This window comes from Aquarana catesbeiana, linkage group LG04 (assembly GCF_042186555.1).
Source record: "Aquarana catesbeiana isolate 2022-GZ linkage group LG04, ASM4218655v1, whole genome shotgun sequence".
Taxonomy (NCBI): Eukaryota; Metazoa; Chordata; class Amphibia; order Anura; family Ranidae; genus Aquarana; species Aquarana catesbeiana.
The window spans coordinates 302,686,066-302,830,244 of NC_133327.1; the positions used below are offsets into that span (position 1 = coordinate 302,686,066).

At 43.6% G+C, this 144,179-nt stretch overlaps 1 long non-coding RNA gene across 1 annotated transcript; it reads left to right on the forward strand.

Annotated features, from left to right (window-relative positions):
• Positions 1-48,399: 48,399 nt before the first annotated feature.
• LOC141140018 (uncharacterized) lies at positions 48,400-107,183 on the forward strand. Its single transcript, XR_012243880.1, has 3 exons — positions 48,400-48,642; positions 106,212-106,342; positions 106,417-107,183. It is a non-coding gene; the product is annotated as an uncharacterized lncRNA (long non-coding RNA).
• The last annotated feature ends 36,996 nt before the right edge of the window (positions 107,184-144,179 follow it).

Genomic DNA, 144,179 nt, shown 5'->3' on the forward strand with positions numbered 1-144,179 from the left:
ACGCACAGCAGGCTGGTACACTGTTCAGTCATCGATTGTGTCTGGGGGACACAACTGGTGACAGATCGTGCCACAGCATGGCCCCACAGCGGCGCACAAAGCACATTCCAGGAGGACATCATGTGATGTCCCCCCGAGTTGCGAAAGCCTGTCCTGCCTATTGTCAAATGATGGAAGTGGTTAATTATGTGTGGTTAAATGGGATTTACGATTATCGAATTACCTTTGGCCTCTGTCTCATCTGGTCTCTAGAGACTCTATTACTTGTGTAGTAGGCAAGCATGGTTAATAAGTAGTTAGAATTTTTGCAGCACTCAGATTATGTTTGGTTGTCAACAAGGATACTCTCTTCATGGATTTTGTTTACTCTCACCCTGTTTTGTATATGTCTCCTTTTTACAATTTAAAAGCATATTGATTTGTCAACTGGCTTTCATAACCAAAATTGGCCCTACTAATGTAGCGCTTACCCCCAAAGGAGCTGATGTTTTCTCAGGTCCTCGGGTCCCAAAGCCCAAGAATTTGTAAGCAGCACCACGCTTTCCAACACACCCGGGCTGAAGAGGGAACATTTATCACAACAATATATACAATACTACAATGACCAAAAAAATGGAAAACAATAAACACTTTGTGATGTAAATTAACATATATAATTGGTAACAAGCAGACCATTGAATGACCCCTTACCTTTATACTGGGGAGGGTCCTCCTTAGAGGGCGATGTAACAACAATGGTCCAGCAGCCTTTGTCAGTCCCTTCCCTATTAGGCAGAATATTGGGTTCCAAATCCGTTTTTTGCAGAACTCAAAATAAGCCCCTCAAAACCTAGGTGTAGGTGTCTGAATAGTGTCTCTAATAAGCAATACTGTTCCTTTAAGCAATGTGTGGTAAGGTATGGCCAGCATCCTCTCAACAACTACTAGGGTAATGACCTGTCTCCTCCCCCTCTCCATTTAGTGCTAAAAGATGTCTGTTGCAGTGATATCCTCTCCACAATCAGGTGGCGACACCAGGCTCAACAGTGGCATTCCCACAAACCAAGAGATGTCCAACTTCCAGTCTCTTTGCATCCCCTGCAACAGCCTGGTACTCTGTGTGTGTTCAACAACGTCCACTCTGAGACTGCCCCAAGTTCCAAAATACAGACTCAGTCTCCCTGGGAACTACATATCCCACAAGTTATGGTTGCTCTCAGCAGGCTCTGTCTTCTCAGAATCCACAGCAGCTCAGTTTCCTCTTCTCTATTTTCCCATGATGATGGACAGGGCTTTCTTCCAGCTCTCTTTGTGGCCAAATACAGTCCTGCAAATGGCCAGTGCTCTGTTCCTCTATGCCCTTTCTCCCTACAGCCACTCCTCTTCTTGGTGGCAACCAAAGAGAGATGAGAAACTGCAGAGGTGGCTGTTTCGGGGCATCAGTTTAAGGCTGACAGCCTAATCTGTGCAGTTGTTACTCTCCTGCCAGTGCTGCAGATTAGGGCTACACAAAGTGAGTATAGTTGTGTTTGGCAAGTTTTCAATGGCAATTGAGATGCATTAGTCATGCATTCTGATTGACTTGTGGAGAGGGGGATGGGGGGGCAGATAGGGTGGATAATACACCCGTTTCTTTAAGCATCCATCGATCAATTGCAACATCGAATGATGCACCTCTCGAGTGCCTCTATATTTTAATAAATTGTAAAAACTAATCTCTTTTTTTGTCACCACAACACAGTTAGGGTTAGGTTCCCCTGGATGAATTTTGGTTATGGACGTTCTCGGCACTATTGCCCTGTACACACGGTCGGACATTGATCAGACATTCCGACAACAAAATCCATGGATTTTTTCCAACGGATGTTGGCTCAAACTTGTCTTGCATACACACGGTCACACAAAGTTGTGAAAATCCGATCGTTCTGAACGCGGTGACGTAAAACACATACATCGAGACTATAAACGGGGCAGTAGCCAATAGCTTTCATCTCTTAATTTATTCTGAGCATGCATGGCACTTTGTGCGTCGGATTTGTGTACACACGATCGGAATTTCTGACAACGGATTTTGTTGTCGGAAAATTTTTTAGCAAGCTCTCAAACTTTGTGTGTCGGAAATTCCTATGGAAAATGTGTGATGGAGCCTACACACAGTTGGAATTTCCTACAACAAGGTCCTATCACACATTTTCCATCAGAAAAAGGGCATAACTGGGCTGGTTTTATGACGAACCTAAAGATGGCCTGTCTGAGTGATCATAAGATTGAGGATGATATCAAAATGTTTTTTGAAAGGATGTTAGTTTGCTGAAACCTAAGTCGCATTTACATTGGCACATCGAATACTTTAAAATGTATGTTACAGAGAATATTTGCCCAATCGGTCTGAGAGGTCAATTCTTCCCTACCATAAAAGATCCATCTGCTGAGTTCAAAAAAATTTGGGAAAATATATTGACCAATTGTAGTCTTGATCTGATGAGATCACTTATTTCACAATATACTCATGACATGACTACACTTGACACTGAGAGAGAACACCTAAACTCTGAATATTCCCATTTAGTAGACAACACTACCTTTAATATGAAATGGAAGGAGCTAAAAGACCGATTGGAGATAATAAATAAGGACATCACCGTAAAGAAGCAGAGCAAATTCAGCAAATACAGTTTGGCCTTTGCTGAGGGCTATCGATGGTCCGGGAGGAATTCGAGTAGGAGGGGCTTTTCTCTGGCTAATGCTACGAGAAACCCCACCATGGAAGCCGAATCCGACTTATCCTTATCATCGACGTTTTCTCTTCAAAGTAATTTATGTCCGACTGTCACACCAGCAACCAATTCCTCATGAAAATGACTACGCTATGGCGGTGGTATTCCACCAGCCAACCCTAAGAAAGATAAAAAAGACCCTAAAGCTTCTAAATCTGCACGTGCACTTTCTACACCATCAATAGATACCACTACCCCGATGGAGGGGGCTGTTGGTTATTCTACTTTACATGGCACTATCCCTAAAGTCCTTAACTCAGCACTTATGACTAATAAGTACACCAAGATCAATGAAGATTTAATTTTTTTAGACCTCAAGAAACAGCAGGGGAGTTTAGACACATACATGCTAAAACCCACACAACCTCCACCCAACACTCCCAGCACGACATCAACCTCAACATTATAAACCTCACTCCTTACCAGTTGACTGAGGATGAATCCTCTGTACTTCAACTATGTTTAGGTTTTTGCCCTTTAGATGCTCTCCAAGTTACTGAGACCATTAAAGATTTGTATGCGTTCGCACGTAACCTCACGTTTAAATTTATTTTCGATAAGGATCGTACCAATTTAATTCTTGAGCGTGAGCTCGCGGAGCACACCAAGCACTTCAGCTTGGAGGAGTTTTGGGCACTCCAGGACCTCATACTCCTGTACAATGAGGGAGCCGTTGAGGACCCTCACCCTTCCTAAATTGTTTCTTCCACTGCACCTCACCACACTTCTACTTTAGATCGCGGACCACCACCCAAACCTTTCCGATTACATTCACGCAGATTTCCAGATTTAATGAACTGCCCTGCGATTTTGGCGTTTCTACAGGCCACTATTAGGGACCTCAAACAGCAACATTGAGACAATATCTCTCCCAACCTCAATTATAGTCAAATCAAAGGACTTAAATCCCTACAAAAGTGCTCTGATGTTTTCATCAGTCAGACAAAGGTGGCAACATCGTTCTAATGATGCATAATCAATACCAATCTATGTGCCTGACTATCCTTAACAATTGTAACTGGTATCGACCCATCTCCCAATCCCTTGTATCCTCATTTACCCAGGAACTCCAGGTCCTTTGCACTGAGGCCTTTCTCCTAGGCCTCATTGACAAGGATACCCTTGAGTTCCTGGTCCCCAAGTTTCCCTGTGTCCCCACTTTCTACTCCCTTCCCAAAATTCACAAAAAACGTTCAGACCCCTCCAGGGAGACCTATTGTTTCTGGGATAGGTTCTTTGACTAACAACGCAAGCAAATTTGTTGATGCATTTTTGATGCCTCACGTGCGTACATCAGGGACACTACAGATCTGTTGCAACATCTTGAGGGGATCCAGCTCCCTCTGGACACCCTGCTCGTGGCGGCTTTGTACTCGAGTATACCCCACGAGCAGGGCGTCCTGACGGCTAGATCCTTCTTATACGAACAAGATACCACTACATGGCCCCTCAACAACTTTACTCTTAAATTGTTACAGTTCATATTGACTAAAAATTATTTTACGTTTAACGATCAGTTGTTTTTGCAGGTTCAAGGAGTCGCTATGGGGACGTCATGTGCCCCAGCTTATGCGAATCTCTACTTAAGTGGTTGGGAGAGGTATGTCCATTCCGATGAAAGGTACTCAAATTTTCTTGAAAATTCCTTCTATGGTATCGTTTCATAGACGATCTATTCTTGGTATGGACCGGGACGAAGGATAGACTTTTGGATTTCATCCACAAGTTGGATGATAACGACTTCAACTTAAAATTCACTTTCAAGTTCGATACTGGCCAGATCCCATTTTTGGATCTGTACATTATCAAACAACCAGACGGCACCCTAGGCACCGACCTTTATCGGAAGCCTACTGCTGGAAATACATTGCTATACGCCACCAGTGCCCATCCCAGACCACTGGTGCGCAGCATATCCTTTACGCAATATTTGCGTCTACGCAGAAACTGCACACTTGAAAGTGACTTCAGGATCCAGGCCACTGCTCTATGCGCACGGCTCCTATTGAGAGGATATTCCCGTACCAACCTTAGAAAGGCTTTTAATAAAACCTCTTCATGCTCCAGGAATTCTGTATTGTACAAACGTCCTAAACCACCTCCCTCCAATGATACTGTTAGGTTCATTACCACATATTCAGCTCACCATAAAGTTCTTAGAACCATCATATCCAACAACTGGCACCTGCTTACCGAGCACCATATTCTGGGCAGACATGTGCGGCCTGTCCCCGAATTGGTGTTCCGAAGGGCATGTTCCCTACGTGACCGATTGACCCATACCGTTCGTACCTGCGAACCCCCCAAGAAGTGGACCTAATGGGACTTTCAGATGCGGTGATTGTCCCCACTGCCCTTGGGTCCTTGAGGGGAAACAATTCACCCTACCCAATGGTGAAATCTTTATCTCACGCACATTTGCAGATTGTGGCACCAGGGGGGTCATATACCTAATGATATGTAGCTGTAATGATTTTTACGTTGGTAAAACTATCCGAGAATTTAGGCAGAGGATTGGTGATCATCTTTACTACTCTGGTAATGGAAAACTTACTACCATAGGTAGACATATTGGACTTTACCATCGGTATGATACCTCTGTTGTCCAATTCCTAGTTCTGGAGGTGGTAAAACCAAACTCCAGGGGGGGTGACTGGTACCGAACAGTTCCGACAGAGGGAGACACTATCGATTGAACGGCTTAATGCCACCCTCCCTCCGGGTCTCAACGAGATGGTCTCTTACAAACCCTTTTGGTGATTTTCTCCCCCCCTTTTTTCCCCCCCTCCCTCCTTTTCACCCCCCCTTTTTCAAACTTCCTTTTTTATGCACTTTTATCATTACAATATGCGTTTTTTCTCTTTTCTTCTCTTCTTTTTGTCTGTTTTTGACTTCCTCGTGTGTCTTTGTGATGTCCCAAACAAATGCCAGAATTGTAACCAAAATTGCCATTTCATTTAGGTGACAAAGCTCGATCCTTGTGTTAAGGTTGGTGACATTCTGGGATTTATAAACTCAGAGGCTGTACATTAATATAGATTCTATATTGTACTTTGTATTTCATTTTTGTATTCTATATTGCTGTAAGGGAGACCTGCTCCCCCTAGTGGTCGATCCAGCTCTTTAGGACTCCTTGCTTGTTTCCCCATCGGCGGACATGTGTTTTCCCTGGCGGGACTATACTCCCAATTGTCCCTGCTTGCACTGAACGAGCCTGGATCTTTTGGCCTGTGGGCTCAGTCAGTGCACACTTGCGCAGTAGCATGGAATCATGCACCTGCGCAGCGCGGGTAAACTGACCCTGTGATGTCAGACGCCACCACTCAGCGGCATGTGCTGATGCCTGCAGGGTTGGGGAGCCCATATAGTAGTCTCTCTCAGACCACTATGTGAGCAGTATTAACTCTCCACGCTGGGCTGTTGCGGTGGATGGTTGCACCTGCAGGTTAGTGCCATTTCTGGAGAGCGGTGCGGGAGGATGTTCTTTAGCGTCCTTTACCCCCCGCTCTCATTCCTATCCATTTCCCTTGCTCCTCCCCTCCTTCCCCATCCTCTCTGAGCAAAAGATCAGTGCACGTAGCAGGCTAAAAACATGGTCAATTAACAGGCCGTTGTCAGTTCAGGTAGCAGGCATACAAGGCAAAAGATCAGTCCAAGTGGCAGGTAGAAACATGGTTAATAAACAGCCCAGGGTCAGTTCAGGAAGCAGGCAGAGCCATGGTCAATATGCAGGTAAATGATCAGTCCAGACAGCAGGCAGAAACATGTTTGAGAAAACAAGCAAATGGTTGGTACACAAGACATCAGATACAGGCAAAATGCAGGTAGTCAGATATAAGAGAAACACCTTCACTAATATCATAGTGAGATATGGTAGTGACAGAGAGGTAGTTAGGGAGAGGCCAGGTTTTGAGGGACAATTAGGACAATAGTAGCACTCCTTTTTCCACATTTGGGGTATACACAGCATTTTTTGGAGTGTTTTTGGCATGTTGCAGTGGCAGGGAGAATATCAGGGAAGAATCTGTTAAACAGCCTTCTGACTGCATCAGAATAAAGGTTTTCAAATGCAAAGCTTTGCTGACAAATAAGATATTTTATAACCTTTTGATGGTAGCTTAGGAAGGAGCTTTGTCTTGCTGTGGCCCTGTAGATGAAACTTTTTTATACCAGTAAATGGATCTTCTGTCAGTCTATATAATACTGACACTCGCACCAGCCAATAAGGTCTGAGGAAAAAGTAGAAACTTTCAAACGTGTCACCTGACCTGTCCTGACGTCACATCATGTCCAGGACCCCGACTGTTCCAAGCTGGTTACGATACCATTGGGCTGGATCCTGGCACTCAGACTATCATCCACCTGGCTATGATTATGGCGTACCCACTGCGGCATAGTGTGGGACCCCGACAGTGACTCCGGATTTTGCAATACATGCCTGTATTTTCAACAAAATTGTGGACACAATACATTTTTGACTGATAATGCCCCAATGATTGTTTTTAAATTGTAAATTGCACTCTTTATGTGTTTTTGGACCTCTTTCAGCACCATTCCTTTTTGTTTTTTCTAGCCAGAGGTCTCTAGGTGGCTATCATTCTGTAAATGCAGAAGTCATATGCGCAAGTGTCTGTATGTGTGTCTGTATGTGTGTGCGCATGTGTCTGTATGTGTGTGTGCGCGCGCATATGTCTGTATGTGTGTGTGCGCGTGTGTGTGTGTGTATACACACGTCTGTAAGTGTGTGTACACATGTCTATAAGGCCCCTTTCACACGATCGGGCCGTTCAGGTCCGCCTGTCAGTTTTGACGGCGGACCTGAACGGGCACTCCATGTTAGCCTATGGAGCGACGGATGTCAGCGGAGACCTGTCCGCTGACATCCGACCCGGTCCGATCCACAAAAAGCAGATGGATGGCCCTACGTTCAGATCCGTCGCTGTCCGTTTTCATTCGATCCCTCCATAGGCAGCAGAGGCACCTGACAAGCCCCTCCCCGCTCAGTGAGCAGAGAGGGACCTGTCATCCGTCGGCTCGGCGGAGATCAACGGAGAGATCTCCCGCTGAGCCGATGGACCGAGGCGGGCTCCGTTGAAACGGAGTCCGCCTCGTGTGAATGAGGCCTAAGTGTGTGTACACATGTCTGTATGTGTGTATGTGTCTGTATGTGTGTGTGTGTGTGTGTACAAGTGTGTGTATGTGTACCGCGGGATCAGGGGATTGAAGGGCTCTCAGATGAGCCTATTCTCCCGATCCCCTGCCAAACTGTCCATCGATACTGAGAAGCTCCGTCAGCCTCAGCAAAGTGAAAGTAAAGTGCAGGGGAGTGTGCTGTGCTCTCTGCTTCCCCCTACAGTGCAGTACCCGGCTGAATGAGGAAACTGGAAAGGTACGGTGCTAGAAGCTAGATTCGGTTTAAAAGGGCTTTATACATGTGTCTACAGATACAAAAAGCTGTCATCTGAACCACTTAGATTCACGAAAACATATTTAAAGTATATCTAAAGCCAAAAGTTTAAATCCATTGTCACAGTTTTTGCCACCATAAGTACAGTAAAACCTTGGTTTGAGTGTAACTTGGTTTGAGAGCGTTTACAAGACAACGTCTTGAAATACAATTTAGAGAGAGGTGCCCCTAATGCCCCGTACACACGATCGGATTTTACGACAACAAATGTTGGATGTGAGCTTGTTGGCTGAAAGTCCGACTGTGTGTACGCTCCATCGAACATTTGTTGTCTGACTTTCCGCCAACAAATGTTGGCTAGCAGGTTCTCAAATTTTCCGCCAACAAAATTTGTTGTCGGAATTTCCAATCATGTGTACACAAGTCCTACGCACAAAAGTTCACACATGCTCAGAATCAAGCAGAAGGAGCCGCTCTTGCTATTGAACTTCCTTTTTCTCGGCTAGTCGTACGTCTTGTACGTCACCACGTTCCTAAGTTCGTAATTGTTGGCCAACATTTGTGTGACCGTGTGTATGCAAGTTGAAGCCAACAACCTTGTAACAAAATTCCACGGTTTTGTTGTCGGAAAGTCCGATCGTGTGTACGGGGCATTAGTGTAGCAATATGGTTACATTTAATGAAGGTGCAACATTTAGCAACATGGTTGATGATTAAAACAGGTACATTTAAGTATGCAGGCATCCATGGTAAATTTGTGCACATAGACCATCCTGCGCACCGCCATCAACGTCATCCCTTCCACGCTGCGATCCACGAGTGCTTCAAGCCTCGCTTTCAGATCACTCTACTGCAGGGTAGTCTTCCTGGTCATGGTTGCAGACTAACAGTGGTGAGAGCCAGCGGTGCAGAGGATGGTCTATGTGGACAGCATTACCCCGGATGCCTGCATACTTAGATGTGCCTCTTTTAATTATCAACCATGTGAGTTCATATATGTTACCATATTGCTACACTTAGAGGCGCCTCTCTTCTCTTTTATACCCTGTAGCTCATGTTGGATTTTGCTTCTAATCCCCTTGTGGAGGCTGCAATTTGTGACTGGACATTTTATGGTTACACAACCTGGTCACATTGCTATAATCTTTTTATAAGGACTATAAACTGAAAGACATATGAATAAATGGTTGTGGAACAAAATTTTTGAGTTTCCATTATTTCTTATGGGGAAATTCATTTTGATATACAAGTGCTTTGGAATACAAGCATGTTTCCGGAGTGAATTATGCCTGCAATCCAAGGTTTTACTGTAAAAGGAAAACTCTCCAAAATGAGAGAAATGCCTTCTTAAAACAGTTGTTGCAGAAACAAGTGTCCTCATTAGAAGATTCCTGTTCTGGTGACAATCAAAATGTAATCATACTTCCAGTCCTAGCAACAATGATCACTAAGCCAAACAGAAGTTTCCTTATGGGGAAAAAGGCAGCAATAAAAAAAACCTAACAGGCATTCTAAACACTTACCACTCTATCCAAAGCACAAAAAAAGTTTAGATGCACATTAAATGTACTTTTTTCATGCAGCTACTAAAAATACCTGAATCTATGTTTATATCAGCCTGCTGAAAGCTGCAGTGCTAGCAGACAGTCAAAGTATTACATTGTTGTTTATCTAACACTAGGGGCGTCCTGGAAAAGAAAAACAGAAAACCCCCCTATTGGGGCTTTAATGCAGCCAATAATATATGGTTCAGGAGAGTGGTAGAAAAAATGTAATTTTTATTGGTACAAAGGTTATAAAAAGGTAGTGACTTCTGACATTAAAAGTCATGACATGAACTGTATTACAAACATTGTTAAAAAGCCGGCAACAATATAAAGTACAGTATAGCCAAAGCAACAAGGTCAAAAAGTAGTTATAGATGTTCTGACGAGTTTTGACCCCAGTGGGTCATCTTCAGAGGACAGATGATTAACAGCTGCAAAAATGTAAGCATGTATCACAATACTTTTTGTTTTTAAAAAAGACAGTAAGGAGTAGAACAAGAAATATATGAAATACATTGTATTTATATGCATAAACATATCTTGCATAGTTACCAGTCAGGTTGCTTCAAACGACTAAAGGTGGCCATAATGTGCAGGGGTTGTCCCCTCCCTTTTTCCCCCTCTGTTTCCCAGATGGCAAGCCAGTCCCCCAGAGAGCAGATGTCGAGCCAAATTGCCTTACAAGGGATCACAGAGAAACTACCCCCAGACAATTGGAGGAGGAGGGGAAAAGGTATGCGCACCGCACCTGTAGTAAAGTAACAATAATACTAAATTGAGAGCGAAAACGGAAAAGGGATTGCTTATTTCCAAAATGACAAATTATATTGGCTATAGATTAAGCCAATGTGAATTGAGGTTCGTGGATAGGTCCACATATGTGCAGGGAGCGGAATAACAGGAAAAAAAAAAAACACACAGAAGGGGGGAAGGGGGGGGGACAGGGGGACAGGAATGACAAATATAGTATGCAGTGTGCTAGACAGATGAGGAGAATGGAACATGGGGCAAGAAGGGAATGGAAAGACAGGCAACCTGCAGGCATGTGGAGGCCATCCACCAACAATATTATGTATGAGAAAGATACCGGCAATCGTATTGCACAATTAAAGTGAGATGCCAGTGTGTGAGGTAAAAAAGGTGCAGACCAGCCGTAGGCTGGAGAGGAGGGGAAGGGCTAAGGGAATAGTGAGGAAGGGGAGTGGGAATGGAACGGTGAAGATAGTGTGGAAGGACCGTGTATTGGGACGGATATGAGTGACAGGGCAAAAGTGAACAAGCAAACCAATCAAACCAAACGTGAATTTGTGAAAAAAGGGCTACTGAGGTAGTAGTGTGATGAGGGCAATACAGATTACCTTTCGTAGAAAGCGATTGGTCAAATAGCAATGCCAGCAACTCTAAAAGATTGTGAGTATAATGGCATTACAAAGTGGATGGATAGGGCTAAAGAATGCAAAAATAATATAGATGTGGAGCACACATCGGGAAGAATAAAAGAAAGTGTAGGTTTCTTGCCAGGCAATCTGTAGTAGTAACGTGCGGGCATTCGGCAGGATTTGGAGGTTACAATGAGCCTCCCCCGCCACCCAGATTATTTATCTAAATACTGATTAGTTCCAAATGCTCTCAGGTGCAATTGCCAACCCACCCCGATTTCCTCCCCCAATTGAGAGAAAGGGTGGCGCCAATGACGCTCGCTGGGTGACCCCCCCGGCGTTCCGGAGGAATCATCTTCCCGGGTACCCCGTCACTTCCGCCGCAAATGCGTGACGCCGTGACGTCACGCACATGGCATTGCGTGCGCATGAGCTGGCAGGGAAGAGGAGAGCGCCCAAACCAGGTGCCGCCACCTGGTGGGCGCATCGAGAAGGCGCAGGGCCCTTGCGCCATCCCTCTTACCCTGCCAGGAAGGCAAACATGACGCGAACCCGCCCCCCGGACAGGGGACATCGCTGGCCGCGTGGAATAACCAGATCAACATCTCCACCCATAATGAAATGGGTGGATAGAGAGAACACAGAGGAAGGGAGGGAGACTAAAAAGAAAAAAATATATATAAATGTATATATGTGCACCTCTTGTCCCTGATAGATGACTGGAAATTCAACTTCCCTATAAATTATAAATGATCCTTTGTTGACTCTAGGATATATACTGTTTACAAGTCGCCATTTCTATAATAGAAAAATGTGTTTACATCATTTAGTGAGCCATATCAAAATCCATTATAATAAACAAGAAGAGAACTATGAACTGGCTTTTGTTTACAGCACTATTCCCCTAGATATGTATGGTTATTCTTGACCAGGAGATACAAGCTCCTGTATATTATACTATTCAAGTTGGCGGATGGTAAATCACATAGTTAAGAATGTTATAAACAATCAAATCTCATTGCTCGCAGCGACGTATGCCCCAGGCAGGAATAATTTATGGTTTAAGCTCAATTTTTTCAGACTAGCATCGAGAATACACAGAACCAGATGAAACTAAGATCCAATATCGGGTTTCCTAGTCTCAACAATTCCTACATCAACCCAAAGGTGGGTGAGGGGTAGTGTATCCCCTCTGATGTAAGGGACTCTTGGGTAACATGTATCTTAGGTGGAATTAGATTTCAAGGTGTATTAGAAATAGGTTGGAGATTTCATCGTTGTCTGGTTCGCTTATTGTGTCTTGCCGGAGGAGCAAATGAGATGGATTCATTCAGGCCTGGAGGGGAGGTGGCCTGTAGATGGAATATCCATCTCTGCTCTCTCTGTAGCAGGGTCTTATTCCAATCGCCACCTCTATGAGGAATGTGCATCCTATCAAGGGCCATAAAGGTGACTTTTGGGACTCTATAGTTGTGTGCTGAAATTATGTGTCTCCCGATGGGGAGGTATGGATTTCCCACCTGCATGGTCTATATATGTTGGGAGATGCATTTCCAAAATTCCTGCCTGGTTTTCCCCACATAGTAGGCACCACATTCACATTCCATAAGGTATACCACTCCGCGTGTGTGGCAATTGACGAAGTGTATGGATGTGAATGTGTTACCATTGGGGAGAGCAAGAGTTTTTCCTTTTGTGATAAATGAACAATATGAACAATGTCTGCATGGGAAGGAGCCAACTATGGAGCAATGTTTATGTCTCCTGGTCTCGTTCTTATATTCGCTCTGGACCAGTTTATCCTTTAACGACATAGCTCTTTTATACGTTATGGCTGGTTGTTTAGGAACAAAGTTTCTCAATTTGGGATCATCCGTGAGGATGTTCCAATGGCTAGATGTTGCCGCGAGTATCGCATAATGATGCGTGTGAGACCACATTCGGAGCTTTTGGAGGGTTTTTGTTGAAAAAGCAGCTGGGATCTGGATTGTCCTATTACTTGGTTGTAAGCTTTAAGGCAAGATCAACTATATCCCCTTGCTAACAGTCGGCTCTGAAGCTCTTGAGCCTCTTTTTTGAAAAGAGCATCATTTGAACAGTTGCGGCAGAGGCGCAGATACTGTCCGTATGGGATTGAGTTTTTGAGTGGTATGGGATGGAAGCTATCCGCGTGGAGAACTGTGTTTCCGGCGGTTATCTTTCGGAACAGGGTTCTGGATAGCTTACTTTCAGAAGTAACAGATATGGAGACATCCAAAAAAGTGACACTGTGGAGGTCGTAGGTCATTGTGAATTTCAGATTGCGATCATTCACATTGATCAAATTCAAAAATTCAATCTATTGGGCCTTGGATCCCTCCCAGAAGACGAAGACGTCGTCAATGTACCTCAGCCACTTGGATATGTGGCTGGTGTACATGACGAGGCCCTCGTCATCCAGGAGGGATTTCTCCCACTCCCCAGGTACAGGTTGGCGTATGAGGGGGCACAACATGTGCCCATAGCCACACCCTGTACCTGGAGGTAGTGGGAGTTATCGAAACAAAAATAGTTATGATGTAATATATACTGTAGGCCCCTTAGAATGAAATCATTTAAAGCTGGATCATATTGTGAGTGTTGTTGGAGAGCCCTCTGTACAGTCGTTAAACCAAGAGAGTGGGGAATACTGTTGTACAAGGCCTCAAAATCGATCGTAACCAGAACAACATCATCTGGTATTTTAAGATCGTTAATCAGTTGTAAAAACTGTATCATGTCCTTAACGAATGATGGCAAAGACAGAACAAGGGGTTGAAGGTGGGCATCTATGATACGGCTTAAATTTTCAGATATGGCCCCATTGCCGGGGACAATGGGGCGTCCAGTCAACTTGGTGGGATTTTTATGAATCTTGGGTAGATCGACTATATCCCCTTTGCTAAAAGGTAGCTACCTTAGGGTATGGGGTCCTGATGTATTCATAAATGTTTTTGGAAATCACGCCTGTGTAGAATGTGCGGTCAACCATATTGTAGAAGATGGAATTATATTGGTTGATATTAAGAGCTGAAATTTGTTTGTACCATTCCCTGTTCTCTAAGATATTCAGACACATTGAAATGTAGTCATCGTTGTTCATGACGATTACATTACCCCCTTTGACAGAGGGTTTTATTACGATTTTAGAATTTTTTTATGAGGCCATGGAGAGCTTGATTTTCATCATGTGAGAGGTTGAAGGGCTTGAATTTGGATTGAGGTAATTTGCATATGTCGCGAATAGTCTGTTTTAAGAACACCGCTACATTGGGGTTGATACTAGAGGAGGGAAATGTTGTAGAGGCCTTTTTAAACATCAATGAAGGATTTGGAATTGATTTGTTGTCCAAATCAATTTGATCGATTAAATCTACCGTATTATTCTCTTGGTAGAGAAGAGTTAGATCATGTAGGGCCTTACATTCCTTCATAGAGTATATTGGTCCCTCCACAGTGTCAGAGTTGGAGTCATCATTAGCATGCAAGTGTTTCAATAGTAGCTTGCGTGCGAACAGTTGTAGATCTGTAAAGATTTAAAAAATATCAAAGTTCTGTTCAGGACAAAATGTTAATCCGCGAGATAAAAGTTGTATTTCCGCTGATGATAACTTTAAAGAGGATAGATTGATTACACTTAAGTGGTTTGTTGGATCCGGACTACAAAGGGATCCAAGCCCTTGCCTATTTTGTTTGCGGGGACCCTGGTCCCCGAACAGAGTTTAAAGCTTTTTGTGACGCTACTTCGATAGAGCTTGACGATGGATAAGTGTGTGCGGAAGTCTCATGTGAAAGGGAGGTATTGGTGTTAGCCTCAGGGGTAAATGCCTGGCCCATATCAGCGAGAGGATTCTTAGTCACTGCAGGGTCAGATTGGACACCATGGGAAACCGATGGGGAATCGGTGTCCATTGTCCGTTTCTTAGGGTCTTGTTCAGGTGAGTTCCTATGACTGCAATCTCTTTTTTGTTGTTTATTGCGTCCTTGGCCGTGTTGGGAAGAGTTTTTTGGAAGTTCAGGATCCATAGTAAAAGGGACCCTGGACTTCGAAATCTTAGATTGGGTATTTTTAAATTCGACGCGAGTGATTGTTCGATTGAGCCATATGGGTATTCCATCGGTAAGCTCGTCCCTCCGAAAAAGCGTGTTTATCTCTCCAAAATTGGATTTCTTTGTTCTGTAATAGGTTTTTGTTAAAGGCTGATAAGTTCTCATTGAGGAGGGTCTGAGATTCAGAGAATAAGGTGTGTTGGGCATATGGGATCAATGCTTGTTCTAAATTATTAATCACTGTGTCTAGGAGTGCAATCTGCTTATTGTATTCCCTGGACAGGATACACATCATCTCCCGGGAGAACAGCTTGAGATCAGCCTCCCATTCTGCCTTACATTCGTTACTTATTAGGTCACCATTGGGAAAAATTTGAATACGTAATCCAAAAGGATTGATCTGCTCCTCGATGTATCTGCCAAAAGATTTGACATGCCAAAAGAGGGCAGACTTTCTAATACCTTAGTTAACTTCTGAAATAATGATGAAATGGATAAAGTTTTTTGGTCTCCCTGTTCAAAAGAATTCTCATATTGGGACATCAAGGTAGCCCAATCTTCACCTGTAAATTTGCTCATCCTGAATGAAACAATCACAACCTCAATATAGTAAGAGTAAAATCAACAAGGTAAACATGCCAGAGTTATATACAAAACATAGGGAGCAGTTCACAGTTCATGTCTTAACTCGAGTGTCAAAAAACATCTATAACTTCTTTTTGACCTTGTTGCTTTGGCTATACTGTACTTTATATTGTTTAACCACCCAATTTTCAAATGAAACGAAGGGGACACTCAGGGAGTTAGGGGTAAGGGGGCTGCGCACCCCGCGAGATGCATAAAAAAGGAAAAGAAAAAACAGAAAACCCCCCTATTGGGGCTTTAATGCAGCCAATAAAATATGGTTCAGGAGAGTGGTAGAAAAAAAATGTAATTGTTATTGGTACAAAGGTTATAAAAAGGTAGTGACTTCTGACATTAAAAGTCAAGACATGAACTGTATTACAAACATTGTTAAAAAGCCGGCAACAATATAAAGTACAGTATAGCCAAAGCAACAAGGTCAAAAAGAAGTTATAGATGTTCTGACACGTTTCGACCCCAATGGGTCATCTTCAGAGGACAGATGATTAACAGCTGCAAAAATGTAAGCATGTATCACAATACTTTTTGTTTTTAAAAAAGACAGTAAGGAGTAGAAGAAATATATGAAATACATTGTATTTATATGCGTAAACATATCTTGCATAGTTACCAGTCAGGTTGCTTCAAACGACTAAAGGTGGCCATAATGTGCAGGGGTTGTCCCCTCCCTTTTTCCTCCTCTGTTTCCCAGATGGCAAGCCAGTCCCCCAGAGAGCAGATGTCGAGCCAAATTGCCTTACAAGGAATCACACAGAAACTACCCCCAGACAATTGGAGGAGGGGGGGGGGAGGTATACGCACCGCACCTGTAGTAAAGTAACAATAATACTAAATTAAGAGCTAAAACAGAAAAGGGGATTACTTATTTCCAAATTACAAATTATATTGGCTATAGATTAAGCCAATGTGAATTGAGGTTCGTGGATAGGTCCACATATGTGCAGGGAGCGGAATAACAGAAAAAAAAAAAAAAAAAAAACACAGAAGGGGAGAAGGGGGGAAGGGGGGGGGGCAGGGGAACAGGCCTAAGGGTTTCCTACAAGGAGGTGAAGGGCAGAATGACATTTTTTTTAATTTTATTTTTATCGAAAGATTTTCAGTAAAAAATACACAAGTATAAGTACAAGTCCAGTATAACGATCCATCAAAGCATACAAACAATGTAGAAGACCTAGCCATCTCTAAGATGTAAAGATTGTTAAAGGTACAGCATTGTAACTTACAATCAGAAAAATAAGTATGAAAGCAACATAAAAGATACCAAGAAAAAAAATGTTTAGGAAGGAGCAGTTCAACAAACAACTCAATAAAAAAAAAAAAATAGTGTAGTGCAACAATCATATATCCTTAATAAATCTTAATTCATCTATCACCTCTAAAAAATAATAGTGAATATTTTAGTGATAAATATAAAAGTGTATTAACAACAAAGTCCAGTCTAAATAATATAACAAAAAAGTCCAGTGTCTTTAAATGATGAAAATGGTAAACAACAACACCCGAGTGTCTTCAATATTATTTCACACTCATCACCATGCAAAGACCTGATCACCTCAAAGGAATAAGAAACACACATATGCTCTATATTCCCCAATGCTTTAAATCCACAGAGACAAGCTACTTAGTCTTTTCGGGATGGCCACCTCCTCCAATTTCTCCAGATTGCCCACACATCCACACACGGATCACAAAAAATATAAGGCACGGAAATAGTGTACTCTGCTTCTGCTTATTGTTCCCCCATACAGCAAATACACTTACTAAAAAAAAAGCTTTCAAAATGCTAAAATGTATCAGTCATCAGCTGACTCACCACCTCGGGCAGGAGAGTGGCGTGACATCAGGGGCTCAGCTCCTCCCTCCTAGACGCATTGTGTCCCATGATTGGGCTTTTTCAGTAGGTCTTAAACAGTAACTCAAACAAACATCCAGGCGCAATAGTAAATAGCGCAAGTATTGTTGCAATACTCTGTCACACCGGATTTGCGCAGCTGTCTTACAAGCGCACTTTTTTAAAATACACATTTTTGAATTAAAAAAATAAGACAACAGTAAAGTTAGCCCATTTTTTTAATATTGTGAAAGATGATGTTACGCCAAGTAAATTGATACCCAACAGGTCACACTTCAAAGTTGCGCCTGCTTGTGGAACGGTGACAAATTTTTACCCTTAAAAACCTCCATACGCAAATTTCAAAAATTCTAAAAATTGCATGTTTTGAGTTACAGAGGAGGTCTAGGGCTAGAATTATTGCTCTCGCTCTAACGATCGTGGCGATACCTTACATGTGTTGTTTGAACGCTACTCAGGTATGCGTTCGCTTCTGCATGCAAGCTTGGCGGGACAGGGTGAGTTTAAACATTTATTTTTTTCTTATTTATTTTACCTTTTTTTATTTTTACACTGTTTACAGTTGTTTCACTTTTATTCCTATTACAAGGAATGTAAACATCCCTTGTAATAGAAAAAAAAGCATGACAGGACCTCTTAAATATGAGATCTAGGGTCAAAAAGACCTCAGATCTCATATTTACACTAAAATGCAATTTAAAAAAAAAAAAAAGTCGTTTGAATGTTGCTTTAAGAGCTATGGGCGGAAGTGACATTTTGACGTCGCTTCCGCCCTGCAATGGTATGGAGTCGCGTGGTGGCCATCTTCCCCTCACTCAGCTCCATACCACAGAGGGGAAAGGACCTGATCGGAGCCGCCGCTGCCGGCGGCTCCGGTAAGCGGCAGGGAGCAACGGAGCATGGCAGGAGGGGGGCCCTCTCCTGCTGCCGTTAAAAGTGATCTTGTGGCAAATCCGTCGCTGAGACCACTTTCATCTGAAAGCGGACTGCCTGCTGAAGAAGAAGATACTGGGGTTATGGCAGCTAGCTGCTGTTGTAACAACGATATTCCTCTTCAAAATACTGCCGTATAATGACGGCAAGTGGTCCATAAGTGGTAAACAGTAACTCCACTTTTGTTAAGAAAAAACAATCCCCTCTGGGTGATAAATGTACATAGCAAATAGTAACAACCTTTGTTGTAGATTCCTACCGGTTTCTTCTTTGAAGAAATAGTGCTTTGTTGGATCATGTCTTGCACAGAATAATTCTGAATGGGAGTGGCTTTCCATTTTTGATCAGTTGATGTACTTGCAAGGCTCTACTGAGAAGAGTGGCAGGGTGTGCATTCCTTTAGAAGTGATTAACCAATTTGCAGCATCTCATCAAAACTGAAATTTATGGTGCAGACAATGCCTAAAATCGGACTTGTATCTTAGTGTAAACCTCTGGAAAAATCAGTGAGACAAACCCACAAGCAGGAAATGGGGATGTTCTATACACCATCTGTGTACAGAATGCCTCCAGATTGCCATTTTATATTGAATTTTACAGAAAATTACAGCACTGAAGACTAAAAAAGAAAAATATTTTTAATAAATATGAATTACAATATGACTTGTGTTGCAATTGTATGTGAAATTTAATTTTTTATTTGCAATATTTTACCAGGAAAGTGGAGTTACCCTTTAAGTAAACTAGTGCTCTAGTCTAAGGCATAGTATTTCTATTTCTAGTGACTCTTTCATTTAAATTGGCCTGTACTAAGGACTACTGCATCTAAAATGATGGATTTATGTCTGGTAATAACATTTAGTAGAATTCAAGGTGCAAGGTGCTCTTCTGATTTTTAAGTTGTTAATTATAAATGATAATAGTTTGTAATGTGTAAAATACCGAGGTGTCAAAAATCTTATTATTGTCAAGTATCTAATTTCCTATCATGTTCTTTTAATGAAATTGGCACAGTAACCACATTTTTACACAGACATTTAAAACTCTTAGCCAATGAAATATAAAATTTATGGTATAAATTAGTTTGCACGTTTGGTTTTGATGTTCTCTTTGTTCCCATATAACAATTTGTGTGCCCAAAGACAAAAGAGGATTGGTCAAATAAGGTGATGAGTCTCATGTCTACAAGTGCCAGCAGAGTGCATCAGACATCCCTGGAAACTAATTTCATGCAAAATAAAGACCAGACATGTTGGACCATTTTGTCCAAATGGTGTTGTTTCTGCCTCATAGGTCAGCATAGAGGTTTCTAGGTGCATTCTCTCTCATGCCTCTATAAATACTTATGTGATCACATCAGAGTATGCATGCTTATATGCCTGTATAGAAAACAATTTAATACAGAGAAGAAATTTAAAGGGAAAATAGTTACTATGGGCTTTATTCACTAAAGCTAGAGAGTGCAAAATCAGTCACACTTCTGTATAGAAACAAATCAGCTTCCAGGTTTTATTGCCAAAGCTCAATTGAACTAGCTGAGGTTAGAAGCTGATTGGGTTCTCTGCAGTAGTGTGACTGATTTTGCACTCTCTAGCGTTAGTAAATAAACCCCTATATATCTAACTCACCAAGCCGATAGTACTTCAGTGGATGACAGCACAATCCAGCATTAGATGCAAACTCCTTTAATCTGCTAAAATGGTACAGACAGACTGCCTGTGTGTACCCTGTTCTAATACAATAAAGAGTTTGCTGGATTATGTCATCATCCATTGTTTAAACTATATTTCCAAGGAGACATCTGGGCATGCACATGCAATTACCGGCAAGTGTGGACCAACCTAGAGCAGTATTTCTGATAACAAGGGCCCTGTGCAGCACATGGAAGCGCTTTTCAAAATGGCATAAACAAGTTAATTATGATGCACAGAATTTGCTGGTGCCCATCAACAGTTTTATCCAGACCAGTCATGTTCTCCAAGAGAATATACCCTATCCAATATTTTTTTCATGACTCAGGAGAGTTCCTTAATATGTGGGGTTTCCCTTTCCCTTATCTACCAGAACTTCTGTCTAAAGGGTTTGTAATAGCAGTCTACAGCCTTTTTGCTTTACATTGGAAGTATGCAACCCCCACAATCAGAACCAGATCTCTATCCTAAAATTGTTCTAATACAGTACCTGACTGTCTGCAAACACCAATTAGAGATATACCAAAATTTGGGCCCTCACCACCTCTGGAAGTACAGGTTAACAATGGTCATGTGGGAGGGTTAGGTCCGTGTGTTGAAACATTGAATCTCAACTACTCACACTCAGTATAGAAGTGTGAAATGAGAAAAGAGACTTTAAATGTGCCGTATGGGTACATATCAAAAGAGGCACAATTATAAACATAAACATGCACACTGGGCTTAAAAAAGTTCAGTTCCCTTGGCACAAATTAAAAAAAAATGCTCATATAGAGCATTTTTGTACGCAGCAAGTTTAGGAGAGCAGCGTTTTTTTTCTGCCAGTTTGCTCCAATCAAAAAACGCAGACCAGAAGGTTTTTTTTTCCTGCCTGTAAACACTGAGCGACTCCATGCACACTGGATTAAAAAGCGCTGCTTCTACAGGAGCTGTGTTCTGCCTGTAGAAGAAACTCAGTGTTCTCTATCATGTGTCCTATGTGTTCATGTACATTAGGAGGTAGAGGCATATTTTGAGTTTAACGTTTTAGATGCAGAAAAAAAACCCTTCTGGTTCATGTTTCTGATTGGATCTTGGAAGCAGAAAAAATATCAAACTCCTAAACTTGTCTAAACTTTGTCCAAAAAATGCTCTATATGAGCGATTTTTACTCCTGAGAGAACAGACTTTTTTAAGCTCATTGTGCATGGAGCCATTGGATAACATTGAGCTTCTTCTATAGGCAGAACACAAAACTCCTGTAGAAGCAGTGATTCTTAAACCAGTGCAGAGGCGTTGCTAGGGGGGTTCGGGGTGTACGGTCTGCGCCGCTAGAGGGGTGACAACCTCCCGATGGTGAGGAAAGCCCTGGTATTTTTTTTTTTCAGCTGACCCGTTCACTCCGCTGGGCTGGAACAACACACCTCCAGCGCCACGGCCGCGCCTGGTGTGTTACTGTGTGAGTGTGTCCTCCTTCTTCTTCTTCCTCCTCCCTACCCTGCTCAGCCAGCGAGCCTCAGCCTGTCACATTTCACACTGCAGATATGATGATGACGTCACTACACACACTACTAGTATGCTGTGAAGCTGCCCTCCTCTCCTCTCGAGACTCCAGCTGCCGCCTGGTGCCCAGATTCGGAACAGGTGCGGGGGGGTGTCCTGGTGTCCACTGCCAGCCCGAGCCCAGGGTGAGGTGTGTGTGTGTGTGTGTGTGTGTGTGTGTGTGTGTGGGGGGGGTGACACCATGTTATACCGCACCAGGTGACACCAAGCCTAGTGACGCCACTGTATGAGCTCATCTAGCCTTTTGCTGTTGTAATCGCTCTTCTATCTATATTAAATACATTTAAAGTGACAGTAAAACTAACAAAACACCCACAATGTTAGCCAAAGATCATTTGATCGAGGTTGCCTAGGCTTAAAGTGTTAATAAACCCAGGACCGTGCATTCACTATATCTGGTCTCCCACAATACACAAATACAATTATGTAACAGCTAATTATCTTTTCTCATCAGATAGTAGTCTTGGGATTTCTATCAGTTCCTCGTGAAGCTTGTAGGAGGAGTCTTCATACTGCACTGAGCTGTCCTATGAGGCTGCAGGACTCCTGACCCTCTGACTGGACATGTCTGGACAGTGCTGATTGGCTCTGTGCTGATCACATGCACTCTCCCAAGAAAAAAAAAAACCCTCTAGCAATACACACCAAACTGAGCATGTGCAGCCTGACACCAAAAGCTCTGTGTTACCCGGACTTGTCCAGGGGGACAGTGGAAGGAGGGGAGGATCTGTGCATACAACATCAAGCAGCCTTTTTACACAATGCAGAGGATTAACACCCTAAGTTCCTCCGTGAGTATAACAAGCATGCTTTACTGCATATAAAGACTGATTTTACTGTTGTGGGTTTAGTAACACTTTAAGGTCATATAAAGATGTTATTTATGGCAAGCAAAATGTATTTATGTATTGTACTATGTTTCACTAAAAATAATAATTGATTAAATGACTAATTAAATGATATAGTGGTGCTGACATGTGTGATTTACCTGATAGGTCCATATTAAGCTGTGGTTGCTGTAAAAGGGAAACAAACCTCTACCCTGTAAGTACAACATAGTGCTAGTAAGTCCGTGGGTATCCTAATTGCTGAAATCCTTTTTCCACCAGGTGATCTCAAGTAAAACATTTAAAAAGTATTTCAGTGTGCTTGGCATCCTTTTCCGCACGAAAATTGTGTCAAATAATATGTGTGTCAAACAAACATAATACCATTAACGTGGCCTTGTTTATATGAACTTTAAATGCATGAACTTATTTAAAGTACAATAGTGTTGATGAATAAAACTAAAATACCTCAATCCAAACAATATGAACTTTTGTGTTATGGAACCTTGTTATACTGTATGAACCTGTTATACAATACATTGGTGATGACAAATAAACCTTAGCAGAGTTCTTAATAACATGCTCATAAATAAAGTGCTAAATATTGGTGTCCAGTTGTGATCAACAATTCTCAGGAAAGACTACAAATATTAAATGTATTCTCCCTGGAGAAAATAATTTGTAGATGGCATAGTGCAGCAACATATAAATCCTTGAATGGTGACTGTAACATCGGGAGAACATTTTTTAATCCGACATCTCTAAAAAAAGGCATGCGGCCACACAATGAATTTTGATGAGAAACGGTTCAGTTTTAAACTGTGTAAGGAGTTAGTTACTGCTTACTGATGGTGAGGATGTGAAACTCCCTTCCACAGTTGGTGGTGTCAGTGGAGAGTGAGATATGGAAGGCATATGGAAAACAGTAGCCTCACACACAAAGTGTATGAGACTGTGGGGTTGATTTACTAAACCCAGAGAGTGCAAAATCTGTTGCAGCTGTGCATAGTAGCCAATCAGCTTCTAACTTTGGCTTGTTCAGTTAAGCTTTGACAAAAAAAAACTGAAAGTTGATTGGTGTCTATGTAGAGCTGCACCAAATTTTGCACTCTCCAGTTTTAGTAAATCAACCCCTATGTACAGTAAATATGTATTTAACTAATAAAGTGCCTAAAATCCCAAGGAGGTGGAGAAGAGCATGTCAAATGGGGATAGATAGATCCTGAGCAATAACTACAAGAACATATTGACCCACTTTTTTTGTTTACCAACGATTTTTATTTTGTACGAAAAAAAAGAGAACAAACATACATTCAGCATACAGATATTCTTTACATGAACATAGCATTCGTATTCTGTAACAAGATCTACTGGTGCAAAAATTCAGCTAAAATGTAAGTGGTTACAACCGGTATGAGAATTTTGCAAACCGAATCTTACATCTCTCTAATCTATATCAGGAATCACATATATTGAATATATAGAAGCACAAAAATCTCATATGCATCGTATGCTTAAATTATAACAAAGGAGAAAATGTATAAAACAAAGTATAACTGGGGAGAGAGAAGAAAAAATAAAAAAAATAAAAAAACAAAAGAAGGTGGGGAAGGGGGTTGGGGAGCTCTGAACTTATTGGCAATAAGGCAGCAAACATATGTAAAATCGCCTTAAAATAACTCTCAAATATCATATGATAGCCATGGGGCCCATTTCTTGTCGAACACTGGCATTGTATCCATCAGGGTGTGGTGAATTCTCTCCTTAAGATGGATCGCCGCCATACGGCCTAGTACCTGGTCCCAGGGAACAGTCGGTGATCTCCAGTGCAGGGCAATAGCCCAATGTACCGCACTGAAGAGTGTGTGGGCTAACTTTTGGGCTGGGGGGGTGCCTCAGGGAGGGTCGCAAAAAGTAAGCCCATCTGAAAAGTTAAATCATACCATATTCCAGTAATCTGGGCTACCCTGTCAGATACTTTTTGCCATAATGGCTGTATGACATCGCAGCTCCAAAAGATGTGGAGGTGTGTACCCCTATCTGGGCAACCCCGAAAGCAGTTCCCTGGGACCAAAGGACTAAATTTATTCAGTTTGAGGGGGTATAATACCATCCTGTGTGAAGTTTCAATACCGTTTCTCTAACTGCCATAGCTTTTGTGCATTTTCTCATGTTGGTGACCATATCCATCCAACTCTCTGGGGCTATTTCCAGACCTGCTTCAGCCTCCCAACTAACCATTGCTTGTGATTTAGAAAGAAGATCACGTTCATTTAAATGTTGATACAAAGTTGATATAGTGCCCTTATCTCTAGAAGAGAACCTACATATTTGTTCAAAAGTGTTTCTAATAGGATGCCCCTCTTTCTGGAGATATGTGGCATAGAAATGCCTTATCTGCAGATACTTGTAAAATTCTGTCCTTGGAAGTTCATGTCTCTCCTGCAGGAAGGAGAATGAGCTAAAGGGGGGTTCTTGTGTTAAAGCCTCTAGAGAGGTCAAGCCTTTCAGTAACCATTGAGAAAAATTAGCAGGAGTGTTGAAACCTGCTGGGAATCCAGGGTTACCCAGGAAAGAGGCTAGGCTAGGACAGTGTGGGGCTAAGGCATACCTGGTTTTATACATTGACCACAAATGAATTGCTTGACCCACTACCCCATTAAAAGGCATAAGGTCTTTAGACCTCACTTTTTCCAACCAGAGGAGGCCTGGGAGGAAATAAGGACCCACCGAGGATCTCTCGAACAGGATCCAGGGGACCTCCACTGAGGGAGAGTGCCATTGTGCCATCTGTATCAGCCTAGCTGAAACATAATACAGCCATAAATGCGGTAGCCCCAAACCTCCCATGCTCGGTAAAGTAAGTTCTTATTCAGCTTGGGTTTTTTAGATTGCCATACAAAGCAATTTACTTCTTTCTGTATCTGCTCTATGGTTTGCCTAGAGACATATAGAGGTAGGGATCTAAAGTAGAACAGAAGTTTAGGAAGTATTGACATTTTGATAGCTTGGATTCTACCCAAGAACGAAATATGGAACCCCGACCATATACGTAATAATTGTTTGATGTGATTAAATACCTGAGGATAATTTACAAAGTATACATTTCGGAGAGAAGTGGCTAGTTTTATCCCCAGGTAAGGTAAAGTGTCTCTACAAATTGTGAACCCAAAACTGGATCGGATACCCAGTAAAGTAGGTCGTGGGATATTAATTGGAAGTGCAGCACATTTAGGCAAGTTTACCCCCAAGCCCGAAATTTCTTGGAAGGTGCTTAAAATAGGGATCAGGTTTGGTAAAGAAACTACGGGGTCCTATAGGAAGTACATCGTCTGCATACATGCTTAACTTAAATTCTCGATCACCCTTCACCCTTTAATATTTGGATTCACACAAATAGACCTGGCCAGCGGTTCAATCGCTAATGCGAAAAGTAAAGGGGAAAGGGGACATCCCTGCCTGGTCCCCCGGCCCAGCATAAAGAACTCTGATGTACTGCCCGGAATCTTAATGCGTGTGCGAGGATGGTGGTATAGAGCCCGAAATCCGTGCACAAACTCCCCCTGAAACCCAAATTTAGCCAAGACCAATTCTAAGTAAGGCCATGTCACACTGTCAAAAGCCTTATGTATATCAAGGCTCAACATAAGGACTTGATTAGAGAACAGATCGGCGTCTTGGATTATGTTAGAGGCTAATCGTATATTATCTGTAATTTGCCTATCGGGGATGAAACCTGTTTGATCTGGAGAGATCAATGCAGGAATTATGTTCGACAGTCTGTCTGCCAGAAGGCGGCCAAATAGCTTCAGATCATTGTTTATGACCGAAATAGGTCTATCATTTTGAGGGAGGGAGTGATCCTTATTCGGTTTGGGTATCAGAGACATGTTGGCCTGCAACATGTCTTCTGGGAAGGTATGTCCTTTCAGGATGTGATTGAAAAGTTTCACTAAATGTGGGACCAGTTGACCAGCAAATTTTTTATAATAAGAAGCTGAGAATCCATCTGGGCCGGAGGCTTTGTAAGGTTTTAGAGATTTAATAATTTTCAATATCTCTTTGGTATCACAGGGGGCATTTAAGTCTGTACATTGTTCAGTTGTTAGAGAAGGGAGCACCAGGCTATCTAACCACAATTTGACCGCAGGACCAGGCAGGGAGGAAGGGGAGGACAGAAGGTTTTGGTAAAACTTAGAGAAAATCTTAATTACCTCTGCGGGATGTGTGGCCATATCCCCTCTATCATTCTTAAGTTTATATGTATGCGTAAGTTGGATAGTGGAGTTCAGTTTCCTAGCAAACATAGTTGAAGCCGAGTTGCTGTACAGTAAGAATTTGGCATTTGACCATCTCAACGTCCTCTCCGTTTGCTCAGAAAGAATCGTATCTAGCTCAATTCTCTTGTTGTTAATCAATTGAAGAGTTTCGGGGGAATGAGACTGGTTGTGAATATGATACAACTTAGTCAATTCTTGTGTAAGCCTAGTGATATCCGTTTATTTGCGTTTTTTCCTAGCCGATGCTAATGATATAAGATGTCCCCGGATGACTGCCTTATGGGCAGCCCACAGCATAGTAGGGGGAGTGTCAGGAACATTGTTCAAACGAAAGTATTCGTCTAAGCGTTTCGTGATCTTAGAGACCAGATCTGGGTCCGTGAGAAGGGAGTCATTCAGACACCAGGAGGCATTGCTAGGTGAAATACCAATATGTGTAAGATCTAATTGTACCATGTGATGATCCGACCAAGGGCACGGATGTATATGCACAGTTGCTTAGTTAGCTAATATGACTGGAGTACAAAAGATGTAGTCCAGCCTGGAATAGCTGTTATGGGGGTAAGAGTAAAAAGTGTAGTCGCGGGAACCCACATTATGGGCTCTCCAGGAGTCGATAAGTTGGTGGGAACTGAGCAAACGGGTAAGAGTTTGTGGGAAAGCATTAGCATTACTCACAACTCGGCTTCTGTCCAGTGTTGAATGTGCCACCATATTAAAATCTCCTCAAATGACCATGTGGGGGGGAGGTACCTCTCCAGAATTTGGAAAAAGGAAGCAAAAAAAAGGGGCTTGTGAGACATTTGGAGAATAAACATTTGCTATAGTAATTTCTTTACCATTAATAGAACCTTGAAGAATCAGGAACCTGCTAGCAGGGTCTCTGTAAACATGCTGCACTTCCAATAACACTGAATTTTTAATAAAAATCTCTACCCCCCTAGTCCTAGATTCAAATGTGGTGAAAAAGTGCTGTATATACTGGTGATCAAAGAAGCTAGGGTGATTGGAGGCAGAAAAATGTGTCTCCTGGAGGAGTAATATATATGCGCCCCCAGACTTTTATAAGATCTAAAGGCCTTTCTCCTTTTTTGTGGGGAATTAAATCCCTTAACATTATGTGAAATTAACTTAATCCCCATGAGAACCACCTAAGGGGTTAAAGATTAGTGTGATATCTGGTATTAACTCTTGTGCATTTCGCGGTATGGCCCATTTACTAAGCAGATGACCCCGCGGTGTACCATGCTTGGGGCAATTTGTAGGTCCCAGCAGTACCTTAAAAAACCTAGACACCTTCACAATTGTATAACAGGTCATATCTAGGACAGAGCAACCCCAATAAAATAATAAAAGTAACAAAAGTAATAAAAAACTGTTAAGAAACTTTGTGAAACCCAAAAGAGCAAACATGTAAATTATGTTTGAATGGCATCGGGAGGAAATGAGAACCAAAAAAAAAACTGTACTTCCCCACTGACTGAGAGGAAAATTTCTTCATGGAGGACTATGTAGTCCAATGCTCTAAACAAACCAAAAGTACCTAAAAAGGTTCCGTAAATACAGACTTGATCAGAACCAAGATCCAAAAGACCAGTCACTAAGGAGTAATCCAAAACTTACTGGCCAAGCCTGTGAAAATAAAGAGCAGGGGGTCAAACATGGGGGCACAACGGGACAAAAAGGGTCTTCTTGCTACACAATATTTTAAAAGAAACTAAATGTTAGTGATGAATGGGAAAGTCAGCTACTGTGAGAAGCTACCGTAGTCAGTCTTGCATAGTACCCCTGACATGCCTCAAATCTGTAGATCTCGAAGTTCCTGGCGTTGATGTCTATGGTCCCGTTGAGGAGATGGGGTGACCCATATTTGTGACGTGCGAGGAGTGGAGGGCTGTCGAGGCAGTTGTTCAGACGCCAACAGACCCAGTTTGACAAGCAGCTCCTTTCCACCTTGTAGTGTGGTGACAGAATAGGTGGTACCATTGTGTGGAATCTGGAGTTTAAAGGGGAAACCCCAGCGATAGCGTATGCTTGCAGACTGCAGTACTTCTTTTAGGTTCCTACGTTTCTCCAATGTAGTGGGGGAAAGGTCCAGGTAAATCTGGACCCTAGTCCCATCCAGCTGAATGCTTGGGGTGTTACGAGAAGCCCTCAGGATCTCTTCTTTGATAAGGTAGTCCTTGAGGCATAGCACTATGTCCCTTGGTGGCTTATCATCCGGGGGTTTGGGACGCAGTGCTCTGTAAATCCTATCACAGGCAAATGAGGCATCTGATGCATTTGGTAGCAGGGACAGGAACAGTCTTTTAATAGCTGGGAGTAGATCAGTGATCTGTTCTGGGACCCCTCTGATCCTCAAATTATTACGCCTATTTCGGTTATCCAGATCTTCTAAGGTAGATTGCAACTGGACGACAGTGTCAGTAAGGGATTCATAATCCCTGCGGAGGTCAGAGTATGCTAGCTGGAGTTCATTATGCTTTGTCTCGAGCAGGTCTGTCCTCCCCCCCAGCACTGCTAGCTCCTGTGACAGTGTGTTTGTAGATTTGTGAAGTTCCACTTGGAACTTATTTTGCAAGCTTCTCATTCATGGCAGTGAGGCTAGCATCCAGCTCTGCCTTTGTTAGATTAACTGAGTACTCGCTGTCCGTGGAGTTGCCGGCCGGAGAGGTATTCTGGCTGTGTGTTTGTGCCAGAGCGCGTGGTGATCGGGCGCCATTTTGTGACATCCCGCTCTGCTCCTGGACCCGAAGAAGGTAATTTGTTAGGGATTTCTGTGCTGGCTTACCCCGACGAGCTTTGTGTGTTGGCATGCACCTTTAGGTCCCCTAGGGGTGCGGGTAACTTGAGGCGAAAATCCAAGCATTATAGCCCCAGGGGAGTGATAGATGTCTCCGTCGCTTACGGAGCTCTCGCTACAAGCGTCTTCTTCCCATCAAGCCGCGCATGCGCTATTGACCCACTTTTTAATTTAAGGGGTCAATAGTTCTGGTGACTGCATCCATACAGTTAGAAGGAGTGAATGCTACAAGGTAGAGTCATTGTCACAATGGCACCTTTGAAAGTGAATAGCTGACATATTTTTCACTTTGGACTTGTTTTGAGCACTGGAATTATCTACAGGGAATATTTATCACAAGTAATGTTTGCACTGAAGATTGTCGTGTTCTTTTCTTCTTTTGGTGGATGTGCGTATTTATTAATTTACAGTATATGTACACCTAATGGATAGTGATGCTAATGCATGCTTAATTTTAGCACACTGTTGGGATTTAGGCACTTTATTATCACTTTACTTACATGCATATTATTAAAAACTTTACTAAGCTATGTTTATCAGCATCAGTACTGCATATCAGGTTCATATAGCTAGGTTTCATAACACAGAGGTTTATATTGACTGGATTGGAATATTTTAGGTTTATTTATCAACACTATTGCACTTTAATTAAGTCCATGCAAATTAAGGTTCATGTAATCAATGCTATTTTAAAAAGGTATTAAAGCAGTAGTCAACTGCAGCTGGCAAAAAAAATTAAAAAATCCCCTGTAAAGGCAATGACATAATGTGCTAGAATGGATCGCATACTAGCACATTATGAAATACTTACCTTTAGAAGCCCTCCAGTGGCACGCTGTTACTGCTGACAGGGCTTCCAACTTCACGTGATCTTCCTTCTGGGTTCACAGGTTCCGGCTATATAAGTGGCCGTAGCCCTAATGACGTTGCTCCTATGCATGCGGGTGGGAGCCATCAGCTGTGGCATGGAGCTCTGAAGGTCCGGCATGGTATGCTGGAACTTCAGTGTGCATGTGCCGATGACAGCACTGGCTGCATCCATTGGGAAAATCTCCTAAACACTGCAAGTTTAGGAGATATTCAATGTACAGTACTTACAGGTAAGACTTATTATAGGCTTACCCGTAGGTACAAGTAAAAAAACTTTACCACCATTTTAAGTTTGTTTTATACACATACAGTTGTTTCACACAATTGTAGTACTCAGGGCTTTTTTCATGGGGAACTTGGTGGAACTCAGTTCCACCACCTCTGTCTCAGACCCTTTGGTGCCTGCTCACCACAATCACTTGTAAACACAGAAGTCTGGTTTCTGTGTTTACAAGTGACAGCTCTGCACTCTGTATGTAATGCAATCCTGGTATTTAATGCCCCTTTAAGACCCTCCTACTGTTTTCGTGAAATTTGACTGACCACACCCACTATTTGATGTGATTTGGCGGGTGTGTGTAGGGGGAGGGGTTTTGTGGGGCCGTGGTTAAGTTCCAGCACCTATTGTTTGAGAAAAAAAGCCCTGGTAGTACTGTTCTTCTTATCACATATATATTTTATGGATGTTTAAGGAGACATCATTGACCAGCTGATGGGGTGTCTTTTACTTATATTTATTGATGATTGAAGGTGTTAAAAACTATATTTAATCCTTTTCCTTGCACACTGCAGAACCCACAGGTGTGTCCAGGTAAAAAAAAAAAAAAAGTAGATATCTATGACTGTGTGATTCATGTAATTGCCTTTAGACTGGAATAGGATGTTAAACCTGAAAAGGGCAAGTCCATTTGGCATTTATATAGTATTGCATGTACCAGATCCCTCTAATTTTATAGATGGACCAGTTTATATACAACATCAGCTAAAACAATATTTTCATAGATCTATAAGGTTAGGAAAAAATCTAACTTTGTAAAGAATCTTTCTTAGCAAGTGCCCCTAAAAGTCTAATCTACAAAAATGTCACATGTGGGAACACTGGATATTTTCCACATGTGGATATCTGAACACTTTTTGGGATAAAGCTTTAAAAAATATGTTTATTGTGAGATCATTGTGTCTGCATTTATTAATCACTTCCGAACCACCGCACGCCGATATACGCCCTAACTTTGAAGAGGGATATTTTTCTTATGGCAGCAGCTAGCTGCAATAACCCTGGTATCCTCTTCTTCAGCAGGTGGTCTGATTTCAGTTAATAGTGGTCTCTGTGGCGGATTCACCGCAAGATCACTTTTATCAGCGACGGGAGAAGGGCCCCCCTCCCGCCGCTTTCCGGTGCCCTCCGCCGCTTACCGGAGTCGTTGGTTGCGGTGGAGGCGATCGGATCCTTCTCCTTCCTTGGAATGGAGTGGGAGGAAGATGGCCCCCACCTGTCTCCATACCTTGGCAGGGCGGAAGCGATGTCAAAATATCACTTCCGCCCATAACTCATAAAGGGCCATGTATTAAATTATTTTTTTCAGAATTTTTTTTCATGCAGAATCGAACGCATACGTGATTAGCGTCCGCATATGCAAACAGTATGCAAACCACACACATGAGGTATCTCCATGATCGTTAGCACGAAAGCAATAATTCTAGCCCTAGACCTCCTCTGTAACTCAAAAAATGCAACCTGTAGAATTTTTTAAGCGTCGTCTATGGAGACTTTTAAGGGTAAAAATTTGTCGATATTCCACGAGGGGGCACAATTTTGAAGCGTGACATGTTGGGTATCAATTTACTTGGCGTAACATTATTTTTTACAATATAAAAAAAATTGGGCTAACTTTACTGTTGTCTTGTTTTTTATTCAAAAAAGTGTATTTTTTCAAAAAAAAAATGCGCTTGTAAGACCACTGCGCAAACATGGTGTGACAGAAAGTATTACAACAACCGCAATTTTTTTCTCTAGGGTGTTAGAAAAAAAAATTTATAATGTTTGGGGGCTCTAAGTAATTTTCTAGGAAAAAAAACAGTTTTTAACTTGTAAACACCACATCTCAGAAAGAGGCTCGGTCCTTTAGGTGGTTAAACTATATTACATGCTAGTTGTTGAGACAAAATTAATTTTACAAATTACAGTGCCAAATTAAATTGCAGAATTCAATAAACCAGTTAAAAGGCCCTTCAAAGGTTTATCTATTTCTGTGATGTTATTAGATGTTATAAATCACAACAGCTTTGTAAAGACATCCTCTGTCTGTTCTAGCTAACTCTGGTTTCACCATTATCCTGCACAAGTAGTAAAACATTTCATGTAAAATAGGCCGGGCTTTAAAAATTGATAAAGATGGCTGTCCCCATCCAAGACTGGATTTATACTTTTTGCCTCTGAAGTCAATTTTCCTGTACAGTTGTCCTCCTACCAAGTCAACTGGCCCAGCTTCTTATAACACTAATGCCCCATACACACGGTCGGAATTTCTGACAGAAAAAGTCCGATGGGAGCTTTTGGTCGGATATTCCGACCATGTGTATGCCTCATCGGACTTTTTCTGTCGGCATTTCTGATGGACTTAGAGAACATGTTCAAAATTTTTCCGTCGGAAATGCCGACAGAGGTTATCCCGTTGGCATAAGAATATCAGAAGGTACATTAAGGGTGAGAATGGAAAAGCTAAAAGACACAGACTCCCCACCCCTGGCAGATATACCTGGCTAAATATTTTTAGGGAACCAAAGTGGTTCTAAAAACTAGCATTTTTTTACCTCAGTTCATTGCCTGAATTTAAGTAAAAACACCCACTAATTGTTTCCCCTTACCTCTAAACACTTACATGCCACTTCTCATGATCCAGCACTGTCCTGGTTGCAGCACCACTCCTCTCACTTCCTGATCTCAGGACACAGGCAGCAGTGGTACCATAGGCTACTGCTGCTGTCAGTCAAACCTGTCAGAAGGGAGCAGGGGGCAAGGCCAAGCCACACTGTGTTTGTCTATGGATGCACACAGCCCAATTCTGGAGCATGCATGCACAGGTGGCCCCATAGCACAATGCTTGCAGGAAGAAGAAGGCTACAGTGCCAGTAAGGGACTTCTAAAGAGATGTTTTAGGCAATAATGTTGAACATAGCAGGTAATTATAAACCTCTTTTTTATTTTAATTTAAATATATATATATTAGTCAAGCTAGATTTCTCCAAGTCAGTTGCAATTGTTTGCTCCTGATATAAAGCCGTGCCAGATTCCTGCTTCCTCCCATCTACATATGCTAAACATATATGTCTGTCCAGTGTGAATATTCACACCTGCAAATCAAGCACATCACACCAGTAGATATTCTGCGTCTATAGATGGCTTAGACTTGATAAGAATTTTATTACTTTTGGAGCAGGCCTAAACTACAGAACTGAAGAAGTGGATCAGTGAAGGTAAGCCATTTTGTATAACCATTAAGCAGCGTCTACATATGTAATAAGCAGCTATATCTTCCCCCATGGGAATAGACCTTTACAACAGAAGCACAGAATACACAGAAACAACATCAAAACATCAAAACGCAGAAACATAAAAACAGCATTGGTGAATATGATAACTGACAAAAAATACTGTAAGAAAAAAAGTCTCTGTAGCAATTTTGGTATAGATTTTTTTTTAGCTTTTCTTTTCACACCATAGATCAGTGGTTTTCAACCCTGTCCTCAAGTACCCCCAACAGGCCATGTTTGCAAGTTTTCCTTTATCATGCAAAGGTGCCTTAAATTAGAGTCAAGGGCTTGGTATTTTGGACAGCTACTTTATCTAAGTGAAATTCCCAAAACATGGCGTGTTGAGGGTACTTGAGGACAAGGTTGAGAACCACTGCTGTAGAGCATGTAAGTCCATGCAAGTGTCTCCCAAAAAGACCTTGAAGATTGTGAGTATTGCTGCTGAGAATACAAAAAAAAGAAAATTGCTGTTAAGTTTGTCTGTTGCATGGGTATTGATGTTTGTCCTGAATAGGATATTTGACAATCTCTGGAACATAACTGATATACTAATGTTAATCTTGCTATTTATCCAGCGGTGTAATGTCTATTCGCCATTGTGTTTGGCCACTTTATAGAAGTATATGGCTTATTTCTCTGTAGTATGTATTCATTATAATTCATAACAGGAAAATGCCGCATTTTGAAGTGAAATATACTGTACTTGATTTAGTCACAGTGATCCTTATTATTATAGGGATGTTATATATTTTATTATAATACTATTTTCTTGAGCATTTATTGGATATTATTACTTGTTATACTAACCTACCTTTCTTAAATAGTAGGTGACTCATTTATTTATTTTTTGTATTTCTAGTGCAAAGGGAGGCCAACATCAGCAGCATGGCGGAGTATCCAAAGGCTAAGCAGCAAGAAGCATCAGTAATTGAAGAGGAGAGGTCATTGGTAGGTGTGGGATCCCCCCGGAAATGGGCAGTCTGGTGTTTGATCTGCCCCCTCACAAGAAAGGATAATCACGGATGTGTGGCATTCCAAAGCTGCAGTTTACCACACTATCTACAACAGAAGTGCAGAGCAAGTAGCTATGTTTCTGTTGGTTAAGCAGACAGAAGTCAGACAAACATAGGGAGCCTCTGGGGGAAAAAAACATTGGGGAAGATTTACTAAAACTGGGGCACTTAGAATCTGGTGAAGCTGTGCAAGGTAGCCAATCAGCTTCTACCTTCAGCTTGTTCGATTAAGTTTTGACAGCAAAACATAGAAGCTGGTTGGTTACTATGCAGAGCTGCACCAGATTTTGCATGCTCTAGTTTTAGTTAATTTCACCCCGCCCCACAAAATAGCAGCAATTGGGAGACAAGCTAAGTGGTTTGCAGGAGCAGCTCCTGGTTCAGGAACCAGGAGACAGACCAAGTTGTTTCAAAGGAAAGGTCAGGATTTCAGAATCAATTGAAATTCCAAATGGAAACACGAAGAAAGGCAGGACTGAGGAGATTAGGATTCTAGCCAAATACAAAAACCAGAAACAGGAAAATAAGCCTGACACAGGACCACGGGAATTGCAGTAACATTGTGATTGAGTAGCAAACTAACATACCAGTCACTCAGTAACATAATACACCAACAGCCATTATAGAGAAAAGACTCCAAAAATATTGCCTTGGTTTGCTTTAGCAAGGCACAATCACTCAAAGGCAGGAGTAAAAGACAAGACACAGGAATGGGTAGACAGGTGTTAGAAAAAAATAGAGACACAATAGCAGACAAAACAGTATAGAGACATAGAATATGCATAGAAATGTGCAGGCTGTAGGATAGTATCCAGGCAGATTTGTGACAGTCTGTGTTGTAGCAAACACAATGTCACTATAGATGGCATTCAAATAAAAAATAAATAAACCTTTCCTCTGGAACTGTTTGGATGAAAATAGCAAAGTTACATTGATCTAGTCTAGCATATATATTTATTCCTTTAGTTAAACACTCCCTTAGTTAATATATTTAAGTATTACACCTTAAACACAAATGTTGCTTAGCATGTACATTTATTGCTGATATCTATATGGAGTTTGGCACATCTGCGGAATAATTGACAGTAATGAGCTTCTCCCCATTATGCAACTTCAACTGAAATCTATAGCTCTAATAAACCATTTAATTTTTAATTATTGTTCTATCATCAGGATTCATAACCCATAGCCTTAGCTGGGATATGTCCTCCTGGAAGTACTACATCATTACTGAGGCTATATGCATAGACCACGTAAATACTTTGAGCTCTTTACACAAATGGACAGACTACTTTGCTTTTGGTAGTCATGACAAGATGTCAAGGGGACCATGGAAAAAAGCCAATGCTCATTAATTCAGCACTTATAACATCAATTATATACTCTGAATGACTAGTGACAAGGGAGGGATTAGTCAAAACACAAATGCCCTATGAAATGCCCATCAGGCCAAAATGCATCCATCCATTCAAGGTTAATGAGGCTATGTAAAGAATTCCATCAATTACCTGGTAGGCTTTTTGGCACCAGTGTCAGCAAGCATTTATCTTGTTTGATAAGTTATTCTTTTGCCACCTGTATTACACTATGGATTTCTGATACAGCTGTTATTAGTGTGTGGAAGCTGTAGAATGAGCATTATTGGAGATTATATTGGTTGTATGACATAAAAATCCAAACATGCACCTCTTGTAATAGCAATATTCAAATCTCTAATGGGTTATCAAGTGCTCCTCAATGGCGCAACATCTTTACAATATGGCTGACCATAAAAATTGATCACTAAGTGACACAAAGTGGTTCTGCTACAAGCATTGGAGACCATTACTGTCATATTATACATCACACTTTTTGTATTGAAATTCCTGGAAATACATTATATTGTATATGTGATCTTATAGTTTTTAATGCTATATTAAGAAAACATAGCACTATACTGAAGTAAAAAAAAATATTTACCTCACAGGTAAAACAGATTTAATCATCTTAAAACTTAGAAAAACAACAACTGTCCCCAGGTTAATACAAATGACTGAAAGCCAAACAGCATATCACTAACATCTAAAACTTGTTATGCTGAGAGATCAGTATTTCCAATGGAATCATTATAGAAATGTGTATAGATCTTTGTGGTTCATTAAGGTCTGTTCCTTTGAACAACTCTGAGCAGGAAAATCATTGCCTGTCAATATACCTATCAACATCTCCTTTATAGCTACACATATAATGTCTCTAATCACTAATTAATTGAGATTACATGCCTTTTTTAATAATATGATAGTCTGTTTTTTCTTTCATTTTTGTTCTCGTTATTTTATATGAATAAACCTAGAATAATAAGTGAAGCGCTCTGTAATTAATTCCCATCTCAAAATAATACAATCTAAACAAAAACAATATGTATCTTAAAAATACAATCTGTGCAAAAAATGCACAATAGCCTAAGGGGGTGTTCCTCCTATAGAAAAAGGCCTGGAAGCGCTGTGTCTCAGGGTATTTATATAGACTCCCAGCAGCCATCTGTATAAATATTCACGCTGCCCATTTACTTTGCGCCACACCTAGGTTCCACAGAGGGATCCACAGTTGAGATCCACAGCCCACAATAATAAACACAGATAAACCAATTACAGTGAGTACAACTAACAACAAAACAGCAGCTCCACAGTGAGCCAGAACTAAATTTACGTAATCCTAGCACCTATCTGACAGGTACTACAATCATTTGGGATTGACCTTGACTCCAGTTAACTACATTTCCTAGTTTTAGAACTTCTGCTATTGGTTACCAATTCGTTTTGAGTTTGGGGTTGTTCTGTACTAGAACTGTCCAATCTCTACAAGCAGTCCACTGTCTATCAAATTATCTTCAGTGAATTATAGTTTCGGGCAACAGTATTTTTTAGTATTTTGCTATAATTTACACAACACAGGCAACACTGTACATAAAATCCTTTTTCTGTAGTGCAAATGATAGTAGGTGTATAGTGTAGGCTTTTTTGACCATGGGAATATAATGTATAACAGCAGTTAGAATCTTCTGTAAACTAATAAGCCACCTACTCTACTGCTTATTCTATATAAAACCCAATTAAAATTACAGAAAAAGACAATCTGATAGACGTTTTAAAAACTTAAATTTTCATAGTTTTCCAGCCTTTTTCTGCTACAGAAGTTGTGCAGTGTTTCTAAATATAAACAAGGAGTTCAGTGAGCACCAGAGGTATACAAAGTGCACTAGGTAATCGGCAATTAGCAACAGTAGTGGTCTGACTCATTCCATCGCTTCTCTGCAAAATAGAAGTCTGTGCAAGGAAGCTTGTGCTTGATAGTTGTTACTCAGTTCTGCTAGCACAAAACACCAGAGAGAAGGCAAAATCTGTAAAACAAAATGGGATCAAAATTCAAGTAGGCATTTAATTGGCTGAAAAATGAAAGGTAGACTAAAGGCACCTAGGTTATACATGTTTTGGGAGTTTTTCTAGGCTGTTGAGTAGGGATGAGCCGAACACCCAAAACATTTGTTCGAACACGCAAACACAGTTAAAGTCTATGGGACACGAACATGAATAATCAAAAGTGATAATTTTAAAGGCTTATATGCAAATTGTTGTCATAAAAAGTGTTTGGGGACCTGGGTCCTGGGGACCTGGGATGTTTAGGGACCTGGGACGTTTTTTCGGGAGCAGTGATTTTTAAAATGCTTAAAGTGAAACAATAAAAGTGAAATTTTCCTTTAAATTTCATACCTGGGGGGTGTCTATAGTATGCCTGTAAAGTGGCACATGTTTCCCGTGTTTACAACAGTCCCTGAACAAAATGCAATTTACATAAAAGCCATTGCAAAACGGCGTGGGATTCCCCCACAGTCCATTACCAGGCCCTTTGGGTCTGGTATGAATATTAAGGGGAACCCCGAACCAAAATTTAAAAAAAAATTGCGTGGGGGTCCTCCCAAATTCTATACCAGGCCCTTCAGGTATGGTATGGATATATAGGGGACCCCAGCCAAAATTAAAAAAAAATGGCATGGGGGTACCCCTCAAAATCCATACCAGGCCCTTCAGGTCTGGTATGGATTTTAAGGGGAACCCCGCGCCAAAATAAAAAAAAAAATGGCGTGGGGTCCCCCCAAAAATCCATACCAGACCCTTGTCCGAGCACACAACCTGGCAGGCCACAGGAAAAGAGGGGGGGATGAAGGAGCACCCCCTCCTGAACCGTACCAGGCCACATGCCCTCAACATGGGGAGGGTGCTTTGGGGTAGCCCCCAAAGCACCTTGTCCCCATGTTGATGGGGAGAAGGGCCTCATCCCCACAACCCTTGCCCGGTGGTTGTGGGGGTCTGCGGGCGGGGTGCTCATCAGAATCTGGAAGCCCCCTTTAACAAGGGGACCCCCAAATCCCACTTTTTTGGGGGGACCCCACACCATTTATTTTTAAATTTTGGCGCGGGGTTCCCCTTAATATTTATACCAGACCTGAAGGGCCTGGGATGGAATTTAGGGGGACCCCACACATTTTTTTTTAATTCTGTTTTGGGGTTCCCCTGTGGGGAAATTCTATGCCATTTTTATCAATTAACTTTTATGTGTATTGACGGACCGACAATTCATTATAGCCGGCACTAGCGATAGTAGTTTTACATGACTTTTTTTCCTTTAGAAATGTCATTTTGCTGTCAGACTGTTCTAAATACGGGAAACATGCGCCCCTTTACAGGCATACTATAGACACCCCCCAGGTACGAAATTTAAAGGAATATCACACTTTTATTGTTTCACTTTAAGCATTATTAAAATCACTCCTCCAGAAAAAACGTCAGTTTTTAAAACTTCTTTTTGCATTGATACATGTCCCCTGGGGCAGGACCCAGGTCCCCAAACACTTTTTATGACAATAACTTGCATATAAGCCTTTAAAATGACCATGATTATTAATGTTAGTGTCCCATAGACTTTAACAGTGTTCGCGTGTTCGAACAAATGTTTTGCCTGTTCGCATGTTCTGGATGCGAACCAAATAGGGGGGTGTTCGGCTCACCCCTAATCATGACTAGGGATGAGCTGCCAGTTTAGTATGAATTTAGATTTGGACCAATTTTTACTTATTTAGAGGTTCAGAATTTGGCCAAACTAACTTGGTGTTTGGCTGAGTTGAACCATCAGATGTAAGTAATATATTTAGCAGTGTTATTACTACCACTGCTAAATATTACAGCTTCCCTTCAGGCTGGTTGTTAGGAACCCAGCAGCCACTGGCATCCTATCAACTATGACTCATCCCTGCCCATCTAGTATGGATTTTTAAGAGGAAAAAAGACACACATAAAATGTGGGGTCCCATCAAAACTCCATACCATACTCTTCAGGTCTAGTGTGGGTTTTAAGGGGGAACTCCATGTAAAAAAAAATTGCCCCCCCAAAAGAAAATCCACAGCAGACACTTACCTGAGCATACAGTCTGGCAGGCAAGGAAAGGGAGGAGAACTTTATCAGACCATAGATGTGGGGGTCTTCAGGCAGGGGCCTATTAGAGTTTGGAAGATTCTGAAAAGCCCTGTGCCTGCAGACCCCCATAACCACTGAGCCAGGGCTGTGGGGATAGGGCCCTTGTCCTCACAACATGGGGACAAGATGCTATGCCAATGGAGTCCCTCGTGCAAGACAACCCCATGTTGAGAACATGTGGCCTGGTATTGTTCAGGAGAGGGAGTGGGGTTCACACACTAATCCTCCTTTTCTTGGCCTGCCAGGCTGCATAGTCAGATAAGGGTCTGGTATAGATTTTTTAGGGGGGCGTCTTTTTTTTTTTGTGTTTTGAATGTGGTTCAATCCCTCCCCCAATCTTAGACCTAAAGGGTCTGGTATGGAATTTGGGAAGGTCCTCATGCCATTTTTTTGTGTGGGGTCTCCATTGATATCCATATCAGGCCCTTGGGGTTTGGTATGTACTTTAAGTGGAACCTATTTTTTTTTTCTTTAACATCTATGTCAGACCTTCATATAGGATAAGGGTCTGGCCTAAATAAAGGAAATGTCTGGATGTGTCAGGGCTGGGCTCAGCCCTTCCTTCTCTGAGCTGGCCGCTCAGCTGTCAGCTAATTGCCAGCTCCCATCTCTCTCCACAGTTACCAAGCTGATTCATGGTCCCTGATAGTAGACAAAGGCCATGAATTCAGAAGATATTCTCAATCCACTTGTTGCTAATATTTTTTCCAGATTGGATGAGCAAGATCACCGCATGGATCAGTTTGCCATGGCCTTACGAACGCTCCTGAGTCGCACGGCTCACCTGGAGTCTCCCACTGTGGCTGCTCTGAAAAAACCTGAGTTGCAGGCCTTACCTGCTGCTGCACCAGTCTCTGTGCAGGCACCCGCCTCGAGTATTACCTCTATAAGAGGTATGTCTGGTTCCGCTCTGCTTCCCCAGTGATTTGGGGGTGATACAGTTCAATGCAGAGGGTTTCTCAACCAGGCTGAGATTTACTTTGAGATGCTGCCCCAGGCGTTTCCCATGGACAGAAGCAAAGTAGGTTTCATCTTTTCGGTATCTTTGCTTTTTTGAGAGAGCCTTGGCCTGGGCAAACCCTCTATGGGAGATGCAAAAACCTGTTGTCTTGAGTTACCCTGACTTTGTGGCCTCCTTTAAAAGGGTATTTGATGTTCCCACAAACTCCGCTTCTGCTGCCAAGTGCCTCATGTCCATCAAACAGAGTACGAGAACTGTTGCCGAATACGCCATTGAATTCTGTACTCTGGCAGCAGAGGTTGCTTGGAACAATGAGGCCCTCGTGGCTGCTTTTTCTCATGGTCTCTCAGATTCCATCAAGGATGAGATAGCAGCCCAAGATATACCCACTGAGCTAAATAGGTTGATCATGTTCGCCATCCTCATTGACTCCAGACTCAGATAAAGACTCTCTTTTAAGGAGCGCTTGCGAAAGCCTCCTGTATGTTTGCCTCTGAGCTTTGCAGTCTCATCCGAGCCACCCTCACCTCCCATGCCTCCTGGTACCAAGTCGGTCAGTGTAGATGAACCCATGCACTTGGGCTTCACGCATCTCTCTGCGGATGAGAGAGCCTTTAGGAGGAGGGAGAGATTGTGCCTTTTATTGTGGCCAGGCAGGTTACTTTTTGAAGTCTTGTCCTACCCGTCCAGGGAACGCCCGAACCTTGAGGTCCTGTCATGGACAGACCTTAGGTGGCATTGTTTCATCCCCAGTTATTCAGTTATCCAGAAGGATAAGCCCCTGGTTTCAGTCACCCTTTCTTGGGCTGAGTCTTCCATCGAGATACAGACTTTGTCGGTCTTGGAGGATAAGGCCATGGAGGAGTATGTTGCAGATGCACATTCTCGAGGTTTCATCCGCAAATCCTCATATCCTGCTGGTGTTTAGGGATGAGCCGAACACCCCCCTGTTCGGTTCGCACCAGAACATGCGAACAGGAAAAAAGTTCGTTCGAACATGCGAACACCGTTAAAGTCTATGGGACACGAACATGAATAATCAAAAGTGCTAATTTTCAAGGCTTATATGCAAGTTATTGTCATAAAAAGTGTTTGGGGACCTGGGTCCTGCCCCAGGGGACATGGATCAATGCAAAAAAAAGTTTTAAAAACGGCCGTTTTTTCAGGAGCAGTGATTTTAATAATGCTTAAAGTCAAACAATAAAAGTGTAATATCCCTTTAAATTTCGTACCTGGGGGGTGTCTATAGTGTGCCTGTAAAGGGGCGCATGTTTCCTGTGTTTAGAACAGTCTGACAGCAAAATGACATTTTGAAGGAAAAAACTCATTTAAAACTACCCGCGGCTATTGCATTGCCGACAATACACATAGAAGTTCATTGATAAAAACGGCATGGGAATTCCCCAAAGGGGAACCCCGAACCAAAATTTAAAAAAAAAAATGACGTGGGGGTCCCCCTAAATTCCATACCAGGCCCTTCAGGTCTGGTATGGATATTAAGGGGAACCCCGGCCAAAATTAAAAAAAAAAAATGACGTGGGGTTCCCCCTAAATTCCATACCAGACCCTTCAGGTCTGATATGGATTTTAAGGGGAACCCCGCGCCAAAAAAAAAAAAAAAAAACGGCGTGGGGTCCCCCAAAAATCCATACCAGACCCTTATCCGAGCACGCAACCTGGCAGGCCGCAGGAAAAGAGGGGGGGACGAGAGTGCGGCCCCCCCTCCCTCCTGAACCGTACCAGGCCACATGCCCTCAACATTGGGAGGGTGCTTTGGGGTAGCCCCCCAAAACACCTTGTCCCCATGTTGATGAGGACAAGGGCCTCATCCCCACAACCCTGGCCGGTGGTTGTGGGGGTCTGCGGGCGGGGGGCTTATCGAAATCTGGAAGCCCCCTTTAACAAGGTGACCCCCAGATCTCGGCCCCCCCCCGTGTGAAATGGTAAGGGGGTACATAAGTACCCCTACCATTTCACGAAAAAAGTGTCAAAAATGTTAAAAATGACAAGAGACAGTTTTTGACAATTCCTTTATTTAAATGCTTCTTCTTTCTTCTATCTTGCTTCATCTTCTGGTTCTTCTGGCTCTTCTGGTTCTTCTGGTTCTTCCTCCGGCGTTCTCGTCCAGCATCTCCTCCGCGGCGTCTTCTGTCTTCTTCTCCTCGGGCCGCTCCGCACCCATGGCATGGGGGGGAGGCTCCCGCTCTTCTCTTCTTCTTTTCTTCTTTTCTTCTTTTCTTCTCTTCTTCTCTTCTTCTTCATTTTCTTCTCCGGGCCGCTCCGCAATCCATGCTGGCATGGAGGGAGGCTCCCGCTGTGTGACGGCGCTCCTCGTCTGACAGTTCTTAAATAACGGGGGGGCGGGGCCACCCGGTGACCCCGCCCCCCTCTGACGCACGGTGACTTGACGGGACTTCCCTGTGACGTCACGGGGAATGCCACAGGGAAGTCCCGTCAAGTCACCGTGCGTCAGAGGGGGGCGGGGTCACCGGGTGGCCCCGCCCCCCCGTTATTTAAGAACTGTCAGACGAGGAGCGCCGTCACACAGCGGGAGCCTCCCTCCATGCCAGCATGGATTGCGGAGCGGCCCGGAGAAGAAAATGAAGAAGAAGAGAAGAAGAGAAGAAAAGAAGAAAAGAAGAAAAGAAGAAAAGAAGAAGAGAAGAGCGGGAGCCTCCCCCCCATGCCATGGGTGCGGAGCGGCCCGAGGAGAAGAAGACAGAAGACGCCGCGGAGGAGATGCTGGACGAGAACGCCGGAGGAAGAACCAGAAGAGCCAGAAGAACCAGAAGATGAAGCAAGATAGAAGAAAGAAGAAGCATTTAAATAAAGGAATTGTCAAAAACTGTCTCTTGTCATTTTTAACATTTTTGACACTTTTTTCGTGAAATGGTAGGGGTACTTATGTACCCCCTTACCATTTCACACAGGGGGGGGGCCGGGATCTGGGGGTCACCTTGTTAAAGGGGGCTTCCAGATTCCGATAAGCCCCCCGCCCGCAGACCCCCACAACCACCGGCCAGGGTTGTGGGGATGAGGCCCTTGTCCTCATCAACATGGGGACAAGGTGTTTTGGGGGGCTACCCCAAAGCACCCTCCCAATGTTGAGGGCATGTGGCCTGGTACGGTTCAGGAGGGAGGGGGGGCCGCACTCTTGTCCCCCCCTCTTTTCCTGCGGCCTGCCAGGTTGCGTGCTCGGATAAGGGTCTGGTATGGATTTTTGGGGGGACCCCACGCCGTTTTTTTTTTTTTTTTTGGCGCGGGGTTCCCCTTAAAATCCATACCAGACCTGAAGGGTCTGGTATGGAATTTAGGGGGAACCCCACGTCATTTTTTTTTTTTAATTTTGGCCGGGGTTCCCCTTAATATCCATACCAGACCTGAAGGGCCTGGTATGGAATTTAGGGGGACCCCCACGTCATTTTTTTTTTTTAATTTTGGTTCGGGGTTCCCCTTTGGGGAATTCCCATGCCGTTTTTATCAATGAACTTCTATGTGTATTGTCGGCAATGCAATAGCCGCGGGTAGTTTTAAATGAGTTTTTTCCTTCAAAATGTCATTTTGCTGTCAGACTGTTCTAAACACAGGAAACATGCGCCCCTTTACAGGCACACTATAGACACCCCCCAGGTACGAAATTTAAAGGGATATTACACTTTTATTGATTGACTTTAAGTATTATTAAAATCACTGCTCCTGAAAAAACGGCCGTTTTTAAAACTTTTTTTTGCATTGATCCATGTCCCCTGGGGCAGGACCCAGGTCCCCAAACACTTTTTATGACAATAACTTGCATATTAGCCTTTAAAATTAGCACTTTTGATTTCTCCCATAGACTTTTAAAGGGTGTTCCGCGGCATTCGAATTTGCCGCGAACACCCCAAATTGTTCGCTGTTCGGTGAACTTGCGAACAGCCAATGTTCGAGTCGAACATGAGTTCGACTCGAACTCGAAGCTCATCCCTACTGGTGTTGGTTTCTTCTTTGTGAAGAAGAAGAGCGGTGAACTGAGACCTTGTATTGATTATAGGGGTCTCAATCGTTTCATGATTAAGAATGTCTACCCGATTCCGTTGATCACAGAGTTATTTGACCGCCTCAAGCGAGCAACGTTTTTCATGAAGATTGATTTGACAGGGGCATACAATCTTGTGCAGATTAAGGAGGGCAACAAGTGGAAAACTGAGTTTAATATCAGAACAGGCCATTATGAGTATTTCGTAATGCCTTTTGGTCTTTGTAACGCCCCGGCAGTTTTCCAGGAATTTATTAACTATGTCCGCCGGAATTTATTAACTAAGTCCAAGGAGAGCCACCACACAGATGTCTGTCGTGTGCTTCAGAAACTAAGAGAGAACAATCTCTATTGTAAACTGGAGAAGTGCAAGTTCCATCATGAACAGGTTAAATTCCTGGGCTATGTCATTTCCACTGCTGGTTTTTGAATGGACCCAGAGAATCTTTTGGCAGTCCTACAGTGGCCTCGACCCGTGCGTTTACGTCCTCTACAGCGTTTCCTGGGCTTTGCCAACTATTATACTATCATCTCTGGTCAAGCCCCTGATTGATATGACCAGAAAGGACGGGAACCCACAGAGTTGGTCTCCGGCTTCCATTAAGGCCTTTGAGAGTCTCAAGGCTGCCTTTGTTTCTGCTCCTGTGTTGGCACATCCTGATCCTACATTGCCTTTAACCTAGAAGTTGATGCTTCTGAGACTGGAGTTGGCGCCCTTCTGTCTCAATGTCTGAACTCTGAGAGCGCTATGCATCTGTGTGGCTACTTTTCTAAGAAATTGTCACCTGTAGAGTGCAATTACAAGATTGGTGACAGAGAGCTGTTGGCGATCATTTTAGCCCTGAAAGAATGGAGACATCTCCTTGAAGGTACCACTGCGCCGGTTCTCATTCTTACTGACAATAAGAATCTCACATTCTTGTCTGAGGCTAAGTGCCTCTCTCCCAGAAGGGCACGATGGGCTCATTTCTTGTTGAGTTTTAATTACATTGTCTCATTCTTACCCGGTACTAAGAATGTAAGGGCTGACGCCTTGTCACAACAATTTTCCTCCACTTCCAAGTTGGAGTCGGTTCCGGTTCCTGTGATTCCTCCTGATCGTATTCTGGCTATGGTTTGTACCAATCTTACTTCTCCTTTGGGTGACAAGATTCTTGCTGCTCAGATCCATGCTCCTCCTGAGAAACCTTGTGACAGCTGCTTTGTCCCAGAGAGTCTCCGTACTGCCGTGCTCCAGACTTAGCATTCTCCCAAGGCAGCTGGCCACCCTGGGAAGAATCAACTCGTTTGGGCCATTTCCCAACAATTCTGGTGGCCTAGTCTACGGGCTGATGTAACTGTCTTCGTAGCTACCTGTTCCCTGTGTGCTCAGAGTAAGACTCCACGACACCTTCCAGTGGGCCTCCTACAACCCATACCCAATGGAGAGAGGCCCTGGACCCACCTGTCTATGGATTTCATTGTGGAGTTACCCAACTCCCAAGGCAACACTGTTATCCTTATGGTGGTTGACCAGTTCTCAAAGATGTGTCATTGTATTCCACTTATGAAGTTGCCAACTTCTAAGGAACTGGCTTCCATTTTTTCTCGGGAGATCTTTCGCTTACATGGGCTACCCAAGGTGATTGTTATGGACAGGGGTAGTCGGTTTGTCTCCCGGTTCTGGTGAGCCTTTTGTGCACAGTTGGGAATTCAGCTTGCTTTCTCCTCTGCGTATCACAGTCTAATGGGGCCACAGAACGAGCCAATCAGTCCTTGGAGCAATTCTTATGTTGCTATATTTCTGACCATCGTAACAACTGGTCAGACCTATTACCGTGGGCAGAGTTTGCTCACAACAGTGCCTTGAATTCTGCTTCACGATTGTCCCTGTTTATGGGGAGGGGTCGTTGAGGAGGGGTACTGTCAGGGCTGGGCTCAGCCCTTCCTTCTTTGAGCTGGCCGCTCAGCTGTCGGCTAATTGCCAGCTCCCATCTCTCGCCACAGTTACCCAGCTGTTGTTGATTCTGCTCATCAGTCCTGCCTACTTAAAGCCGCCCACCTCACTTGATCTCTGCCTTCGTCTTTGTCAACATCACAGAGACTTTCTCCTGTGTTCCTGTTGACTTGCTTGGCTGACGTTCCTTCTGGCTCCTGATCCTGCTTGCTGTACTACAACGTTTATCTCTGGTTCTCTGACATTTGCTTGGCTGACTACCCGATTCGGTTTCTGAACTCTAGCTTGTTTTGACTATGCTTACTCTGTTTACATTATTATTATTATTATTATTATTAAACAAGTGTGATTTAACTATACTTCTGTCTTGTGCTGATTCGTGGTCCCTGATAAGATGTTTGTTTTCCAACAGAAGTAAGCATCCAGGACATTTCATTTGTCTGCAATTTAAACAGTTTTGCTGTAGTATGTTGTATATATTGCAGAGAAGCCCCATTTCAAAGGCAAGAAAAGGGTACCCCAGGCATGTGATTTAAAAGAATTTAGCATTTTTATTGTTGCCCTTAAAGTGGTTGTAAACCTGGAAAGTCAAAAACAAACAGAACACTACATCTAATAAAGAACAAGGGCATCACATAGCTGGTAGAAGAACAGCCTGTTATCTGTAATCCTACCCGCTGCACTGATTAAAAAAAAAAAAAAAAACACCACAAAAAAGTGGTGGCACCATGCCCCTTATGCTTTGATTGATAGCCTGTGTAATGAGACATATGCATGTGTGAGCCTGTGTGAAGGGGTGTGTCTCCTGATGCTCTGTACCTCACTGTGACTAAGAGCAAAGCCAAGTTTACTTTCACTTTCTTTCCCACCGGAGATACAGGTACAAAAGAGAGAAAGAGAGAGAGCAATGTGACCAGGGGGTCCTGGAGGATGAGGACCGCTTCCTGCTACATTGCCCAAAGTACTCATTAGTGAGGGACATTTCCAGAGACTCTCCACTCTCATCCCGGACTTCAATTCTATAGAAGAGAAGAGGAAACTCCAATTTCTACTGGGAGAAGAGCAGCCAATGGTAAAAATAGCTGCCCAATATGTGACAGGGTGTGACTGAGAAGGACATGAAAGACTGAGGACTTAAAAATCCTTTACACGTATTTATGCTCATTCCCCTTTATATTACCCATTACCCCCTCCTTTTTCTTATAGCAACTCAACTGCTTTGACAATATTAACATGTATTTGGTCCTGCCAATAAAGCTTATTTGAATTGAGAAAGAGAGAGAGAGAGAGAGAGAGAGAGAGAGAGAGAGAGAGACATCATAAAGAGAGAAACATCAGAGAGACGTCAGAAAGAGAGAAATATCCAGAGAGAGAAAGAGAGGGAGGGAGAGAGAGAGAGTCACCAGAAAGAGAGAAACATCCAGAGAAAGAGGGAGAGAGAAACATCAGAGAGAGAGACATAAGAAAGAAAGAGACATCAGAAAGAGAGAAAAACGCCAGAGACCGAGAGAGACAAACATCAGAGAGATAGACATAAAAAAGAGAGAGAGGGATCCAAGACTATGATAGACATCATAAAGAGAGAAACAGAGAGAGAGCGAGAGAGACATCAGAGAGAGAGATAGACATCAGAAAGTGAGAAACATCCAGAGAGAGAGAGACAGAGACAGAGAGAGAGATTTGGAACTGAGATAGACATCAGAAAGAGAGAGAGAGAGATCAGAAAGAGAGAAACGAGAGAGAGAAATCAGAAAGAGAGAAACATCCAAAGAAAGAGAGGGAGACATCAGAGAGATATACATAAGAGAAAAAGAGAGAGATCCAAGACTAAGATAGACATCAGAAAAAGAGAAACATTAGAGAGAGAGAGAGAGACAGAGAGAGACATCAGAAAGAGAGAAACATCCAGAGAAAGAGAGAGACATCAGAGAGATAGACATACGAGAGAGAGAGAGAGAGATCCAAGACTGAGATAGACATCAGAAAGAGAGAGAGAGACATCAGAGAGAAATATCAGAGAGATATACATAAGAGAGAGAGAGAGAGAGAGATCCAAGACTAAGATAGACATCAGAAAGAGAGAGAGCAGGAGAGAGAGACAGACATCAGAAAGAGAGAAACGTGAGAGAGAAAGATCAGAAAGAGAGAAACATCCAGCGAAAGAGAGAGAGAGAGAGAGAGAGAGAGAGAGAGAGAGAGAAATAGAGAGATAGACATAAAAGAGAGAGATCCGAGACTGAGATAGACGTCAGAAAGAGAGAGAGAGAGACATCAGAGAGAAACATCCAGAGAAATAGAGAGAGAATGAGAGAGATCCACTGCCATTCCTCCTTGCAGATCCTCTCCAGTTCTGTCAGGTTGGATGGTAAACGTTGGTGGACAGCCATTTTTAGGTCTCTCCAGAGATGCTCAATTGAGTTTAAGTCAGGGCTTTGGCTGGGCCATTCAAGAACATTCACAGAGTTGTTGTGAAGCCACTCCTTCGTTATTTTAGCTGTGTGCTTAGGGACATTGTCTTGTTGGAAGGTAAACCTTAGTCTGAGGTCCTGAGCACTCTGGAGAAGGTTTTCATCCAGGATATCCTTGTCCTTGGCCGCATTCATCTTTCCCTCGACTGCAACCAGTCGTCCTGTCCCTGCAAATGAAAAACACCCCCACAGCACGATGCTGCCACCACCATGCTTCACTGTTGGGACTGTATTGGACAAGTGATGAGAGTGATTTCTCCACACATACCGCTTAGAATTAAGGCCAAAAAGTTCTGTCTTGGTTTTTTGTAATCTTGGCCAGATCTGAGCCCTGACACAACATGAGAGAGACATCAGAAAGAGAGAACACCCAGAGAAAGAGAGAGAGAAATAAGAGAGAGAGAGAGAGATTAGAGAGAGAGATAGACATCAGAAAGAGAGAAACATCCAGATGGAGAGAGAGACATCAGAGAGAGATAGACATAAGAGAGAGATAGATATCCGAGCCTTAGATAGACGAGAGAGAGAGACCAGAAAGAGAGAAGCATCCAGAGAAAGAGAGAGAGAGAGAAACATCAGAGAGATAGACATAAGAGAGAAAGATACATCAGAAAGAGAACACCCAGAGAAAGAGAGAGAGACATCAGAGAAAGAGAAATAAGAGAGAGACATTAGAGAGAGAGAGATAGACATCAGAAAGAGAGAAACATCCAGAGGGAGAGAGAGACATCAGAGAGAGATAGACATAAGAGAGATATCCGAGCCTGAGATAGACAAGAGAGAGAGAGAGACCAGAAAGAGAGAAGCATCCAGAGAAAGAGGAAGAGAGAGAGAGAGAAACATCAGAGAGATAGACATAAGAGAGAAAGATAAATCAGAAAGAGAGAAACATCTAGAGAAAGAGAGAGACAAACATCAGAGAGATAGACAAAAGAGAGATCCAAGACTGAGATAGACATCAGAGAGCGAGAGAGACATCAGAGAGAGAGAGAGATCAGAAAGAGAGAAGCATCCAGAGAAAGAGGGAGAGAGAGAGAGAGAAACAACAGAGAGAGATATACGAGAGAAAGAGACATCAGAAAGAGAGAAACATCCAGAGAAAGAGAGAGACAAACATCAGAGAGATAGACGTAAGAAAGAGCTACTATGATAGACATCAGAAAGAGAGAAACAGAGAGAGAGTGAGAGAGACATCAGAGAGAGAGAGATAGACATCAGAAAGTGAGAAACATCCAGAGAGAGAGAGAGAGAGAGAGAGAGAGAGAGAGAGATTTGAAACTGAGATAGACATCAGAAAGAGAGAGAGAGAGAGAGAGAGAAATAGACATCAGAAAGAGAGAAACAAGAGAGAGAGAGATAGACATCAGAAAAAGAGAAACATCTAGAGAAAGAGAGAGACAAACATCAGAGAGATAGACAAAAGAAAGATTCAAGACTGAGATAGACATCAGAGAGAGAGAGAGAGATGAAAGAGAGAGAGAGACATCAGAGAGAGAAACATCAGAGAGAGATCAGAAAGAGAGAAGCATCCAGAGAAAGAGGGAGAGAGAGAGAGAATCATCAGAGAGATAGACATACGAGAGAAAGAGACATCAGAAAGAGAGAAAGAGTCATCAAAGAGATAGACATAAGAGAGATCAGAGACTGAGATAGATATCAGAAAAAGAGAGGGAGAGAGACATAAGAGAGAGAGACATTAGCGAGAAAGAGATCCGAGACTGAGATAGACATTAGAAAGAGAGAAACATCAGAGAGAAAGACATCAGAGAGATAGACATAAGAGAGGGATAGATATCCGAGCCTGAGATAGATGGGAGGGAGAGAGAAAGCGAGAGAGAGACCAGAAAGAGAGAAGCATCCAGAGAAAGAGAGAGAGAGAATCATCAGAGAGATAGACATAAGTGAGAAAGAGACATCAGAAAGAGAGAAACATCTAGAGAAAGAGAGAGACAAACATCAGAGAGATAGACATAAGAGAGATCCAAGACTGAGACAGAGAGAGAGAGAGACATCGGAGAGAGAGAAAAAGAGAGAGACATCAGAGAGAGAAACATCAGAGAGAGAGAGATCAGAAAGAGAGAAGCATCCAGAGAAAGAGGGAGAGAGAGAGAAACATCAGAGAGATAGACATAAGAGAGAAAGAGGCATCAGAAAGAGAGAAACACTAATCAGAGAGATAGACATAAGAGAAATCCGAGACTGAAATAGGCATCAGTGAAAGAGAGCGAGAGGGAGAGATCAGAGACTGAGATAGACATTAGAAAGAGAGAAACAGCAGAGATATAGAGAGAAAGACACACACACACACATCAGAGAGAGAGAAACATCAGAGAGAGAGAGAAAGACACACACACACACATCAGAGAGGGAGAAACATCAGAAAGAGAGAGAGAAAGACACACACACACATCAGAGAGAGAGACATCAGAAAGAGAGAAACATCGAGAGAGAGAGAGAGAGAGAGAGAGAGAGAGAGAGAGAGAGAGAGAGAGAGAGAGAAACATCAGAGAGAGAGAGAGAGAGAGAGAGAGAGAGACACATCAGAGAGAGATAGACATAAGGGAGATATCCGAGCCTGAGATAGACAAGAGAGAGAGAGACCAGAAAGAGAGAAGCATCCAGAGAAAGAGGAAGAGAGAGAGAGAGAGAGAGAGAGAGAGAAACATCAGAGAGATAGACATAAGAGAGAAAGATAAATCAGAAAGAGAGAAACATCTAGAGAAAGAGAGAGACAAACATCAGAGAGATAGACAAAAGAGAGATCCAAGACTGAGATAGACATCAGAGAGCGAGAGAGACATCAGAGAGAGAGATCAGAAAGAGAGAAGCATCCAGAGAAAGAGGGAGAGAGAGAGAGAGAGAAAACAGAGAGAGATATACGAGAGAAAGAGACATCAGAAAGAGAGAAACATCCAGAGAAAGAGAGAGACAAACATCAGAGAGATAGACGTAAGAAAGAGCTACTATGATAGACATCAGAAAGAGAGAAACAGAGAGAGAGTGAGAGAGACATCAGAGAGAAAGAGATAGACATCAGAAAGTGAGAAACATCCAGAGAGAGAGAGAGAGAGATTTGAAACTGAGATAGACATCAGAAAGAGAGAGGGAGAGAGAGAGAGAGGGAGAGAGAAATAGACATCAGAAAGAGAGAAACAAGAGAGAGAGAGAGAGATAGACATCAGAAAAAGAGAAACATCTAGAGAAAGAGAGAGACAAACATCAGAGAGATAGACAAAAGAAAGATTCAAGACTGAGATAGACATCAGAGAGAGAGAGAGAGATGAAAGAGAGAGAGAGACATCAGAGAGAGAAACATCAGAGAGAGATCAGAAAGAGAGAAGCATCCAGAGAAAGAGGGAGAGAGAGAGAGAATCATCAGAGAGATAGACATACGAGAGAAAGAGACATCAGAAAGAGAGAAACATCTAGAGAAAGAGAGAGACAAACATCAGAGAGATAGACATAAGAGAGATCCAAGACTGAGATAGAGAGAGAGAGAGAGAGAGACATCGGAGAGAGAGAAAAAGAGAGAGACATCAGAGAGAGAAACATCAGAGAGAGAGAGAGATCAGAAAGAGAGAAGCATCCAGAGAAAGAGGGAGAGAGAGAAAAACATCAGAGAGATAGACATAAGAGAGAAAGAGGCATCAGAAAGAGAGAAATGCACATCAGAGAGATAGACATAAGAGAGATCTGAGACTGAAATAGGCATCAGTGAAAGAGAGCGAGAGGCATCAGAGAGATAGACATGAGAGAGATCAGAGACTGAGATAGACATTAGAAAGAGAGAAACAGCAGAGATATAGAGAGAAAGACACACACACACACATCAGAGAGAGAGAAACATCAGAGAGAGAGAAAGACACACACACACATCAGAGAGGGAGAAACATCAGAGAGAGAGAGAGAGAAAGACACACACATCAGAAAGAGAGACATCAGAAAGAGAGAAACATCGAGAGAGAGAGAGAGAGAGAGAGAGAGAGAAACATCAGAGAGAGAGAGAGAGAGAGACATAAGAGAGAGAGAAACATCAGAAAATACAGAGAGAGGGAGAGACAGCAAAGAATACAGACTCGCTGTGTATGGGTGGGAGGGGAATAGTGTGATGTTAGGTCTCCACCCCCCAAACTTTGGTGCTATGCCATGACCACAGATTGGCAGATTTCTGAGGGCTACGCCGAATGAGGATGACTTTTTAAAATGTACACGCAATGTGAATTAGGTTATAGCACCATTATCTACTAAACTGTGCAGAATGGTGTGGTTTTGGGTTTACAACCACTTTAAAACATTAAAGTCTCAGCTCCCTGTCATTTGGAATTTTACAAAATAAATGTTTTGTATTGGTACACGTCCTCTAGGGCAGTGCCAAGCAGCCCCCCATGCCGTTTGTTTTAAAAACCCTTTCCTATTAGCTGATAAAATGGCCTTTACTGTTATTTACAGTCTGCTCCCATTTACTTCACTGGGGTTTGTATTTGACACCAGAATTGTATTCTGTGTCTGAGAATCTGCCCCAAACTGAATCCAGGTACATTTGGATTAGCTTTAATTATGACCCTATATGTGTGCTTGTTTGTGAGAGACACATTTATAAAAATCTATTGTTTGTGACTCTTCAAATATGAATCACATTAGTTTCGGACTGCAGGTATGACTGAGTTGAAGCTCATTTACTGCTCAAAAGCATGTTTTTTATGCTTTATCCATTGTTTGAGTGTTCTGAAATTCTTCTGATCAGTTGTTATGGTAACACTACTTCAGTCATAGATTTATTTGTATTGTTTATCTTGTTGTCATGGTAATTTTATATCCATATGCTGTCATTAAAAGTTCACACTATACTGAAAGAAATGACAATGTGGTTAAATAGATAGTCTTTCTATTTTGTGGTGCAGTATGTTGTAATATATATCGAGAAAAGGGCAAATAGGGCTCTAAGTGTCTGCCTGCAAAAGATACCACTATAATGCCCCGTACACACGGTCGGATTTTCCGATGGAAAATGTCCGATCGGATCGTGTTGTCGGAAATTCCGACTGTGTGTGGGCTCCATCGGACATTTTCCATCGGATTTTCTGACACACAAAGTTGGAGAGCAGGAGATAAAATTTTCCGACAACAAAATCCGTTGTCGGAAATTCCGATCGTGTGTACACAAATCCGACGGACAAAGTGCCACGCATGCTCAGAATAAATAAAGAGATGAAAGCTATTGGCCACTGCCCCGTTTATAGTCCCGACGTACGTGTTTTACGTCACCGCGTTTAGAACGATTGGATTTTCCGACAACTTTGTGTGACCGTGTGTATGCAAGACAAGTTTGAGCCAACATCCGTCGGAAAAAATCCTAGGATTTTGTTGTCGGAATGTCCGAACAAAGTCCGACCGTGTGTACGGGGCATAACAGTTGTTTCAGTCATTTGCATATGCATTTCATTTAAAACATCTTTAAAAATATCTGTTTCTTTAAAACAAGGTTCTCTTTAAATAAACAGTATTCCACCATTTGGATAGTTAGAAGAGGAATTTTAGTAAGCCTTAGTACCTTTGGGAACTACATAGCATGACTAGCAGTGACACCATCACAAAGTCCAACCCATTGATTTTCACTGGAGTTTTTCTTGTGCGGAAATTGTTGTCCACTTGCAGAACACAAATAAATATTTCTTTAAGGCCCCTTTCACACTGGGGCGGTAGGGGGCTTCGGGGGTAAAACAGCGCTATTTTTAGCGATGTTCTACCGCGGTATTCGGCTGCAGTTTTAACCCCCCGCTGGCCGCCGAAAAAGGGTTAAAACCCCTCGTATAGCGCGGCTATAGCCACGGTATTACCACGGTATAGCCGCGCTGTCCCATTGAATACACCGCTCCTTCACCGCTCTAAAGATGCGGCTTGCAGGAGATTTTTTCTTCTCCTGCCAGAGCACCGCTTCAGTGTGAAAGCCCTCGGGCTGTCACACTGAACAAACAGCGGAGGCTGTTTAGGGGCGGTTTGCAGGCGCTATTTTTAGCGCAATAACGCCTGCAAACCGCCCCAGTGTGAAAGGGGCCTTAGGGCTCATTTACACTTTCTTTGGTTTCAACACACATTAAAGGCTAGTTTACACTTGCTTCAAAACAAGGCTTCGGACAGGCTTTGTTAAAGCTCTCTGAAGGCTAAATGACTAAATAAAATGGTTAGCATACAGTCCTGTTTACACCTTGCTTTTTCTTTGCTTTGCTTTAGCTTTATTTCAACATTGATAACCCATGTAGCTTTAGTGGTGCTTCAAAGTGTCTTCAAAGCCTCCATAGAAGTCTATGGCAAAGCTCACTTCAAGCCCCACTGAAGCCACACTGAAGCCACACTGAAGCCTCATCAAAGCCCCACCGAAGCCCCATCGAAGCTCCATCAAAGCTCCACTGCAGCCTTATTGAAGCCTCATCAAAGCACCAAGCAAAAGCAAGGTGTAAGCAGGACTGTAAGCTAACCATTTCTTTTACTGACAGGAGGTTTGACTGGCGTTCAAAGAGCTTTAACCACTTCAGCCCCAGAAGGTTTTACCCTCTTCCTGACCAGAGCACTTTTTACAATTTGGCACTGTATCAATTTAACTGGTAATTGCGTGGTCATGCAATGCTGTACCCAAACAAAATTTGCATAGTTTTTTTTTTGCACAAATAGAGCTTTCTTTTGGTGCTATTTGATCACCTCTGTGGTTTTTATTTTTTGCGCTATACACAAAAAAAGAGCGACAATTTTGTAAAAAAAAATTATATTTTTTACTTTTTGCTATAATAAATATCCCCAAAAATGTTTTTAAAAAACACATTTCTTCATCAGTTTAGGCAAATATATATTCTTCTACATGTTTTTGGTGAAAAAAAACCAAAACGCAATAAGCGTATATTGATTGGTTTGCGCAAAAGTTATAGCGTCTACAAACTATGGGAAAGATTTATGGTATTTTTATTATTTTATTTTTTACTAGTAATAATGGTGATCTGCGATTTTTAGCGGTATTGCGACGGACAGATCAGACACTGCGATACAGCAATCAGTGCTATAAAAATGCAATGTTTACTGTGTAAATGACACTGGTAGGGAAGGGTTAACACCAGGGGGCGATCAAGGGGTTAAATGTGTGTTCTAACTGTATGGGGATAGGACTGAGTAGGAGAGGAGACATTTTGCTGTTCCTACTTAGTAGGAAGCCATGTTTTGAAGCAAGTGTAAACTAGCCCTAAAGGCTGCTTTTTCATTGTATGGTAGCGCAGTACCATTTTTTGAAAGTACTGCATGCACTATTTTCCCTGTGTTCTGGTGTGATTTCAGTCCTTTTCCATTTAAATGAATGGGCTGCAAAATCGCATCACACAAGAACATAACAGAACACAACAGATGAAATTGCAAAGGAACGCATGCAGCATTACTGTGCAATTCTGGTGTTAAACGATCATGAGAGTGCACCAGTTGATTATAATGAACACAGATCCTCCCATTCAGAATCACTTTGCACATGAAATGGTCAAACAAACAGCTATTTCTTCAGAGTAGAAACAGGTAGGATCCTGCAACAAATCAAAGACTGAACTATTTGACAAATGATGAGCGACTACAAATATCCATTCAGATCTAAGTGTATATTTCAACTTTAACTATGGATCTCTTTAAGTAAAACTGTTTCTACAACAAATCACTAAACAAACAGACATAAACAAGAAGACTTGCTGTCTTAAAAGAAAAGTGCAAAATACTTACATTCTATCTTGGTGTGTATTGTCACTGAAACAGACGGTGAAAAGAAATCTAAGTTATAACAGTTGTGAAAGATAGAATTTCCTCTTGTTTGGTAAGATTTCCTCTCAAAGTTCTCACACTTCCCCATTCTAAACCTTAAACTACCCCAGTTATGGACTCCCAGGTGACTGTGGTCTAGAAATTCACCACCAAGTGAAATATCAGACTCTATGCCAAGTAAAGAAAACGGGATGCCAGTCACTTTAGGAAGTCTAAAATACTTTAATATAGGACCAATAACCTCAGGGAGAGAGGAGCTCTCTGGGACACTCTTCAGCAGTGAAGTCTACACCCCTTTGCTACAACTCAGGCAAAAACCTTCCTCTTCCACTTCCCCTGAATATACTCTGTAGCACAGGGGTCTCAAAGTACCATCCCGCTGGCCATTTATGGTCCGCGGAACGGTTATAATTGGCCTGCAGGACTGATACATTTCCTTGTAAGCAATGGGCGCCTGCTTACGATGTTTTTCTTTTCTCTTCCTGGTTTACTCGGAGAAAGTCGGGCTAGCTGACGTCGGTGACATCACATGACGTCCACCCCTGTTGCTTCTGGTAGTTGTGGTCCATGGCTGTGCGCTCAAGCTCCCTGTACCCGGTGTCTTGCCGAATAAGTTCCTTCGGCGGATAGGTTCCCCCCTGTACGTACTACTGTCGGCCGCCGGAGATAGCCGAAGCTCAAAAGCTTCAATCAGCTGTACACGGCGCCTGCGCTCTGGGTCCAGGTTCCTTCCCCTCTATCCAAGTGGACCTAGAGGGGGAATCTAAAAGTGCCGAGCGCAGCGAGGCCGTGCCCGAAGCGTGGCGAGCGAAGCAAGCCCGCGAGGGGCCCTCTTACAGGCGCCGTGTACAGCTGATTTTCAGCTGTTCCGCTTCGGATATTTCCGCCGGCTTCTACTGCGCATGCGCAGTAGAGGGGGGAACTAATCCGCCGAGTGGAACTTTCTCGGCAGAACACCGGCGGGTGCAGTCTGGAGAGCAGCGAGCGCAGCCAGCCTAAATACAGCCATTGGTGTTGCTATGAGGGTGCAGGAGGGGCTGGGGGTGTGGCTGACTCCTGCACTCCTCCCACAGATTCCTTCACTATGGATGATGCCGCAGCTGAAGCAGATATAGGCGAGGACAGACACAGCAGCCCCACCCGCCCGGGTCTTCATCTGCAGACATGAGGCATGCTATGTAAGTTACTCTGCACACTGTCACTACATAGCGTTCTAAGATGCTCTGTACCACCCCAACTTGCCCTGTGCCACCCCAACCTGCCCTGTGCCACTCCAGCCTGCCCTGTACCAACCCAACCTACCCTGTTCCACCCCAACCTACACTATACCACCCCAACCTGCCCTGTACCACCCCAACCTACATTGTGCCACCCCAACCTACCCTGTGCCACCCCAACCTGCCCTGTGCCACCCCAACCTACACTGTGCCACCCCAACCTGCTCTGTGCCTCCCCAACCTACCCTGTGCCACCCCAACCTGCCCTATACCACCCCAACATGCCCTATACCACCCTAAACCACCCCAGCCTGCCACTATACCACCCTATACTACCCTAATCTGCCACTATACCACCCTATATTATCATTTACAGTGTCTGGTTTGGGGTGCGCCCCATGACTGTGCGCTGCCTGCAAGGTGCTGTGCAGCCTAGACGGGGGAGTGACACCATGTTTACCGCACCAGGTGACACCAACCCTAGTGACGCCACTGACTACAGCCAAACTACAACTCCCAGTGGGATCTTCTTAGACACCGTCGTGGCTGAGTCTGACTCACTGGCTCGGTGTGCAAGGAGGAGGACCTGTCCTGCTGAGCCCGAGCTGGCGGCTGCCATCGGCCTATCACTGAGGTCATGGTGAGAGACCCTGACACCCCCAGCTGACCCCCACATGATCATCCCGTCTATTCCCTCCTTATACACCTCATTTACCCTGCCCCAGTGCCCATCAACCTCAAAATAGCCTTCAACACTGGGAGCTGACCAAGTACCCATGGCCTGTGGATCCTGCTAGGAGCTGGCAGCGAACCTGTGGGGTCCTGCTGGCCACTGACCTGTGGGGTCCTGCTGGCTGCTGACCTGGGGTCCTCCCTGCCTCTGGCCATGGGCCCTGCTGACCTGCGGGTCCTGCTGGCCATGACCTACAGGCCAGTAGGACCCACAGGTCCACAGCCAGCTCTCAGCAGGACCCACAAGCTGTGGGTCCTGCTGGGAGCTGGCTGCAGAACTGTGGGTCCTGCTGGCCGCTGACCTGTGGGGTCCTGCTGGCCACTGACCTGTGGGGTCCTGCTAGCCGCTGACCTGTGGGGTCCTGCTGGCTGCTGACCTGTGGGGTCCTGCTGGCCTCTGGCCATGGCCTATGGGACTTGTGGGTTCTGCTGGCCATGGCCTACAGGCCAGCAGGACCCATATGCTATGGCCAGCAGTATCCACAGGCGGATCCTGCTAGGAGCTGGCTGCGAACCTGTAGGGTCCTGCTGGACGTTGAACTGTGGGGTCCTGCTGGACGCTGACCTGTGAGGTCCTGCTGGCCTCTGGCCATGGCCTATGTGACCTGCGGGTCCTGTTGGCCATGGCCTACAGGCCAGCAGGACCCATAGGCCATGGCCAGCAGGATCCACAGGTAGATCCTGCTAGGAGCTGGCTGTAAACCTGTGGGGTCCTGCTGGACGCTGGCCTGTGGGGTCCTGCTGGACCCTGTCCAGTGACCTGTGGGTCCTGCTGGTCATGGCCTACAGACCAGCAGGACACATAGCTCAGTGGCCAGCAGGACCCACAGGTCCAAAGCCAGCTCCCAGCAGGACCCACAAGCTATGGGTCCTGCTGGGAGCTGGCTGCTGGATGCTGCAGAGCAAACACTGCCAAGCATCTGGCAGTAAGCAGTGACTGGTAGCAAGCAGTAACTACCACTATATATACTAGTTTATTGTTCTTTTTGAAGCTTAAAAGTTTGCATGCGGCCCCCATGGGATATGAAAACTCGTTCTGTGGCCCTCAGGTTATTTGAGTTTGAGACCCCTGCTCTAGCAGGACAGCAAAAAGCTTCAGGCTCCAGGCTTGGGTCTCTCTGTAACACAGCACGACTCCCAAGGTAGCCATCCTAGAAAAACAAGAACCTCAGCAATGCATGGTTCCTCCAAATATTTATACCCCTCCCCAGCATGCACCACTAGCAATAAATCCCGAGTGGTTGGCTAGGGATATAGAACATTTTCATAACTTGGACAGAGAAAGGATTTCAGAAGCTGACCTCATTAAGACCCCGCACCTGCCCCCCCCCTTCCAGGTAATTGCATCCATCCACCACTGTACTCACATACAATCAATGTCAGTGAGCACTAGGGATGAGCCGAACACCCCCCGGTTCGGTTCGCACCAGAACCTGCGAACGGACCGAAAATTCGCACGAACGTTAGAACCCCATTGACGTCTATGGGACTTGAATGTTCAAAATCAAAAGTGCTCATTTTAAAGGCTAATTTGCATGGTATTGTCCTAAAAAGGGTTTGGAGACCCGGGTCCTGCCCCAGGGGACATGTATCAATGCAAAAAAAACTTTTAAAAACGGCCTTTTTTTGGGAGCAGTGATTTTAATGATGCTTAAAGTAAAAAAAAAAAAGTGAAATATTCCTTTAAATATCATACCTGGGGGGTGTCAATAGCATGCCTGTAAAGTGGCACGTGTTTCCCGTGTTTAGAACAGTCCCTGCACAAAATGTAATTTTTAAAGGAAAAAATCTTATTTAAAACTGCTTGCGGGTTTAATGTAATGCTGGGTCCTGGCAATATGGATGAAAATCAGTGAGACAAACGGCATGGGTACCCCCCAGTCCATTACCAGGCCCTTTGGGTCTTGTATGGATATTAAGGGGAACCCCGCACCCAAATTAAAATAAGGAAAGGTGTGGGGCCACCAGGCCCTATATACTGTGAACAGCAGTATACAGGCGGTGAAAACAAGACAGGGACTGTAGGTTTGTTGTTAAGTAGAATTCGTTTGTAATTTTGAACGGGTATATTTTTAACATGTTTAGCTCCAGCCAAAAAATCTTTTTTAAGCTTTTTGGAAAACATAGGGAAGGGTTATCACCCCTGTGACATTTGTTTTGCTGTCTGTCCTCCTCTTCAGAAGATTTCACCTCACTTTTTGTCCCAATGACAAATGTTTTTTGAAAATTTGGGTTTTTTTGTGGAACAAGGATTGAAAAGCATCAGTGGAAAGGAGAAATGTTTTTCCCATATTAACTCTTACAGGAGAGAATTTACCTTCCTAGGGGTAGATTTCATCTCACTTCCTGTTGTCTCCTTCCGTTTGCAAGTAGGAGTCGTTTGTAAGTTAGATGTTTGAAAGTAGGGGCCTGCCCTATATACTCAGCAGAAATTTGGGCCTTAGGTGTTGTTGCGGCCACAACACTGTAAGCCCTCACAGGGCCCTGCTGTGAAATATTAGATCAAGAATTGTAATTACATGCCCCTGTTGAACAAGGGCAGAAAAATTGGGCCTTGGTGGTGGTGCTGGTGCCACAACACTGTAAGTCCACACAGACACTCTAGTTGGAACGCAGGAACGAGCCCTGCTGCAAAGTATTGCATCAAAAATTGTAATTACATGCCCCTGTTAAACAGGGGCTGAAAAATTGGGCCTTAGGCACTGGTGCTGGTGCCACAACACTGCAACCCCTCACAGATACTCTAGTTGGAACGCAGAAACAAGCCCTGCTGCAAAGTATTGCATCAAAAATTGTAATTACACGCCCCTGTTAAACAGGGGCTGAAAAATTGGGCCTTAGGCACTGGTGCTGGTGCCACAACACTGCAACCCCTCACAGATACTCTAGTTGGAATGCAGAAATGAGCCCTGCTGCAAAGTATTGCATCAAAAATTGTAATTACACGCCCCTGTTAAACAGGGGCTGAAAAATTGGGCCTTAGGCACTAAGAACCAAAAATGTTCTTACAAGCTATCAGCGTGATCATTGAGGAGGAAGAGGATAATTACTCAGGGATAGTCACTCAGCATCAGCATAGGCAGTCTTTGAAGGGATCTGAGATTACAAAAAAAATTATTCGGTTACATCAGCATCAGGTGCTTGGTAGCTGGTGGTGATCCAAGACTGATTCATTTTTATGAAGGTCAGTCGATCGACCGAGTCGGTGGGCAGACGCACCCTGTGATCGGTTACAAAGCCTCCAGCAGCACTGAATGTGCGTTCCGAAAGAACGCTGGATGCAGGACAGGCCAGTAGCTCAATTGCATACTGTGCAAGCTCTGGCCAGTGATCCATCCTCAAGACCCAGTAACCCAGAGGATTTTCGGTGGGAAAGGTGTCCAAGTCAGATCTTGCCCCTAGGTGTTCCTTCATGTAAAACAGACGCTGGTGATGGTTGCTGGAACCGATCATACCTTGGGGCTGCGGACCAAAAAATTGTCTGAACGCATCGGTCAGACGGCCACCTTCTCCACCCCTCCTTCTTTGACTGACCGAAGCCTCAGCAACATGTTGTCCAGAAACAGGAGTTTGTAACCTCCCAGTCTCTGGGAACGCGTTGCACAGACCTTTCTGCAAGGCCTCCCGAAGATGTTTCATCCTCTGCTCCCTCTGCGATGGCAAGATAAGGTCCGCAACCTTACCCTTGTAACGTGGATCAAGGAGGGTTGCCAGCCAGTATTGTTCCTTCTCCTTGATACCACGAATATGAGGATCCTTACGCAGGCTTTGCAGGATCAGGGAGGCCATGCAGCGTAGGTTTGCTGAGGCATTCGGTCCGGAGTACTCTGGGTCACTAAGGACGACATGGTCCGCAGCCACCTCCTCCCAGCCACGTACAAGTCCATGTGTTTCTTGGGACTGATCCCTTAAAGACTGCTGCTGATGCTGAGTAAAAAACAGAAAAGAAGGAGGGCACACCAACCTAGTGCATTACCACTGATAAACTTTAATGCAGCATAAAAACAGCAAAAATTATACTCACAAACGAGCTTATAAAACCAGCTTTGAAAAGGGTGCAAAAGCGCTGTTCTGTGGATCGACACACCAGGACCTATTGCCAAGAGGGTCAGACCGGTGCAAATGGCCAATGGCTAACGCGTTTCGGGGGAGCACCCCTTTCTTCAGAGCCTGAGCGGGCAATGGTTGGTCTCTTGAAATTGCCTCTCTATAAATGTATATGTGTATGCATATGTGCCTGTGTCTGCCACACCCAATTGGTAGCGACGCCCCCCCCCAAAAAAAATAGGCAATACCCACCCGTTTAAGCTAACCCCCCTCCCTGGACCCATCCTTCTGAGTGCGATCCCCATTTATAACCAAATAATAAACAACAAGCATCACTCTATGTTACCTGCTATATACTGAGCCAACAGATCTATAACACTATCAGCATGGACCACATAGCACAGGGCGCAGCCACTCCGGACAACCACCCCGGGGGGGGGAGGGGGGGGAAAGTGGGCGCCGACCACACATACCTCATCTCCTGCATGCAGCTCAGATAATAGCCCCATGCCGTAGATAAACCGGGGTGGATAGTGCGGGGCTTCTCCAGCTCCCAGGAGCCATAATGACACTGCATACAGCGTGTGGAACGCACGCCGCCCGAAGGACCAGGAAGTGCGGGCGTTCCTGCATTCCACCCGCAACTTCCCCTTCCACAAGTGTCAGAGGTCACTGTGTGCAGGGGACACGGCCCGGAAGAGCGGGAGTTGCCTATGGATGGCTAGGATTGTTGGTGCGCGTGCATCTCAATGCGTCCGCGCGCCTTCCACCAATCGCTCTGCTGCTGTCAACTATCATAGGCAGACTCTGACTGCACAGGACAAGCAGCATTCTAGCGAAGACTACAGACAGCTCTCAGCCCACATCTCTCTAAAAAAAGACCATTCTTAAACTAGAGAGGGGAAAAGTGTATTAATAAAAAACATATATTTGGTATAATTAGAATTGATATCAATTCCAAATGGGGAGGTAGGTAAAAAAAAAATAATAAAATCATACCGATACTATTAGTAATAATAATAGATAATAATCAGTCGATGTGATCCGCAGAAGTATCCTTCCAAGGTGCGATAGATTATACAACATATAATATATATATAATTCATAGATTAAAATGTAGTTGATTATACAACATGTAATATATATATTTCATAAAATACATCATTAGATATAGTATCTTAATATTAAAAGGTCAAAACATGGAAATCCATAGCAATTAGTCATATAGATAAGACCAAGAAGAAATCCGTGCACGATGATACCTGCATGATACTGATCCAAAAGAGGATAAAAATAAATAGGAGATCTAAAAATAAATACAAAAACTCATCGGCCTATACCATTATTAATCACCATTAAAAACAGCAATACAATATACCTACTAAGAGGCTACGCACCACTCCATGTAGATAAAATAAAATATAAATATAGTAAAAAATATATACCATATGATAGAATAGAACATACTATGTCATATAACAATAGTGACTATCTCCCCAGCATACGCCCTGGAGGATACCTCTGCAGACTAGCATACCAAAGACGAGAGAGACCATTGCCCGCTTGCACCTAATGGGAATTAACACTATATCCCAATGGCGGTGAAGTACATAAAATGACAAGAACTACATAGTGTTACCAAATTAACAAATTAACAACTGTCTAAAAACCAACCACAACCTAATGACTAGCTTCTAAACATAGAACTAAAGACTGCATACCTACTACTACACCTGTCGAAATAATCTGCCCCAATTCCTGGTCACTAAACCTAGTATATCCCATAGGACCCAAAAATAAGCCCCAACCTGCATATTGATGGCAAGGAGCACACTAGAAAGGTCAAACCATAATTAGCCTGACTAATGCCACCAATGACTCGGGGACTTTAACTGGAACTGAAGGTGTTATACAACATTGTGCAGTTCGATTTCCTCGTTCAGGCCTTTCGGGGCCAAAGTTCCTAGGGAAAATATCCAGAAAGCCTCTCTATTACACAGCATTTGATGTTTTTTTGCCGCTATCCAAGTCGCTCGGCATCGCTTCTATGCCGAACACTTTGAGGCCATCTGTACTGCTACTGTGGGTTTCTTTAAAGTGTTTCGGTCTTGAGTAGTTGTCCTTTTCCGTCAGGATACTGCTCCTGTGCTCGTTCATTCTGGTCCTCATGGATCTTGACGTCCATCCAACATAAAGGAGGCCACAAGGGCACAGAAGGCCATAGATGACATACGGAGTGCTGCAGTTGATAAACTGCTTCATCTTGTGAATCCTACCGTCTGTTCCAACGACTTCTTTCTTTCTATAGCACATATGCACGCAGTTCCCACAATTGTTACTCCCACATCTGTAGCTACCCTTCTGGTCAAAAATCGTGCTCCAGATGCTGCTGAGCCCTCCATTTCTTTGTTTTCTCACCCTACTTGGGGCAATAATGCTCCTTAGGTCCTTCGGTCTCCTAAAGACCAAATTGGGATGCGAAGGAAGGCTTGTCTTTAAGATGGGGTCTGATTCGAGGATCCTCCAATTCTTTTTGAGGATTTTTTTTATTATGGGGGCCTTGAGATGCGCGCGCACCAACAATCCTAGCCATCCATAGGCAACTCCATGACGGCCGGAAGCAGCGGGTAGAACGCAAACACACCCACGCTTCCGGGCCATGTCCCCTGCACACAGTGAACTCTGACACTCGCGATCGGCCGGAAGTTGCGGGTGGAACGCAGGAACGCCCGCACTTCCTGGTCCTTCGGGCGGCGTGCGTTCCACACACTGTATGCAGCGTCATTATGGCCGGAGCCGGAGAAGCCCTGCACTATCCACCCCGGTTTATCTACGGCATGGGGCTATTATCTGAGCTGCATGCAGGAGGTGAGGTATGTGTGGTCGGCGCCCACTTCCCCCCCTCCCCCTGGGGTGGTTGTCCAGAGTGGCTGCACCCTGTGCTATGTGGTCCATGCTGATAGTGTTATAGATCTGTTGGCTCAGTATATAGCAGGTAACATAGAGTGATGCTTGTTGTTTATTATTTGGCTATAAATGGAGATCGCACTTAGAAGGATGGGTCCAGGGAGGGTTAGCTTAAACGGGTGGGTGTTGCCTATTTTTTTGGGGGGGCCGTCGCTACCAATTGGGTGTGGCAGACACAGGCACATATGCATACACATATACATTTATAGAGAGGCAATTTCGAGAGACCAACCAATTTCGAGAGACCAACCACTGAAGAAAGGGGTGCTCCCCCGAAATGCCTTAGCCATTGGCCATTTGAACCGGTCTGACCCTCTTGGCAATAGGTCCTGGTGTGTCGATCCACAGAACAGCGCTTTTGCGCCCTTTTCAAAGCTGGTTTTATAAGCTCGTTTGTGAGTATAATTTTTGTTGCTTTTATGCTGCATTAAAGTTTATCAGTGGTAATGCACTAGGTTGGTGCGCCCTCCTTCTTTTCTGTTTTTTTCTAGCTTGAATACCCATTGTTCAAAGGAGGGCTGCAAGACGTTAGGCAATACCTCTTTAGGTGGTCGCACCACATGTTCAGTTCATGGACACCTGAGCGCAGGAGAGATTTTTACTGTGTTTGCTGATGCTGAGTGCCAGGCTCCACCTCCATACTGACACAATCTTCCTCCTCCTCCTCGTCCTCTTCCTGTGTGATCGGCGGGCACACAGGAACACTGTCTGGATAAAGGGGGCCTTGAGAGCTAAGGAAGTCCTCCTCTTCCTGCCTCTGTTCTGCCTCAAGTGCCCTGTCCATTATTCCACGCAGCGTGTACTCCAACAGGTGGACAAGGGGGACAGTGTCACTGATGCATGCACTGTCACTGCTCACCATCCTCGTGGCCTCCTCAAATGGTGACAGGACAGTGCATGCATCCCTGATCATGGCCCACTGGCATGGGAAAAAAAAAACAAGCTCCCCTGACCCTGTCCTGGTGCCATAGTCGCACAGGTACTCATTGATGGCCCTCTGCTGTGTGTGCAGCTGCTGCAGCATGGCCAACGTTGAGTTCCACCTGGTGGGCATGTCACAGATTAGGCAGTTCTTGGGCAGGTTAAACTCCTTTTGGAGGTCCGCCAGCCGAGCAGTGGCATTATATGACCGGCGGAAATGCACACAGACTTTCCTGGCCTGCCTCAGGACATCCTGTAAGCCAGGGTACCTGCCCAAAAACCGCTGCACCACCAAGTTAAGGACATGAGCCAAACAGGGCACATGGGTAATTTGTCCCTGTCAGAGGGCGGAGAGGAGGTTGGTGCCATTGTCGCAAACCACCATTCCTGCCTTAAGTTGGTGTGGCGTCAACCACCTCTGAACCTGCCCCTGCAGAGCTGACAGAACCTCTGCCCCAGTGTGGCTCCTGTCCCCCAAGCACACCAGCTCAAGCACCGCGTGGCATCTTTTGGCCTGCGTACTTGCGTAGCCCCTTGAACGGCTACGGAGCACCGCTGGTTCCGAGGAAAAAGCACAGGAAGAGGCCATGGAGGAAGAAGAAGAGGAGGGGGTGGAGGAGAGAGGTGTGTCACAATCATTAGTAGTGGCATTTTGGAGGCGTGGTGGCGGAACAACCTCCAACACTACTGCACCTTGTCCTGCATCATTCATAGCTGCCAGCAGAGTCACCCAATGCGCCGTGAAACTTAGGTAACATCCCTGTCCATGCCTGCTGGACCATGAGTCAGCGGTAATATGCACCTTATCGCTGACCGCCCTGTCCTGCGAGGCATGGACATTGCCTTCCACATGCCGGTAGAGAGCCGGAATCGCCTTCCGTGAGAAAAAGTGGCATTTGGGTACCTGCCACTGAGGAACCGCACATTCCACAAACTCACGGAAGGGGGCAGAGTCTACCAACTGAAAAGGCAGCAGTTGAAATGCTAGCAATTTTGCCAAGCTAGCATTCAACCGCTGGGCATGTGGATGGCTGGGAGCAAACTTTTTTCAGCCGTGCAGCAGCAGGGGCAGGGAAATTTGCCTGGTACAATCTGACGTTGGTGTACCAAAAGCAGATTGCCCACAAGTACTTGGCTGTGACACACCTAATTCCACACCTTCATTCCTCTCAGTGCAGGTCTCAGAGAGGACTGAAGGTATAGTGGGGTTGGAGATCTCAGCTGATGAGGAGCAAGGAGAGGTCCTCTTTGTTCTTTGGTGTGGGTCTTTTAGATACGCTTGCCAACGAACTGCATGGCAGGTCAACATATGTCTGGTCAAGCATGTGGTACCCAAGCGGGAGATGTTTTGGCCACGCGAGATAAGCTTGAGACATATGTTGCAAATAGCAGCGGTGTGATCTGATGCACTCGTCTCAAAAAAGGCTCACACCAAAGAATTTTTTGAATAATGCGCAGAGACTGCAGCGCCCTGCACATGTGGAGCTTTGGGGTGTGATGCAGTCAATGTGCTGCCCTTAGGCTGGCCCCTGGAGGGCATCCTGCCTCGTTGGTGATGTGCCGCCTCCTCCTCCTCCTCCTCTCTCCTATCAGGCACCCACGTTGAGTCAGTGACCTCATCATCCCCTCCCTCCTCATCACTGGAGCAAACCTGGCAGTATGCTGCAGCAGGGGGAGCATGACTGCCAGATTGCTGTCCTTCTTGGGCACCCCCTCTGTCCGTGCTCATGTTACTGCCTTCATCGAGCTCAGTATCATCATCAGAGCCTTCCAAACGCTGGGCATCCTCCTGGAGCATGTACCCAACACTGTGGTCAAACAGTTCGAGGGACTCCTCAGGAGGACATGGTGGGGCTAGGGAAGGAGTCACTGATGACATTGAGCCGAGAGAAGAGGCCGCTGCTTTGCCAGACAAAGTACCCTGAGCATGGGTGAGAGAGGATGAGGAGGATGAGGACGGCTTGGTCATCCACTCGACCAAGTCTTCCGCATGTTGCGGCTCAACACGGCCAGCTGCCGAAAAAAAGGCCAAGCGTGTCCCACGCCCACGTGCTGATGAGGATGCACCGTCTCCACGACCAGCACTAGACACAGAGCCTGCTTGCCCTCTCTTATTGGCTTGTGACTGTCTGCCTCTCCTTCTTGGCCTTCCAGATGCACTAAGCTGTGATATATATATATATATATATATATATATATATATATATATATATATATATATATATATGTACTGATACTGCAGCTAGCAAAATCAACTGCCTGCCTGTAGTATGAGAACACCACCAACCTTCTACAGGTAGCTTTAGCTGAACACTGTGCAGAGCTCGCAAAAAAATAACTTGTAGGTTTAGCTGAACACTGTGAGGAGGACGCACCACACTAACTTGTAGTTTTAGCTGAACACTGTGAGCAGGACGCACTACACTAACTTGTAGTTTTAGCTGAACACTGTGCAGAGGTCTCACTACACTAACTTGTAGTTTTAGCTGAACACTGTGAGCAGGACGCACTGCACTAACTTGTAGCTTTAGATGAACACTGTGCAGAGGTCTCACTACACTAACTTGTAGTTTTAGCTGAACACTGTGAGCAGGACGCACTACACTAACTTGTAGCTTTAGATGAACACTGTGCAGAGCTCGCAAAAAAATAACTTGTAGGTTTAGCTGAACACTGTGAGGAGGACGCACCATACTAACATGTAGTTTTAGCTGAACACTGTGAGCAGGACGCACTGCACTAACTTGTAGCTTTAGATGAACACTGTGCAGAGGCCTCACTACACTAACTTGTAGTTTTAGCTGAACACTGTGAGCAGGACGCACTGCACTAACTTGTAGCTTTAGATGAACACTGTGCAGAGGTCTCACTACACTAACTTGCAGTTTTAGCTGAACACTGTGAGCAGGACACACTGCACTAACTTGTAGCTATAGATGAACACTGTGCAGAGGTCTCACTACACTAACTTGTAGTTTTAGCTGAACACTGTGAGCAGGACGCACTGCACTAACTTGTAGCTTTAGATGAACACTGTGCAGAGGTCTCACTACACTAACTTGTAGGTTTAGCTGAACACTGTGAGGAGGACGCAGCACACTAACTTGTAGTTTTAGCTGAACACTGTGAGCAGGACGCACTGCACTAACTTGTAGCTTTAGATGAAGACTGTGCAGAGGTCTCACTACACTAACTTGTAGTTTTAGCTGAACACTGTGAGCAGGACGCACTACACTAACTTGTAGCTTTAGATGAACACTGTGCAGAGCTCGTAAAAAAATAACTTGTAGGTTTAGCTGAACACTGTGAGGAGGACGCACCACACTAACATGTAGTTTTAGCTGAACACTGTGAGTAGGACGCACTGCACTAACTTGTAGCTTTAGATGAACACTGTGCAGAGGTCTCACTACACTAACTTGTAGTTTTAGCTGAACACTGTGAGCAGGACACACTGCACTAACTTGTAGCTTTAGATGAACACTGTGCAGGGGTCTCACTACACTAACTTGTAGGTTTAGCTGAACACTGTGAGGAGGACGCACCACACTAACTTGTAGTTTTAGCTGAACACTGTGAGCAGGACGCACTGCACTAACTTGTAGCTTTAGATGAACACTGTGCAGAGGTCTCACTACACTAACTTGTAGTTTTAGCTGAACACTGTGAGCAGGACGCACTGCACTAACTTGTAGCTTTAGATGAACACTGTGCAGAGGTCTCACTACACTAACTTGTAGTTTTAGCTGAACACTGTGAGCAGGACGCACTGCACTAACTTGTAGCTTTAGATAAACACTGTGCAGAGGTCTCACTACACTAACTTGTAGTTTTAGCTGAACACTGTGAGCAGGACGCACTGCACTAACTTGTAGCTTTAGATGAACACTGTGCAGAGGTCTCACTACACTAACTTGTAGTTTTAGCTGAACACTGTGAGCAGGACGCATTGCACTAACTTGTAGCTTTAGATGAACACTGTGCAGAGGTCTCACTACACTAACTTGTAGTTTTAGTTGAACACTGTGCGCAGGACGCACTGCACTAACTTGTAGCTTTAGATGAACACTGTGCAGAGGTCTCACTACACTAACTTGTAGGTTTATCTGAACACTGTGAGGAGGACGCACCACACTAACTTGTAGTTTTAGCTGAACACTGTGAGCAGGACGCACTGCACTAACTTGTAGCTTTAGATGAAGACTGTGCAGAGGTCTCACTACACTAACTTGTAGTTTTAGCTGAACACTGTGAGCAGGATGCACTACACTAACTTGTAGCTTTAGATGAACACTGTGCAGAGCTCGCAAAAAAATAACTTGTAGGTTTAGCTGAACACTGTGAGGAGGACGCACCACACTAACATGTAGTTTTAGCTGAACACTGTGAGCAGAACGCACTGCACTAACTTGTAGCTTTAGATGAACACTGTGCAGGGGTCTCAATACACTAACTTGTAGGTTTAGCTGAACACTGTGAGGAGGACGCACCACACTAACTTGTAGTTTTAGCTGAACACTGTGAGCAGGACGCACTGCACTAACTTGTAGCTTTAGGTGAACACTGTGCAGAGGTCTCACTACACTAACTTGTAGTTTTACCTGAACACTGTGAGCAGGACGCACTACACTAACTTGTAGCTTTAGCTGAACACTGTGCAGAGGTCTCACTACACTAACTTGTAGGTTTAGCTGAACACTGTGAGGAGGACGCACCACACTAACTTGTAGTTTTAGCTGAACACTGTGAGCAGGACGCACTGCACTAACTTGTAGCTTTAGATGAACACTGTGCAGAGGTCTCACTACACTAACTTGTAGTTTTAGCTGAACACTGTGAGCAGGACGCACTGCACTAACTTGTAGCTTTAGATGAACACTGTGCAGAGGTCTCACTACACTAACTTGTAGTTTTAGCTGAACACTGTGAGCAGGACACACTGCACTAACTTGTAGCTTTAGATGAACACTGTGCAGAGGTCTCACTACACTAACTTGTAGTTTTAGCTGAACACTGTGAGCAGGACACACTGCACTAACTGTATATAGTCTAGCTGCCTGACTGTGGTACTAATAGGATCAAAAGAACACCAGCAATTTTCTTCAGGTAGCTGTAAATACTGTAACAAGACAAGCCTGCCTGTCCGTAAGAAGATAACAGGAACGGATCTAGGTAAACTGAATACAGTATATATATATATATATATATATATATATATATATATATATATATATATATGCAACACCTGGGATGCATATATATATATACACAATACACTGTAAGTGCAGCTAACTCACTGATTGTCCTGCCTAATCTATCTAACTCAAATGAAATGACACTGTCTCTCTGTCTATCTATCTCTCTTTCAACGCCGGAACACACACTACACAGGGCCACCGTGCAGGCGGCCTTATATAGTGTGGGGCGTGTTCTAAACCCCCTGAGCCATAATTACAGCTCTCTCTACCGACGGCACTGTGATTGGCCAAGCATGCGGGTCATAGTGCATGCTTGGCCAATCATCAGCCAGCAATGCACTGCGATGCCGCAGTGAATTATGGGCCGTGACGCGCCACACGAATTTGGCGCGAATGGCCCATAACGTTCGGAATTCGGCGAACGACCGAACAGCCAATGTTCGAGTCGAACATGGGTTCGACTCGAACACGAAGCTCATCCCTAGTGAGCACCATTCTCACTTTCTCACCGAATACATAGCCAGGTTCTTCTTTGTTTTCTCCCTTACCTTATTCTTGCATTGATTGTGCATTTGGCAGAGTGTGCAGGAACTGAGCAATCACATAACAGCCTATGCAGAGCAGAGCTGTAGTATTGAAAACAAGAGATGTGTGTTCATGTAAATCTGTAAGACTCACCATACACTAAAGAAGTTAATTGTACAATCTCTTTTGGATCTAAAATCCACTATGTAGTGCAAAGGTCTGCCTGATTGGATACAGAATGGCTGGATAGATAGGTGTGTCCTCCTATTATATAGTTTTCCTTTCTAATTGTATTGTATTGCATATGGCCACCTTTATACACCTAAAATGAACTAGTCACACTTTTCATGCCAATAATTTATAAATATATTTTGTCGAGTGAAAAAATGGAGTGTCAAACACAGCAAAACATGCAATAAAAAATGTGCAAACCACAACATGCCTCTTGATCTACTTTGCAACGTGTAGTGCAGCCCATTGAAATTAATGGGCTGCCCTATGCTAGTTGCAGGAAAATCAAGCCAAAAATGTGCATTCCCACTACGCTAGGTGTAAATGGGGTCTGAAAATGAAATTGGTATGATTATACAAGAATATGAGGCTCCATTCACTTCTGTGCATTTCTCAACGCATGGCAAACCGCACAGAAAATGCAAGCTTTTCTATGTGCCTCAGATATGTACTGAAAATGCACATTGTGCTTACATTGTCATAAAATGCCACAAAAGTTGCCCTATGCGTGATGAGTAGAATCGCTCCAAAATGCCCACAAAATTGCGTTCAGGAGTTCCCACTATGTGGAGATGTGAACAGGGCCTGACAGCTGGATGTCTCCATCCACTCCCTCCTATGTACTTGTATATAGCTGGGTATACACTTTGCAATCTGATTGTACAATCTCTGTACAATTTCCTTTAGATTTACCTAAACAATGGAATAGCAGAACCCACCTAAACAATCTATTCAATTTGTATCAAATCAGACAGGCCCTTGCACAATTTTTTACAATCAAATTGGAGGAAAGTGGGTGAAAATAAAACAAGAGGTGATATAATAATGAGGGAGGTGTGGTCCAGAGTGGTAATGTGTGCCTTATTCTGTTATGCACTAAGGCAATGCATGATGGGATATGATCTACATCAGTGGTTCTCCACCTCGGTCCTCAAGTACCCCCAATAGGCCATGTTTGCAGGTTTTCCTTTATCTTGCACAGGTGCTTTAAATCCGAGTCAATGGCTTGGTATTTTGGACAGCTATTTTATCTAAAAGAAATTCCAAAAACATAGCCTGTTGGGGGTACTTGAGGACCGAGGACTGAGGACTTGAGGACTGAGGTTGAGAACCACTGATCTACAGCAGTGGTTCTCAACCCTGTCCTCAAGTACCCCCAATAGGCCATGTTTTGGGAATTTCTCTTAGATAAAATAGCTGTCCAAAATACCAAGCCATTGACTCTGATTTAAAGCACCTGTGCAAGATAAAGGAAAACCTGCAAACATGGCCTGTTGGGGGTACTTGAGGACAGGGTTGAGAAACATTGATCTACAGAAAGCAGACTTTTTTTATTTATTTTTTTGAAACACAGAAGTGAAAATTCCAAGCTGCCATGAGGTATTTGAGAGATAAGCACATTGGGATGGATTAAGCAGAAAGGATATTAGAAAAGGTTTCTATTTACTATGAAAAGTGAAATTCTTCCTGAAAGAGTGAACTAATCCTTGCACAGAGTTCAGCTGCCAGGATTAAGTAACACGCAGAGTTCAGGAATCAGGATTAAGACTTAAAGGGGTTGTAAACCCTCATTTTTTTTTTTTAATAACAAACATATCATACTTACCTCCACTGTGCAGTTCGTTTTGCACAGTGTAGCCCCGATCATCGTCTTCTGGGGTCCCCCAAAGGCACTCGCGGCTCCTCCTCGCATCAGTAAACCCCCTAGGAAAAGAGCTCTCCCTGGGGGTTACCTTGCGGGCGCGTTCCCGAGTACAGCATTTGCATCCATAGACACAGAATTCTGGACTCTGCCCAGGCGCCCGCGTCATTGGATTTGATTGACAGCAGCAGGAGCAAATGGCTGCACTGCTATCAATCTATCCAATCAAAAGCCGAGAACCCCAGGAAGAGAGGTAGAGTGCGTCTCCGCTGAGGGAACGAACGGGCTCAGGTGAGTAAAACAGGGGGGCTGGTCATTGACAGAAGTTTTCACCAAAAAACAGGAGGGTTTACAACCCCTTTAATCAGTACCCCGGAACTCTGTGCATTACTTAATCCTGACCTCTGAATTCTGTGTGTTACTCAATCATTAAGTAACACGCAGAGTTCAGGGTCAAGATTAGGTAGCATACTTGTTCAGAGGTCAAGAGTGACAGTTGGGATGATGCTGGAACTTGTGACTGTGAGTAATTGTTAAACTAGATCCCCCATGGAGCCACTGGGTAGTGCAAAAGTTTGCAGCTCACATTGCAAGCCAATCTAATTCTAAAACACAGCTGGCGCGGTCTGCATGTGCAGCAGCATGAATGGCTGTGCTTTGCCAGTGCCATTTTTTAACTAACTACTAATGCTGCCTTGCACACTTTTCAAATCATGGCTGGAACAGTCAGAGTGTGTCATCATGATTGGCCACACATGCGCAGAAGATGAAAAGCAACCTTACTGTAAAACCCTTCCAAGACTGGTATACAACACTCTTTGACTGCAATTCATGCTGATTATGTATCAACCTAATTAAAAATAAGACTTGTTTTTTTCTTTCATTTAAAACAAGTAAAGGTGATTAATATGCTAGAAAATAACAGAGATTAGTCATTTTTTACCTGGAAATGAAAATTAACGTGTCAATACATTTTACAGAAACTGATGTTTAAATGCTGAGGAAGTATGGTAAAGTATGATACGGGTCATTCTAACCATATTAATTCTTCACGCATTCTTCTTTGATTGCTCCTTATTTATTATTCATCAGTTATACCTTTTGCTTGCCAGCCTTTGCTCATTTCCATAATTCATGCCTCATAGGATGGCCATACATAGCCTGAGCCCAAGTTGTTAGCGATTTGCTTAATTCAAGCATCAATTTTGAAGATCAGGTGATCTTCAGGCCAGGGACAGACTGACAACTCATGGGGCCCCCAGGCAATAGGATATCATGGGGCCCTCAGATTTAAAGATGGCTGCTATGCGGCAGCCATCTTTATGATGCAACGTTCGTGTGGTGGGGCACAAAGCTCGGTAAAATGCAGAGAGGCAGTAGACTTAAAGCTGGTTACCAAGGCACCAGGAGCCCCTCATGGTAAGTACCACCTTACCAGCATCATGGGCCCTGGGCAAAGTGATGCACTGGGGCCCCTACCAAGGAGATGCTGACCTGCGGCGTGCACAGTGGGTGTGGCTCACCAGTGCCCATCAAATGTAGCCTCATCAGTGCCTGGATCACATGGAACAGCAATCTCCCACTGTCTCTGAGCTTGGATTTGAATTGCCCGGGCTGGACGGCCACTGTCAACAAAGTCCCACCTCCTACACCGGCTCCTATGATACACGCTACACTGATTCAATTTTGCAGCATTGGATCAGTGTGCTGTGTATATCAGGAGCTGGTCTAGGAGGTGCGACTTTGTTACAGCGGCTGCTGAACATTTCAGATCAAGCTCCATGACACAGTGGGAGAACGCCGCTCTGTGTGATGTACACAAGGAGAGGAAGAGGGAGGGGAGGACTCTGACAGGGGCGAGCTGGGATGATGTAATCAATGCAATTGTGATTCAGCTGTTCATCTATTAAGGCTGAATTGTGATGCATCAATGACATCATCCTGGCGTGCCCCTGCATTTCAACAGCCCTACTACCAATTTAAGAGATATTCTTCCTGCCGAAGTTTACAGATGTCATTGTTAGGGTAAAGCACTCAGTGTACACTAGTCAGTGCTTATTCCCTATATATTGCACTCACTAAGTGCTATTCCCTATATATAACACTGATATCTATACACTGTGTGGCACTCAATGTACCAGATATCAGTGTGCACTAGTGAATCGCATCTGGTAGATAGGCACTGGGCAAGAAGGAAGGAACACTCAGTCAGCCTGGCTGGTGATCATAAGCACTACACACACTAAACTGTTGTCGTTATTACACACTGGCCTGCTTCTGCACACAAGGCAGGTCAGTGTGACCAACTCCTAAATGGCCCCGCTCTATCTGCACTCTGCAGCCTCCAGCTCCCTCACCGGCTGTCCTCCGCGGCAGTGATGTGTGGCCCCTCCCCTCAGCTGAATTCCCCAGGGGGAGAGGTGGCCAAAGCGCCTGGCGATGCCATCAACCCTACACGCCCTTGGTCAGTGCCTGAGTGGTCAGCCCACCCCTGCTTCAGGCAATAAGGTATACTTCTGATTGCTTGAAGTGCTCATTATTGCACATAGTTTTTACTAATGCATTGGAAATTACTGTACAAGTGAACATGATTATTCCTGTTTGACCTGTATTTACCCTTTGAGATTCACCAGTAGAATAGCATTGTGTGTCTATGTTCCTGTCACCCGGCCAAGTGGGCTTCCAATGGGGACTAAAATTGGTTGTTTCAACACATTAAGGCTGGGTTCACACTTATATCAGATGCTGCTCACGGCAGGGGTCTGGTGCATCCCTGTTCTCCATTTCAGGGATGAATCAGACCCGAATTGTTGCCTGAATTCAGACCTGAAACAGAGCCATGGACACACAGTACTCCTGTGCAATCCGCTCTGCAGCCACCCCGGAGATGTGTGAACTGGCCCCCAAGTGAGAGCTGGGCACACTCTCCTGTCATGCGAATTGGATGCGGAAAAAACCACATCCAATTCGCAATAGTGTGAACCCAGCCTGATTAGGAATAGCCCACTGTTGTCAGAATAAGGTGACCCACCAGGGAAAATTGTGTGCAGTGTAATATTTTATATATATATATATATATATATATATATATATATATAAATAATATACACACATACAATAGATATATATATATATGTGTGTGTGTGCAGTGGTTTTTCAATTTTTTAGTAAAAAATATACCTTAAAAACAAAACAAAAATACAATATACCACAATTTTTTTGTATAATGTGAAAGATGATATTACACTGAGTAAATGGATACTTAACATATCATGCTTTAAAATTGTGCATACTCATGGAATGGCCAAACTATGGTACCTTAAAATCTCCATAGGTGAAGCTTTAAATATTTCTACAGGTTACCAGTTTAGCACTGTGAACGAGCACTGGTGGGTGGGGCAGGGGGGTGGAGTCTGAGGCGCTTTAAAAAATTTTTTTTTTAATTATTTACTACTCTTTTTTTTTTTTTATCCCATATCTCTCTTCTACAATGGAAAACATTAGATTAAAAGAAAAAAATAGATCTAATGCTTTAAAATAAAACTGGGCCAGAACCGGAAGTGATGTCACAATGTTGCTCTAGTCCTCCTAAGCCATAAAGATGAGTGGAGGCCATCTTTTCTTCGCTCATCTCTGTGACTAGCCATTGCCAGCACTGCATCGGTTCCTGTCGCTACCAATCATCCAGATATGCCTGGGAACTACCAGAAAGCGACCCAAAAGTGATCCAGCGGTGAATCCGCTGCTTGGAACACTTTTAGCAGAATGAGGGAAACATTAATACTGGAGTTATGGCATCTAGTTGCAGCCATAACCCCGGTATTAAACATCAAAGTCATGAAGTATTTTCCCACTTAGGTGGTCGGCAAGTGGGTAAAGATGATATGCAATAATTGATTACAAAAAAATAATTTTAATTCATTTTTTTATAGTTGAACTGCAAATGAATTTGAACTTGCTCTATTATAACTTTCAATATGTACATCTCTTTCTTAAGCGATAAATATTTCATTGCAAAAGCATTCATGCATAGCAAATTGTGATAACATATTGTAAGTCCCTAGAACCCTTGTATGCACAGAGAGTTCCTTTAGTCTTCAGAAGATACTGTACTATCCTTTATAATATACACCACAAGAGCGTCCAAAGGCAGAGTTCCTAGGTCCATGTTCTAGTAAAGAGATTGACAATGTGTTAGAGAGTATATGAATAAGCCTTCCTGTTAGGGCATTGTTGTACCACCGTTATCACAGTATTGATCAAAGTTGCACTGTTCAAGAGATTTAAAACACAGATCTTTCCCAAGATGTGTGTGCTCTCACCTCTTAATAGAAGTGGAACAGTTGTAGATGATCAGATGTGGTTGAGTTGTATCCAAAGGTTGGTATGCATCTCCTCTACATGTAAAAATAAAAGCTGTGGGTAAACTTTAGCTTCCTGTAAAGCAAAGACAGATATACTAGCACCCCATGCAGAGTGGTATCTTTCTGTGGGATACTGGAATCCCGAGAAATAATGCAAATGATTGAAATATTTATCACCTTAGTTTTGTATTGGTAAAAATTAGCAAAGTATCTTCTTGTCTTGGTGTTGCTGCCAGTCTCTTATGCTAAACCAAAGAACATGTCTGCATACTACTGAGGGTAGAAGAAGTAGCAGTGAATGGAGCATGATGAATACTTATTGTATGAGAACAATCATGTTGTCAAAATTATGTAGTGAAGAAATTGTCCCTTGTAATAAGTCCCCAGTACAAAGTCCAGTATAGCATATTTTTATTTCAGATTTACCCATCAGCAGCTGAGCCTTCAGCACTCAAGGAAAGGCTGCTTAGATAATGCTAACCTTGAAGTAAAGAATTTCTGCAGAATCCAACATTTTGTGCCATTAAAACATGATTAAATAATATGTAGCTATACAATAAAAGTGAGCAAGCATAGGACCTATATTTTCAGTGCATTACATTCATGTCTTCTATGTTACAGACTGTTTTATAATGAGGATCATATAGCGCAGGGATCTTCAATCTAAGGCCCTCCAGCTTTTGCAGAACTACACGTCCCATGAGGCATTGTAAAACCCTGACATTAACAGACATGATTAGGTATGATGGGAATAATAGTTCCTGAACAACTGGAGGGCCATCATTTGAAGACCCCTGGTAGTGTATGTTAACAATTGATTTGTTTTATTTTTTTATTTTATAATAAATACATTCTGTAGCAAAGTAAAGGTCACTGATCTTATTTTGTCCTATGCCTTAGCTGTTGAATGTTTGCTATAGATTGGTTATTATATTTTACATTTAGAAGCCAAACATTTATATTATGAAGCACATTAATTGATCCATATGTTCCATAGGACATGCAAAGTGTTAATAAGCTCTGCTTGTAGACCTCCCATCATGCTATATTTAATGCCCATTGAGAATGAGTAAAGAACTGAAGCATCTGTTGTAACTTACTGAAGCTGCACCACACAGTCTGTTGCTTCATACACATCCTAAAGCACTTTCAGTTTCTTACAAGCTAAAGTAATTTCCTATTCCACAAGTAGATTCATTATTAGGGAGTATAGCAAGGCAAGCTCAGTTACCATAATTTGCTAATTAGGTGTTTTTATTAATGGGTAAATGATATGAAAGCTAAATGTGGTAATTGTTCATGGGCCTGTGTTAAATTCTATGTTAAAATTTAAACATAATCATATAACAGTGTACCCCCATGCGAAAAACAGTTTTCAAAGTTTCAGTCTTAACATTGATAAAAAGTTGGCAAGAATGGTCCCCCTGTTTTAATTACATAGAAAATAACCGTTCAGGTCTTTATGTTTTATATTATTCAATTCAGCATTAAAAAGCTAGATTCTTCCAACTACTCTAGTTTAAAAAAAAATTACTATAATTAAAAAATATAGCTCATTGCTTGCCATTGATACCAGTCTTGCACATCATCTCTGGTAAGTCTTTTTGAACTAGTAGGTGTTTCACATAGGTCTCCTAAAAATAGACCACTTTAAAAGCAGCTCAGTGGTGGGAGGCAAATGTTCTTTTCAGGAAGAACTGTTGGCATCAAGAGAGGTGAAGAAGTTCTTCAGATCTTTCAAACCATTCATCTGCATTATATGTAAATATAAACACCAATAAGTAAAGGATAAGTTCACCTTCGGAAACATGTTACATGTTCCCTCTGTTTTTAGGGTGGAACATGTAACATGTTCCCACTCCTGCAGCACCTCCCCGATTCGCTACATCTAGTGACAGCAAGTGGGGGATTTTTTCCCCTGCTCACTGTCACTATTTAAAAAAAAATAGCTGTGTGGGGCTCTGCCCAGCCAGCCATGTCATTCATTCACAGAGTTCTGTGAATGGGAAAGTACAAGTACCGACAGACTTTGTGGCTGTAGGTTTGTAGTTCTCAATGGACTACCAGGGCGCTGAGCGCTCTGGTAGTTCATTTGACGCTTCCTGTCAGTGTGTATGTGCTTGTCCATACGAGGTATGAGCAGACAGATACACTGACAAGTCTGCACTTGTTGTCTCAGGGCGTCGTCTAAGGTGGTGGGGATGAGGTCCTATGACGAAACATGTAAGGTCAGAGCCTAGTACGCACCCACGTCACTTCCAGTTTGCAACGTTCGGGCCAGTGGAACTCACAAAGTTTTTTGAAAGTTTACCTAGAAGAAAAAAGTTGTAAAGCAAAAGTAAAGTTGAGAAAGTATAGAGATTAATATGTGCAGAGATTCTGTTCATTGTAAGTGTACATGTCTTTGTCATAAAGGGGAGCCTGTATGCTTCAATCCTGAACAGTTGGTATGTAGGACCTCCTAATATAAACATTTACTTACTAACTTGTTTACATTAGGATTTTCATCACATCAACAATTACAAGAAACAGTGGTGTGTCATCCATGGGTGCAAAGTGTGCAATGCATACAGGCCCTGTGAGGGGATGGGTCCCACTGTGCTCTGACCCACTCTGCACCCATGCATGAGACAAGCTTGAGGCACTACAGCAATGCCTGTCACTGCCTGCTCTCTGGCTCCTGTCACAGAGGATCTGTGTGACTCGACTCTCACTCACACACATATCCTGTTGCTTGAGTTGAGAGCGCTGATGTCATCCACTGGAGCCAGGGAGAGAGGAAATCTCCCATGCTTGTGAGAGATGTGCCTGAGAGAGGTGAGCTCTGTGAACTTAGGGAGGAGTGGACTGTGCCAATGAGCTGGAAGTAGGCTGTGAAGACTAAGGAGGGAGAAGACTGTGCAGATGAGCTGGAGTGAGGCCGTGGAGACTAAGGATGGAGGGCTGTTAAAGACTAAGGATGGGGGAAGACTGAAGACTGAAGATGGGGAGAGATTGTGAAGCCTGAGGATGGGGGGACTGTGAGGCCTAGGGGGTGAGACTGTGAAGCCTGAGGATGGGGGGTGGTGAATATTGAGGAAGGGGGAGATTGTGAAGCCTGAGGATGGGGGATTGTAAAGATTGGGGATGAGGGGGCAGTGAAGATTGAGGATGTAGGGGAATGTGAAGCCTCAGGGTGGAGGGGGACTATGAATATTGAGGATAGGGGACTGTGAAGCCTGAGGATTGGGGACTGTGAAGCCTGAGGTTGGGGGACTGTGAAGCCTGAGGATGGGAGACTGTGATGCATGAGGATGGGGGACTGTGAAGCCTGAGGATGGGGGACTGTGATGCCTGAGGATGGGGGACTGTGATGCCTGAGGATGGGGGGGACTGTGATACCTGAGGATTGGGGGACTGTAATGACTGAGGATTGGGGGGACTGTAATGACTGAGGATGGGGAGGACTGTGAAGACTGAGGATGGGGGGACTGTGAAGACTGAGGAGAATGAGGTGAGGACTGTAAAGCCTGGAGATGGGGGGGCTATAAAGACTGAGGATGGGGGGGCTGTGCAGACATTCCCACTTCTGCACTATATTGCACTATATTGAACATTACAGACATCTGACCAAAGTGCTCATTGTCTTAACAGTTGCTGGTTGTTAGGGAGTCCCTGGCTATTTAAATGAAGCTCTTCTATAAGATGGGCTCAGAGAAAATGTTAACTCTATTAATATTTATTAATATCTATTAATATCTATTAATATTTATATTATTTTCAATGTACACAAATCTTATGCAATGGGAGAGTTTTATTTATTTTTTAATGATTGTGCTGAGGTTTGTACATGTCTGTGAGACTCTTGCTTGTGGCACAGCAATGTAAGTGTATTTTATGAGAACAAGAAGACTTTGTTTTAGTTAACCATGCCCCTTTAAGCCGTTCCCACTGGTAACGCAATTTGGCCATACTCACCATTCACTGCCACCATTACTACTACACTTAAGGTTCCCAAACACACCCAGGTCTTTTATAACCCTATCCTGGCCAGTTCTGCTTGGAACAGAGAGAGAATGGATCTAATCTTCCTCTGTTTTACTTGCCATGCCTGTCCTGGGCCCAAAAAAGGGACAACAGAGCACAGATGAGGACACTCATTCATGTCTATACAAACTTTAGTACAGTACACATTAGAAGGCTCACTGGAAGCAGAAGCACAAGCAGTCAGCTGGGCTTAAGCAACTCTGATAAAAGGCAGCATATACTATAAACAGCAGCAAACAACTGCCTGATGGAAGGCTCCATGCTGCTTAGGGAGTGGCTGTCTCACTAAACAGTGACTCTTCAAAAGAAAAGAAAAGAAAACTGATGCAGTCACCATATCTAATGACTGGTAAGCTGCAATATAATACATTTTTGGTTTTGGGTTTATTATCGCTTTACCCACTTCAAGTCCGAGCACTTGCACTCCTTTCCAGTCCAGTTTTTTAGTTCCTGTTATAACATTTTGTAAATAAATAATCCTTCTTCAAAAATGTGGTCAAAATGTATTCTGTCACCTCACAAAGTACACAAAAACACTGGCTAGGCACACATTTAATCCTTTGATCACCCTAGATGTTTATCCCCTTCCCAGCCATTAGTACAGTGACAATGCATATTTTAGCACAAGTGTCAGTTAATGTCCGATTGTCTGCCGCATTATCGCAACCCTGCTATAAGTTGCTGATTACCGCCATTACTAGTATAAAAAAAATTCCAGTATATATACACACATATATATATATATATATATATATATATATATATATATATACATATATATATACACACACACATATATATATTATATCCAATCGCTTGTAGACGCTATAACATTTGAGCAAACCAAAATATGCTTATTGGGATTTTTTTAAAACAAAAATATGTAGCAGAATACATAAATTCTGGTATTTATGAAGAAATTTGATTTTTTACATGTTTTATTGGTTATGTTTTATAGCAGAAAGTAAAAAATATAGCTGGTCTATTGCGATTATAAGGGCTTTTTAACCTCCCACAAATTTTGCATATCCCTGTATTTGTTGATGAACTGGCCCATGAATTCAGTGTCTTTGAATTGTTTCATATTTGCTGAAAGACAAAACACAAAACAAAAACACTAATATCAGGCTAAACTCTACTAATCTTATCCCAATATAGGCCTCAATCTAGAATGAGTATAGGCCACTGATGTCCCAAGTTAAAATGTTACCTTCGTTATAACGTTCGGTGCTTCCTCCACCCACAGATCGTACGTACGACACACGCGTGTTAGCTTTCTATACACTGGGAATGCGTGAAGCTCCGCCTGCGTCGCCCACCCCTGACGTTCTTTCTAGAATATTCCCCACCCCTTTTTTTTCGGCGGAGTGGGAGATGACATGGTGGAGACACAGCAGGTGCATAATAGCAGTAACAAGGAGGAGGAAAGCCCGGAGCAAGAAACGTCCCGATCCCGGAGGAGAAGATTTAAGGCATTCAATCTGTCCTTTGGTGAGATGGTGGAGATGGTGGACATATTGAAGAGGGCCGACTATGATGGGAAGTATGGACCGTACCTAAACCCAAATGTGAGTAAGGCCAAGATCATGACTAAAGTTGTGAAGAGTCTGCGCCGGAATTTTGGGGTACGACGATCCAAGGAGCAATTGAGGAAACGCTGGTCAGAACTCAAATTGAGGGAGCAGTATCAGTACATAAGGATCAAGAAAGTGCTTCTAAAAAGTAAGTCGTTGTCGTGTGTTCCTATTATTATTATTACTTGCATGCTGCTCCATGTGCTTTTCTCTACTGTTGTACAGTTTAAAATGGCTAATTTCATGTTCGTGGGCACAGTAATCGGTCGTAAGAAACATCGTTCGTTTGCCAACTAAATACAATGTTTTGAGCAGATACAGGGTTAACTACATTTGGTCATAATTTGTATTAAAAGAATTTTAGGACATTGTTGTCTAGATGTGTTTGTAACTAGAAAGAATTGCAAACTTGAATCAGTTTAATGTAAGGAGAGGACACTCAGCAGCTGTTTACACATCTGGACTCAGGAGCACTAGTGTGGGACACAAGAACAAACATTTTAAGGTGTCCCACACAGGTACTCCAGTGGATACGTGGGGTGTCTACATATGTGAAACTTGTCCAAATGTCAGGTTACCTGAGACCAGGTGACAGATGCACTCCGTAGGAGTTGGAAGGGCACCGCTAAGATAGTGGACCCTAGGACTGACTGCTGCGGATAGTACCCAGGGAGGTTCAGGAAGCAGGTCTACTGGATCACTAACACAGATCCCAGTGGGAGCTAGAGCATAGATTCCCCAGAGTGCGGAGTCTAAGAGCCAGCGGGTGTTCACCAGAGCCTCTAGTGGTCAGGATGGACTGCGCTGCAGTCTGGCTCCAGGTTGCCGCCCCTAGGGTCTCACAACTCACACTCATGGTAGACTACAGGAGAAAGAAGCAGCAGGCTGGAACAACAAGGATAGTAAAGGGATAAGGCTAATGTCAGGGTGACTAGTAGACAGGAACAACAGAGTACACGCCAAAGGTTCAGGGTCACAGGCAAACGGGGATAGTCGGGGACACACCAAAAGGTCAGGGTCACGAGCAGACAGGAATAGTCAAGAGCACGCCAAGGTCGATAACAGAGACAAACGAAGAGCACACGGCAAGCGGGAAACAGGAAGCCAAACACACAATGAATACACAATGATTGATCAGCACCGCTGGCTTGCAGTGCACAGGTTATCAAAATGATAAATATAAATATATAATTAATAAAGTGGTATTGTGCTCTCGTGACATGTATAAAATGTCCAAAATATTATACATTAATGTGCAATAAACATCAATAAATAAATGAATTAATAAGAGTGCTTCAAAAAGCCTGTGAAAATATATATATATATATATATATAAATATTCCAAAATATTTGTGCAATATTTAAACAAATAATAAATAAATATTTCAAGAAAAAAATCATCCATGCGATTCAGTGTTGCATCCATGCAATGCAGTGCTGTATCTCAGCTGCAATGCACTGCTGTAATTCAGTGATAGTGCAATGTTCAAACAATATTAGATACGAAATTCCAAAGAAATATCATCCATGCGATTCAGTGCTACATCCATGTAATTCAGTGTTGCATCTGTGCAATTCGGTGCTGTGTAGCTTAGTGCTATGATCAAATTAACAGTCCATAAATATTCCAAAATCCATCCATGTGTTTCAGTGAACACAAACTAAAGTGCTGTGTGCTCATATAAGTGCTCCCCCCAGCTGATAGCCCCTCACCTTAGGGCGTGTGACCTTGCGATTAAGCTTGGTCAAAATGCGCCTTAGAACCTCCATGGGTTCAGTATTGTATGCTGGATCCTGGATAGGTTACACTTGTACCTCTGTTCCTCACAGCAGTCCCGTTTATATCTCGGTATATCAATATTAAGAGAACTTCATGGTGCAGTATGTATTACCTTTATTTAAAATCACAATAAAAACCCACAATGGGTACTACAATGTCAAGGCGCTTACAGTGCATCAATCTCAAAAACGGCGGTAACGATCGGGTGACGGCGGCCGGTAATGGGGTAGCGTACTAATCGTTCCCAACAGATGGTGTGTGTAGCGTTCCGTCCTGTCCCCTTCCCCTACACGTGTCGATACAAGGGGTGTTTCGTATCTTCATCAGGGGGTGATTTAATTAGACGATGAACCTGTCAGTTAATATATCCCATCCGTGGCCATTTTGTTGTGGCCTGGAGACACTCCGTGCACAACTCATGTAATGCTATGGAAGAAACGTCTATATGCAGAAATAGACGGAAACAAATGGTGAAGGATAATAGCTATGGATTCCCAATTTTGCCTGTTACATATAATGAAAAACATTTAACACTGACAGTGCTGCGTTAAACTACTCAGGACGAACGTGGGAAGATCAGACCGGTACCCCATACTTAAACCGGCTAACATGAAACATAGAACTATATAAGTATACAATATATCAATACAGTTAGAAGTGAATATATTAAAAATATTAAAAATAGATATATAAAAGATAAATACATAACATAGTTACCAAGAATATTGGTGTATGTGTATAAAATTACATATCTAAATATATATGCACTTAAAACCACATCTAGGAACATAAAAAAAAATATATATTACTAGCAAACCCTTACTTAAAATGTATTTTATATTTAAACTCTCATACGGAAAAACCACCAAAACCGATGAGATAGTAATATCATAATTAATATTATCGGGGTATGCTCATACTCGAACGGATTTAATCAATAAGGGGCGGTGTATACCCATTACTCACATCATTCATTTATGTATAGTCATATTAATGTGACATTGTGTTAGGATATATCTAAAATTAAACTACTGTGTGTACTCAATGATTACTTAAAAAACATCTAAGATCAAAACCTTTGTTTAACCCTCCAGGGGCTAGGGAACCCAACTGTTGTATCCACCATGATTCTCTTCTACTGATTTCCCTCACATAATTTGAACCCCTCCAATGGAATTTTGGTGCCTCAATGCCCCAAAATTGCATACCTACTGTGCTCTTACCGTGTATGTCTCTAAAATGTACAGATACAAAAATGCTCATCAAACCCTTTTTTAATGTTCCTCACGTGCTCTTCAATACATTCTTTTAATGCCCTTACAGTTCTGCCAACATAAATTAAATTACATGGGCATTTAACCACGTACACTACACCAACTGTTTCGCAAGAGATGAAGTCCCTGATGGTGTATGTATGGTGGTTATGAGGATTGACAAAATCTTTTACTTTCCTAACGTTATTAGGAACTCTGGTGCAACTATAGCAGTGACCACAACTGTGGAAACCTTTCATATCCCAAAACAGCTTAGGTTTAGGAGGGGGAGGTTCTACCACACTATGCACCGGTAGGTCACATAGATTTGGTGCTCTTTTATATACTATCCTGGGCTTCTCTGACAAACTTCCTTTTAAGTGGACGTCTTGTTTCAGGACGTTCCAGTATTTATAGATAATTCGCTCGACATCCTTATTCTGTAGATTGTAGTCCAGAATAATACAAGTACCCATATCATTGTTAGTACTAGTTTGTTTGATGCTGTCCTTAAGTAGATCCTCCCTATTAAGATTCTTAATTTTATCTTTCTCCTTTTCCAGGAAATTCTCATGGTGAACATAGTGGTTAATGTTTTGTATTGTAATTCAAAGTCAACTTCCTGTGTGCAATTCATCTTTATTCTCATGTATTGACCCCATGGAATGTTGTCCAACCAAGGTCTGAAATGACAACTCATAATGGGGATATATGAATTGCGATCCGAAAATATACAAACAGGAACTGAAATCGGAGAACCCAGAACCAAAATTAAAAAAAAAAAATGATGTGGGGTCCCCCTAAATTCCATACCAGGCCCTTCAGGTCTGGTATGGATATTAAGGGGAACCCCGGCCAAAACTTTAAAAAAAATGGCGTGGAGTCCCCCTCAAAATCTATACCAGACCCTTCAGGTTTGGTATGGATTTTAAGGGGAACCCTGCGCCAAAATTGAAAAAAAAAATGGCGTGGGGTCTCCCCAAAAATTCATACCAGACCCTTTTCCGAGCACGCAACCTGGTAGGCCGCAGGAAAAGAGGGGGGACGAGAGAGCGCCCCCCTCCTGAACCGTACCAGGCCACATGCCCTCAACATTGGGAGGGTGCTTTGGGGTAGCCAATCCCCACAACCCTTGCCGGGTGGTTGTGGGGGTCTGCGGGCGGGGGGGCTTATCGGAATCTGGAAGCCCCCTTTAACAAAGGAACCCCCAGATCCTGGCCCTCCCCCCTGTGTGAAATGGTAAGGGGGTACAAAAGTACCCCTATCATTTCACAAAAAAAGTGTCAAAAATGTTAAAAATGACAAGAGACAGTTTTTGACAATTCCTTTATTTAAATGCTTCTTCTTTCTTCTATCTTCTTTCTTCTATCTTCTATCTTCCTTCGGTTTCTTCCTCCATCTTCTTCTTCTTCTGGTTCTTCTGGTTCTTCCTCCGGTGTTCTCGTCCGGCATCTTCCTCCACGGTGCCGGCATCTTCTTCCCTTCTTCTTCTCGGGCCGCTCTGCATCCACCATGATGGGAGGCTCCCGCTGTGTGACGCTTCTCCTCTTCTGACGGTTCTTAAATAATGGAGGGCGGGGCCACCCGGTGACCCCGCCCCCCTCTGACGCACGGGGACTTGACAGGGACTTCCCTGTGGCATTCCCTGTGACATCAGAGGGGGGCGGACAGGGAAGTCACCGTGCATCAGAGGGGGCGGGATCACTGTCTCTTGTCATTTTTAACATTTTTGACACTTTTTTTGTGAAATGGTAGGGGTACTTTTGTACCCCCTTACCATTTCACACAGGGGGGAGGGCCAGGATCTGGGGGTCCCCTTGTTAAATGGGGCTTCCAGATTCCAATAAGCCCCCTGCCCGCAGACCCCCACAACCACCCGGCAAGGGTTGTGGGGATGAGGCCCTTGTCCCCATCAACATGGGGATAAGGTGTTTTGGGGAGCTACCCCAAAGCACCCTCCCAATGTTAAGGGCATGTGGCCTGGTACGGTTCAGGAGGGGGGGCCGCTCTCTTATCCCCCCTCTTTTCCTGCAGCCTGCCAGGTTGCGTGCTCGGATAAGGGTCTGGTATGGATTTTTGGGGAGACCCCACGCCGTTTTTTTTTTTAATTTTGGCGTGTGGTTCCCCTTAAAATCCATACCAGACCCTTTGGGCCTGGTATGGATTTTTGGGGAGACCCCACGCCGTTTTTTTTTTTAATTTTGGCGCGTGGTTCCCCTTAAAATCCATACCAGACCCTTTGGGTCTGGTATGGATTTTGAGGAGGACCCCCACGTCATTTTTTTAAAATTTTGGTTCGGGGTTCCCCTGTGGGGAATTCCCATGCCGTTTTTATCAATGAACTTTTATGTGTATTGTCGGACCGGCAATTCATTAATAGCCGCGAGTAGTTTTAAATGACTATTTTTCCTTTGAAATGTCATTTTGCTGTCAGACTGTTCTAAACACGGGAAACATGCGCCCCTTTACAGGCATACTATAGACACCCCCCAGGTACGAAATTTAAAGGAATATTACACTTTTATTGTTTCACTATAAGCATTATTAAAATCACAGCTCCTGAAAAAACAGCCATTTTAAAAACTTTTTTTTGCATTGATCCATGTCCCCTGGGGCAGGACCCAGGTCCCCAAACACTTTTTATGACAATAACTTGCATATAAGCCTTTAAAATTAGCACTTTTGATTATTCATGTTCATGTCCCATAGACTTTAACGGTGTTCGCGTGTTCGAGCAAATTTTTTGCCTGTTCGCATGTTCTGGTGCGAACCGAACAGGGGGGTGTTCGGCTCATGCCTAATGACTATACATAAATGAATGATGTGAGTAATGGGTATACACTGCCCCTTATCGATTAAATCCGTTCGAGTATGAGCATACCCCGATAATATTAAAGGGGTTGTAAAGGTTTTTTTTTTTTTTTTAAATAACAAACATGTTATACTTACCTTCACTGTGCAGCTCGTTTTGCACAGAGTGGCCCCGAACCTGGTCTTCTGGGGTCCCTCGGCGGCTGTTTCAGCTCCTCCCCGCAAGGACTCACCACCTTAATGCGAGCTCCCTCCCATGGTGGTTAGTTCTTGCGGGCGCACTCCCGTGATACAGCCAGCGGCTATAGCTGCTCACTGTATCACTCGGCCCCGCCCCCGGCACGCCGCGTCATTGGATGTGATTGACAGCAGCGCGAGCCAATGGATGCACTGCTTTCAATCCATCCACTGTAGCCAAACAGCGGCCAGGCTGAGCGGCGAAGAGGATGTCGGGAGCGAGCGTGGGACTTTGGAGGGGTCAGGTAAGTAAAACGGGGGGGCTGGGGGCGGCGGTATTGTTGGAAGTTCTTTCACCTTAATGCATAGAATGCATTAAGGTGAAAAAATGTTTACCTTTACAACCCCTTTAAATATGATATTACTATCTCATAGGTTTTGGTGGTTTTTGCCGTATGAGAGTTTAAATATAAAATAAATTTTAAGTAAGGGTTTGCTAGTTATATATATATATATATATATATATATATATATATATATATATATATATTTTTTTTTTTTTTTTATGTTCCTAGATGTGGTTTTAAGTGCATATATATTTAGGTATGACTATGTAATTTTATACATATACACCAATATTCTTGGTAACTATGTTATGTATTTATCTATTATTTATCTATTTTTAATATTTTTAATATATTCACTTCTAATTGTATTGATATATTGTATACTTATATAGTTCTATGTTTCATGTTAGCCGGTTTAAGTATGGGGTGCCGGTCTGATCTTCCCACGTTCGTCCTGAGTAGTTTAACACAGCATTGTCAGCGTTAAATGTTTTTCATTATATGTAACAGGCAAAATGGGGAATCCATAGTTATTATCCTTCACCATTTGTATGCGTTTATTTCTGCATATAGACGTTTCTTCCATAGCATTACATGAGTTGTGCACTGGAGTGTCTCCAGGCCACAACAAAATGGCTGCGTATGGGATATATTAACTGACAGGTTCATTGTCCAATTAAATCATCCCCTGATGAAGATACGAAATACCCCTTGTATCGACACACTTAGGGGAAGGGGACAGGACGGAATGCTACACACACCATCTGTTGGGAACGATTAGTACGCCACCCCATTACCGGCCGTCACCGATCGTTACCGCTGTTTTAGAGTGAAGCAATGTAAGCGCCTTGACATTGTGAATACCCATTGTGGGTTTTTATTGTGATTTTAAATAAAGGTAATACATACTGCACCATGAAGTTCTCTTTATATTGATATACTGAGGTATAAACTGGACTGCTGTGAGGAACAGAGGCACAAGTGCAACCTATCCAGGATTTAGCATACAATACCGAACCCATAGAGGTTCTAAGCCGCATTTTGACCAAGCTTAATCGCAAGGTCACACGCCCTAAGGTGAGGGGCTATCAGCTGGGGGGGGCACTTATATGAGCACACAGCACTTTAGTTTGTGTTCCCTGAAACACATGGATGGATTTTGGAATGTTTATGAACTGTTAATTTGATCATAGCACTAAGCTACACAGCACCGAATCGCACAGATGCAACACTGAACTACATGGATGTAGCACTGAATCGCATGGATGCTATTTCTTTGGAATTTTTTATCTAATATTGTTTGAACATTGCACTATCACTGAATTACAGAGATACAGCACTGCATTGCATGGATGCAACACTGAATCACATGGATGATTTTTTTCTTGACATATTTATTTATTATTTGTTTGAATATTGCACAAATATTTTGGAATATTTATATATATTTTTCACAGGCTTTTTGAAGCACTCTTATTAATTCATTTATTTATTGAAGTTTATTGCACATTGTATAGTATTTTGGACATTTTATACATGTCACGAGAGAGCACAATACCACTTTATTAATTATATATTTATATTTATCATTTGTAAGATACACTACTTTGAAAACCTGATTTGGTCAACCACCTGGAGGCTCACAGGACTATTAATTAACAGGTTAATATAGGGTTCCCTGGTAGGGCCTGGGGTGGAGCCATGCTTAGAGGAGAGGTTATAAAAACAGCCAGGTGAGAGTGGATGGCCTCTTAGTCTGAACACATGAGGAGAGGTAAGCAGACAGAGAAAGATTAATGCATAAGCATGACAGTACCCCCCTCTTACGAGGCCTCCCCCTCCCCTGCCTGGGCCCAGGCTTAAAGGGAAACTCCAGATGAAACCTCCTCAACAGACCAAGCACAAAGTTCTCAAATGCAGTGATCCAAGACCTCTCCTCAGGACCAAACCCTTTCCAATGTACAAGGTACTGAAGAATGCCTCTACGGCACCTGGAATCCAGAACTTGACTAACCTCATACTTTAAATTATCCTCAGAGACCGAAACCGAGGTAGGGAGAGGACAAGAGGACTTATTGAGGACTAAAGACTTCTTAGGAATGGGTAAGGGCATGAGAAGACCATCAGGAGTCTGAGCAGGGTCCCCCAGACCCTTAAAGATGAGCCCCTGCACAGGATCATCAGACTGGGCAGAGATCGACTGAATAGTATCGCCAGGTGTAGCGACTATCTCAATCGCATCACAGGGCGTAGTGACTGTGGAACTTGCGGACAAGTTAGCCTGGCTGTGTATTCAAGGGAGTTTAGGGACAGGCAAAGGTAAATGGTTATGCAAACTGGAGTGAATGATCGGCTTAGGTTCATAGGTAGGCTCCTCATCCAGAGTGCCACATGATCTAGAGAGTGCATCAGTCCGACTATTGCAGGACACATCCCAGAAATTGCTATATACAGCAGGAAGAGCAGAAGATACTGGGATGGTGGCAACAGGAAGTGTCTCTTTTGGGGTAACCTTGAGTAGGCAGGAAGAGGAACAGGAGGAACCCCAACCCAGGATCTCTCCAGCAGTCCAGTCAACGTGTGGAGAATGGAGCCGTAACCAAGGAAGACCTAATATGATAGGAGATGAAGCCTTAGGTAAGACAAGGAAGGATATCCCCTCCTGGTGGAGTGTCCCTACCGACATCTTAACAGGGAGGGTCTGGAAGCGGATAGGGCCCCCTGGGACAACAGTGCCATCAATCGCCAAGATCACCAATGGCGTTGTAAGGGGAAAAAGGGTAAGTCTCATGGAAGATGCAGTTTCCCAATCCATGAAATTGCCAGCGGCTCCAGAATTCAGATGTGCCGAGACCGAACGAGAGGAAGCGCTGACATGAAGGAATACAGAAAGGAGAAGACAAGAAGGTGAAGGTGATATCTCAGGGTCTAATACTCCACCTTCCAGATGTATTAGCCCCAAGCATTTTTCCGGACGAAGAGAACAAGTGTCACAAAAATGACCTTTGACCCCACAGTAGAGGCACAGGCCCAGAGTTCTGCGCCTAGCACGTTCTTCGGGAGATAACTTGGTCCAGCCCAGCTGCATAGGTTCCTCAGCAGTAGAGATGAGCTTCGCGTTCGAGTCGAACCCATGTTTGACTCGAACATCATCTGTTCGATTGTTCGCCGAATTGCGAACGATATGGGCTGTTCGTGCCAAATTTGAGTGGCGCGTCGCGGCCCATAATTCAATGCGGCATTGCAGTGCATTGCTGGCTGATAAATGGCCAAGAATGCACTATGACTCGCATGCTTGGCCAATCACAGCGCCGTCTGTACAGAGAGCTGTAATTTATTTTATTTATTTATTTAAGGTACTTATATAGCGCTGTCAATTTACGCAGCGCTTTACATATACATTGTACATTCACATCAGTAATTGGCCAAAGCCAGGGTGGCTTTGGCCAATTATGGCTCAGGGGGTTTAGTACCCGCCCCACACTATATAAGGCCACCTGCATGTCGGCCCTGTGTAGTGTGTTCCGGGGTTGAGAGACAGTGTAATTTTATTTAAGTTAGATAGATTAGGCAGGACAGTCAGTCAGTTAGCTGCACTTAGACGCCTTTCACACTGGGGCGGTTTGTAGGCGTTATTGCGCTAAAAATAGCGCCTGCAAACCGCCCCTAAACAGCCTCCACTGTTTGTTCAGTGTGAAAGCCCGAGGGCTTTCACACTAAAGCGGTGCGCTGGCAGGAGAAGAAAAAATCTCCTGTCAGCCGCTTCTTTGAAGCGGTGAAGGAGCGGTGTATTCACCGCTCCTAAACCGCTCCTGCCCATTGAAATCAATGGGACAGCACGGCTATACCGCGGTAGTACCGCGGCTATAGCCGCGCTATACAAGGGGTTTTAACCCTTTTTCGGCCGCCAGCGGGGGGTTAAAATTGCACCGCTAGCGGCCGAATACCGCGGTAAAACAGCGCTAAATATAGCGCTGTTTTACCGCCGACGCCCCCTACCGCCCCAGTGTGAAAGGGGCCTTACAGTGTATTGTGTATATATATATATATATATATATATATGCATCCCAGGTGTTGTGTGTATATATATATATATATATATATATATATATATATATATATATATATATATATATATATATATATATATATACTGTATTCAGTTTAGCTAGATCTGTTCCTGTTATTATCTTCCTACTGACAGGCAGGCAGGTGTTGTTACAGTATTTGAAGAAAATTGCTGGTGTTCTTCTGATCCTATTAGTCCTATTAGCTACAGTATTTACAGTTAGTGTAGTGCATCCTCTGCACAGTGTGTACCTAAAGCTACCTGTAGAAGATTGGTGGTGTTTTTCTGATCCTATCACTACCGCAGGCAGCTACATTATTTTTTAATGTAGTGCGACCTCTGCACAGTGTTCAGGTAAAGCTACAAGTTAGTGTAGTGCGACCTCTGCACAGTGTTCAGCTAAAGCTCCAAGTTAGTGTAGTGTGACCTCTGCACAGTGTTCAGCTAAAGCTACAAGTTAGTGTAGTGTGACCTCTGCACAGTGTTCAGCTAAAGCTCCAAGTTAGTATAGTGCGACCTCTGCACAGTGTTCAGCTAAACCTACCTGTAGAAGTTTGGTGTTGTTTTCCTGATCCTATCACTACCGCAGGCAGCTACATCATTTACACATTAGTGTAGTGCGACCTCTGCACAGTGTTCATCTAAAGCTACAAGTTAGTGTAGTGCAACCTCTGCACAGTGTTCAGCTAAAGCTACAAGTTAGTGTAGTGCAACCTCTGCACAGTGTTCAGCTAAAGCTACCTGTAGAAGGTTGGTGTTGTTTTCCTGATCCTATCACTACCGCAGGCAGCTACATTATTTACACGTTAGTGTATTGCAACCTCTGTACAGTGTTCAACTAAAGCTACCTGTAGAAGGTTGGTGGTGTTTTTCTGATCCTATCACTACCGCAGGCAGCTACATTATTTACACGTTAATGTAGTGCGACCTCTGCACAGTGTTCAGCTAAAGCTACCTGTAGAAGGTTGGTGTTTTTTCCTGATCCTATCACTACCGCAGGCAGCTACATTATTTACACGTTAGTGTAGTGCAACCTCTGCACAGTGTTCAGCTAAAGCTACAAGTTAGTGTAGTGCGACCTCTGCACAGTGTTCAGCTAAAGTTACAAGTTAGTGTAGTGCGACCTCTGCACAGTGTTCAGCTAAAGCTACCTGTAGAAGGTTGGTGTTGTTTTCCTGATCCTATCACTACCGCAGGCAGCTACATTATTTACACATTAGTGTAGTGCGACCTCTGCACAGTATTCAGCTAAACCTACAAGTTAGTGTAGTGCGACCTCTGCACAGTGCTCAACTAAAGCTACAAGTTAGTGTAGTGTGACCTCTGCACAGTGTTCAGCTAAAGCTACCTGTAGAAGGTTGGTGTTGTTTTCCTGATCCTATCACTACCACAGGCAGCTACATTATTTACACGTTAGTGTAGTGCAACCTCTGCACAGTGTTCAGCTAAAGCTACAAGTTAGTGTAGTGCGACCTCTGCACAGTGTTCAGCTAAAGCTACCTGTAGAAGGTTGGTGTTGTTTTCCTGATCCTATCACTACCGCAGGCAGCTACATTATTTACATGTTAGTATAGTGCGACCTCTGCACAGCATTCAGCTAAAGCTACAAGTTAGTGTAGTGCGACCTCTGCACAGTGTTCAGCTAAAGCTACCTGTAGAAGGTTGGTGTTGTTTTCCTGATCCTATCATTACCGCAGGCAGCTACATTATTTACACGTTAGTATAGTGCGACCTCTGCACAGTGTTCAGCTAAAGCTACCTGTAGAAGGTTGGTGGTGTTTTCCTGATCCTATCACTACCGCAGGCAGCTACATTATTTACACAGTAGTGTAGTGCGACCTCTGCACAGTGTTCAGCTAAAGCTACCTGTAGAAGGTTGGTGGTGTTTTCCTGATCCTATCACTACCGCAGGCAGCTACATTATTTACATGTTAGTATAGTGCGACCTCTGCACAGCATTCAGCTAAAGCTACAAGTTAGTGTAGTGCGACCTCTGCACAGTGTTCAGCTAAAGCTACCTGTAGAAGGTTGGTGTTGTTTTCCTGATCCTATCATTACCGCAGGCAGCTACATTATTTACACGTTAGTATAGTGCGACCTCTGCACAGTGTTCAGCTAAAGCTACCTGTAGAAGGTTGGTGGTGTTTTCCTGATCCTATCACTACCGCAGGCAGCTACATTATTTACACAGTAGTGTAGTGCGACCTCTGCATAGTGTTCAGCTAAAACTACCTGTAGAAGGTTGGTGGTGTTTTCCTGATCCTATCACTACCACAGGCAGCTACATTATTTACACAGTAGTGTAGTGCAACCTCTGCACAGTGTTCAGCTAAAGCTACCTGTAGAAGGTTGGTGGTGTTTTCCTGATCCTATCACTACCTCAGGCAGCTACATTATTTAAACATTAGTGTAGTGCATCCGCTGCACAGTATTCAGCTAAAGCTACAAGTTAGTGTAGTGCAACCTCTGCACAGTGTTCAGCTAAAGCTACAAGTTAGTGTAGTGCAACCTCTGCACAGTGTTCAGCTAAAGCTACAAGTTAGTGTAGTGCAACGTCTGCACAGTGTCCAGCTAAAGCTACCTGTAGATGATTGGTAGTGTTCTCACACTAATAATTGATTTTGTAGTTGCAGTTGCAGTTGATTTTGCTAGCTGCAGTATCAGTATATATATATATATATATATATATATATCCCAGCTTAGTGCAGCTACATCTCACTGCAGGCCATTAGTATGTCTGGAAGGCCAACAAGGAGAGGCAGACAGTCACAAGCCAATAAAAGAGGGCAAGCAGGCTCTGTGTCTAGAGGCAACAGTGCTGGTCGTGGACATGGTGCATCCTCATCAGCACGTGGCTGTGGGACATGCTTGGCCTTTTTTTTGGCAGCTGGCCGCGTTGAGCCGCAACATGTGGAAGACTTGGTCGAGTGGATGACCAAGCCATCATCATCCTCCTCATCCTCTCTCACCCATGCTCAGGGTACCTTGTCTGGCAAAGCAGCTGCCAACGCAGCCTCTTCCCTCGGCTCAATGGCATCAGTGACTACTTCCCTAGCCCCACCATGTCCTCCTGAGGACTCCCTCGAACTGTTTGACCACAGTGTTGGGTACATGCTCCAGGAGGATGCCCAGCATTTAGAAGGCTCTGATGATGATACTGAGCTAGATGAAGGCAGTAACGTGAGCATGGACAGAGGGAGTGCCCAAGAAGGACAGCAATCTGGCAGTCATGTTCCCCCTGCTGCAGCATACTGCCAGGTTTGCTCTAGTGATGAGGAGGAAGGGGATGATGAGGTCACTGACTCAATGTGGGTGCCTGATAGGAGAGAGGAGGAGGAGGAGGCACATCACCGACGAGGCAGGATGCCCTCCAGGGGCAGCACACTGACTGCATCACACCTCAGAGCTCCGCATGTGCAGGGTGCTGCTGTCTCTGCGCGTTATTCCAAAAGTTCTTTGGTGTGGGCCTTTTTTGAGACGAGTGCATCAGATGGCACCGCTGCTATTTGCAACATATGTCTCAATCGTATCTCGCTTGGGCACCACATGCTTGACCAGATATATGTTGACCTGCCATGCAGTTCATTGGCAAGCGTACCTAAAAGACCCACACCAAAAAACAAAGAGGACCTCTCCTTACTCATCAGCTGGGATCTCCAACCCCACTATACCTTTAGTCCTCTCTGAGACCTGCACTGAGAGGAATGAAGATGTAGAATTAGGTGTGTCACAGCCAAGTACTTGCGGGCAATCTGCTATTGGTACACCGATGTCAGATTGTACCAGGCAAATTTCCCTGCCCCAGCTGCAGCACCGCAAAAAGAAGTTTGCTCCCAGCAATCCACATGCCCAGCGGTTGAATGTTAGCTTGGCAAAATTGCTAGCACTTCAACTGCTGCCTTTTCAGTTGGTAGCCTCTGCCCCCTTCCGTGAGTTTGTGGAATGTGCGGTTCCTCAGTGGCAGGTTCCCAAACGCCACTTTTTCTCATGAAAGGCGATTCCGGCTCTCTACCGGCATGAGGAAGGCAATGTCTTGGCCTCGCTGGACAGGGCGGTCAGCGGTAAGGTGCATATTACCGCTGACTCATGGTCCAGCAGGCATGGACAGGGACGTTACCCAAGTTTCACGGTACATTGGGTGACTCTTCTGGCAGCTGGGAAGGATGCAGGACAAGGGGCAGTAGTGTTGGATGTTGTTCTGCCACCACGCCTCCAAAATGCCACTACCAGTGATTCTGACACACCTCTCTCCTCCACCCCCTCCTCTTCTTCTTCCTACTTGGCCTCTTCCTGTGCTTTGTCCTCGGAACCAATGGTGCTCCGTAGGCTTTCAAGGGGCTATGCAAGTACGCAGGCCAAAAGATGCCATGCGGTGCTTGAGCTGGTGTGCTTGGGGGACAGGAGCCACACTGGGGCAGAGGTTCTGTCAGCACTGCAGGGGCAGGTTCAGAGGTGGGTGATGCCATGCCAACTTAAGGCAGGAATTGTGGTTTGCGACAATGGCACCAACCTCCTCTCCGCCCTCTGACAGGGACAAATTACCCATGTGCCCTGTTTGGCACATGTCCTTAACTTGGTGGTGCAGCAGTTCTTGGGCAGGTACCCTGGCTTACAGGATGTCCCGAGGCAGGCCAGGAAAGTCTGTGTGCATTTCCACCGGTCATATAATGCCAGTGCTTGGCTGGCAGACCTCCAAAAGGAATTTAACCTGCCCAAGAACCGCCTAATCTGTGACATGCCCACCAGGTGGAACTAAACGCTGGCCATGCTGCAGCGGCTGCACACGCAGCAGTGGGCCATCAATGAGTACCTGTGCGACTATGGCACCAGGACAGGGTCAGGGGAGCTTGTTTTTTTTTCCCCACACCAGTGGGCCATGATCAGGGATGCATGCACTGTCCTGTCACCATTTGAGGAGGCCATGAGGATGGTGAGCAGTGACAGTGCATGCATCAGTAACACTGTCCCCCTTGTCCACCTGTTGGAGCACACGCTGCGTGGAATAATGGACAGGGCACTTGAGGCAGAACAGAGGCAGGAAGAGGAGGACTTCCTTAGCTCTCAAGGCCCCTTTATCCAGACAGTGTTCCTGCATGCCCGCCGATCATACAGGAAGAGGAGGAGGAGGAGGATTGTGTCAGTATGGAGGTGGAGCCTGTCACTCAGCAATAGCAGCAGTCTTTAAGGGATCATTTACAGTCCCAAGAAACACATGGACTTGTACATGGCTGGGAGGAGGTGGCTGCGGATCATGTCGTCCTTAGTGACCCAGAGGACTCCGGACCAAACGCCTCAGCAAACCTACGCTGCATGGCCTCCCTGATCCTGCAAAGCCTGTGTAAGGATCCTCGTATTCGTGGTATCAAGGAGAAGGAACAATATTGGCTGGCAACCCTCCTTGATCCATGTTACAAGGGTAAGGTTGCGGACCTTATCTTGTGGTCGCAGAGGGAGCAGAGGATGAAACATCTTCGGGAGGCCTTGCAGAAAGGTCTGTGCAACGCGTTCCCAGAGACTGGGAGGTTACAAATTGCTGTTTCTGTACAATGTGTTGCTGAGGCTTCAGTCAGTCAAAGAAGGAGCGGTGGAGAAGGTGGCCATCTGACTAATGCGTTCAGACAATTTTTTAGTCCGCAGCCCCAAGGTATGATCGTTTCCAGCAACCATTGCCAGCCTTTGTTTTACATGGTGCAGGAATACCTAGGGGCAAGATCTGACTTGGACACCTTTCCCACCGAAAATCCTCTGGGTTACTGGGTCTTGAGGATGGATCACTGGCCAGAGCTTGCACACTGGCCAGAGCTACTTGCCTGTCCTGCATCCAGCGTTCTTTCGGAACGCACATTCAGTGCTGCTGGAGGCTTTGTAACCGATCACAGGGTGCATCTGTCCACCGACTCGGTTGATCGACTGACCTTCATAAAAATTAATCAGTCTTGGATCACCACCAGCTACCAAGCACCTGATGCTGATGTAACCGAATAATTTTTTTTGAAATGTCAGATCCTTTCAAAGACTGCCTATGCTGATGCTGAGTGACTATCCTGTTATGCTGAGTAATTATCCTCTTCCTCCTCAATGATCATGCTGATAGCTTGTAAGAACATTTTTGCTTCTGGGTGCCGCCACCAGTGCCTAAGGCCCAATTTTTCAGCCCCTGTTTAACAGGGGCGTGTTATTACAATTTTGGATGCAATTCTTTGCAGCAGGGCTAGTTCCTGCGCTCCAACTAGAGTATCTGTGAGGGGTTACAGTGTTGTGTCACCAGTGCCTAAGGCAAAATTTTTCAGCCGCTGTTTAACAGGGGCGTGTAATTACAATTTTTGATGCAATTCTTTGCAGCAGGGCTAGTTCCTGCGCTCCAACTAGAGTATCTGTGAGGGGTTGCAGTGTTGTGGCACCAACACCAGTGCCTAAGGCCCAGTTTTTCAGCCCCTGTTCAACAGGGACATGTAATTAGAATTCTTGATGTAATATTTCAGAGCAGGGCCTGTTTCTGTGCCCACCAAGGACTTACAGTGTTGTGGCACCAGCACCACCACCACCACCACCACCACCAAAGGCCCAATTTTTCTGCCCCTGTTCAACAGGGGCATGTAATTACAATTCTTGATCTAATATTTCACAGCAGGGCCCTGTGAGGGCTTACAGTGTTGTGGCCACTATAACACCTAAGGCCCAAACTTCTGCTGAGTATATAGGGCAGGCCCCTACTTTCAAACATCCAACTTACAAATGACTCCTACTTGCAAACGGAAGGAGACAACAGGAAGTGAGGTGAAATCTACACCTAGGAAGGGAACTTCTCTCCTGTAAGAGTTAATATGGGAAAAACTTTTCTCCTTTACATTGATGCTTTATCACCAATCCTTGTTTCACTAAAAACCCCAAATTCTCAAAAAACATTTGTCATTGGGACAAAAAGTGAGGTGAAATCTTCTGAAGAGGAGCACAGACAGCAAAACAAATGTCACAGGGGTGCTAACCCTTCCCTATGTTTTCCAAAAAGCTTACAATAGATTTTTTGGCTGGAGCTAAACATGTTAAAAATTTACTAGTTCAAAATTACAAAACAATTCTACTTAACAACAAACCTACAGTCCCTGTCTTGTTTGCACCGCCTGTATACTGCTGTTCAGAGTATATAGGGCCTGGGGGCCCCACACCTTTCTTTTTTTAATTTGGGTGTGGGGTTCCCCTTAATATCCGTACAAGACCCAAAGGGCCTGGCAATGGACTGGGGGGTACCCATGCCCTTTGACTCACTGATTTTCATCCATATTGCCAGGACCCGACATTACATTAAAGCCGCGAGCAGTTTTAAATAACTTGTATTCCTTTAACCACTTAAGGACCAGCCTCGTTTTGGATTTTAGGTGTTTACATGTTTAAAACAGGTTTTTCTGCTAGAAAATTACTTAGAACCCCCAAACATTATATATGGTTTTTCTTCTAACACCCTAGAGAATACAATGGCGGTCATTGCAATACTTTTTTTTGCACCGTATTTGCGCAGCGGTCTTATAAGCGCACTTTTTTTGGAAAAAATTCACTTTTTTGAATAAAAAAATAAAACAACAGTAAAGTTAGCCCAATTTTTTTCAATATTGTGAAATATAATGTTACACCAAGTAAATTGATACCCAACATGTCATGCTTGAAAATTGCGCCCGCTCGTGGAATGGCGTCAAACTTTTACCCTCAAAAATCTCCATAGGCGACGTTTAAAAAATTCTACAGGTTGCATATTTTGTGCTACAGAGGAGGTCTAGGGCTAGAATTATTGCTCTCGCTCTACCGGTCGCTGTGATATCTCACATGTGTGGTTTGACCACCGTTTTCATATGCGGGCGCTACTCGCGTATGCGTTCGCTTCTGCGCGCGAGCTCGTCGGGACAGGGGGGTTTTAAAATTTTTTTTTTTTATTTTTATTATTTATTTTAAAATATTTTATTTATTTTTACACTGTTTAAAAAAAAAAAAATTGTTTCACTTTTATTCCTATTACAAGGAATGTAAACATCCCTTGTAATAGAAAAAAGCATGGCAGGACCTCTTAAATATGAGATCTGGGGTCAAAAAGACCTCAGATCTCATATTTACACTAAAATGCAATAAAAAAAAAAAAAAAAAAAAAAAAAAGTCATTTAGAAAAATGACATTTGAAAAAATATGCCTTTAAGAGGCGTGAACGGAAGTGACGTTTTGACGTCGCTTCCGCTCAGCAGTATCTTGGAGACGAGTGAGCGCCATCTTGGCCTCACTTGTCTCCTGACACACAACGGAAGAGGACGCGATCGCCTCCGCCGCTACCGACGGCTCCGGTAAGCGGCGGAGGGCACCGGATCGCGGCGGGAGGGGGGGCCCCTCTCCCGCCACCGATAAAAGTGATCTCGCGGCGAATCCGCCGCAGGGACCACTTTTATCTGAAAGCCGGCCGCCGCACAAAAACGGGGATACCGGGGTTATGGCAGCTAGCTGCTGCCATAACAACGATATCCCCGTTCAAACTTAGGACGTATATAGTCGTGCGGCGGTCGGGAAGTGGTTAAAAATGTAATTTTGTGCAGGGACTGTTCTAAGCACGGGAAACATGCGCCACTTTACAGGCATACTATAGACACCCCCCAGGTACGATATTTAAAGGAATATTTCACTCTTTTTTTTTTTTTTTTACTTTAAGCATCATTAAAATCACTGCTCCCAAAAAACGCCGTTTTTAAAACTTTTTTTGCATTGATACATGTCCCCTGGGGCAGGACCCGGGTCCCCAAACCCTTTTAAGGACAATACCATGCAAATTAGCCTTTAAAATGAGCACTTTTGATTTTGAACATTCGAGTCCCATAGACATCAATGGGGTTCTAACGTTCGTGCAAATTTTCGGTCCGTTCTGGTGCGAACCAAACCGGGGGGTGTTAGGCTCATCCCTACTCAGCAGGTAGGGGGTGCTCCTTGGATCGAAGAGAAGGGACAGGGAGCTCAGGCTGCCTAAAGAATGGGGGGATGCTGGCGTGTTTTTTCCAGGGCCCTCTCCTGACAGCAAATATCGATCTGGTTACACAAGGTGATGACACCGTCCAGATCAGCAGGGAGGGATCTTCCTGCTAATTCATCCTTCACTCTATCAGAGAGGCCATGTAAAAAGGTTGCAACTAGGGCCTCATTATTCCAGCTTAATTCAACTGTGAGGATAAGGAACTGAAGAGCATACTGTCCCACAGAAGCGGACTCTTGACAGAGATGTAAAAGAGCACTGGCCGCTGAGGAGACACGACCCAGTTCCTCGAAGGTATTCCGAAAAAGTTTCAAGAAATCAGACAGGCTAGAAACCACTGGATCATTCAGTTCCCACAGAGCAGCAGCCCAGGCTGCCGCCTCGCCAGACAGGAGGGATATAATATAGGCTACCTTCGCCTGATCGAACAGGAAGTTTTGGGGCTGGAGTTCAAAATGAATTGTGCACTGGCTAAGGAACCCCCTGCAGGCCTTGGAGTCCCCAGAGAAGCGGACCCCGGAACTGGCAGTTGTAATAAATGTGTGGCTGTGACTGGTGCGATAGGTGCAGCAGCAGATAACAAATCCTGAAGGAATCGCATCACCTGGGTCTAATGTGATTCCTGGGTCTCAAGTCTGCGGACTAAGCCCTGTAATGGATCATCTGCCAGAAGCAGCACATCAGCCGGGTCCATGGCTGATTAAACTGTCAGGTCACCTGAAACCAGGTGACAGATGCACTCCGTAGAAGTCGGAAGTGCACCGCTAAGATAGTGGACACTAGGACTGACTGCTGCCGATATTACCCAGGGAGGATCAGGAAGCAGGTCTACTGGATCACTAACACAGATCCCAGTGGGAGCTAAAGCATAGATTCCCCAGGGCGCGGAGTCTTAGAGCCAGTGGGTGTTCACCAGAGCCTCTAGTGGTGAGGATGGACTGCGCTGCAGTCTGGCTTCAGGTCGCGGCCCCTAGGGTCTCACAGCTCATGCTCACAGTAGACTACAAGAGAAAGAGGCAGCAGGCTGGAACAACAAGGATAGTAAAGGGATAAGGCAGAAGTCAGGGCGACTAGTAGACAGGAACAACAGAGTACACACCAAAGGTTCAGGGTCACAGGCAAACAGGGATAGTCAGGGACACACCAAAAGGTCAGGGTCACGAGCAGACAGGAATAGTCGAGAACACGTCAAGGTCGGTAATGGAGACAAACAAAGAGCACACCGCAAGCAGGAAACAGGAAGCCAAACACAAAATGAATACACAATGGTTGATCAGCACCACTGGCTTGCAGTGCACAGGTTAATATGGGGTTCCCTGATAGGGCCTGGGGTGGAGCCATGCTTAGAGGAGAGGTTATAAAAACAGTCAGGTGAGAGTGGCTGGCCTCTTCAACTTGGAACTCTGCCCAAACAGACAATTGTACCCCACTTCCAAGCAATGTTTCACATTCATATTATTGGCCACAAAGATCTGTGTGCTAAGTATACCTTTTGTTTCATTCTCATAGGGGAGAAAAGACTTGAGACGTCGGAAGACAACAGGAACCCCCGCCTCCGAAAGAAGGGGAACAGAGAACACCACAATCTGAGGATGTGGAGGAAGGAGAGGTGGAAGAAGTGATTGAAATTGTCACAACAGGTTAGTGTCTGACACCACAGACTCAGGTAATAGATGTATGCCTGCATATTTATTTGTATGTATTTTTATTTTAGGTGATGTGCAGGTTGTGGAAGAACAATCTACTCATTTCACCAGTGACAGTGCACAACGGCTTATCCAGGACATAATGTGGTGTAGTCAGGATTTAGACCTTATCAACGAAAAAACCAAGGAGATTGAACAAAGACTGAAGAACATGATTGATGTACTAGGGAGAATCTAAATCCAAAAAAGATTACACCTTTTTTTTTTTTTTAATAAAATGTATCTAAAGTTTTAATACAGTTTAAAAGCCAAATTTGGAAGATGCACACAGTGGGGTTGGTTTACTAAAACTGGAGAGTGCAAAATCTAGTGCAGCTCTGCATGGTAACCAACCAGCTTCTAACTTCAGCTTGTTCAGTTAAGCTTTGACAATAAAACCTGGAAGCTGCACCAGATTTTGCACTCTCCAGTCTTAGTAAATGAACCCCAGTGTGTCAATATGTGCTATCTGCCATCAGGCGATTTCAATGTATGCATTTTGTGGGTGCAACCCCTTCCTCCCAACTCTAGTAGGTGAGAGGAAGTGGTTGCACACCCAAAACACGTCCATTGATCCCCCGTGATGGGAGATAGCACATGTTGACATTAGGTATGGGATCAGAAAGTAAATCCCCATTTTGAATCACAATTTGTGTGCATCTTCTAAATTTGGCTTTTACAGGGTTGACTTCACCCCATCTGATGAAGGCAAGATCAAGACATTTTTCACACTATAATGTCTGATATTGCCTTCATTTTTGCAATGAACTTTGTAAATTCCAGAGTTGTGTATGTTATGTTTGGAAACATGCCTGTTTCTGTACCTTTTTTTTCAAGGTAAAACTTTTAAAATAAAAGATGTTTTTTTTTTTACCACAAAATGATTTACAATGCACATGTGAATGTGCATGGAGTAAAAGGCTTTCTACTCAACAATGTGTGGCTTCTTCTTTCAATGCTCAATAACAGTTTTTGTGTTAAGATGGTGTTTACAGTGACAATGGGTGTTATCTAAATAATGTTAAAACCACTTGGCACTACAAGTGCACTAGGAGAACCTAGGAGACTGATAAAATAAACACAAGCAGTAAATCCAAATCAAGATTTTATCATATCAATTTTTTTTTATTTTGAAAATATTTAAAATTAGCTGGCATAGCAATGGCCCCCCTACCCATAAAATGTTCCACATATTTTTCACGCACTTCAAGGGTGCTTTGGGGGGCAAGCCAGGACGGCCAGCTTCCAGGGCCATCATTGGATTCTCATGAAGTCCTGCCTCAGGCCCAACTGTGGCAACATAACCAGGTGTATTTCACTTTAAAAAGTTGTGCAGTATGCAGCAGGATAAAACAATGTGGTTAAGTTTGTGCTCCACCATGTTAATTGCTGTTAGAAATAAGCGGAACCGGCTGGCCATTATCCCGAAGGTATTCTCCACAACTCTTCTGGCCCTGGCTAGCCGGTAATTAAAAACCCTCTTCTCTGGGGTGAGGGTACTCTGGGGGAATGGCCTCATCATGTGATCACCCAGACCAAATGCTTCATCAGTGATAAAAACAAATAGGAGTCCTCCGACATTCTCTTCTGCAGATGGCAATCCCAAGCCACCACTGTAGAGATGTCCATAGAACTCAGTCTGGGCAAAGACTCCACCATCTGACATCTGGCCATTCTTCCCCACGTCCACATAGAGAAACTCTTATGTCGCCAACACCACTGCCATCAACGCGATACTATGAAACCCCTATAGTTAAAATAGTATGACCCTGAATGGGGTGGTGGGATGATGTGGATGTGTTTCCCATCAATTGCCCCTCCGCAGTTGGGAAAGTCCCAACGATGAGCAAACTGGGAGGCCACAGTCTGCCATTCCTGTGGCGTTGAGGGAAACTGTGGAGTCAAACCAAAAAAAAACCTAGTAATTTTGCACATAAACATTGCAAGCAGATTAGACACAAACATTCTTGGCCAACATCAGTATAACATTTATTTAAAGGAGTATTTAAAGACAAAAGTATAAGGTCCACTTATCAGATTCCTCATCCCCTCTGATGGCCCATTGTAAACATTTTAGGGGGGTTCCAAATGAGTTTGGGAGCCAACAAAAAGCCTCTGGCACTCTGCCTGAATTTAAGGACAACAATAACATTTGGACACATTTTAGGGGGTGTTTAGGGTAAAGCACTACAATGGAGCTGACAAAATACATTGTTAAGTGACTAGGCTAGGTGTATATGGGCCCAGGATAGCATGCTGGGGAGGTCAGTGAAGGCAAATATGCATGAAGGACAAAAAAGAGCATTAAAAGATTACAGCATGCATGAGGATAAAGAGGACATTCACAGCATATTACAATCAGGGTAATTATGGAATGATGAAAGAAATACAATACATTAGCAAACATTAAGTACATATAATGTGATGTTAAAGGAGACAAACTTACCCTAATATAGTCCTTCTGCAGGACCTGAATGATGGCAGAACAGGTCTCTTGAATAATGATCCCCAGAGCCTGGGGGTGGTGACTAGCCTCTGCTCGGGAGTGATGGCTTGCCGCATGCAGGTGTCCTGCTTCATAATATAAGGGGTGAGCAAAGCCAACAAACAATGAAAAATGGGGACCGTCATCCAGAGAAAATTCCTGAAATCATCAAGGTTATTCTCCTGGATCTCCCACAGCAAAGGCAAATGAGAGAATTGGTCATGCTGGAGTAACCAATTCTTGGTCCATGAACTCCTCCCCACCCTGTTCATGGACTGGGCTTGGGTCAAAGTAAGAACCCCAACACCAAGCCCCTGCACAGCACGAACTCTACGATGAGTACGTAACCGTAACAAGGCTTCAAAACGGTCGGCTGGTCAGAACGAACTAAACAAAACACACTGAAGAACAGCAAGACCTGTGAAGAGCAAGCTGAAAATCAGTAATGAGCGGACAAGAACACACTGAAAAACACATACGAACTGACTACATGCACTGAAAAACAGATATAAACCCACAAGCCCAATTGAACAGCAGTAAAACGATCTGAAAAAGCACGAGTCTGAAAAGCGCAAATCTTCTCTCACCAAACTTCTACTAACACGAGACTAGCAGAAGGAGCCCAAAGGGTGGCTCACTGGCTATTGAACTTCCTGTTTCTAGTCCCGTCATACGTGTTGTACATCACCGCATTCTTGACAGTCGGAATTTGGTGTGACCGTGTGTACGCAAGACAAGCTTGAATGGAATCCATCATAGCTTTTTCTGACCAAAATTCCAATCATGTGTACGCGGCATTAGAGTACCAGAGGACCAAGCATCTTTGTCACAAGGGGTGAAGGACAGTGGCTACGTAGGGCCTCCAAAAATAAACATTTTCATAATATAAACTTGAACAAACTGCACATCAACAATTACAAGGAACATTAATTTCTATTATTTTGGAATCATTTACCAGCTTGACCATGACACATAAAGCAATTTGTTCTGATAAAATATATTTCTGCCAAGTAATTTATAGCAAGCAAACCTATTATATAAATAACCTAACATTTGCATATAAGCACCTAATATTGTGATTTAACTTTACAGATAATAACTTGATAAAAAAATAATCTTTAGTATGGAACATACAGTAAGGAACATTATTGCAATCATTATCATTTGTAGACATTATTTCACTTTCAGTTAGCGGCAACTAAGGATGTATTTTCAGTGTCTGAGCAAAGAGTTATAAATTTGGATGAAGTATTTACGAGTACCACCAACACAGATAATTCAGGTGATTTAAATCATGCATTTAAGAAGTTGAACCATGTATTTGAGAAAAAGACTTGAGCCTGGTGGGACATAGTTACCTTTGATAGGTATATAGGTGCTAATACGGTCCCACGCCATTTCAGGTGGGATGTTCCACCTAATGACAGATTAATGGATGAGGAATCCTTAAATGGTTGGTTCAATTTCTTTATTCAGAAGGGAATAGAATTATTGCAATTTTTGCTCAAGTGTATACAGACCAAGATTGGGAAGCTTGACATGCAGATTCAACAAATCAAGGAAATGCCAGAGCCACAAAAAGATTGTCCTGAGTTTGTGAAACTCGCCAGTGATTTTAGGGTTAATATAGAGAAGTGGGCAAAGGAAGTGAAAGACAAAAAAATGGAAGAGGTTTCTTAGGGATACAGGGGATTACAAAACTGGAACAGTGTTTAAATGGCAGCAGAAGGTATAAGAGAGGTTAGCTCTCAAACTGCTACTCCCATAAGATCAGTCCCTCAGCATAATGAGGCTAGTAAATATGGACCTCATTATGGAAGGAATCAACAGGGATATCAAGGTAGAGAGGCAGAAAGGGTGGACAGTAGTAAGCAAAGAGTACAGGGATTTAAGAAACCTTTTTTTAATGGACCAAAAAATTTTAATAAGGGGAAAGTGTCAGGGCTGAGCTCAGCCCTTCCTTCTCAAAACTGGCCACTCAGCTGTTGGCTAATTGCCAGCTTCTATCTCTCCACAGTGACTCACCTGTTGATGATATCCTGCTCACCAGTCCTACCTACTTAAGCCGTCCAGTCCAGATGATCTCTGCCTTCGCCTTGGTCACATCTGTAGAGACGCTCTCCTGTGTTCCTGTTAAAGACTTGCTTGGCTGACATTCCTTCTGGCTGGAGATCCTGCTTGCTATTCTACTACGCTCATCTCTGGCTCCCTGACATTTTGGCTTGTCTGACTATCCATTCCGGTTCCTGAACTCTGGCTATGTTTTGACTATGTTTACTCTGTTTACCTTTTTTTATTATTATTAAACAAGTGTGATTTAACTGTACTTCTGTCTCAGTCTGATTCATGGTTTCTGACAGTAGACGAAGGCCATGAACTCAGAAGATGCAGTCAATCCACTTGTTGGTAATATTTTTTCCAGATTGGATGAGCAGGATCACCACATGGATTAGTTTGCCATGGTGTTACAAACACTCCTGAGTCACACTGCTCACCTGGAATCTCCCACTGTAGCTGCTCCGGTAGAACCTGTGTTTCAGGCTGTCCCTGCTTCTGCTCCAGTTTCTGTGCAGGCACCCGCCTCGAGTATTACCTCTATAATGCCGTGTACACGGTCGGACTTTTCAGCTACAAAAGTCCGACAGCCTGTCTGACAGACTTTCAACAGACTTTCAACAGACTTTTGGCGGACTTTCGACGGACTTTCTAAAGACCGGACTTGCCTACACACGATCACACCAAAGTCTGACGGATTCGTATGTGATGATGTACACCGGACTAAAATAAGGAAGTTGATAGCCAGTAGCCAATAGCTGCCCTAGCGTCGGTTTTTGTCCGTCGGACTAGCATACAGACGAGCGGATTTCTGGGTCTGGCGGAGTTACAATGTAAAGATTTGAAGCATGTTCCAAATCTAAAGTCCGTCAGATTTGTGACTGGAAAGGTCTGCTGAAGGTCTGGTGAAGCCCACACACGATCGGATTGTTCGCTGGATTTTGTCCGTCGGCGTCTGTCAGACCAGTCCAGGTGAAAAGTCCGACCGTGTGTACGCCCCATAAGAGGTATGTCTGGTTTTGCTCTGCTTCCCCAGTGATTTGGGGGTGATCCAGTCCAATGCAGAGGGTTTCTCAACCAGGTTGAGATATACTTTATGATGCTGCCCCAGGCTTTTCCCACTGACAGTAGCAAAGTAGGTTTTGTGATATCTTTACTTTCTGAGAGAGCCTTGGCCTGGGCAAACCCTCTATGGGAGACGCAAAAACCTGTTGTCTTGAGTTACCCTGAGTTTGTGGCTTAATGTTTCCGCATGCTCCGCTTCTGCTGCCTAGTGCCTCATGTCCGTCAAACTGTTGCCGATTACGTAATTGAATTCCGTACTCTGGCAGCAGAGGTTGCTTGGAACAATGAGGCCCTCGTGGCTGCTTTTTCTCATGGTCTCTTGGATACCATGAAGGATGAGATAGCACCCCTAGATATACCCACTGATCTGGAGAAGTTGATCACGTTTGCCATCCTCATTGACTCCAGACTCAGAGAAAGAGTCCCTTTTAAGGAGCACTTGTGGAAGCCTCCTGTACATTTGTCTCCGAGCTTTGCAGTCCCACCCTTGCCTCTCTCACCTCCAATGCCTCCTGGTACCGAGTCGGTCTGTGAAGATGAACCCATGCACTTGTGCTTCACGCATCTCTCTGCGGATGAGAGAACTCTTTGGAGGAGGGAGAGATTGTGCCTTTATTGTAGCCAGGCAGGTCAATTTTTGAAGTCTTGTCCTACCTGTTCAGGGACCGCCCAAACCTTGAGGTCTTGTCACAGACAGACCTTAGGTGGTGATGTTTCATCCCTAGTTATCTGGAAGGATAAGCCCCTGGTTTTGGTTACCCTTTCTTGGACTGAGTTGTCCATCGAGATACAGGCTCTAATCGACTCTGGGGCTGCAGGCCTGTTCATTGATGCTGCCTTTGTATCAAAGCACTCGATTCTGCTGCAGCTGCGTGACACTCCACTTGCCATTGAGGCTCTTGACGGGAGACCTCTAAAGCCTGCCCATGTGACTCATGAGACTGTTCAGTTGTCCATGGCCGTAGGGGCTCTTCACCATGAGATAATCCAATTACAAGTTATTTCCTCACCTAAGTTTCCGCTGGTTATTGGTTATCCTTGGTTACAGAGGCACAACCCCTCTTTTGATTGGCTCCATGCTGAGGGGCTCTCTTGGTCGCCACAATGCAGTAAGACATGCTTTCAGAAGGTAGCCAAGGTCCTGTGCACCTGCTCACTCTCCTCCCTGCCAGAGGAGTACCGCGATTTTAGAGATATCTTTGACAAAGGTCAAGCAATGTCAATTGCTTTCATCTAGAGTACCTCAATAGGCTTACAGTGTGAAGAGATCACCAACACCAACACCCAAAGCCCAATTTGTGTTACTTCTAGCCAAATCTGTGAAACAGACAACAGTATTTATCAAAAAAATCTGTAATCGTGTTCCAAGTGCACTAAGTTGTGGCCTCATCATACAGACTGGCTCCTCAAGCCGTTGTTTAATAAAATAAAGAAGGTTTGCAGGGAAATTGTCATTGTTTTGGCTTTATACATGTAATTTTTGCTGCAGCAGGTTCTATACACTTTACAGACAGACTAAGGGGACCCCCAGACACTCTATTTAAAGACATTTTTAATTTTATTATTTCACTTTAAGCATCAGTAAATCACTGCTCATTTAAAAATTTAAAATGGGCATTTCTTCCAAACGTTCGCGATGGTTGAGAGTTCTGGCAAGAAACCGAACAGGGAGTCATTTGTGTCAGGTCTGCCAGGAGATTCCAACTGTCACTCCGGTTTCCTGACCGGTAATCTTGTTATCCCAGTATCAGGTGGAGGGACAGTTGAGATCCTGCAGCCAGTGTCAAGGGACCACAATAGAAGGTGCAAACAGGCTATATCAAGGAACACTAAACAAACAACTCACAGTTAGTAGAGAGTGAAGTCAGCAAACCAAGGCAGCAATCCACGGGGTATACCAGGAAGAGGCAAGGTCAGGAACAGGCAGAGTCATCAACAATGATCAGCAAAATCCAACAGAGTAGGGGGCGTGGCTTGGCAAGCGACTGAGATGGAAGCGTTCTAGAGGAGCTCCCAGACCGACACAGCCTAAAGCAGGATAACCCGAGAAGTACAGACCCGGAGATGGGTAAACAGACCCCGCAGACACCCCACTCCAGATCACGCCGCAATTCCGCTGCCAGAAGCATTGCAGATCTCCTAAAAGCACAGACGGCCCCACGAGGTAGCGGTACAGGCTCCAAGATGGCACAGGCCCCACAAGAAGAGGAAGATTTTAGTGAGGACTCACAATCAGCACCGGAGGAGTCAGGTAGGGGACGCAACCGCTCTAACAAACCCCTCACATATGTGGACATGTCCGGATTCGCTGCTGATATCAAATCTACATTCTCGGCCGCCATCACAGACCTAAAATCTAATTTACTTTCACTGACTGACAAAATGGAGACCGTTGAGGCAGCGGGCAGGCAAAGGGACAGAGCCCTAAATAGGCTTGAGAAGGTCACTGACTCACATGCCGCACAGTTCATAGAAATGAACAGACATTTAGAGGACCTTGATAACTGCGGGAGGAGGAACAACATCAAGGTGACAGGGATTCCTGAGACGGTGGACTCTGATCAGATTATACTGGCATTACAACGTGTCTTTAATTCCCTGCTGGAAAGACAGGAGGATATGGACATAGAGTCTGTGAGAGCTCACAGAGCCCTTACAGCCAGAGGTCCTGACACGGCCCCCCCAGGGATATTATCTGTTGTCTTCAAAGTTATCCACTCAAGGAAGACATTATGAGAAAGGCACGCAGAAATGACCATACTGTCTTTAACAGAGAACATATTATGCTCTTTCAAGACCTCTCCCAAATCACTCTGAAAAACCGTAGAGCACTGCGTCCCCTCCTGGACAAACTCAGGGAACACGACATGCGCTACACATGGCACTTCCCTTTTGCTCTGGTGGTAACGCTGGCTGGGAAACAACACGTATTACGCTCGCCATCTGATTTACCAGATTTCTGTTCAGGACTTGGCTTAGACAAAGTGGAATTACCTGAATGGTATCAGGAATTTGCCCTACCACCACTCACAAGAAGCCCACACACATCGCCATCCTCCACGCCAGAGAAACAGTTCCCCAAACGGATGAAACATGGCCGCGGCGGAGGTCAATACTCAGGGACACCTAACAGGCAACAAAACCCCCACAGGTCTCAAGCAGAGGAGTAAGACATTATGACTACAACCCTAGGTCCTGATACTTTAACCCCTGTCAGCTCCCATTATAGGCCATGGTTCCTATCAACCGCAATTTTTCACCTTCCCAAGGATTCTACAAACAACCTAGCGGCACCAGAGGTCTTTCACATAACCGCCACAAGCTAAATGGACTTAGCTTATGTAAACCTCTCATCCAGACAACAGAGTCTTGCAATACCATGATAAAAGAGGTCTACTTCTCCTAAGTATTAAGTTTTTTGACGATAGACAACACTCCTAGATATTTTATCTATTCAAAACGCATGATAACATCCTGGTTCTTTCTGAGCTAAGCTTTGGGAAATCGCAATACTTCTAGGATGAAGTAATGCAGGTGGTAGCACATAATTGGAGCAAGAAACACTTCTCACAGAATCCAGGGAAGATTCTCAGGATTTCCTAGAGACATTTTATTCTTCTCAGACAAATCCTTCCACAGGGTTGATCCTTAAAGACGCTAGTCTTATTTTTTTCTTTTTTGGCCTAGATTTTCAGGCTGTGTCATTCTTTTTAGTTCCTTACTGTTTGGTTTTCATTACCTACATCACATTTTTTATATTTTTCTGAATTGGTTTATGTTATGACCTCGTGATTAGGACTTGATCTTCATCACGAGACCATTGGATGTGACTAACCCACCTCGGTGGTAAACCACCCACAAACCCACAAAGTGCACTTGGGCCGGAGGCTTCACGACCCAGGTGCACTAACCACTCACTTTAGAAAAAAATAGTTTATTATCCAAAGTCTATTTACTTGAAGAATTTCTCCGATAATTTAGGATTCGATCTCTATTCTTGAATCCGACTCCTTTTGTTCTTACTGCCACTTCCTCCTCCTCTCTTTCCTATATCTTTCTTACGCTCTCTCTCCTTGGTCTCATAGCAACTACTTTTAACACTGAGTAACATAGATTTGTCTTTACAGAGCTAAATTGAAATACCCCATCCCTGGTCTGAACTCCAGAGATGGCCTTCACGTCACTTGGGAGGAGGCCCATGGTGATCTCTCACAATATTAGGGGGCTGAACATTCCTGAAAAACGTGTTTCACTCCTCAGGGAGCTGAAGAAAGGTAGGCCACAATTTGTTTTCCTACAGGAAACACACTTCAGAACCAACCAAGTCCCTAAACTTACTAATATGTACTTTACTACAGCATATCACGCAACCAATGACTTAGCAAATACTAAAGGGGTGACAATTCTAATCAGTAAAGACACTCCCTTTACCCTCACAGACAGACTGACAGTCCCAGAGGGCCGCTACATCTTTATCAAAGGAACTTACGGACACAGAAAGTTGACACTGGCAAATGTGTACTTCCCCAATTCATCTCAGGTTGCCTTCTGTCAGAAGGTTGCTCGAGAGCTTAGGGGCTTTGTATCGGGGCTATTGATCATGGGAGGAGACTTTAATGTCTCACTAAACCCTATTGCAGACTCCTCCACTGGAAAGTCTTGCATCACATACAGAGCCCTTAAAAAAATCAAACAGTACTTAAACTCACTACAGTTGGTAGATACATGGAGATTCCTCCATCCAGACACCCGAGACTTCACGTTTCACTCCATCCCTCACGACCGATACTCACGCATCGATCACATATACATCTCCCAAAGAGACCTACAGACAGTAACAGGGGCCCATATCGGCATTCAGTCGATATCAGACCATGCGCCCGTTTCCCTGGAGATAGATCTGCAAGTTACACCGCCCAGGTCCAACACTTGGAGACTGAACACCTCGCTGTTAACAGACCCTGACTTACTCCCCCACATTCGGGAAGCAATATCTGACTTTTTTGTACATAACAACACACAGGACATGGATCCGCTGATGATATGGGAGGCACACAAATGCACAATTAGGGGAGTATTCATTAAGATGGGCGCCCAACACAAAAAAAGACAAGAAAAAGAAATTTGAGACTTGACTGATAAAATACGCAAGCTATAAGCCTCACACAAACATTCCCTGGCGGCTAAGACTGCCAGAGAACTGCTGGACACTAGGAGAACATTACAACACATTTTCCAAACTAAAGCGAAGAGATCACTATTCTTTAAAAAAAAAGTCTATTATGAATCAGGTGACAAGACCGGGCGGTTTTTAGCAAGGGCCTTAAGAGAAACATGGTCAAATAATACCATATTGGGTATCAGATCGCCAGGTGGGACATTAGAAGTAACCTCAGAAGCCATTGCGACACAGTTCCACGGTTATTACTCCAAACTCTACAATTTAGCACAACAACACAGACCCCCTTCGATACCAACAGATAGATTGCAGGCCATACAAGACTATTTGATGGACAGTGGTTTACCACGGCTAGAGGCTGATGAGACAACCCCTCTTGAGGACCAGATAACGATTGCTGAAATTCAGGGGGCAATCCAGGAACTTAAGCCGGGGAAGAGCCCAGGTCCGGATGGCTACACATCCATCTACCACAAAACATTCAGCGACATTCTGCCGGCACCACTGGCCAGGGCCCTGAACTCACTTTCTTCATGCAGGCAGATACCCCAGGACTTTCTCTCAGCCCACATAACAGTGTTACACAAAACAGTAAAAGATCCAACGGAGTGCCCAAGCTACAGACCCATTTCGCTATTGAATCTAGACCTCAAACTACTGTCCAAGATACTAGCTAACAGGTTAAAGCCACTCCTTGCATCCTCAATTTGTCCGGACCAAGTTGGTTTCATGCCGGGCAGAGAGGCAAGAGACAACATTATTAAGGCCTTGCTCCTGACGCATGCAGCACATTCTCGGAGCTTCGAGGGCCTTCTCCTGTCTACAGACATGGAGAAGGCCTTCGATCGGGTTTCTTGGGACTACATGCTGGCGGTTTGTCATCATGTGGGCCTGGGAACACATATGATGACCTGGATCACAGCCCTGTACCAAAACCCTTCTGCCAAGATAAAAGTGAATGACATACTGTCAGACAAGGTCCAGATCTCAAACGGAACCAGGCAGGGATGTCCCCTATCACCGCTACTGTTTATACTATCACTAGAGCCATTTATCAGAAAGGTCAACAAAAACCAATCTATCTCAGGCTTCGAAGTAGCTAACAGAATATACAAGACTGCAGCCTATGCGGACGATCTCCTGTTTTTCCTGACCAAACCGCATACCACAATTCCAAACCTACTGAAAGAGTTCGCACATTACGGCTACATATCTAACCTCAAAATCAATTACTCTAAGTCTGAGGCAATGAATGTTACATTGACAGAAGACGCACTCACCAGAACTCAGGGGAACTGCTCATTCCGCTGGGTAACGGGTGCACTCAAATATTTGGGGGTTTTGCTGCCCTCGAGACAACCTATGAAAAGAATTTTCCCTCTATGCTACATAACATTGCCTCAGACTTACAGAATTGGAACTCTAAATACTTCTCATGGTTCGGAAGAGCAGCCATTCTCAAAATGACCATTCTACCTCGACTATTGTACCTCCTAAGATCACTACCTGTCAGGATCCCACTGAACTTCTTTAAACAATTACAAGCTATTCTTGCACGCTTCCTCTAGGGGCACAAACGTCCCAGAGTTCAATCTGCCCTCCTAACTAGACCCAAGGAGCGGGGCGGAATGGGTCTACCACACTTCCAAAACTATTACCTAGTGTCGCACCTAACTAGAATGATTGACTGGCACTGTCATGGGAAATCAAAAGACTGGGTCAAATTAGAAGAGTCACTGACTATAGGCACACTCAGGTTCTCCCCATGGATTAATTGGAGAAAACAACAACATTCTATAAAAAGACACCCACTGACAGGGACCACCATGGAGGCCTTCCAGATGGTGATTAAGAAATCTGACTTAGCGACACAATTCAGCCCATTAACTCCTCTACAAAATAACTCAGATTTCACCCCAGGACTGACGGGCAGAACCTTTCAGTCTCTAAACTCACAAAAACTATTGACTGCAGGAGATTTCATTAGAAATGACAGAGTTAAAGATTATTCAACGATGAAAGAAGATCACAACCTTCCCCATTTACCTAGATGGTCATACTTCCAAATCTGCAGCTTCATCACAGATAAGACTAAAGAGCCTTACTTTCAAAGACCTATGACTCAACTGGAGACAGCATGCCACAGGGGGGACGACTTTGTAAAGACGACCTCTGTTGCATACTCTTGGCTACAATTCCCTGCAACGACTGAAGACAGATTCAGAAGAAAGTGGTCCAGGGAATTACAGAAAGATATTACTGACAATCAGTGGCAGACGGCTTGTACGTTAGCACATAAATGTTCCATCAGCACTAAAATACAGGAGACGGCGTACAAGTTTCTGACTCAATGGTACGCCACCCCCCATAAACTCAAAGCATGGTTCCCAGAGACCTCCGATAGGTGCTGGAGATGCAAAAGTGAGATGGGCACTCTACTACACATTTGGTGGCAGTGCCCGATCCTCAAAGCCTTCTGGACAAAGGTGAGGGACACCATACGACAGATCACGGAGACCAGAATCGCTCTTGATGCAGCCTGCTGCCTACTCCACATTTCCAACTTTTTATATAAAAGATATAAAAAATCTCTAACAAAGCACCTTCTGATCGCCACTAAGGCACTGATACCTTTACGCTGGAAGAGCACTCAGGCTCCTTCTGTAAAGGAGTGGCTTCAAAAAGTCTCCGAGATCTGTCTCATGGAAGATTTACTGGCCCAAACCTCCGATGACATAGAACGATACCACAAGACATGGACCCCCTGGTTCCATTTTAAGGTTACATCAAAATACGATCACTTAATGAGTAACTAGCACTGCCCTGAACGTAGGAGCTTCTCACACACCATGAGTAAAGCTCCAGTGCTCTGCAAAGACCAGGGAGAGAGAGACATTACTACTTAACAAACAAACCCTTCTCTTTTTATTTCTATTCCTTTTTCCTTCTCTTCCTTCTATCACTTCTTTCCGTACTTTACATAGTGAGAATTTCTCAAGATCTCAAAGCTAACTGATAGATATGATGTATGTCATAACATTCTAATTTGTTCCACATACCTAACTAGATGAGACACTGGATAGCCTTAAACGCAACCACTTTCCTATATACTCCCAGTTTAGACAGTTAGCCAACATTACACATAGCCTACCTAATATAAGTTGGTCTAGCTGATGGATAAGATACCTGATGCTCACAAAATGTTTTATGCATTTGTTTCAAATCACCAATGTGAGGTTGCTCTGACTGTTAAACTTCTTTAACCTTCAATAAAACTCTTTGATGAAAAAAAAAAATCCAACAGAGTAGTCCAAGAAGCATAGTCAGAAACAGGCAGAAGTCAGCAACCAGAAATACAAAATGTTAAACCCCAACAACCAGGAAACCGGACCTCCTGTATACTAGAGCAAAGACTGGAAGGGGAAGTGATGTTTTATAAGTCACTAGATCAGGGGACTGCCTACAGCTGATCGTTGAGTAGAGCCAGGGTCCACAATCAAGGAGCAGGGAATAACAAGGGCTCTACACAGATGGAAATTCCCTAGATACTCAGGCAGTAGGGAACCAACCCAAGAACACCAGGTCCCAGGATTGATTCCTGGTCAAGGCGTGACAGTTCGGCCAATCTTTAGTCAGCAACAGCAGCCTGATATGCTTTATTCAACCCAAGCTGAAATGTATAGTTATCAAGCAGCCACTGTGGATAAATAATGGTCCTTAAAGTGATTGTAAAACAACCCATTCAGTTTAAAATAAAAAAAAAGAACCAAAACATGTGCGTAGAAATATAAAAAACATTATAAATACCCTTTTTCCCTTTTTTTATAAGTGATCACATTTCTTCTGTTCTAAACTGCATAAGAGCTAGGGGATTAACAGCAGCAGTACACTGTGCTTCCCAGTGAAAGGCTGTGCAGGGGGTGGGGGGAGTCTGGGCAAGTCTGTTTGGAGAGCACATTGAGTTCCCAGCATAGCTAGAGAACTGACCACAGTGTGCTTTCCTGCTCAGTGTGGTCAGTCTTTAATAGGAAAGCAGAAAGACTAGCAGGAACACCACAAATTTCACACAAAAGAAAGCAATACAAAGAGAACAGGATACTTTTTCTTACAAGTACTGTACATAGTACTTAGTACAGCAGACACATATCAGGAATATGAAATGTTGGGTTTACTTATTCTTTAAAATAATTATTGGGTGGACAGATCTGTACACATACTGGACATGTGCACTGCCAAAAAATGTGTTCGTTTTCATTTTCTTTTCATTTGTTTTTTTTTTTTTTAATTTTTCAGGTCATTCCTTATGATCGCAATTAGTAAATTCGTATATTCGTAAATTCGAACATTTGTACATTCGTAAATTCGTACATTCGTACATTCGCACATTCATACATTCGTAAATTCGTAAATTTGTAAATTCGTAAATTTGTACATTCGTAAATTTGTACATTCGTAAATTCATAAATTTGTACATTCGTAAATTAGAAAATTTGGAAATTTGGAAATTCGAAATTCAAAAATCCGAAAACCCGAAAATGTGAAAATCTGAAATAGTAACTAACTATTAAATTATAGGTATTGTAATTTCCTTTCAAATTTGGCTGTTAGTGAACGTAACGAACACAAATTTATCCGAAGTTACAAATTATTTGAAATAATGATGCCACATCTAAACATGTGGAACGGAACAAATTAATAATAAATAATAATAATAAAAAGTTTTTATTATTATTATTGTTATTTATTATTATTAATTCATTACGTTCCATTCGATAAATTTGTATTTGTTACGTTCACAAACAGCCAAATCTGAAAGGAAATTACAATACCTATAATTTAATAGTTAGTAATAGTTGAGTTATTATTAGTTAATTATTATTTCAGATTTCCGAATTTCTGAATTTACAAATTTCCGAATTTACGAATGTGCAAATGTACGATTTTATGAATGTACGAATGTGCAAATGTACGAATTTACGAATATACGAATTTACAAATTTTCGAATGTTCGAATTTACGAATATTTGGAAAAATTTGTTAAATGGGTTTTCGTTAATTCAGATATTTCCAAATTAACGAATTTGTCGTAATTCGTTAAAAAATGAATTTGGAACGAAACAAATTGTACATGTCTAACACATACTCAGGGCACATTATACAAGGTACCCCCATGCTGCAAATAAAATCACCCACCTTCCAGTAAGTAAAATTGCTTGCAAAGGCAATCTAAAATTAAAGTTGCTACTAAAAAATAAAAATATACATCTCAGCCCTGGTTTACGACACTGTCCTCTGGAAAAAAAAAAACATGCAGAATGTCATCAATGTAATGCCTGTGAACAGGAACAGGTTGTAAAGAGGCTGCAGGACTTTAGCAGCATTAAAATTGAACTAAACTCATCAATTTAACAGTTTCTCAAAACAGTTATATTCGAGGCATGCCATGAATGATAACTGTAAGGCCTCATGCACACTGGACATTTTTACAGCTGGTGTTTTTGGCTTCAGGTGTTTTTTTTGCAGCTAGTAAACTCCCCAGCATGCTATCCTATGTGTCCATGCACACATAGGCTGTTATCAGCATTTTTTGGCAGGAACGTTTTCTGGCTGGGAAAAACCCAGAACTAATAGGTTTTAAGAGGCATTTTTCAGCTGTAAAAACACTCTAAAACCCTGTACACATGGTCGGACTTTCCGACGGAAAATGTGCGATCGGAGCTTGTTGTCGGAAATTACAACCGTGTGTGGGCTCCATCGGACTTTTTCCATCGGAATTTCTGACACACAAAGTTTGAGAGCTGGATCTAAAATTTTCCAACAACAAAATCCGTTCGCCTAAATTCTGACCGTGTGTAGATAATTCTGACGCACAAAGTGCCACGCATGCTCAGAATAAATTGGATGGATATAGCACTTTCGTCACGCTGCAATGTTTTAAATTGTTTAATGCAGCACACTCTATTCTTTTTATAATGCTAGAAGAATGAAGTTGTTTTGCTGCTCATATTTCACAGAGTTCTCACAAACTTTCTTTATTATTTCTCGTGAGTTCATGAATATAATATTTATATTTGTCAGATCTAACGAATATATTTTTTTGCTTTATGTTTTTATATTTTTTATTATTTGGTGTTTGTTTTTTTAATCAAGATTGTTTTTTTGGTGATCTTCATATTTTTTTTGGTGGGTTTTGTGTGTCAAGTTACCACAACACCATTATTATCTTGTATTTTTTAATCTCAAGGAGTTTGTTTGTGTTAGTGTCTCTTGTTAATTTGACATTGTATTTTCAAAATGTACCTGCCTACTCACAAACTGTCCTTTTGGAAGGAAAACACATAGGCAAATATTAGTTAAATAAAACCTTTATTAGGGGTCATAACCAAATAAAGAGGAAAGCAACGCTGGAGAAACTGCTGAAGTTGGTGAAGCCTTGGCCCCCAGGGCACACATCAACTATTTTTAGGCAAAATTGGTGGCCTGAGGAGTTCTTATATAAGGGAGTACAATCTGGGCCAGAAGTCCAAGGGTTCATGAACAGCAGCAGATGACATACATGTCCCCAGGCTGTGGTCATACAAGAGCCCGCATCTTTTGTCAGACCAGACTGAACCCAGGCCATCACTTTCTTGTCTTCCTTAGATGCTTCCTTCCAGGCTGTGGCTGTGGTGTTGGAGGTGTGGCAGGAGGAGGAGGAGAATGGTCCAACTCACACAGGTGGGTATTGGGTGTGATTTGGCCTCTCAACCCCTTATTTAATGTGATATAAATGATTTCCTCACACATGAGGCATTGGCCCTCCTGCATTTTGCTGGCAGCCATGGAGGCAAAGGCCACTTCACGCGTGGGGGTGGTTCTGAGGGACGCAGAAGCCTCCCCAATCAGCTTGAGCGCTGACTCCTCCACGTTCCTCCCCTTCCTGGGTCTTTTGGTTGGAAGGCAGAGGGGAGGCACCTGCGATTCTGTGAGGCTCCTACTGGGCCCGGCCACCTCCTGGCTGCAACTAACCCCTGCCTCCTCCTGGCTGCCATGATGCACGCATGTTATGCTTTATATACACTGCACATGTATGAAACTCCGCCCACCCCTGACATTCTTTCTAGTCTATTCCCTGCCCTTTCTCTTTCGGTGCAGTGGGGGGGAGCACAAGGCAGAGACACAGCAGGTGCGTGAAAATACCAGCAAGGAGGAGGAGGAAAGCCCAGAGCCAGAAACATCCCGATCTCGCAGGAGATTTAAGGCATCAAATATGGCCTTTGTAGAGATGGTGGAGATGGTAGACATCTTGAAGAGGGACGACTATGATGGGAAGCATAGACCTTAGGGAGGATATAAAACACCCAAAAATCTGTAACTTTTTTCTCAATTATTTTTGATTTTTGTAATAATTTTTTACGTATTTTAAAAGCCAAATTTTGAAGATGCACACAGTGTCTCAACATGTGCTATCTGCTATCACAGAAGATCAATGTACGTGTTTTATGGGTGCAAACCCTTCCTCGATAATAAAGTAGCTGAGAGGAAGGGGTTGCACCCCCAAAACACGTCCATTGATCCCCCATGATGGGAGCTAGCACATGTTGACATTTGGCATGGGATCAGGAGGGATATCCCCAATTTGAATCCCAATTTGTGTGCATCTTCAAAATTCAAAATCACCCCATCTGATGAATGCAATATCAACCCAGTTTGGACATACTAATGTCTGATATTGCCTTCACTTTATAAAAGTTGAACTTTGCGTGTATTCAACCTGGTGAACTCTGTGACAGGGATTAACCACTTAAGGACCAGCCTTGCGTTGAATTTTAGGTGTTTACATGTTTAAAACAGGTTTTTTTGCTAGAAAATTACTTAGAACCCCCAAACATTATATATGTTTTTTCATCTAACACCCTAGAGAATAAAATGGCAGTTCTTGCAATACTTTTTTTTGCACTATATTTGTGCAGTGGTCTTAAAAGCGCACTTTTTTTGGAAAAAAATCACTTTTTTAAATAAAAAAATAAGACAACAGTAAAGTTAGCCCAATTTTTTTTATATTGTGAAATATAATGTTACACCAAGTAAATTGATTCCCAACATGTCATGCTTGAAAATTGCGCCCGCTCATGGAATGGCGTCAAACTTTTACCCTCAAAAATCTCCATAGGCGACGTTTAAAAAATTCTACAGGTTGCATATTTTGTGGTACAGAGGAGGTGTAGGGCTAGAATTATTGCTCTTGCTCTACCAGTCACGGCAATACCTCACATGTGTGGTTTGACCACCGTTTTCATATGCGGGCACTACTCGCATATGCGTTCACTTCTGCACGTGAGCTCGTCGGGACGGGGGGGTTTTAATTTTTAATTTTATTTTTATTATTTATTTTACAATATTGTATTTATTTTTACACTGTTTTTTTAAAAAAAAAAATTGTGTCACTTTTATTCCTATTACAAGGAATGTAAACATCCCTTGTAATAGAAAAAAGCATGACAGGACCTCTTAAATATCAGATCTGGGGTCAAAAAGACCTCAGATCTCATATTTACACTAAAATGCAATAAAAAAAAAAAAGAAAAAAAAGTCATTAAAAAAATGACATTTGAAAAAATGTGCCTTTAACCACTTCAGCCCCGGAAGGGTTTAGCCCCTTCCTGACCAGAGCACTTTTTACAATTTGGCACTGCGTCACTTTAACTGCTAATTGCGCGGTCATGCAATGCTGTACCCAAACAAAATTTGCGTCCTTTTCTTCCCACAAATAGAGCTTTCTTTTGATGGCATTTGATTACCTCTCCCGTTTTTATTTTTTGCGCTATAAACAGAAAAAGACCGAAAATTTTTGAAAAAAATTATATTTTCTACTTTTTTTATAAAAAAAATCCAATAAAATCAATTTTAGTCATACATTTAGGCCAAAATGTATTCAGCCACATGTCTTTGGTAAAAAAAATGAAAATGTCAATAAGCGTATATTTATTGGTTTGCGCAAAAGTTATAATGTCTACAAACTACGGTACATTTTCTGGAATTTACACAGCTTTTAGTTTATGACTGCCTATGTCATTTCTTGAGGTGCTAAAATGGCAGGGCAGTACAAAACCCCCCCAAATGACCCCATTTTGGAAAGTAGACACCCCAAGGAAATTGCTGAGAGGCACGTTGAGCCCATTAAATATTAATTTTTTTGTCCTAAGTGATTGAATAATGACAAAAAAAAAATTACAAAAAGTTGTTACTAAATGATATATTGCTCACACAGGCCATGGGCATAAGTGGAATTGCACCCCAAAATACATTAAGCTGCTTCTCCTGAGTATGGGGATACCACATGTGTGGGACTTTTTGGGAGCCTAGCCACGTACGGGGCCCCAAAAACCAAGCACCGCCTTCAGGATTTCTAAGTGCGTAAAGTTTTGATTTCACTCCTCACTACCTATCTCAGTTTCGAAGGCCATAAAATGCCAAGATAGCACAAACCCCCCCAAATGACCCCATTTTGGAAAGTAGACACCCCAAGCTATTTGTTGAGAGGCATAGTGAGTATTTTGCAGCTCTAATTTGTTTTTGAAAATGAAGAATGACAAGAAAAAAATGTTTTTTTTCTTTTTTCAATTTTCAAAACTTTGTGACAAAAAGTGAGGTCTGCAAAATACTCACTATACCTCTCAGCAAATAGCTTGGGGTGTCTACTTTCCAAAATAGGGTCATTTGGGGGGGTTTATGCCACCTGGGCATTCCATGGCCTCCGAAACTGTGATAGGCAGCGAAGAGTGAAATCAAAAATGTACGCCCTTAGAAAGCCTGAAGGCAGTGCTTGGTTTTCGGGGTCCCGTACGCGGCCAGGCTCCCAAAAAGTCTCACACATGTGGTATCCCCGTACTCAGGAGAAGCAACAGAATGTATTTAGGGGTGTAATTTCACATATTCCCATGGCATGTTTGAGCAATATATCATTTAGTGACAACTTTGTGCAAAAAAAAATTTGTCTTTTTCCCGCAACTTGTGTCACAATATAAAATATTCCATGGACTCTACATGCCTCTCAGCAAATAGCTTGGGGTGTCTACTTTCCAAAATGGGGTCATTTGGGGGGTTTTGAACTGTCCTGGCATTTTATGCACAACATTTAGAAGCTTATGTCACACATCACCCACTCTTCTAACCACTTGAAGACAAAGCCCTTTCTGACACTTTTTGTTTACATGAAAAAATCATTTTTTTTTGCAAGAAAATTACTTTGAACCCCCAAACATTATATATATATTTTTTAAAGCAAATGCCCTACAGATTAAAATGGCAGGTGTTTAATTTTTTTTTTTCACACAGTATTTGCGCAGCGATTTTTCAAATGCATTTTTTTGGGAAAAAACACACTTTTTTAAATTTTAATGCACTAAAACACACTATATTGCCCAAATGTTTGATGAAATAAAAAAGATGACCTTAGGCTGAGTACATGGATACCAAACATGACATGCTTTAAAATTGCGCACAAACGTGCAGTGGTGACAAACTAAATACATTTTTAAAAGCCTTTAAAAGCCTTTACAGGTTACCACTTTAGATTTACAGAGGAAATCTACTGCTAACATTACTGCCCTCGATCTGACCTTTGTGGTGATACCTCACATGCATGGTGCAATTGCTGTTTACATTTGACACCAGACCGATGCTTGCGTTCGCCTTTGCGCAAGAGCAGGGGGGGACAGGGGTGCTTTGTATTTTTTTTCTTTATTGTTTTTTTGCTTTTTATCTTATTTTTAAACTGTTCCTTTCATTTTTATTTTTTTTAAATCATTTTTATTGTGATCTCAGGGAATGTAAATATCCCCTATGATAGCAATGGGTAGTGACAGGTACTCTTTTTGTTTACATCCGGCGAAATCTAAGTCATGAAATGCTTGTAGCTTCCAGTTTCTTAGGCCATAGAGATGTTTGGAGCCACTCTGGCCTCTGATCACCTCTATGGTCAGCGGGCTGAATCACCGGCTGCATTCTCAGGTTCCCTGTTGGGACAGGAGAGCCAGAGAAAAACATGGAAGACGTTGGGGGGGGATTCCCATACCCTCCCACTGCTTGTAAAAGCAGTCTAGAGGCTAATTAGCTGCTAGGATTGCTTTTACATGAAAGCCAACCGCTGGCTGAAAAGAATGATACCAAGATGATACCTAAACCTGCAGGTATCATTCTGGTATAACCACTCAAAGTCCAGCAACATACCAGTACGTTGCTGGTCCTTGTTGGGCATATATTGTAAACTTTTTTTTCATGCAGCCTGTGGGCTGAACGAAAAAAAGAGATTGATCGGTGGGTATGCCCACCATTAGAATACCTCCCTTCATCCACCCACTTCTAATGATGGGCATACATGCACCGTATATATATATACCGAAGCATGGGGGCATCCTCCCGCAAAAGTTAGGAGCAAATCGCTCCTCCGCCCTCTGCTGCCCCCACGCTTCGGCATATATGCTGAAGTATGTAACTGTGGTGGTGAAATCACCTCCGACAGCGCTGGAGTCACGGCTTTATGTATCGTGGGAACAAACGCTGTTGCTGTCAAGATAAATAAATCCGCGCTGCAACTGAATGGCGTACCTGCTAAGCAAATGATGGTTAACAATAAAACAAAGTAACGTTACAGTATAACAGTAAGACTTACCATACCTGCAAAGCAAATACAAAAAAAAATAGTAAAAAATAAAACATTTAACGCAACCTGTGCCTAAAATATATATATGCCGAAGCATGGGGGCATCCTCCCACAAAAGGCAGGAGCAAATCGCTCCTCCACCCACTGCTGCCCCCACACTTCGGCATATATGCTGAAGTATGTAACTGTGGTGGTGAAATCACCTCCGACAGCGCTGGAGTCACGGCTTTATGTATCATGGGAGCAAACGCTGTTGCTGTCAAGATAAATAAATCCGCTCTGCAGCTGAATGGCGTACCTGAAAACAAAAAAATGGTTACCAACAAAACACATATCTGAAAAGCAAACATGGTAAAACATAATAACTATAAAACATTGCAGAATAGAATACAGTAAAAAAGAGCAGAACAAGAGAGAGATTAGAGAGAGAGAGAGAATAATAAAATGACAACTATTTTTTTTTTTTTATTTTATATTTTTTTTGTGTTTTTATTTTTTTTATTTATTTATTTATTTTTTTACACTTTTTTTTAGTAACTTTAACTTTTGTAACTGGTACCAGGTTTAGGTCTCTCAAAATGCGATGGCATCTTGGGAGACCCTGTGAAAGTGTGTCCTAGTCTGTGCAATGCTGTACCCTACGCTAATACTCAACTAGTGTATGGTAGCATTCAAAACATTCACCAATGCATAGACCAAGATTGTCAGGACAGGAGAGACAATAATACCGGGTGTCACGCCTAAATCCGCGCTTGCTACAGACACGACATCTTCTTTGGGGGGCTCGTTGGGTAGGGGTACTCGAGAGGACTTAAGGAAAATGCCTCTCATGCAGCCAGCTTACTGCATTTGGTTGGGGAAGGTGAGGTGGAGCACCGTCTGGAAACAGAAGGGCTCTGATGATCTCTTCCTGGAATTTAAGGAAGGATCCAGTCTGTCCTGAAGCTCTGTATAGCACGAGCGTTTTGCAAAGCCAATTGAAATAAATAAACAGACACTTTTTTGTACCAGCGTCTGGCCTTACGGGCAACTAGGTACGGCGCCAACAACTGGTCGTTGAGGTCCACCCCTCCCATATTTTGGTTATATTCGTGGACACAGAGGGGTTTCTCCACAACACCAGTCGTCGTAGTAATTTGGACTGTCGTGTCTGCATGAAGGGAGGTAAGAACGAAAACATTCTTATTGTCCCTCCACTTCATAGCGAGCAAATTATTACACTGAAAGCAGGCTCTCTCCCCCAGCCTAAGACGGGAATCTACAAGCCGCTGGGGAAAGCCCCGGTGATTAGGTCGCACGGTGCCACATGCTCCAATCTGTTGATCAAAAAGGTGACTAAAAAGTGGCACGCTCGTGTAATAATTGTCCACGTACAAGTGGTACCCCTTTCCGAATAAGGGTGACACCAAGTCCCACACTATCTTGCCAGTGCTTCCTATGTAGTCAGGGCAGTTTGTGGACTCTACGTGACTATCTTTGCCCTCATAAACCGTAAATCTACATGTATAGCCTGTGGCCCTGTCACAGAGCTTATACATCTTGACCCTGTATCTGGCACGTTTGCTGGGAAGGTACTGTTTGAATGACAAGTGGCCAGAAAATTTAATCAGGAACTCATCAACGCAGACAACTTGACGGGGAGTAAACAAGTCTGCAAAACGCTGGTTGAAGTGGTTTACGAGGGGCCGAATTTTGTAGAGCCGATCGTATCCAGGGTCTCCATGAACCGCAAAATCTGCTCATATTGTGCCCTGCCCATGGAAGCAGAGAACACGGGCATATGGTAAATTGGGTCAGTGGACCAATATGACCGCAACTTACTCTTTTTATTTATGCCCATGTTGAGGAAAAGTCCCAGAAAGATCTTAAATTCGGAGACCATAATTGGTCTCCAATCTCTGGCAAGGGAGGACTGGGGATTAGCGGCGATGTGTTGACCAGCTTATAAATTGCTTTGGTCCACAATAGATCTATAGAGATCTTCGGTGAAAAACAGCGAATAAAAATTCAGTGGCGTAAAATCAACTGTTTCCACTTGAATTACGGGTTGGCCAGTGAATGGGGGAAGTACGGGTGCTGCAGAAGTGGTGGGTTCCCAATTCGGATTGGCGAATGCAGCAGGAAGGGCACTATGAACACGACGGGCCTGTGTTCGTCTTCTTGGTGGCAGCGGGACACTACTAGTGCTTGCCACCTCGCCAGCTTGAACTGCACTTATGGGACTCGCCACGTCACCACGTGATACTGCAGTGCTGGATGTACGACCAGGGTGTACTAGGCCGCTGGTGCTTGCCAGTTCACCAGAAGGAATAGTGGCGCTAGTTCTTCTCTGCTCCATATGAGGGACCTGCGGTTCTTGCACTTCAAGGACAGAAGAAGAAGATTGGGGTCTGGTACGCCTGACCTTAGCAGGGACCACAACTCCGTTGTCAGAGCTTTCTGTCATGGAGCCGCTGTCCTCTACAGGATCGTATTCTGAGCCTGAATCTGACAGATGAGTGACTTCCTCTTCACTATCTGTCATGCTCAGAAACATGTAGGCCTCTTCACTAATGTACCTTCAATTTGCCATTTTGGGCTCTAAATTTAGGGGTACACTAGTGAGACTCACAGGCAAAAAAGCTCCTGACTGTCAGCGACTGATTAAAAACACTACCAAAAAACTGTTAGCGATCGCAGGGATCAGGCCTGACTCTGCGAACGCTGCAGTTATGTGTGCTTAGTGTTTTGTAAGTGTCAGTGATCGATCGATACTGCACTTGGGTGGGCTGGGCAGGGCTGGGCCGAGGGGCAAAACACAGGTGCTAGCAGGTATCTGGGCTGATCCCGCTAACACTGCGTTTATGGGAACACTCAACTGCTGGGAATGCTAGTATAGATCTGATCGGGTGCGTGGGTGTTAGCGGTACTGGCGCTAACCTGACGCTGCCTGGGGCGACGCAGACCTTATCTGACCCTAAAAACGTAACTTATATCACCGCTGGGCAATTAGGGGTTTAAACCTTTATAAGGTAATAAACGGCGGGTGCCCTAAAACTATGATAAACTATAAAAAACAAACTAACTAACCAGCGTCACCCGTAACACTTATACGGTGATTGCTGGTGAAAGGGTTAACTAGGGGGCAATCAGGGGGTTTAAACCTTTAGTAGGTAGTATATAGGGGTCCCTGTCGCTATAAAACGCTGACGGTGAACCTATATACTTACCTCCCTAACTAGCGTCACCAGTGACACTAATACAGCGATCAGAAAAACGATCACTTAGTGACACTGGCGACGGGGGGTGATCAAGGGGTTAACCTTTTTTAGGGGGGGTTAGGGGGGTACCCTGGACCTAAAGGGGGGTACCCCAGACCTAAAGGGGGTTAACCCTAACTGCCCTAACACTTATAACTGTCACAAACTGACACCAATGCAAAAAAAAAACTGCTATTGGTGTCAATGTGACAGGGGGTACAGGGGGTACAGGGGGGGTGATTGGGGGGTGACTGGGGGGTGAAAAGTGTGCCTGCGTGTTCTACTGAACGTGTACTGTTGGTGCACTTACTTGATGTCTTCTCTCCTCGGCGCCGGAACAAAAAAGACCGGCTCGAGGAGAGATTACATCACTTCCTCTGCCTCTGTTTACATTACAGAGGCAGAGGAAGATCCTCATTGGCTGGGAGCGATCGCGAGGGGGGCCACGAATGGATGGCCTCCCCCTCACCTCTCATCACTCCCAGACACAAGCCGACCACCTCGGGCACCGCGGGAGGCAGATCACGTACAGGTACGTAATTCTGCTTGCCCGTGCCATTCTGCCGACGTACATCGTCGTGAGGTGGTCAGCAAGTGGTTAAGAGGCGTGGACGGAAGTGATGTTTAGATGTCGCTTCCGCCCAGCAGTGTCATGGAGACGAGTGGGCGCCATCTTAGCCTCACTCGTCTCCAGGCACAGGATGGAGACAGATGCGATCGCCTCTCTCGCCACCGATAAAAGTGATCTCGCGGTGAATCCACCGCAGGGACCACTTTTATCTGAAAGCCGGCCGCCGCATGAAAACAGGGATACCGGGGTTATGGCAGCTAGCTGCTGCCATAACAACGATATTCCCATTCAAAGTTTGGATGTACATCGTTGTGTGGCGGTCGGTAAGTGGTTAATATCTGTAGATCCCCGGAAACGGCACTTTTCCAAAAGCTTCCTGAAGGAGTCCCTAAAAAATCGATGAAACTAATTATATACATATTTTGGCTGCCAGAATAACCATTGCTAAATATTGGAAGCAGTCGGTGGTTCCTCTTGATTCTGTTAAGAATAAACGTAACTGGATTCTGGTTAATGATAGACTCACCTGTATTCTCCGCAACACTACTAAGAAATTTGATGCAATATGGGACCCATGGATACGATATATATATCTTCATCCTAATTCACCTCTGGCTGGCCCTCTTCCCCCCCTACTTATTTTTTTTTTCTTTTTCTCTCTTCCTTCACCTCTTTCTTCTTCTGCTTTTCCTTACTCCTTTCTTTAATACTTTCTGTTTATCAGGATGACTTGTTAGTTCATATTATTCCATGTTGTTGAGATTTACGGAAAAGGGCACAAGGGAACCACCGTCCCCCTTTTTTTTTTTATTTATTAATGTATTTTTTTTCCTTTTCTCTTCTCCCTTCCCCTCCCCTTCCCCTTCCCTATCCCCCTCCATCGGTTCCTACGCTATACCTTTTCCCTGTACTATAACCATTTCCAGTAGTACAAGTCTAAGTGGCTCATTGGGATTCTACGGAGTTAGTCCCTAAAGAATTAGAAACATATTTCATGATCTGGCCACTAACAACTTTTATCATTCTATGTTAGTTCATCTTATCAACCTCACAAATACTTCCACCAAATATACTATATATCTCAGTTTAATGTTTTGAAGTGTTGTATTTCGGCATATCCTGATGGAAGTACACTCAGATGCTTATGCTTAATCTCACACTTATAAGTTTTATTGCTCATTGAATGTAATTTCTATGACATTGTCTTATTACTTGAATAATAAAATAAAAAAAAAATATTGAAAGTTAAAAGTTGAACTTTGTAAGTTCCAGAGTTGTGTATTGTTTGATGGTTTTAAACATGCCCGTTTTACCAATAAAAGGCCATTTATAATTAATGTGACCTAAAAAAATGTTAAACACCAAAGATGTTGGTTTGTTCAAAAACCCTTTTGTGATTGTGCTTTGAGTAAAAAGTTTGATAATGAATGTGTGGCTTCTTCTTTCAATGCTCAAAAGTAGGGATGAGCTTCGAGTTTGAGTTGAACTCATGTTCGACTCGAACATCAGCTGTTCGCCAGTTCGTCGAACAGCGAACAATTTGGGGTTTTTCGCGCAAATTCGAAAGCCACGGAACACCCTTTAAAACGCTAGGGAGAAATCAAAAGTGCTAATTTTAAAGGCGTATATGCATGGTATTGTTATAAAAAGTATTTGGGGACCTGGGTCCTGCCCCAGGGGACATGTATCAATGCAAAAAGAAGTTTTAAAAATGGCCGTTTTTTCGGGAGCAGTGATTTTAATAATGCTTAAAGTGAAACAATAAAAGTGTAATATTCCTTTAAATTTCGTACCTGGGGGTGTCTATAGTATGCCTGTAAAGGGGCGTATGTTTCCCATGTTTAGAACAGTCTGACAGCAAAATGACATTTCAAAGGAAAAAAAGTCATTTAAAACTACTCGCGGCTATAATGAATTGTCGGTCCGACAATACACATAAAAGTTCATTGATAAAAATGGCATGGGTTTTCCTCACAGGGGAACCTCGAACCAAAATTTTAAAAAAATGGCGTGAAGGTCCCCCTAAATTCCATACCAGGCCCTTCAGCTCTGGTATGGATATTAAGCGGAACCCTGTGCCAAAATAAAAAAAAATGGTGTGGGGGTCCCCCTCAAAATCTTAAGGGGAACCCCACGCCAAAATGTAAAAAAAAATGGTGTGGGGTCCCCCTAAAAATCCATACTAGACCCTTATCCAAGCACTCAACCTGGCAGGCCGCAGGAAAAGAGGGAGGGACGAGAGAGCTCCCCCCCTCCTGAACCGTATCAGGCCACATGCCGTCAACATTGGGAGGGTGCTTTGAGGTAGCCCCCCAAAGCACCTTGTCCCCGTGTTGATGAGGAGAAGCCGGTGGTTGTAGGGGTCTGCGGACAGGGGCTTATCAGAATCTGGAAGCCCCCTTTAACAAGGGGACCCCCAGATCCCGGCCCCCGTGTGAATTGGTAATGGGGTACAAATGTACCCCTACCATTTTACAAAAAGTGTCAAAAAGTTTAAAAAACACAACAGACGGTTTTTGACAAGTCCTTTATTAATTTCTTGGCTTCTTCTGACACTTCTTATATAACCCAGCGGTGACCCCGCCCCCCTCTTACAATACAGGAAAAGCCACAGGGAAGTCCCGTGAATTCCCCGTGCGTCAGAGGAGGGCGAGGTCATCGGGTGGCCCCGCCCTCCATTATATAAGAAATGTCAAAAGAAGCCAAGTGTCACACGGCTGAAGACTTCCACTGAGGCAGGTCGTGCAGACGGAGTGGAGAAGAAGCCTGGAGGAAGATGCGGGACGAGAAGAGCGGAAGAAGATGGAGAAGAAGAAGATGAAAAAGAAGATGGAGTAAGAAGAAGAACACCGAAAGAACACCAGAAGAAAGAAGATGGAAGAAGAAGCCGAAAGAAGAAGACATTAATAAAGGACTTGTCAAAAACCGTCTCTTGTGTTTTTTAAACTGTTTGACACTTTTTTTGTGAAATGGTAGGGGTACATTTGTACCCCATTACCAATTCACATGGGGGGCCGGGATCTGGGGGTCCCCTTGTTAAGGGGGACTTCCAGATTCCGATAAGCCCCCCACCCACAGACTCCCACAACAACCTGCCAAGGGTTGTGGGGATGAGGCCCTTCTCCCCATCAACATGGGGACAAGGTGCTTTGGGGGGGGCTACCTCAAAGCACCCTCCCAATGTTGAGGGCATGTGGCCTGGTACGGTTCAGGAGGGGGGGCGCTCTCTCGTCCCCCCTCTTTTCCTGTGGCCTGCCAGGTTGCGTGCTTAGATAAGGGTCTGGTATGGATTTTGAGGGGGACCCCCACGCCATTTTTTTTATTTTGGCGCAGGGTTCCCCTTAATATCCATACCAGACCTGAAGGGCCTGGTATGGAATTTAGGGGGACCCCCACGCATTTTTCATTTTGGGTCGGGGTTCCCCTGTGGGGAAATCCCATGCATTTTTTATCATTGAACTTTTATGTGTATTGTCGGAACGACAATTCATTAATAGCCGCGAGTAGTTTTAAATTACTTTTTTTTCCTTTGAAATGTAATTTTGCTGTCACACTGTTCTAAGCACGGGAAACATTCGCCCCTTTACAGGCATACTATAGACACCCCCCAGGTATGAAATTTAAAGGAATATTACACTTTTATTGTTTCACTTTAAGCATTATTAAAATCACTACTCCCAAAAAAACTGTCCTTTTTAAAAATTCTTTTTGCATTGATACATGTCCCCTGGGGCGGGACCCAGGTCCCCAAACACTTTTTATGACAATAACTTGCATAAAAGCCTTTAAAATGAGCACTTTTGATTATTCATGTTTGTGTCTTATAAACTTTAACAGTGTTCATGTGTTCAGACAATTTTTTTGCCTGTTCGCAAGTTCTGCTTCAAACCGAACCGGGCGGTGTTCGGCTCATCCCTACTCAAAAGCAGTTTTTGGAGTAAAGTTGGTCTTTTCAGTGGCAATGGGTGTTATTTACTAAAGGCAAATCTACTTTGCACTACAAGTGCAGTTTCAGTGCAGTCTCAAGTGCACTTTTGCAGTGCACTTGTAGTGCAAAGTGGATTTGCCTTTAGTAAATAACACCCACAATGCTTTATAATTTTACACAATCATGCTATTTTAATGACTTAAGTTAAAAAATGTCCTTCGCGCTGGTGGATACTAAAAGGTGAAGTCACCCGATAATTAACTATGTGGGTAGTAATAAATTAAACAAGTGATAATATTGCAGTAAAATGAGGGTGTTCACATTGCGCAAAATTTATTTTAATATTAATGCTATTTTAATGACGGCACAAATTTCTGTCACGGTGCTGAAAATTATGAATATTTTTGTCAGTAATGCATTACATACATTAACAACAAAAACAAGGTGTGTGTGTGTAGCAGACCCACAACATAATAATAATAGTTAGCCGAAGAAGAGATTGTCACCTCATATCTCAAAGAAATTTCGTTTGCACTGTTGAAGAAAAAGGCCAAAAAAAATAATACCATTAAAAGATAACTGAGGAGACAGCTAAAAGAAAGCCAAGCAGTAAATCAAAGCAAATATTTGTTCAGTTTCAATTATATTTTTATTTTAAAAATGTCTCAGACATTGTCTGGCATACCGATGGCCCCCTACCCGCAAAGTATTCCAAGTATCTTATACAAACCTCGCGGGCACTCTGGGGGGGCAAGCCAGGACGGCCAGTTTCAAGAGCCGTTAGGGTTCGTTCACTACGAATTTCAGCCTCAGGCCCAACTGAGGCAGCATAGTTCAAAGAATTTCTCCTTAAAAAGTTGTTGAGAACACGGCAAGAAAGGATAATGTGATTCAGTTTATATTCTGCCATTTGTATAGGTGTAAGAAATAGGTGGAACCGGCTGGCCATTATTCCAAATGTGTTCTCCAACACTCTTCTGGCTCTGGCCAGCCGGTAATTAAAAACCCTCTGGTTCGGGGTGAGGGTCCTCATAGGGAATGGCCGCATAAGATGGTCCCCCAGCGCAAATGCTTCATCCGCAATGAAGACGAATGGGAGTCCTTCCATATTGTCTTCTGGAGGTGGCAAGCCCAATCTGCCGTTCTGGAGATGCCTGTAGAACTCCGTCTGGGCGATGACTCCACCATCCGACATCCGGCCATTCTTCCCCACATCCACATACAAGAACTTGTAAGTAGCCGACACCACTGCCAACATCACAATACTATTGAACCCCTTGTAATTATAATAGTATGACCCCGAGTTAGGGGTTGGGACTATGTGGACATGTTTCCCATCAATTACCTCTCAGCAGTTGGGAAAGTCCCAATGGGTGGCAAAGTGGGAGGCCACATTCTGCCATTTCTGTTGCGTGGAAGGAAACTGTGGAGTCAAATAAGAAAAAAAATGTGTAATTTTGCACATAAACATTGAAAGCAGATTAGACACAAACATTCTTGGCCAACATCAGTATAACATTTATTTTATGGAGTATTTAAAGACAAAAGTATAAGGTCCACCTATCAGATTCGTCGCCCCCTCTGATGGCCCATTGAAAATATTTTAGGGGGGAGATGTTTTGGACAGGTAACCCTCTCCACTTCATTGAGAGATGAATGCATACATAATAGTGTGTGTTAGTTTGGCCAGCCCCTCCTTACTTACACTATTGGCAGCCCACTGGACAGGTAAGAAGTGTCATAATACAAATATATAAATACACACTGTCCAAATTTAAGCACATTTTTACATTCTACAATTACCTATCAACATAATAATAGGAGAAAAAAAACTTTAAACAGTACCATTTGAAAGTATTCAGGTAGGTCCTTTCACTACATGCTTTGGGGAATTCATCCATAAATCTGAACACAAAAGAGGTAGGTATAGTGTGTGTGGGTTTGGCAAAGTCAGCAGATAGAAGATTGGTATCAGCTGACTTAGCGGTTGGGGGAGGGGGGTTCCAAATTCTTTTGGGACCCCCAAAAAAAGCCTCTAGCACTCTGCCTGAATTTAAGGACACAAATAACATTTGTACACATTTTAGGGGGTGTTTAGGGTAAAGCAGTACTATGGAGCTGACCAAATACATTGTTAAGTGACTAGGCGAGGTGGATATGGGCCCAGGATAGCATGCTGGGGAGGTTAGTGAAGGCATGAAGGACAAAAAAGGAACTTTTAAAAATTCCAGCATGCATGAGGACAAAGGGGACATTCACAGCATATTACAATCATGGTAATTAGGGAATGATAAAAGAAATACAATATATTAGCAAACATTAAATACAATAAAATGTGATGTTAAAGGAGAAAACTACCTTTATATAGTCCTTCTGCAGGACCTGGATGATGGCAGAACAGGTCTCTGAGTTAAGGATCCCCAGAGCCTGGGGGGAGATGCTTGTCAAGAACTTGAGGTCCTGCAGGCTTCTCCCAGTCGCCAAGTACCGCAACGTGGCGACTAGCCTCTGCTCCGGAGTGATGGCTTGCCTCATGCAGGTATCTTGACTGCTGATATAAGGGGTCAGCAAAGCCAAAAAACGGTGAAAGGATTATTCTCACAGATCTCAAAAAGCAAAGGCATGTGAGAGAATTGGTCACGCTGGAGCAACCAATTATTCGTCCATTAACTCCTCCTCGCCCTGTTCATGGACTGGGCTTGTGTCAAAGCTAAAAGCCCAACACCAAGCCCCTGCACAGCACGAACTCTACGATGAGTATGTACACGCAACATGGCTTCAAAACGGTCAGCTGGTCAGAACGAAGTAACAGAACGCACTGAAGAACAGCAAGGCCTTTGAAGAGCGACCTGAAAATCAGCAACGAGCGGACAAGAACGCACTGATAATCAAATACGAACTGACTGCACGCACTGAAGAACAGATACAAACCCACAAGCACAAACTGAACACCAGAAAAATGATCTGAAAACCACGAGTCTGAAAAGTGCAAATCATCGCTCACCAAACTTTTACTAACACGAGATTAGCAAAAGGAGCCCAAAGGGTGGCACGCTTGATATTGAACTGCCCTTTTATAGTCCCGTTGTATGTGTTGTACGTCACCGCTTTCTTGACGTTCAGAAATTCCAACAACTTTGTCCGACCGTGTGTATGCAAGACAAGTTTGAGCCAACATCCATCGGAAAAAATCTGATGGATTTTGTTGTCGGAATGTGCAATCGTGTGTACAGGGCATAACTCTGATAAAAGCTGAAAAACTCTGAAAAGCTATTCTGCGTTTATCAGTGGTTTTGAGCCGTAAGCTTTTGTGGGAAGCTGGTTTAGCTAAAAAACGCTGGAAAACGTTACTGCATAAACGCTGATAAACTCACTCTACAGCTACTAGAGTATTATAAAAACTCTACTGATGTTTTTATAACGTCCAGTGTGCATGAGGCGTAACAGTTGCTTGTGCCCTCAACCAAATTGTCAAGCAATGAAATGGCTGTTGTCATATTTGATAACAATCTCAGCACAATGGAAACTGCAGGTGAAACAGAGACTAAGCTTCTAAGATGTAAATAAGAATAAAAAAAGGTAAACATCCTTTTTCTTCCACCCCAAATTCTCCAAGATACACAGCAATTTTTTACCCATGTGACATGACTTTCAGTAATGCCATGTACACATGGGTGGACTTTTCGACCGGACTGGTCCGACGGACCGAATCCGGCAGACAATCCGACCATGTGTGGGCTCCATCGGACCTGCAGCGGACTTTTTCTGTCAAAAATCTGACGCACTTTAAATTTGGAACATGTTTCAAATGTCCGATGGACTCAAGTCCGGTCGAAAAATCCGCTCGTCTGTATGCTAGTCCGACGGACGAAAACCCATGCTAGGGCAGCTATTGGCTACCGGCTATCAACTTCCTTATTTTAGTCCGGTCATATGTGATCACGTACGAATCCATCAGACTTTGGTGTGATCATGTGTAGGCAAGTCCGTTTGTTCAAAAGTCCATCGGAAGTCCATCAAAAGTCAGTCGAAAGTCCGTCGGAAAGTCAGTCGAACCAGTCCGGTCAAAAAGTCCGCCCGTGTGTTTGCGGCATAAGGGTTTACATCTGATGTTCAAAGGACAAGCAGTACATTATGGTTATTATGGAGACTTCCTGCATTAATTCTTCAGGTCCACAAACACAGAGGATTCACCACCAACCCATGGTAGTAGTGAACCTGAACCTCATCCTTATTCTACTCTAATGTACACACGATCGGACATTCTGACAACAAAATCCATCAGATTTTTTTCCGACGGATGTTGGCTCAAACTTGTCTTGCATATACATGGTCACACAAAGTTGTTGGAATTTCCGAACATCAAGAACGCGGTGACGTACAACATGTACGACGGGACTATAAAAGGGCAGTTCAATACCAAGCGCGCCACCCTTTCGGCTCCTTTTGCTAATCTCGTGTTAGTAAAAGTTTGGTGAGAGATGATTTGCGCTTTTCACACTCGTGGTTTTCAGATCATTTTTCTGCTGTTCAGTTTGTGCTTGTGGGTTTGTATCTGGTCTTCAGTGCGTGTAGTGAGTTCGCATTGATTTATCATTGTGTTCTTGTCCGCACGTTGTTGATTTTCAGGTCACTCTTCACAGGCCTTGCTGTTCTTCAGTGCGTTCTGTTACTTCGTTCTGATCAGCTGACCGTTTTGAAGCCATGTTGCCTGTACATACTCATCATAGAGTTCGTGCTGTGCGGGGGCTTGGTGTTGGGGTTCTTACTTTGACACAAGCCCAGTCCATGAACAGGGTGGGGAGGAGTTCATGGACCAAGAATTAGTTGCTCCAGCGTGACCAATTCTGTCACATGCCTTTGCTCCGTGAGATCTGTGAGAATATTACTGATGATTTCAGGAACTTTCTCAGGATGATGGACATAATTTTTCACCATTTGTTGGCTTTGCTGATCCCTTATATCAGCAGGCAGGATACCTGCATGAGGCAAGCCATCACTCTGGAGCAGAAGCTAGTCACTACATTGCGGTACTTGGCGACGGGGGGCCTGCAGGACCTCAAGTTCTCGACAGGCATCTCCTCCAGGCTCTGGGGATCATTATCCCGGAGACCTGTTCTGCCATCATTCAGGTCCTGCAGAAGGACTATATTAAGGTAAGATGTATATCCTTGAACATCACATTTTATTGTATTTAATGTTTGCTAATATATTGTATTTCTTTCATCATTCCCTAATTACCATGATTGTAATATGCTGTGAATGTCCCCTTTGTCCTCATGCATGCTGGAATTTTTTTACGTTTTTTTTGTCCTTCATACATATTTGCCTTTCACTTACCTCCCCAACGTGCTCTCCTGGGCCTATATCCACCTCGCCTAGTTACTTAACAATGTATTTTGTCAGCTCCATAGTAGTGCTTTACCCTAAACACCCCCTTAAATGTGTACAAATGTTATTTTGTGTCCTTAAATTCTGGCAGAGTGCCAGAGGCTTTTTTTGGGTCCCAAACTCATTTAGAACCCTCCCTCCCCGCCAACCACTAAGTCAACCCATAACAATCCTCTATCTGCTGACTTTGCCAAACCCATACACACTATACCTACCTCTTTTGTGGTCAGATTTCTGTATGAATTCCCCAAAGCATGTAGTGCAAGGGCCTGTGTACTTTCAAATGGTACTGTTTAAAGTTTTTGTATCCTATTATTATCTTGATAGGCAATTGCAGAATGTTAAAATTGTGCTCCAATTTGGACAGTGTGTATTTATATTTTTGTATTATGACACTTCTTTCTGTCCAGTGGGCTGCCAATAGTGTAAGTAAGGAGGGGCTGGCCAAAATAATACACATTGTTATGGCATTCATCTCTCAATGAAGTGGAGAGGGTTACCTGTCCAAAACATCCCCCCCCCCCTAACATTTTAACAATGGGCCATCAGAGGGGGTGAGGAATCTGATAGATGGACCTTTGTCTTTAAATACTCCCTAAAATAAATGTTATACTGATGTTGGCCAAGAATGTTTGTGTCTAATCTGCTTTCAATGTTTATGTGCAAAATGACTAATTTTTTTATTCTTGTTTGACTCCACAGTTTCCGTCCAACCCACAGGAATGGCAGACTGTGGCCTCCCACTTTGCCCAGTGGTGGGACTTTGTATAGAAAACATGTGTAAATACCGCACTGTCAAAAGAAAACATAAGCAGCTAGCACAAACAAGTGATCTGAACCTGTGGAAAATAAAGTGAAAATGGGAAAGTGCAGCGCTAAAAAGTATATAGTGACTATCTATGGTTCCTGATATACAATGTAACAAAAATTAGTTTAACATAATTAGCAGATGTTCAAAGTGACACACTTGTTGAGAATAGAGTCCAAAGAGCGTCCACTTGAATATATGTATATCCAACACAAAATAATATAGAAAGGTGAGTCTATAAAACATCCGTTGGGGTGTATATATCTTAAACACCAAAAAAGTGTAGGGAAATAGTAGTATAGTGTTGATAGCAGATCCACCACCGTATGAAGAAGTGGGGGGCTTACCAGAACAATTGGACACAGACGGGTATACACCCACTGTGCCAATTAGGCTTGTATAGATGAGGATCTCTGGAAATGTAATAAGGATAACCAGGATACAAAAAAGTGTAGGGAAATAGTAGTATGGTGTTGATAGCAGATCCACCACCGTATGAAGAAGTGGGGGGCTTACCAGAACAATTGGACACAGACGGGTGTACACCCACTGTGCCAATTAGGCTTGTATAGATGAGGATCTCTGGAAATGTAGTAAGGATAACCAGGATACTTGTAGGAGTTGTATATGGCAGAGGTAAATCCAGTCAGATATTCACAGCATATATAAAAAAGATGTGAGTGCACATAGCGTGATACTGTATAAAAAGCTTTACAGCCCATTTATTGAAGGTAAAACACTCACATTTGTAAAGATAAAATACAGCGCTGAAAGTAGATAAAACCAGGCAATGTAGGTGGTATCAGCAATCGGTCCCGACGCGTTTTGTCCTACTGGACATCATCTGGGGGCTATCAGCGGTGGGACTTTCCCAACTGTGTAGGGGCAATTGATGGGAAACACGTCCACATAGTCCCACCCCCCAACTCAGGGTCATACTATTATAATTACAAGGGGTTCAATAGTATTGTGATGTTGGCGGTGATGTCGGTTACTTACAAGTTCCTGTATATGGACGTGGGGAAGAATGGCCGGATGCCAGATGGTTGAGTTATCGCCCAGACCGAGTTCTACAGGCGTCTTCAAAATGGCAGCTTGGGCTTGCCACCTCCAGAAGACAATGCGGAAGGACTCCAATTCGTCTTCGTTGCTGATGATGCATTTGCGCTGGGGGACCATTTTATGCGACCATTCCCTATGAGGACCCTGACCCCAGAGCAGAGGGTTTTTAATTACCGGCTGGCCAGAGACAGAAGAGTGGTGGAGAATACATTTGGAATAATGGCCAGCCGGTTCCGCCTATTTCTTACACCGATACACATGGCGGAATATAAACTCAATCACATCATTCTGTGTTGCTGTGTTCTCCACAACTTTTTAAGGAGAAATTCTTTAAACTATGCTGCCTCAGTTGGGCCTGAGGCCGG